This window comes from Peromyscus californicus, unplaced genomic scaffold, assembly GCF_007827085.1.
Source record: "Peromyscus californicus insignis strain IS unplaced genomic scaffold, ASM782708v3 Scaffold_5__1_contigs__length_169319896, whole genome shotgun sequence".
NCBI lineage: Eukaryota > Metazoa > Chordata > Mammalia > Rodentia > Cricetidae > Peromyscus > Peromyscus californicus.
Window position 1 is genome coordinate 55,567,470 of NW_026294573.1, and position 142,250 is coordinate 55,709,719.

A 142,250-nucleotide genomic window follows, 5' to 3' on the forward strand; every position below is an offset into this window, starting at 1 on the left:
AGGAACTTTCAGAAATGATTTTCTGTCTCCAAGTACCTACCTGAGCCAGGCTGAATCCCCTGGAACAATTGGAAGTTATGTGTCTGTTGGTCTGTAACAGAAAAACCAGAAGATCAAATGACAGTCCTGGAGGAAACCCTCTTAAGAGACATCCAAACTGTGTATCAGGAAGCAGTTATGTGGTTTTTGTTTTCCCCAGACAGAATATCTCTGTGTAGCCCTGGCTATCTTGGAACTCACTCTGTACACCTTTAATCAAAGAGCTTTCTGTTTATTGTCAACAGGATTAAAAAAAAAAATTCCATATGTCAAGAGGCAGAGCAAGCAATCAGTTGACAAGAAGTAACTAGAGAGAATAAGAGGGAGTAAGGAAGATGGATGGAGAGAATAGAGAGACGCACAGGAAGTAATAGGAAGGGACATTAGTTTGGTGGTCTTTTTGGTTTGAGATGGTTTAGGAAAAAGCCCTGCTCTGGGATAATGGCAGAGGAGGAAGGAGCTGGGTGCTTTCTTTGCCTCTCTGTGCTAACATGAATTTACCCTAGCACCTGGCTGCCAAGTCTTTATTGATAAAATAGAACCATAGAGACTTAGTTAAAAACTACATTTGGCAATCCAAATGTGTCATGACCACACAGACAGAGAAATCATGAAGTCATCAAATTTGTTAAGACACCTGGGAAGTCTTCAAGGAGAGAGTTAAGTAATACTAAAAAATAAAACTTTCCCATATTAAGAATGGGAAATATCATAGTACAGGACATTAGTACCCTATATAATGCTACTTTAGATGGCTTGAAAACAGAGGCAGAAAATGAAAAGATAAATTACTTAACTGAGTAATTGCAATATTGATTACAATTACTATCAGTCTGGTAATTCACATTTTCTCCTTAATAGCTATAGTGGTTTTTTGTATGAAATATGAAATGGGAATTGGTAAGACACAAGCCTTAGAAAGTCTTATAAATGAAAATAAGAAAAATACTCAGAAACAGAGAAATTTAGACAAGAACCTACCATACCACCTCATGATGAACTGAAGAGGGGACCGAGGTTGTTAGAAAACCAACCATCGTTTATCCAGTTACTATACAAGAACTACAAGCAAGGATAGGCACCCCCAGGGTTATGTAGAAGTTAAATGGAATCTTTATAAATATTACATTTGAAGAGTTTAAGGATTTGGTTGTTTCATATGGTATGCATTCACTCTATGTGAAACAGGCATTAAATTCATGGGTAACTCAGAACAGAATTACCCCCAAGATTGGAAAGATTTGGCAACAGCAACATTAGAAGGTGGTTCTCAGTCACAATGACAGACATGTTGAAATAGGAAGCTAGGGCCACAGCACAACAAAATAGGTCAAGAGGTATTTATATTTCCCAAGAGCTGTTCCTAGGTGAAGGTCAATATGCCAAACTACAAAGGCAGCTTGAAATTGATGATCATACCATAATGCTATGTCATTTAGCATCTTTAACTGCTTGGGAAAAGGCTAATGAATCAGGAAAGAGGTCTGAGTCACTTAAAAAATTATTCAAGGCCCAAAAGAAGGCTTCACTAATTTTTTATACAAAGATTGATTTCAGCTGTAAATAGAATAGTATCAGATTCAGAAGTCAGACAAATATTAATCTAATTTTTGGCTTTTTAAAATGCTAATCTAGAATTCAAATTAATAGGCTTTTTTAAGTCAATATCAACACCAATAGAAGAATGGATCACAAATAAGGCTGATATTGGATCCCATGTTTGTGATGCTACTCTGAATGAAGAACTGATTACTAAAACTTTTAACAAGCCGGGCGGTGGTGGCACACGCCTTTAATCCCAGCACTCGGGAGGCAGAGCCAGGCGGATCTCTGTGAGTTCGAGGCCAGCCTGGGCTACCAAGTGAGTTCCAGGAAAAGGCGCAAAGCTACACAGAGAAACCCTGTCTCGAAAAACCAAAAACAAACAAACAAAAAAAACTTTTAACAAATATCAAAATGTCAGATGTTTTAATTGTGGGAAGCAAGATCATCTGAAAAGAAATAATAGGCAAGGCATTCCTAGAAACAATGGTTTTTCTAGAGATAACCTAAACAGAAGGCTTCAGCCTTATGCAGTATGAGAAGGTGTAGCAAAGCCTGGCATTGAACTAATGAGTTCAGATCAACGGTGGAAAGTCAAGGTAACCCTTTGCCATCAGGAAACACCCTTAGGGACCTCCTAAAGTCTCTGATATCGAATTTGATTCAATTATTCCCTGTCAGCAATAGAGAAACTCATTCACAGAACAAGTAAAAGCATTAATGCCTGTTTTTAAAAACCATGCTGCTCTGGATGATAAAACAGTTTCAACAGATAAAACAAAAAATTCAGAAGAGACCGTAAAACAATTATTTTGGCAAATTGCTATAAACAATCAGTGACAAAAGCTAAATATAAAAATAAGTGGCATTGAAATTGTAGGTTTACTAGACATGGAGGCATATGTAATAATAATTTCACCAAAATTTTGGCATTTGAACTGACCTCTTCAAGAGACATTGCCCTAATTATGGATATCATATTTATTGGTGAGTTGGCAACTGGGGACTCCTCATGAAGCAAAAAGGAGTACACCAACATTTGCCTGTTGGCTTCTATTGAAAATGTTTTCCATATACAGAGAATGAATATCCTCCCTTTGAGAAACAAATCTGGACATTTTACAAGGCATGAAGACCTTTATACTCAGTTATTTCAAACCACCCTATGGTCATAAGGACACCCTCAGTATGAAGGATTAAATCTGTTCAAAGGCAGAGTCCTTCACAGGCTTAGCCATGGGAGGAAAGATAGTACAGTGGAACAGGTACTTATCTGAAATCTTTGTGACCAGGATGTGGTAGCAAAGGTGTCTGTGCCTTCCCACACTGAAGAGATAGCTCACTTTCCTATAATCCCCATCACTAAACCACTCACATCTCTCCCAAAAGAGTTACCTATTGGAATGTGGGGACCAACAGAATGGTCACAACATTTCACTAATGCAAGGTTTACTGATGGTTCATCAACCACTGATGGAAAGAAAATTAACGGAAAGTGGCAGCTTATAGACCAGGGGATGGAATGGCCAATACTGAGGAAGGAACCACAAAACCAGTGCAGCACGATTGGCTCTAAAGCAAACAACTAGTAAAGCAAAAGGAAAATCTCCATCTTCTCCAATTCATGGTACATGTGCAATAGTATAGTTATCTGATCATCAAAATGGAAAACCACTAGCTGGTAGATAAATGACAAAAATATCTGGCCATGGGAGGCACGAATGGAAATGGCAAAGCCTACCAAAACTTAGCAAGCACAGAAAATTTCATGTATCAGCAAGACATACAACACATCTGAAAGAATGAAATGGTGGACAAATTGGCATCATTTTTAATTAAGACTAGAATATTAAAATTTTTCAGGGAACAAATTCAGAATAAATCACCAGGAATGATAGGTTAAACATTTGAAAATCTCGAAAGCTTTTCTCTAACACTAAAAAAATAAGGGGAAATGGAGAACCAAATTAAACCAGGACAACCCTATGAGAATAACTATTATAAGGAATCCATAGCCAGGTTGTTGTTCACAACTTTAATCCCTGTACTTGGGAGGAGCATACCTTTAATGACAACACTTAGTATACAGAGACAGGCACATAAGAATTACAGTGATTTAAATTTACAAGCCACTTGCAGAAAGCAGTCTGAAATTCAAAGTCAATGTCCTTCATGATCTAAAAATAAATACAGTTAAACTCTGAATTTATATATAAAGAGAAAGGAGAATATAGGTACATTTATCTACATACACTAAGGTATATTTAGTTCAAAACTTCAAAAAAATTAGTTGAAAGATAATACTTGCCAAGAAAACATTTGCCCCAAGAAAGATATAACCTGCCAAAAAAGGAACCCCCCCCACCTACGCACCAATCCCCCACCCCTAGAATTAGGATGGGGCAGAGTTTTGCTTTTATCTTTCCAGGATAATAAAAGTATTCAACTAAGGCATCCAGAGACCACTTGACAAGTGACACATCTGAAAAAAAAAAAGGACAAATTATCACAAGAAAATGTCCCATGAAAAAAGTCAGTTGACCAAGTGGTATCTCCTACCTACAGCTGATCTCCATGAAATCTTTGCTTGTAGCCCCAAACTAAGGCACCCATCCACCTTCTTCCATCAGGTTCTGTGCAAATGGTGGGCACCTTTGGGTTGACTGCTGTGTTCTGCCTAGCCATGATTGCCACTAAGCTGACAAATATCATCCAAAGATTAGCTTCAGACTACAAACTGCTCAGGACTTCAAATTGCTGAGTTCATACGAGACTGACATGAACATTTTACAAAATTTGAACTCAAAAATACTTAATCATAAGACTGCCAAATACAGCAAAATGGACATTGTGGAAAGCTTTGCAGAAATAGCTTCATTGTTGCAAATAGTTTTTCTGTGTTAGAGTTAAAACCTTTTCATATATATATATACAAAGAGGTGGAAATGTTATGGGATATTTGACCACACTGTGAACCCTGAGATTGAGTTACTTACTGGAAAAACCTGTTACTAGTTGTGGTGTCGTTCGACCCTAGCACACACCTTTAATCCAAGAGCTTTCTGCTTATAATAAACAGGATTAAATAAAAACAATATTCCATAGATCAAGAAGTGGAGCAAGCAACTAGGTGACAGGAAGTAACCATAGAGAGAAAGAGGGAGTCAGGAAGATGGATAGAGATATGCACAGGAAGTAACAGAGAGGATCATTCAGTTTGGCAGTCTTTTTGGTTTGAGATGGCATAGGAAAATGTGCTCTTTCTCAGATATCAACTGAGAAGGAAGCAGCTGGGTGCTTTCTCTGCCTCTTTGAGCTAGCAGGTTTTCATCCTAGCATCTGGCTCCTGAGTCTTAATTGATAGAATAATAGAGATTTAGTTTAAAAACAATACACAAGAGTGAGTGTTTTATACAGCTTTAGTTCCCTTGTCCTGTATATTGCTATATACACTGTGATTGGATGTTTTAAACGACTAGACACTGACAGCTATAATGAGAGAGGAGAGGGAAGGCAGGGAGCTGCAAGAGAGACACATGGTCAGTCTTCATTCATGACAGTACATGTCAGCTTGCACCAACATCTGGGCTGTACATTGACCAGCCCACATGGCTGTTTCTTGCTTTGCCTTCTTTCAGTTCTAGGGCCCTCTCAAGACTCCCATTACCACAACAGGTCAAAGAGGGCTATCAACTTCGTAGTGCTGGTGCCTACCTCTTTATGTTGTCCAGGTACAGGATTTACATCCTTTCCTTCATCTGGTGTGTCCAATAAGTTTGGGGACCTTGTTACCTTGATAAGATTGTAATATACCCATATGCCCTTACAGTCCCAAATCACTCTCAGAAATGTAGAGCTTGGCACTCTTTCTACAACCAGCGAAGTTATTCATCAGTCTCTGCTTCTTCCATCATACTGGACAAATGGTACCATAAATGTGTCCACTCAGGTACACAATCATCCTCAAAACTGAGTCAAAATATGCTTGTGAAAAGCAATCTCTCAAGGTAAAGTACGTTCTGAAAAACCACCATTATACATGGTATAGAGTAACTTAGAGAGGCTCAGCTTGACCTGAACACACAAAACACAGTTTGTTTTGTTTTGTTTTGTTTTTTAACAAAACCCAAAAATACTGGTATCTCACTCTGAGTCCTGAAGGCACAAGGTCTCAGGGACAAATACAATGTTACCATAATGAACTAGAATCTTTGGAAGTGATTAACTGTGACACCTAGTGGAAATTTCTACCTATAAAGCATGTCCATCTTTTTTTCTTAAAGTTTGCTGGAAATCCTACGAAAGATGAAGCGCCTTCCCCTTGAAGAATTATACTTTTATACCACAGATCTGTTAATGAAATTTGTAAGGAAAATTTTTTATTTACTTTTGCAGCTCTGTTACCTTTCTCCTCTTCATTTCTTCCTGGCTTCTGCTCTACAAGGCATATGATGATAAAACAGGGTGTTTTCCAAATGGAATCTCAGGATGTGAATCTTCTATCTTTCTCCTCCGAAGAAACATAGACAAAGACATGCTGCAGAAAAAAATTAAAAATACATAAGGAGCTTTGAGGTCTTAGAATAGAGATGGAGAAGGGCACATGCAATGCACTCTGACTGAATAAAAATGTGTCTGTTTCGATAGCTGGACTACATGTACCATTGAGAGGTCCAGGATGTGACAGACCTGAGGTGAGGTCTAGCCTAGTAACTAAGTATCAAAGATTGCTCCTCCTGACAGGAAACCTCTCAGTCACAACAGGAAACTCAAGAGCTCTACTCCTAGAATCAACCTTTGTCCTCTTGAGTTCACCTAATTCTGATTATCCAAATTTTGTGTGGAGAACCATGGGGAAAGTTGAGGGATGTTAGGAGGAAGCACCTGGGGATAGCCACATGGGTTTTGTGATTTCATGAAGATGTTTAAATCTGTAAGCTTCTATTTCCTTACTCTAAAGTGGGGTGTGAGAGCAGAAATCTCACCATCTGACAGACTGAATAAGATTCAGAAGTGTGAAATGATGCACAGGACTCAATAAGGAATGAAACAAAGGTTGCTTTATTCCTACTAGGCCAGTCTCATGAAGTTTATGGGAAGCCATAAGAAAATACGTCTAGGCAGCTCAGATTCAGAGGGCATCAATAGGCTACAGACAATGTATACAGGTTGATGAACCAATACATTTCTTGGAGTCACTTACAAGAGCACGTATGATTCAAGGGCAGCTTTCACCAAAATGTTCCCTGCTGATTCTCAGGCAGCTGAACAAATGAACAGTCTCCTCCCCATCCCACCACATAGCAACTGTCTATCACCTATGTAACCTCTGCAAGGGGCTCTACCAACTTCATGAACCTTTCCTATCTCTCTAGGAGGCAATGTTAACCATTTCCATGCATCAAAGGTATCAAACAGGTGATCACAGCTGCTCTGTTTTGGTACTGCAATAGCCTTGTCATCCTGGAGGGAAATGCTACACAGCATCACCACCTCATTCTAGATACTTGGGGTTACTTTTGTTTTTGTGATCCTAGGGAGAGCTCACCAGATTTTTAATCATTTTATTACAGAACAATACAATTTGTTATCATTTCATATATAGATTCATGATATCCTTTTTACCACTCAATTGATCATGGTAACTTACAATTTAATTAGTGCACAATTGTGTGATTCCCTATGGTAATTCTGCTCAGCCCAGTTGTCAAACTGGCTGTTTTTCAGGTGCAACCCACATAAAATGCTTTTATTTTGCTGCAAGTCCTGCTCCTACTAAAGGGCACGTGGGGTTCTGCCCCCTTCAGGCCTTATTAATCTTTCAGGAGTTGCCCTGTTAAGATGGCCTTGTACTGCCTGGGCTCACATCCTTCAAGTAGAATGGAGGTCAGTATAGTGCATTCTGGAGAGAGACCCTTCAGCCACCACTACCGCACTTGCAGATTGAAATCTGTTTTACAATAAAACTTGCCATTCTGAAGAGTCTACAAAATACATGGAACCATTTTACCTGATGAAGGAGATTCATGTCCCTGTTGATCAAAAAAGGTAGGAGGGGAACCTGGAGAGATGGCTCAACCTGGAAAGATGCTCAGCAGGTTAGAGGATCTGTTCTTGGTGACAACCCTGTTTGGGTGGAAGCTCCACTTCAACCCCTGGCACTCTGACACCCCTATACACAAAGATCTGGAATGTTCTGGTAGAAGATCTATTTCAACTCCCCTCCCTCAATTCTTTCCCCTAAACCTGTCCCTTCAAAGCCTGCCAAACAGAGCTCCTCTCCCAGAGAGGCTCAAAACCACTCCCACAGGGTATATAACCTGAATCCCAGAAAACAGACACTTGCTACTTCTGGTTTCTACTCCCTGTCTCCTGTCTGAGGGGCCTGGGAATCACCCAGGAACGTTTTATCCATTAAACGGGGCCTTTTCCTGATTCGATTTAATTTGCATTGCTGCGTCAGCAGAGGGGCCTTCAGGATACAAAGACTTATCAAACCTGGGTTCAATTCCCAAGATCCACATGGAATCTCACAACTGTTCATAACTCTAGTTTCAGCAGACCTGTCACCCTCCTCTGAACTCAGAGGTCACCAGGCATACATATGGTACACAGACATACATGCCAACAAAACACTCATATACATAAAGTAAATATATCTAAAAATATTTTTAAAGAGAGAGAGAGATGTAAAGGATGTGAGAAGGTCCCCACCATCAAGGAAATCCAAATTAAAAAATGTGGCTAAAGTGGTACATGGGGTCTCATTTACGAGCAATGAGAAAACACATCTTCATACTGAACTGCATCTTATATTAACCCATCCTAGGAGGTTGTAGCAGTCCTTGGATAAAGGGATCAATAGGTAGGAAATGACAAAAAGGAAACGGGAGCCCTGATTAAACCTCTCTTAAGAGTGTTGTTGATGGCAGGATGATCAGAGACATGTCAGATTCAGGAATGAGATGTTGTATCAAAGAGGATCTCTCAATCTCAGTAATTTCCACATACAAGTAGAAGATGCTCCTTTCTTTCATCTCATTAAGTTTGGGTATGTGGCAGTATTCAAAAATATGGTAACTCTGCTAACGGTTTCTCCCTGCCCTTTTTTTAAATTGAAATTAGATTCTTTTCTCATTCAATATATTTTGATATCAGTTTCCACCAGCATCTACTCTCAGTTTCTCCCCATATCCTGTGCCAAATGTATTGACTCCCTTTCTGTCTCTCATGCTTCTAAGACATGCCCATCAGATATAACAAAATAAAATATATGCTAAAACCAAAACCTCCACATTGAGGATGGGCAAAGCAAACAGACATAAGAAAAAAAGCCCCAAGAGTAGGAACAAGAATCAGAGACCAATTCCTTCTCAGACTCAGGGATCCAATTAAAATACTAAACTAAAAAATGTATATGCAGAGAACCTGGTGAAGACCCAAGCAGACCCTGTTCTTGCTGCTTCTGTTAGTTTTTGCAAGATTGGCTCAGTTGATTTAGAGTGCCTTGTTCTGGTGTCTTCCATCTCCTCTGTCTCCCCACTTATTCTGCCTCCTTCCTCATCTATGGGGTTCCCTGAGCTCTGAGGGGAGGTGTTTGAAATGGAGACATCACATTTAGATCTGTGTGTTCCAGTGTTTCTCTCTGTGTGTAATGTCTGTCTATTATAGAATATTATTTGAAGATACGTTACATTTGTTTATGCTGTGGAACATTTGTTTAATGATGCAAAGATGTGTTGCCTTCTTCTATGAGCATTTGTATAATTCTGTGAATCTGTGTTACTTTGCCTGTCTAAAACACCTGATGGTCTAATAGAGACCTGAATGGTCAATAGTGAGGCAGGAGAAAGGATAGGTGGGGCTGGCAGGCAGAGAGAATAAATAAAAGAAGAAATCTGGGAAAGAAGAAGGAGCCAGAGAAGGACTCAAGGGGCCAGGCAGACTGCCACATAGTCAGCCAGGGAGTCAAAGTAAAAGTAAGAAAAGGAAACAGCCCAGAGGCCAAAGGTAGATGGGATAATTTAAGTTAAGAAAATCTGTCAAGAAAGAAGGCAAGGAAAGGCCTGGCATTCATAATTAAAAATAAACCTCCATGAGTGATTTATTTGGGAGCTCAGTGGTGGCCCCCTAAAGAGCAAAAACAACTAATAACATCTAGTTGTGGGTCTCTATATTTGTTCCCATCTGCTACAGAAGGAAGCCTCTCTGATGATGGCTGAATAAGGAAGGCATGAATCTCTGAGATGTATGAGTATAGTAGAATATCGTTAAGAGTCATTTTATTGTTACCTTTTTTAAGACCAGTATTGCTTGATTTTATGCTAAGTGTCTGGGCTCTCTGACTCTGGCTCTTGGTTACATAAGCAGGGTGAGTTATGAGTTCCATCTTACAGAGTGGCCTTAGGTCAAACCAAACATCAGTTAGTTATTCCCCCAAGGATTATGCCATCATTGCCCTAGCATATTCTGAAGTCAAGATAGCTTTGTAGATCAAAGGTTTTGTGGTTGGGTTTGGTTGGTGTTTCCTTTTCTCTTTTGGTAGCCTGCAGAGTACCTTTCTCTGTAATTGGCACTACAACATGGGAGTGAATGTTCTATAAAGGCACCAGCTCTACCTCTCCATATTCAATGAGTTGTATGGGTGTTATTTTCAGTAATATGGCCTTTGTGTCAGTTTGTGGAGAGAAACCTGTTATCTTGACAATAGCTTAAGTTGCTTGGGGATTTCCATGGGACACTTTAGCCAACAGCTCAACAGGATGCAACTCAGTCTTAGCACTGGAACATTCCTTTGCTGATACGAGATGTCGAGTAGAGGTTCTGTTTCCTTCGTTATTTGGAGAACTCAGTAGGACCACCTTCCTATTTTACAGGAAGTTTCCACTGCACTAGTTTTCTATACCTCCCCTCCAATGGCCTTCAGTTGTAGCTGTCTCTCTGCCCATTTCCTCCATCAATGTCATCTTCCCTTCCTCTTGCCAACTGATCCTCCCATTCTTGTCCTTCCACCCCCTTCTGCTGCAGTCCACCCATAAGATCTGTTCTATTTTCTCCTCCCAGGGAGATTCATGTATTCCCCCCAGTCCCTTCCTCTATACCTAACCTCTCTGGGTCTAAGGATTGTACCTTGATTATCATTTTTAAATGGCTAATATCCAGATGTAAGTGAATAATACTGTCTTTATCTTTCTGGGTTTGGATTCCATCACTCAGCATGATTTTTTTCTAGTTCCATCCATTTGCCTGCAAATTTCACGATTCCATATTTTTAATGAGCTGAGTAATACTCCATTGTGTATATGTCCCTTGTCTTCTTTATCCAATCTTCAGTTGAGGGTTATCTAGATTGTTCCCTAGATAATTTCTGGTATTGTGAATAAAGCAGCAATGAACATAATTGAGCAAGTGTCCATGTGACAGGATGAAATATCCTTTGCATATATAATAAGCAAGAGTGGTGTAGCTGGCTCCGGAGGTAGATCAATCCCTGTTTTTCTGTACTAATGTCCATAGTGAATGTACACATTTGCACTCCCCCCAGCAATGGTGAAATATTTCTCTTGTTCTACATCCTTGCCAGCATGAGCTGTCATTTGTATTATTGAGCTTAGCTATTCTGACAGATATAAGAAGAAATCTCAATATAGTTCTGATTTTCATTTCCCTGATGGCTAACAATGCTGAGCATTTCTTTAGGTCTTTCTCAGCCATTTGAATTTCCTCTTTTGAGACTTCTCTGTTTAGATATGTACTCCATTTTTTATTGGGTTATTTGTTTTTTTGATATCAAGCTTCTTGAGTTATTTACGTATTTTGGATAACAGCCCTCTTTCAGATGGGCTGCAACTGGTAGTTTCTTATTTGGTAAAGTTATATTCCTTTTCTAACACCCATGTATACTCATGTAGAAGCCTGTGGGGCATTTACCCACCATCCCACAGCTCCCCAGAGTTCCAAAGTTTTCTTGAGTGTGAGCAGCAGGAAATATTAGATAGAGGGATTTTTTGTGGAGATAAACAGATAGAAAATAAAGGATAGCCTTGAGAGGGCCTGGAACCTTTTCCAAAGGGCTCCGACTGTCTCTGCCCCAGGGCATTTATAGAGATGCCAAGGGATGGAGCAAAAGACCTCCCCCCAGCACAGCCAAGTGCAGACCATCTCAGACACCTGCACTCATGCCCGTGGTCCTAATCATCCTCTCTATGTGGACCTGCTGAGTAAAGCCATGAGGAACCTGAAAACGGGCTCCCACAGGTCCCCCTTTCTTAATATATATAAAAAAGAACTCATTATTAATGGCCTACAGCAAACTACATAGCTATTATGCCTCCCAGTATAGGAGTAGAGGATGATAAAGATGGCATTTCTCTTTTGAACTAGGTCCAAGGTGACTACAGCAGTCTTAGCTGCCTCAAGCCCTTTCTAAACCAAAAACTTAATGCAATCGCAAACTTAAAGAATCCCTTAGCTTCATCATTACCATTAACAGGTTAACATAAATATTGCTATCCATAGTTACAATTCTCCCAATCTTACAACTCAAACTCTTAACAGAACCATTTTAATTAACATATATGGTACTATATATAGTTAACAATTTTCTCAGTCTTACAACTTTAATTCTTAATAGAATCATTTGAATTTTCTTGCTAACAGAACATAGGAAAAACTTTGATATATTCACATCAAACTTAAATATTTCCTTGACTCCACAAAACCAGGGTGCATTAATATCAATAGGTTAAACATAATTTCTGCAAACATACATTCAACCCTAATTCACTCATAACTCCTCCTTTTCTTTATAATTTTTAAACAAAATCTCAAACCTAGTTAGAAAAAACCCAAACTTATACAATTCCTACAAACCCATATTGAAAAGCAATATTCTCAATCTAACCATTAACACACTTTGAAAACTTTTAGCAAAACATCCAAAAGAAGTTTCATAATAAAACTCTTTACACTTTAAATTTTAATACACCCATTTGCATTTCTTAATAAAAAAACATAACATTAATCCACTCAAATAGCAAGAAAATATTTTTTAAATTAAATAGACTAAGGAATATTAACTCTCCCTTTTCTTTATAATTTTTTAAGCAAAGTCTCAAGCCTAGTTAGAAAATCCAAACTTTTCCATTTAAACAGTTCCATTTGTAACACAAAACCAGTTCCATAAGTAATTCCATTTTTACATAAACAGTCCCATAAAATAATTTATGAATCACCAGTTAATAAAGCATATATGCATACACAAAATTGCATCTTTAGTCTGGAAACAATAAATTTCTTCATTTAAACAGTTCCATTTTTAACCCAATTCCAGAAAAACAGTTTCTAGGTCATTACTATAAGTAAACTCAAAATTATCCCATTGCAATGAAATCACTATTGTTCATTTCATAAGTCCCAAAATTCAAATAATAAATTCTGGTACAAGCCTTCCAAATATGAAGAAATCCATAACAAAAGTCTTTTCGTAGTTTTATCTCATTATTTTAAGTTCAAAAAGTTCAAAAAAAGTAAATTCTGGTATCAGGCTTTCAAATATAAAGAGACATTTTACAACCAAAACTTTTTGCAGTTAACAATTTTACTTCAAACAAGCGTCTCTGCAACTTTTGTTCTCACAGACAGAGACCCTTCTAGGTACAGTAGTATTGTAAACTGCACTGTTTTTGATGTTAGCTCAGGTTTTTCTTTGTTGCGTTGATTTTCCACAGATCTCAGCTGCTGATGCTTTATGCTGGTTCTGGCGTCCACCATTCTTAACTTCTTAGCGGCTTCTGGAACTTTTGAAACCATTCAGACTGCCCACTTTGCAGTCTACTAGGACACTACCTTCTGTGTCTCAGATTCTTTCACCATATACATTAAGCATAGATTCACACTCAATATTTACACTTTCACAAACTCACATATAACATGTGCTTAAGCATAAACTCACACTCAACATTTACACATTTTTACAAACTCACATATAACATATTAACATCTACTTATTTGTACTCTTTAAGGAAACTATAGAACTACTTTAGCAAATATATTTCTTATTACTCCTTATATATTTCTTATCTTATTTCTTATTTAAACTTACATTTACAACTAGTATCTTTACTTCTTACAAGCTTATTACTACATGTCTTAAGACTACCTTAGATACTTCTTTCAAGCTTATATTCTTTTTTTTTTTTTTTAAATATTTAGCTATTTATTGTAAGTGCCAGAGATGGTTGAGAGCCACCATGTGGTTGCTGGGAGTTGAACTCAGGACCTCTGGAAGAACAGTCAGTGCTCTTAACCACTGAGCCATCTCTCCAGCCCCCTCAAGCTTATATTCTTAAAGGAACTCTATAGATCTATTTTACACACTATATTCATAAGAACTATTAAGCAAATTCTACAGAGCTACCATAAGCATATATCTAACTTAGCAAACACCTAAAGATTTCTTAACACAGATCTAACAAGACAGAATAATTTCTACAAACTCACATATCTTATTTTCATCTTTTTCTACTTCTTACTCTTAATTATCATCATCACTATCTCTATTAGAAAGATTCTCTTTTTTTAATTTTATTTTATTTTATTTTACAATATAATTTAATTCTACATATCAACCACAGATTCCCCTCCTGCCTCCCTCCCCTTCCCCCCAGTCATCCCCCATTCCCATCTCCTTCAGGGCAAAGACTCCCCGGAGGATTGAGATCAAACTGGTAGACTCAGTCCAGGCAGATCCAGTCCCATCCTCCCAGGCTGAGCCAAGAGTCCCTGCATAAGCCCCAGGTTTCAAACAGCCAACTCATGCAATGAGCACAGGACCAGGTCCCACTGCCTGGATGCCTCTCAAACAGATAAAGCCAATCAACAGTCTCACCCATTCAGAGGGCTTGATCCAGTTGGGGGCCCCTCAGCCATTGGTTCATAGTTCATGTGTTTCCATTCATTTGGCTATTTGTCCCTGTGCTTTATCCAACCTTGGTCTCAAAAATTCTCGCTCATATAAACCCTCCTCTTTCTCGCCAATTGAACTCCTGGAGCTCCACCCAGGGCCAGGCCGTGGATCTCTGCATCCAGATCCCTCAGTCGTTGGATGGGGTTTCTAGCATGACAATTAGGGTGTTTGGCCATCCCATCACCAGAGTAGGTCAGTTCGGGCTGTATCTCGACCACTGCCAGCAGTCTATTGTGGGGGCATCTTTGTGGATTTCTGTGGGCCTCTCTAGCACTTTGCTTCTTCCTATTCTCATGTGGTCTTCATTTACCATGGTCTCCTATTCCTTGTTCTCCCTCTCTGTTCTTGATCTAGCTGGGATCTCCTGCTCCCCCAAGCTCTCTTTCCCTCGCCCCTCGCCCTTCATTACCCATACTCACGTCCAGGCTGTTCATGTAGATCTCATCCATTTCTCCATCATTGGGCGATCCCCGTGTCTTTCTTGGGGTCCTGTTTTCCAGGTAGCCTCCCTGGTGTTGTGAGTAGCAGTCCAGTCATCCTTGTTCCACATCTAGTATCCTATGAGTGAGTACATACCATGTTTGTCTTTCTGAGTCTGGGTTACCTCACTCAGGATGATTTTTTTCTAGATCCATCCATTTGCCTGCAAACCTCATGATGTCATTGTTTTTCTCTGCTGAGTAGTATTCCATTGTGTATATGTACCACATTTTATTTATCCATTCTTCACTTGAAGGGCATCCAGGTTGTTTCCGGGTTCTGGGTATTACAAAAAAATGCTGATATTCTCTTAACTAGACAGGAAGTACATACATCATTTCTAAAGTTTAGAAGTTTATAGTCAGCTTTGCTATACAATACTGGGATTTAGTGAGTGTTGTCATTATAGAATTGTGTTACCTGTTGCTAGGGGACTGTAACATTCTCGGGAGGAAGCCACACCCCAAAGTTGCTGAGTTCTCTCAGCCATTTGTAAACCAGCAGAGATGCACTGTCAGCGGTAAACGGTTTTTAACTAGAGGTTGTCCCTTCACCCAAATTCATAATAGCTCCCCAAAGTGCTTCAATTCAGACAAACATTTCTATTACAGCAGTGTTTTTGGTTTGTTCTACTGAAAAAACTTCACTTCACACTGAGCGTGAAATTACCATGTTTAGCTGCTGTAAAGCTCTTTGCCAAAAACTGCACAACTATTAGGTGATATAAAGTATTTTTCTAAAGGAGCTAGTAAAGCCAAAAGTGGCACAGCTCTGAACTCTATTTCCTCACTGTTTGCATTAGCCAGTGACAAAACCTCAGAAACACTGATCAAGCCACTTTCATTCTGGTTCCTTTATAGGAACCTCATTGGAGCTGACTTTTCTTAGTTCCACACTCCTTACCAGACACTCCAGTAACCACCGAGCTTCATTCTCCTCTTATGAAAAAACAAACATGTCCTCGACCCCATATTAAAACAGGATCGGGACCCTTCCATAATCCCGAGCAGGGATCTTTCCATTTCACTTGAGCAAAAGTCGCTTGGGTGCCACTGTGCCAAAATCTATCTGTGGCAGCCAGTTCATAGGCATCCATATTCAAAAAGTTCAAAACAAAAAGAGCATGATTTAATGTATTATGTAGTGATTGAGGGTAAATTTCTTCCTTTTTTAAAATTTTTTGAAGTTGTACTTTAAGACTGCTATGAGCCCTTTCTACAATACCTTGTCGCTGAGGATTATAAGGAATACCTGTTTTATGTACGATTTCCCATTGGGTACAAAATTGTTGAAATGCCTTACTACTATATGCAGAACCATTATCAGTTTTAATAATTTTTGGTATACCCATATATGAAAAACACTTCAAGCAGTGCATAATTACATGTTTTGTAGCTTCCCCAGGTTGTGCACTGGCCATTAAAAATCCTGAATAAGTGTCAATGGTCACATGTACATATCTTAATTTGCCAAATTCTGCAATATGAGTAACATCCATTTGCCACAGATGATTGGGAAGAAGATCTTGAGGGTTTACCCCTAAGTGAGGGACAGGAAAATATTTTGGACATATTCCCATATCGTTTAACCATTTGACAAACTGCTTCTTTGGTAAGATTGAATTGCTTTTACTATTTTGATGATGAAGAGCATTTGACTGTTGAGCCATTTCCACTTGGGATAATGCTACTATCTTTGTTAACTTATCAGCCATTGCATTACCCTCAGCTAAAGGACCAAGAAGATTGGAGTGAGCTCTAATATGGCCCACAACACAGCAGCTTACTTTTGTGGAACAGTGTCTTGAATTTGTTGAAACATTTTGACTTGATGGTTGTTAGTTCCAATATTTTCACCAAAACTGTTACTATTCAAAGGAATCAAGAACATAGATGTTCTTTCATGAAACATATCCTTCATTAGCTTACTGAGAAAAAGCACTTTCAGGATTTAGTATTTTCATTTCATTAGCTTTAACTCCTGATGTTATTAGCAGCTGTGATATTTAGCACTGATTTCTTATAAGTAACTTTCAGGTGAAGCAACTCTTTTGTAAGACAGCTAGATTTTTCTGAAGTTTGTTTCCCTTCTATAAAGCAGTCATTTCTTTTTGAATGCCTGTTTCCTTGTCTCCTTACTAGATTTGCAAAGGAATTACTCATTGCAGGCAGTTTGTTCAAAAGGCAAAGAACTTTACTTCCCCATAAGTTTCTTCATATCTAAAACAATGTTCAGTGTATAAACTGCCTTCTCATGCTTTCTTAAGGATTTTAAAGTGGCTTGTTTGCTCTTAAAGGTAGCTTTTTGTCATCCAACTACCGTAAAAATTTGCACAGCTATTAGGATAAATAGGGCATTTTGCAGTCCACGAAGCACCTAGTTCTGTATCCTTCCAATTTTTCATTGGAACTGACACTTAAACTCTTAGACGATTTTCCTCCTTATTCTTTTAAAGGCTGTATTTTAAGTTTACCATGAACGTATTTTCGAGCTGACAAAAGTGTTTCAGGGCAATGTCGCCATCTTTAGCGGAAAAACTACCTTTCCCAGAATGCATTTCCCTTATATCAGTCCCTTATTGCAAGCTAGCTTTTGGACTTCATTTCCCATAGTTCTTTTCAGGTCTGAGAGTCTACTGGTTCTCTTTTACCAGACTTGCTTACAAATTCTTGCCCTGGAGGTTCGAACAAAGTTTTTTGCTTTTGCAACGGGAGATTTGAACAAGCATTTTACATTTTCAGCTATGGCACACTGGGAGATTTCTATTCTCTCCTCAACTGGCTTTAACAGGTAGGTGTTTCTCCTTCATCAGACACTGGCCCCAAATCAGAACCACACCTGCCTCGTTAGCCAGCATTGAGGTTGGCATTTCTGATAGCAACTTTCCTCGGGGCTTGTGCTTCCCTTAGCTAGTCAGCGAAAAACAAGATCATTTACAACAGCCTTTCCATAGCTCGTTCAGAGAGATTTTCTCCCACTGATCTCATTTTGCTTGTTCTCCACCCCACCCCCCACCCCCACCCCCGCCCCTGGACAGATGCAGAGCTTCAGGTATCTGTCTGCAGCTCTGTACCTCTGCTAGCTGCCTTTGGAGGTAGGGTTTTTTTTTCTTCCCAGTTTGGTCTCAATTTATCCCTTCTACCCCAGAAACATTTCCCAACGCCACAGTGACAGCTTTTTTGCTTCTGAAGGTAGGGGCTTTAGTCCGTTTCTGTTTTCAGGGTCTGTGTGGTTTGCGTACAGACTGAAAATCTAACAAGGGAGGTTTTTGCCATTTCTCAACTCCCATTAAGACAGGCCTCCACCTGGCCCAGTCCCCCAGTGGGTTGCATTTGCTTGTCTGGGTGCTCAAGGACAGAGCTTATACCACAGGCAATCACCCCTCAGGGCTACACTCCCTCATCTCAGGGAGTCAGTTGAAACAAAGCTTTTTTTCAAAGAGATGCTTTCTGAGAGAAAAGAAAGCTTTACTCCTGGATAGTTCTGGTCTGCCCTGGCTGGACTCTTTCCCCAGATAGCATTCTGACTCAGCAGCACAACTGCTTCAGACACAGTTCAGCTTTACTGTTTTCCCAGAAAGGTCCTTACTCTGATAGGAAAGCTTTTCTCAGATTTCTTTTTGCAGCTGTGGACCTATCAACCCGGGACTTGTAGGAAAGCTGACAACTGTGCCGTTTACCAGCTTTAGCTTTGGTTGTTCTTTAGCAATCTACCCCCTGGGTTCTGCACCTTCCTACCTCAGCTCTGTGCTCCAGGAAGTTTACCACTGCAGGAACCCTAGTACCCCGAAATGCATTTCAACTCAGAGACGCTGGCCAGTCGCCCCTGGGTTTTTGGTCAGAAGCGAGGATACAGTGCTAACAGAGTTTGCATTGCTTCAGGGGATTTTTGCATTAGGAGGATTAGGAGCACTTTTTCATTCTGAAACGCTCACTCAGAAACAAAACCCTTGATGCCTCAGCTGGGCTGAAACTGAAAAGCTTGGCTTTTTTTGCTTTTCTCAGGTAAAGTTTCCTGCCCTTTTGGACTCTCTGTAGCTCTTCACCCACTCTCTCAAGCGTTTCCCTCAGGGTACTCTGACCCACTGTCTTTTACTAGTTTGAAGAGACAGAGCTTAGAAGAGGTTTTTAGGAACTTGTCCCTGCCTCCTGCATTGCAGGGAGGATTTTTAAAGCTTGAAAGAGAACTTAGAGAGGTTTTGCTGTCTTAAGAGGTTTGTTGTTTTCCCTTAGAACTAATCACAGGTGGTCCCCATACTAATATCTTCAGGTGATTCTAATTTTTGTCTTTTTGCGAAAGTTAAAGGCTTTAAGATTTTTAAGAGCTTTTGAGAAAGATTAAGGCTTTTTAAGAGATTTTCCCCCCCGGATTTTCCAAGAAAAGCTTTTAGTTTAAGAAAAAGATTTTTTTTTTCCCCCAAAAGAGAAAGACCAACTTTTCCCAAAACTTCTGAACTTTAAACATTTTGGCTTTTTACACCCCCATTTTTGCCTAAGGGAGAAAACACTTTCTCCTGCCGCTTGGACTTAGCATTTCAGCTGTCCCCAGGACAAAAGCTTCCATAGGAAACTTTCTTCCCCATAAGCTCAAAAAAGAACTTTACTACCCGTAAAGCCCAAAGAAAGATTTTTCCCAGTTTGCATTCATAGCCCCCAAAGTTAGAAAATTGGAGAGTTTTTCTGTCTAGTTGCCTTATTTTTTTTCTAGATCTTACACTTCTAAGTTTTTCCTACACTATATTAATACCCTATACCTTATACTTATTTTTCACAGATAGAAGTTGAGAAAGGGATAGAAGATAGAAAATTTTGACAGAAGAGAATTTTGCGCTGCAGCATTGGACATCCTTCCAGTCCGTTTTTCCTTTTCTCTCAAGGATAAAAACCCTGCCCCTCAATAATATATATATTATATATAATATATATATAATATATATATTATATATATTCCATAACACTGGCATACCACTTTCCACTGGCTGGGCTGACTCAGCATTTTTGCCAAAAACTCTGTAATAAAACTATTATTCCTTTTTCTTTAGTCCCTCTTACTTTGTCTTTAGTCCACCCTTTTTCAGTTCCCCCCTTTTTTTCTTTCTTTAGTCCCTGTTCATGGCACCATTCTGTGGGGCATTTACCAACCAACCCCACAGCTCCCCAGAGTTTTCTTGAGTGTGAGCAGCAGGAAATATTAGAAGGATTTATATTGCGGAGATAAACAGATAGAAAATAAAAGATAGCCTCAAGAAGGCCTGGAACCTTTTCAAAAAGGGCTCCGACTGTCTCTGCCCCAGGGTATTTATAGAGATGCCAAAGGGTGGAGCAAAAGACCTCCTCCCCCAGCACAGCCAAGTGCAGACCATCTCAGACACCTGCACTCAGGCCCGTGGTCCTAATCATCCTCTCTATGTGGACCTGCTGAGTAAAGCCATGAGGAACCTGAAAACGGGCTCCCACAGAAGCCAAATAATAGGAATAATTTCCTCTTCTTGGTAAGGGTGGATGCATCTGGACTTTGAAACCAAGAATCATGATACTATATTAAATTTTATTATTACTTGTCAATAAGATATTATATATCAGATATCAGTTGTGAATATGAGAAGTTGCAGAGCCTTCTAATTTCAGAATATATTCTAGTCTTGATGGAATTGGGCAAAGAGATTACAAACACTCAAATAAATTGGCATTATTGCTCTGAACTTTAGAACGATGACCAAACAAGATTTCGAAAAACACATACAGCTCTAAACACCTTTCCTCACCTTCATAACTGCACAGCACAGTTCATGGGGAGGGATCATTTCAGAAAGTTCCCAGTGGTGGCTTGTCTCTGTAATGTCACAGGTGCTGCAGCCTCACAAATCTGGTCACCCACACCCCACCCCACACACAGTCTCTCTCCTCTAAAAAGGTTGCCAGCACTGGGGAAGGCTTGTTTACAAACCAGGAGTCCACTGGGATGTAAATCACAATTCCCAGAGCCACACAAAGGCTTCAGAGAAACAAATTTCTGAAAAAAAACAACCACTCTTAGGCAGCCCTTTTAAACCACACTGCGGGGAGTGCTGGGAACACAATGTCTGGCACCTAGGGGTGGAGGAGAAGTACCTGCAGGTAGGAAGGACTTGGGAGAAAGGGCAAAGCAGAGAGCACCAGCATAAGGGTTAGGAGGGAGGAGCCCGGAAGAGATTGGGTAAAAGTGCAGAGAAGCAGAGGGCTCTGTGGAAGCCTCCAGCATTACCCAGGGCTGATGAGCAGGATGTAGGCTCCCAGGCAGAAGAGAGAGATGGGGCGGGGCCAGTGGAGATGGTATGAACAATGAACAGGGCAGGGGCTATGTTAGGACTGAGAACGGGGGCGTGGTCTGCAAGGAACAGAGTGGAACTTAGCAGAGGAAGACAGCACTAGGAAGGGATCCAGGGAACCAGCCCCAGCTCAGACCTTTACCATGCTTGTCACAGATGGCTCCCTGGTGGCCGCCATCTGGGCAGTGCTCCATCCTAGGACTCTGCTGCTGGCTGCTGTCACCTTCCTGTTCCTGACCAACTACCTAAAAAACAGGCGCCCCAAGAACCACCCTCCAGGGCCCTGGCGCCTGCCCTTTGTGGGCAACTTGTTCCAGTTGGATTTGGAGCAGACGCATCTGGTGATTCAGCAGGTAAGAAAGGCAAGGGTGCCTGGCTGTGCCATGACCCAATCCTGAGCTGCAAGAACAGGGATCCTGGCACTGGGGGCGGGAGGACACAGCTGTAGGCTGATGCTGGCCCTAGGCTAACTCTGCCAGTAGAGCTGGTTTCTAATCTGTGCCTTCATTTATGACACAAGATGTTTTGATGCCAAAAAGTTGATTTTCTTATCTGTATATGAAAGATCTCCATTGTTAACCCATTGTGATTTGACAACATACTACATATAATTTTGTTTCTTCTAAGTATGTTAAGTAGGTGGATTACAGAATAGTTCACCTTGTTAAATAAATACTGCTGCTTTAAGAATGTGTAAGTAAGTGCCCCTTCACTTAATTTGTTAAACACTCATCCAGGAAAAGAACAACAAAAAACAGAAAAACAACAACAACAACAAAAAAAACCAAAAAACTGCTCTTTTGGTCAGAATTTTCTGTAATATCAGTTCTCTTATTGACACGAGTTTAGTCTTTGTGCATCCTTGCTGACTGTTCACCTAATGACTTTATCAAGTATACAAGTACCAAGAAAGATGCAGTCAAGTCTCCAGCTCCACTGGGAGTCTGTTTGTCTTCCTGCTCTCTTCCTCTTCCTCTCCATATGCAATCGTGTGTGTGTGTGTGTGTGTGTGTGTGTGTGTGTGTGTGTGTCCTACACATTTAAGATCAGCAGATGTTTTTGCTGCACTGACCACCCTCCTTTGCAATGTCCGTTTTTATCTGTAGCAATTTGTAGCATGAATCTTAAAAGTTCTTATTAATAAAATCAAACCTGAAGCCAGTTATTGGGGTGAACACTGGATGATCAGAGAGACAGAACAAGCCACAGCTATCTCACCTTGCCAATTCCTCAGTTGGTTCTGTTTCCTCAGACTGGAAGCTTCTGTGTCCTCATCCCAATGGCTCTCAGCTGAACTGCTGCTAGAAGCCTGAATGCTTAACCAGTCAAATGCTTAACCAGGCAAATGCTTCTAGTTTCTGGTCCTCACGCCTTATAAATCTTTCTGCTTTCTACCACCACTCCCTGGGATTAAAGGCTGCTTTCTGGGATTAAAGGCATGAGTCACCATGCCTGGCTGTTTCCAATGCGACCTTGAAATCACAGAGATCCATAGGGATTTCTGTCTCTGGAATGCTAGGATTAAAGGCGTGAGCACCACCATTTTCTAGCCTCTGTATCTAGTGGCTGTCTGTTCTCTGACCCCAGATAAGTTTATTAAGGTACACAATATTTTGGGGAACATAATACCACCACAGCAATTTCCTTGCCTAGACAGAGTATGATTCAGTTTTTAAAAGTAATTATTCCTACGTTTTGGTTCCTTATTTATTATTTCTACTTCTTACCATTAGCTGGGGAGACTAGATCATTTTGTGTATTTATTGTTATATAAGGGTGTTTACTCCTTATTTTTATTGCTTTCTGTTTGGATTTCTGTTACTTTACTCTTCCATTTTCCCCTCCCTCTGTGTTTCTTGGACACTTTCCCAGAAGACTCCTTTGTGTTTATCTTCTCTCTCTTTACACCTATTTTACTATATTCTCAGCCACTGCTCTGTGTTATTCAACACTCACATGCTGCTCATGGACTTTGCTAACACCATTTCCATGTGCAGTAAAGCAGGTACAAGGCTACAAACAGGGAGGAGCCTTCTTCCCTCTAGGACACACTGCTCAGGTGTTGTCCCCACATACTGAGACCCACATCACAAACTGACCTGCTCTTCAGTGTCCAGTGCAGCTGGAACTCAAAGACAGAGAAGTCTGTTGTCTTTGCCCCTTACTCATCCTCCATTACTGTCTTTTTTCTGACCTTTCAAGTTCACAGTTACCTTTCTGACCTCAAGCACTTTCTTTCTCCATTCCTTCAGAGGAGGCTGTGGAAGAAGGAAACTTCTTCCTTGTGCCTCTCCTCAGAATGCCTTTCCCCTCCATTTCCATACTGTCTTTCCGGATGGTAGGCCACTAGTTTGAAGATCTCCTACGCTTAACATTTTTAGATGTTTTCCCACTTCATTCTTTCCTTTGTGGTTTCCACATAAGTGGTAAGTTATTTTTTCTCTGCTTTCAAGAGATTTTCGGTTTGTAGTTTCTGTATTGAGTGTGGTGATTTTGCTTACTTAAGCTTGGTTTCTTCATGGCAGGCTTGTATTTTGTCAGACTAGGTAGTTTCAACCATTCTTCAAGATTTTCCCATCTACACTTTCTCTTTCCTGATATTCGAGGAGAGATGGACATTGAGGCACAGCTATAACATGTCTGGTGCTTGTCTGGTGCTGGATCTTGCTGTTTAACATCTGCTTTCTCTGCACTGCCCAAGCTAGTTAGCACATTGTTTCTTTGCCAAGATCTTCTGTACAGATCTCCACTTACACCACTGCAGCTTTCTGTCCTTGTATATTTCATTTCTTTGTTGAGACATGCCGATATTTGAAAAAAAATTATGACAGTTGATTTTAAAATCTTTCATAATTCTGAATTCCAAAGTGTGTCATCTCAGTAGACTTGAGATGTTGTAGTTTTAAGGTAATTTTACTTATATTTTAAAAATTATTTTATTTTTTATGTATATGAAAACTTTGCCTATATGTATATGTCTGTGCATTGCATGCCTGCCTAGTGCCCACAGATGCCAGCAGAGGGTGTTAGATACCCTGGAATGGGAGTTACAGACAGTTGTGAGCAGTCATGTGAGAGCTGGGAATAGAACCCATATTATCTTGAAGAGCAACCTTCCAACTAAACCATCTCTTCAGCCATGGCCTACCTTCCTTTTATCCTCTTTTAAAATTATTAGCTTAATGTTACACAGTAAAATCATGTCCTGTCTTATGACATATCCTGAGACATCATCTGGGTCATTTAATCCACATGAAACAATTAGAGACCGAATTGACACATTTGAGAATCATAAGGCTAGAGATACAGAGTCAATTGACTTCCTGATCTTTACATAGTTGGTAACAACATAAAACTTATTGATATAATTCTGCTGAACTAGAATATATACATAGGCAAAGAGCTGAAGTCATTCACCTCAGAACTTAGCCTCTGGAAACTTCTCAATTTCAAGTACAAAATCTAAGTGGTACATGTTATCAGTGAGGAGTCATTTAGATTAAACCAAATTTGAAGAAGTTTCCAGCACTTCTTCATTGAGTTTTCACCAAAATGAAATTAGAAATTTATTGAATAATCATACAACTATTACTGATAGTTCTTAAACTCAAATACATTCACTTATTGGTTCTGCATTTATGACCAACACAGGGCAGACTGACTGAGGTTAAATAAAATTATTAAAGTCTATGGATAAGTAACAAAGAGAAAACTGAGTCCAGGCTGTCTTCAATGTGGGTGCAAGATTCTCAGATGAGACCAAATCATGACATATGATTTGACACTCTTCCCACAGTTTCAGGTCTCAAAGTGATAGGGCAACAATGCATGGAGATGGGTGGAAGACCAAGATACCCGAAGGAATTGAATCCTTCTCTTTGACACTACTCTTGCAGTTAGACAAGACACAGGTAGACAAAAAGCAGAGCTTGGGTCTACATAGTTCTGACTCTTGAGCACACAGGTGAAAGTAATATTGATATTGGTCACATAACGTCATTCAAACCAAACAATGTTATACATTATACATTTTATGGGCACTCTCCTTCTCTCACAAACTACCTCCTTGGTCTCATGGCTGCTCTGCAGTCTATCTCCCACAGAACTCTAAGGTCCTATGGATTCTCAACATTAATGTATTTGTCTTCAATCTGATATAATGCCTGACAACTTCTCTCCTCCAGGCAAAAGCTAGGTGTAGCTAGATTATGCTGCCTACAACTTATTTGCCTTTCCAGAATGGTGAACCTAACTACAGTAGGATGGTTATAAATAATTGGGTAAAGTACAAATTGTTCATTTTGTATGGCTGTCTGAGATTGGTAGGCTCTTGTCCTGGCTCTCACCATGCATTTGTTTCTCCAAGCCTTTGAACACAGAGCTCATTCATTTGTCAAAGGTGCAGTGGGTGGCTGAAGCCTAGAACTAAACAGAGTGCTTCTCACAGTGCCATTCTCATTATAACCCACAGAGCAATTTGAGGAAGTTTTTTTTTTTAACTCTTTCATAACTGGGGGTCTAAGTCTTGGAAGAGTGCAGATGTCCCAGGATCCCACAGTCAGTTGACCATAGAGCCTACATGCTTTCATCACTCCAGATTTTCAGAGATGTCTCTACTTCTAGAAATCAAGCCTTTATTACATTTTCCATGTCTACTAATGAATAAACAGAGAATATTCTCTTCCCTACACTGATATTGTAATTTTGACTCAGGCTTCCATGATTTCTACAACAGACTTAGACAGTTCAAACTCTGAGGACTCATTTCATTTTCTACATTCACTGGATTCCAGGTTAGAGAGCTTGCTTTCTTTAAGACACTTCTAGGGAAACTTGATGCTCATTCAGTTCTTATTGGTGAATGCATGAATGAAAGTATAAGAAGAAATTTAAAATTCTAAAGTGAATTGGAATTTGGTGAAGTGGAGATGAAGAAACAGTACCAAAACATTCCTGTTACATCAAGGTACTTTTTCCACCCAGATGGGCATGGACTCCTCTTAGTTTTAGTCTTATTGTTTACACATATACATCTCATGTCTAGCAGATGCTGTGTAGACAGCATCATCCTATAGATAAGCAGACATTTGATTTTTTAAGAAGTCCTTGCAAGCTGTACAAAATATGAGCAGAACTTCCTCAGCGTTTGTAAGGTCACATGAGTCTTTTTCTCTGCCTTTAGTGGACTTTAGAATGGTTGAGTGGAGACCTTGTTTATTTGTTGACACTTATATACTTATACCTTCTTTTAGGACTACATGATAGATGCCCACCCAATTCATACTGACCTGTATCAATGATTTTTATAAAACACATTCCATTATAATTTGAATTTAGTTCAGAGGACAAGAAAACCCTATCAGAAACACTTCCATAGACCAAGGTGCATCCCTCCATTCATATTAACATAGAGACCTCTCAACACAAGTCCCATTAAACCCACACATGTCTGCCATCCCTTGACACTCTGACACAGACACACTTAACTATGGCTGTTGAAATGTTTTTCAGTTTGTGAAGAAGTATGGAAACCTAATTAGCCTGGATTTTGGTAACATCCCCTCAGTGGTCATAACTGGAATGCCCTTAATCAAAGAAGTTTTCACTCAAATGGAACAAAACTTTTTGAAACGTCCCATTACACCACTCAGAGAACGTGTCTTTAAAAACAATGGTAAGTTTACTGGCAGCATTGTTGACATTAGTGGGTTATTAAAAAAAAAAAACAAACCTGAATTTTGATGGAAAATGGAACACATGTTAGGAGAGGTTCCAGGGAGAGGTTTAGGGTGGGAGTAGAAAAAGGGTATGATCAACAAGTACTACATATATGAAACTTTTAGAAAAGAAAAAAAATGCATACATTGTTTCTAGTACAGAATAAGGTGTGCATATGATTCGTTAAAAGCACCTCTATGTTTGTAATTTTACAACATTCTTATAAACAAAATCCTTCATGAAATGTTATCTTCAAAGTCAGCAAGATTCTACATTTCCTAGAAGAAAGCAACTATCAAAGGATTTACAGTGTATCCCTGTAAGAGAGACTTGGAGAAGAGACATGTCCTGCAGAAGAACTCTAGATGCATGCATAGGAAGTAACAGCAGCTCCTACCACAGCCAGACACGCTGAGCCTTCACTTCCCTTTTCCCACTCCAACCCTCTGTCCTAAGAAAATAGATATGAACAGCTTCCTCCTGGGACTGCTCTTCTTGATTATGGCTCCTTTAACTACATCATTAAAGCCATGCCACACAGGGATCTCTAGCATTCCAGACAGTGTGAGAATAGACTAGCATGAATACACAAAGTGATCATTAAATCAGTTTATCTGTCTGAAAGTTGAAAACAGATTCCAACTCTATTAACCTATAAAAACTTCATTTTTAGCCATTTCAAATTGCTTCTTGAAACAATCAGCCATTAATTGTGCATCTTTGACTACATTATCTGCTAGGAAAAGCAGAATCATTGGCATAATTGATTAATACTGACCAGAATAGATAAAAATCATTCTCATTGTGTGACACATAATTCATCTAACAAAAAAGTCTGAATCAATTAGCTATTTTGATTAAAAACCTGTCATTCTATAAGTAAAGCATTTATCAAAGACATCCAAGTTGGCCTAGGATTCAGGAAAAGTTTTTGAAATAATGGTACTCATTGAGTAGTTAGAAACAATACACAATAGGGATAGAATATCCTTGAAGAGACAAGAAAGCAGGGATCTTGAAGAATTGAAAGATTTCCCGTGTGGCAAGTATAGTATCTGAAGGACATATTCAAGCAGACATAAAACTGTTAAGGTTGGCAAGAAAGAACCCAGCTCTTGGTTTTCAATCAAAACATCAAGGGAAACTCTTAAGTGGTTTGGGTAGGAGAAAAATCAAATATTACACATTTTGAGGCACACTTAGGATGCCAGGTAGAGAATAGAAGAATGATGGCAAAGATATTGTCACTGTACGTCATAAAAGAAGGAGTGGGAACACTCAAGATGAAAAAAATGACAGTAGGTTAGACTGGGATGGTGCCGTTCATGCTCTTGGACTGAAGTCATTCAAGAGAGAAGCCATCATGACATTAGACTTCGATGCCAGGAAAATGGGGTTCTCAGGACACTGCAGGAGCTGTGAGTGATGCAAAGATGACAATGACAGAAGACAGGGTGATTAGTGATGTTGACTTCCATTTGGGAGTTTCAGGAATCTAATAATGACATCTGTCATACATGTGGTGAGTGTAAGTTCTGCAACTGGCAATGTTTATAATCAGGAGCATGATTCAGGGGTGTGTGCCTCTGGGACAAACTACAGTTTGACTATCAGAAGGGGTTATTCAAATTATAGGAGTTCATTAGATTTCCTGAAACAAAGTTTGGTATAGAAGAGAGGTTTTAGACCTAGTCTTAAAAAACTCCAATGTTTCAAGATTTGATAGTTAAAATAAAACAACAAAAATTATAGGAAATTTCTGGCAAAGAATAAGTTAGTAATGTAACTGAAAGATCCAGAATGGAAAGTAGAGTTTCAGGAAATAAATGACTGAGTTGATGAAAGTATATATGAGATGGAAACCAGGCCCTTTCTTTAAAGAGTTGAACATTGTTCTGAAATATAGTATCTGGACAGGAGTTTGGCATTACATGTGCACAGAGACATTCTGGATGCTAAACACAGCAGCATGTCCCTTCTCTGCTGCACCACTGCATTTGTGCGCATATGTGTGTGTGAGGAATATTCATCTTTTTAACTTCTTGAGTTATTTTGTCATCTTTTTAAGCTTGTCTTTGCTAGAACCTCTTCTATAATGCTTTTGTGGTTTGTTAGGAATGTGTGCCTTGTCCTATCCATGAGTGCATTCCTGGTACTCATTCTGACATAAATGGACATATTTCTACTAATCAACTTGGGGCTTTAGAACCGAGGAAACTTGAACACCTGGCTGCTCACCTACTTGTTGTCTTTCAAAGATTACTTTAAATTTATTATCACACCTCAGTGTTTTACCAATTGAAATGGACATTTTGCTAGTTGGTGATAAACCTGTAGAGGTTCTATCAGTACAAAATTATATAATACATAAGAAGTACTTACTAAACTAGGTACTGTTGCAAGTCACCAGAATATGTTAGTTACTTACATTGTGATTGTCTGTGGACAGCTATCAATTCACTTATTGGCCTTTCTTCTCCACTGTGCACATGTCTTAGTACTTTTCTAGTACTTTTAACCACAATCACAATGCTATAATGCTGAATCTCTTCTTTCCAGGATTGATCATGTCCAATGGCCAGACATGGAAGGAGCAAAGAAGATTCACACTAATGACACTCAAGAACTTTGGATTGGGGAAGAAGAGCTTAGAGCAGCGCATACAGGAGGAGGCCCTCCACCTTGCAGATGCCATAGGAGAGGAGGAAGGTGAGCCCTTTATAGGGCAGTGCAGGAGGTTGTGGCCTTTTCATTCATTGAACAGATTCTTATTAATTGTCTAAATTCTAGTCTTTGGTCTATACTGTGCTAAGCACTGAGGACTAAACAGTGAACATCTAGCCATGCCCTTGCCTCAGGAGTTCTACAGCTAAGCAAACAAATGGGTCATTAAGCAAATTGTTGAACTTAAAGCTTGGTTCTCTGTGTGACTTCACAGATGTTGACAAAGTCCTTGCATCATACCAGATCCCCTGTAGAGGACTGTAGCTAAAGCTTTTCATTTGATGCTCTATTGTGCATATTTTATGTCACAGAGTGTAGAATCTTTATAAAAAAGAAAGAAAGAGAGAGATGGGGGGAGGAAGGAAGAAAGGAAGGAAAGAAGGAAGGAAGGAAGGAAGGAAGGAAGGAAGGAAGGAAGGAAGGAAGGAAGGAAGGAAGATAGGAACAAGGTCAAAGGAAGGAAATAAACTAATATCTTTGAAAGACACATGACCTCTCCCCACCTCAGGACAGCCTTTTGACCCTCACTTCAAGATCAACAATGCAGTGTCCAATGTCATTTGCTCCATCACCTTCGGGGAGCGTTTTGGGTATGAGGACAGTCAGTTTCAGGAGCTGCTGAGATTATTAGATGAGGCCACATGTTTGGAAGCATCAAGGATGTGCCTGGTAAGCTCTTTGTCTTTGCATATTTTGGAAAGAATATTGGATTGGGACTGATTAATAAGCAGATACATTTTTCTTTTCATTTGCGAGACTTTTTGAAGCTAATATATAATGTCTTAAAAGTTGAATTTGATACAAACCTATAGGTAATATAAGAACTTAGCATATACAAAGCATTTCTAACAATTATATGAACTATTTTAATATATACATTGGAACATATACATGTACATGGGAATTTCCTTTTTGTAAACAAATAACAATGTTTTCATTGACTACGATTATCTCCTTCTATGTCTCTCTCTTGCTACCTCAGTATCACTTTGTGAGTATGCTTTCTAGCTCATCAACTTGTTTTAAGATTCCTCTTTGTATGCGGTACAGTGTCTGAATGTGTCGTCATTTTCTCTGTGGTTAGGTATCTGAGTTGTCCCTAGTTTTAGGGTATTAAGAATAATATATCCATGAATATTCTGGTGCCAATGTTCAAGAGAACACATCCACTCATCTGGGTCTTCTTTTAGTGAAAAATTTTTAAAGTTATTTATTATATTTTTAATATTATAACACAATATTACCATCTCTTCCTTCTCTTTCTTTCCTCCAAACACTTTCAAGTACCCCTCCTTGCTCTCTTTCAAATCTACAGCCTCAATTTTTCATTAACTATTGATTCTTATGTACATGTTCAAATATATATATATATATATGTCTATAAATAAATATATGTGTGTGTGTGTGTGTGTGTGTGTGTGATATATATCCCTAAATACATAATACAACCTGCTTAGTCTGTATAATGTTACTTTCATGTATGTTTTCAAGGATAATGAGTTGGTGTTGGATAACCAATTGGTGGACTCTTCCTGGGGAAGACATTTTCTATCATTCTCAGCATTCCTTAGTTGCCTATAGTTCTTTGTGTGGGGTCAGGGTCTCATAGGTATGCCTGTTGCTATTGTCCTTGTTCAGCTCAAAAATAATTTTTATTTCTTTTGTATGTTAAGAGCTCATCTGTGGTGTAGAATATGTTCCATTTTTTTTTTTTTTTTTTTTTTTTTTTGGTTTTTCGAGACAGGGTTTCTCTGTGTAGCTTTGCGCCTTTCCTGGATCTCGCTCTGTAGACCAGGCTGGCCTCGAACTCACAGAGATCCGCCTGCCTCTGCCTCCCGAATGCTGGGATTAAAGGCGTGCGCCACCACCGCCCGGCCGAATATGTTCCATTTTAGATAAGGTTCTATGTGTATGTTTCTGTTGGAAGGAATTTCTCTTGCTGTCTCTTAAGACAGTTTTATCTACAGTGTAATTTAATCCTTTCTCCCTTTGATTTTCAATGTGAAGGAGCTATCTAGAGATCAGAGCAGGTTACTGAAATCACCCTGTATTACCTCAGTATTCCTCTGGCATTTTATCTTCATTATTGTTGATTCTGTGAATTTAGTAGCCCTGAATTTGATTTGAGTCTTGTTTAATTATAATTGTCCTGATTGTTCTCTTTATTAATTTATAGTGCCTTTTAAAAAGTCACTTTCAACTAGTTTGGACTTGAAATCTACTTTCTCAGATACCAGAATAGTTAGAACTGTATGTTCTTTAATTTTCTATTGCTTGATTATAGCTTATTTTCTCTCTAATAACTCTCAGGCTGTGGGTGCACTTGCCTGTAAGATGTGTTTCGTAGAAACAATATATTATTCTATGTTTCTTCATCTATGTCCCCCACGCCCAGTGTGTGTGTGTGTGTGTGTGTGTGTGTGTGTGTGTGTGTGTGTGTGTGTGTTAGAGCCATTGATATTAAAGGTTGTTCTTGAGAAATCCCCACTAACTCCTATAATTTTGACTGTTGTTTTTCTGGTTGCTTGAATTAGAGTTCATTGTTTGTTTTCTACTCTACTGCTCTTACAGATTGGCCTGTTAGTTGTGCTAATTATAACAAATTTCTTCATAGCTCTCATTAGTTGGCCATTTTATGTAATTTATTCTTTCCTGTGCTCATGATTGACATTGCTTTTGTTCCTCTTCTGTATGAAATACTGCTTTCATCACCTACCCCTTGCTGGCAGAGTGTGATTGGGTACACAAGGCTTCCAGAGAAAATGGATCTGAAGTACAGTTACTGGTCCTCCTCAAGTTCCCTTTCCCTCTAAGACCTACTGTTTCTATGCATCCACTTCTCTATGATGCATCCAAAAGTGGATTTATTCTACCTTATCCTATCCCCACAAGCACTTTCTCCTCAAAATCAGGGATGCCCTCACTAAAACCTGATGAACTGGTTAGTATGTCTTATAGGTAAGAAAAGGAGCTTAAAGAATTTGATCTGTTGCTCTTATTGTCTACAATGTATCATGTTCCTTGTTTTAATAGTGGTAGTTTCAAGTCCAGCAGCTCCTTTGCTTTCCTCCTAGTCAGCAGAGCCTAGGAAGTCAATAAAGTTCAGTGAGTTCCCAGTCAACTTCTAGCTTATGTACCAGGGGAAAATGTCAGAAGGAACAAAACGGTAATAGAGAGTGATAATAAATATTCTTGATATAACAAATTATATGAGGCACTTTGATAGACACTGCAAAAGTACATGTCCATTAATTGTCTCAGTGGCCCTCTACATATAAAATAATGCCACATGATGTGTGAAACCTGGTACTGCTGGGGATATCTTTCTGTATGCTGTGAAATATGTTGCTCTGATTGATAAATAAAACGCTGATTGGCCAGTAGCCAGGCAGGAAGTATAGTGTAGGTGGAATAATCAGAGTGGAGAATTCTGGGAAGTGGAAGGCTGAGTCAGGAGACAATGCCAGCCACCACCATGAGAAGCAGCATATAAAGATACTTGTAAGCCACGAGCCATGTGGCAATGTATAGATTTATAGAAATGGGTTAATTTAAGATGTAAGAACTAGATAGCAAGAAGCTTGAGCCATTAGGCCAAACAGTTTAAATAATATAAGCGCCTGTGTGTTTACTTGGGTCCCAGCAGCCAGCCACAGGGCTGAATGGAAAACTTTAGCTACAAGATACAAAGGTATGCAAGCAAATATAGAGAGTAATCCACCAGACCTCTGTGAAATGCTTTGTGTGTCATACACACAGACAGAGTGACATTCCACTGGTAAAGAGTATAATGCTAACATTACTTAATAATGTTAATAATATTAAATATTGATATAATTTAATGTTATTAATGATATCAAATATGCAAATACTTTTATATTTTTAATAATATTGCTAATAGCAATAGGTATTGATATACTTTAGTATTATTAATAATATTAAAATTACTAATATTATTATTGCAGTTATCAAATCCTGAGGTAGCAGAAGGAACAACCCCACATTTGCCTCATTTTAAGTATTGTTAATTTTTCACTGTGCTATGCAATCTGTTTCCCACTAAATATTATTGAAACTTTATTCACCATCCATTTTACTTAGGTAAAGATTTCCATCTCAACCTATGAAAATTGAATTGTGTTGGGAACACCAACATACACAGCTACCCACACAATAGATTTTAGTGGTAATTTCTGTGAGGGAAAATAAATCCTGACAAAGAATTAGAAAGAAGCCTATCTCTGTAATCAAGTAGGAGAGCTCTGAAGACGTGACTTTTGAGCATTACTGTCATAAAATGAAGGACAGGTATCAGACTAGTTTCAGAGATACTTTCTTGTCACAATGAATACCAACTGCTTAGACCTAAAAAAGAAATTCACTCAGTATGATCATAGATGCAACCCTGGCTGGGCAGTGTAGAGAAACAAGGATAATGAAGAAGATTTGGAGGGTTGCTTCTCTGTAGGGCTTACAGGTACAAGACACTATTCTGATTTTGAGTATGGTGGATGGTTTTTAAGGATTGTCATTCAAGGAGTGAAGCCATGTAATGAAATTGGTAAATGTTTGTAACACAAATCTTAACAGGTCTTATTAATAAAAACAAACCTGGTGCCAGTTATTGAGGTGAATGCTGGAAGATCAGAGAAACAGAACCAGCCACAGCCATCTCACCTGGCCAATTCCTCAGCTGTTCTCCTTTCCTCAAACTGGAAGCCCCTGTATCCTCATCTGAATGGGTCTCAGCTGAACTGTTGCTCAAAAGCCTAAAAGCTTAACCAGACTTAGTTCCTTGTCCTCACGCTTTAAATACCTTTCTGCTTCCTGCCATCACTTCCTGGGATTAAAGGCTCTTGTTACCATGCCTAGCTGTTTCCAGTGTGACTTTGAACTGACAGAGGTCCAGACCGATCTCTGCCTCTAGAATGCTAGGATTAAAGGCATGTGTGCCACCATTTTCTAGCTTCTATATCTAGTGGCTGTTCTGTTCTCTGACCCCAGATAAGTTTATTAGGGTGCACAATATTTTGGGGAACACACTATCACCACAAATGTTCTTTCTATTTGAAAAATTATCTGAGAAGGCATGAATAGTGGAATCACAAAAATAACTGAATAGCATGCCAGAATTCAGATAGGCAAGGTGATGGTATAGGACCAGGGAGTAAGGGGCAGGGCTGAAAAGTGAAAAGTGGGCTGGTGCTTCATATGCTTTGCAGGACATAGCTGAAACACCTGTATATGCAAGCGGTGACAGGGAAACCAGAAACCAAGATGGCCAAAAATTGAACTAAAAGTAGCAGAGGGAAGGACAAGATTGTTTAGAAATGTAGAAAATTATTCCACTGTGTCTCCAAGACTTTCTTATTTTTCTTTATCAGCTCTACAATGTCTTTCCATCCATAATGAAATATCTTCCTGGATCACATCAAACAGTTTTCAGAAACTGGGAAAAGCTGAAATTATTTGTTTCCCATATGATGGACAGTCACCGGAAAGATTGGAATCCTGTTGAGCCAAGAGACTTCATTGACGCTTTCCTTACAGAAATGGCAAAGGTGAGGAAGATATTGCCTGGGTCTTCTTAGAAAAAAAAAGATGGTGTAGTAGTTTCCAATTGACGTTGCATCATGTTGCCATATATTTAATGGGATAACTTTGCACTGATTCAATGCTAGATGAATCTCTATGTTCGTTGGCGAGCTGAGCTTCTTCTGAGGATTATAGAGATCCCATCACTACAATGCTCCAAGTTCTCAGAGGGCACTGATATCCCTTGCCATGGCTCTTTCTTCCATCTTCAATATTAAGCTTGTAGAATCTTTCCTATCTCATCATCTGTTTCCATCTTTACATCCCCTCTTTCTAGTTCCTATGCCCAAGTCCCCTCTAATAAGAATTATTCAGGCTAACATTCTTCTCTCAAATAAATCACATCTGCAAAATCTATTTTAGCTTAGCAAGTACTATGCACAGGTTATAAAATGAAGATCTGGACATCTTTGTAGGTCAATGATTGACATGTTGTGAGAAGATAAATTATGAATAGTATTTTAGAAACACATAGTAGCATTATTCGAGAAATATTATTAGAAGTGAAGGTTTCAGAGGCCAGAGTGCTAACCATTATGCCATGGAACTAGCACAGTTTTAAAAATTCTACTACAGAACTCGTACAGATGATAAACAGCTACAGTGAAGTGGATGGACACAAAATTAACTGAAAAAAAAAAACAGTAACCCTCAGACATACAGATGATAAGTAGACTGAGAAAGAAGTCAGGGAAAGAATACCTTTCACAACAGCTACAAATAATATAAAATATCTTGGGATAGCTAGAGCCAAGCAAGTGAAAAAAAAAAACTGTATGACAAGAACTTCTGTCTTTGAAGAAGGAAAATGAGGAAGATATCAGAAGATGGAAAGATCTCCCAGCTCATAGATCAGTAGGGTTAACATAGGAAAAATGACCATCCTACCAAAAGCAGTCTACAGATTCAATGCGATCCCCATCAAACTTCCAACACAATTCTTTACAGACATTGAGAGAACAATACTCAACTTCATATGGAAAAACAGAAAACCCAGGGTAGCTAAAACAATCCCCTACAATAAAAGAACTTCTGGAAGTATCACTATCCCTGATTTCAAGCTCTACTATAGAGTTATAGTAAGAGGAACCACATGATTATTGACATAAAAAGAAAGGTTGATCAATGAAGTCAAATCAAAGACTCAGACACAAATCTGCACACCTGTGGACACCTGATTTTTTACAAAGAAGCCAGAATAATACAACGGAAAAAAGAAAGCATCTTCCATAAATGGTACATGTCCAACTGGATGTCAGCATGTAGAAGAATGCAAATAGATCAATATCTGTCACCCTGTACAAAACTCAAGTCCAATTGAATCAAAGACTTCAACATAAAACTATATACACTGGACTTAATGGAAGAGAAATTAGGGAATAACCTTGAACACATTGGCACAGTAGACAACTTCCTGCACAGAATATGAATACTGCAGACACTAAGATCAACAATTAATAAATGGGAGCTCATGAAACTGAAAAGTTTGTGTAAGGCAAAGAATACCATCAATAGGACAAAATGCAACCTACAGAATGGGAAAAGATTTTACCAATTTCACATCTGACAGAGGGCTAATTTCCAAAATATATAGAATTCAAGAAGTTAGATGTCAACAAACCAAATAATACAATTTTAAAAATAGGGTACAGATCTCAACAGAGGAATCACAAATTGGCAAGAAACACTTAAAGAAATGTTCAACATCCTTAGTCATCAGGGAAATGCTAATCAAAATGATTCCAGGATTCCATCTTGCAGCTGTCAAAATGGCTAAGATCAGAAACACAAGTGACAGCTCATGTTGGGGAGGATGGGGAGCAAGCAGAACACTCCTCTATTGCTGGTGGGAGTGCAAACTTGTACAGCCATTTTGGAAATCAATATGGCAGTTTCTCAGAAATTTGCCAATCAGTCTACCTCAAGATCTGATCATAATTTGCTAGGCTCCTGACTACAAGTATAGCAGGATATCATTAAGAATCATTTCATGACTCTCAGGTATATACCCAAAGGAAGATCAATCTTACCACAAGGACACTTGTTCAAATATGTTCATACTAGCTTTATTTGTAATAGCCAGAAAGTGCAAACAACAAGATGGCCCTCAACGAAAGAAGGGAGAAAGAAAATGTGGTACATTTACACAATGAAGTATTGCTCAGCTGTTAAAAAGTAACATCATGAAATTTGCAGGCAAGTGGATGGAACTAGGAAAAAAAATCATTCTAAGTGAGGTAACCCAGACCCAGAAGACAAAGATGCTCTGTACTCACTCATAAGTGAATGTAAGTAAAGGATAATCATGCTGCAGTCCATAGGCCTAGAGAGACTAAAAAGCAAGGAGGGCTCAAGGGGAAGCATGAATCTCCCTGGGAAAAGAAAATAGAATATATGTCATGGGTAGACTCAGGGCAGGTGGGGATGAGAACAAGAGAGATAAGGTAGGGGGAGGATGGGGCCAGAGAGTATGGGAGAGACAAATGGAACTGGGAGCCATCTTAGGGATGAGCTAAAAACCTAGTGCAATGGAAACTCAACAGAATCTATGAGGGTGACCCTAGCTAAGACTCCTAGCAATGGAGAATAAGTATCCTGAATGGGCCATCTCCTGTAACCAGGCAAGATTTCCAGTGGATGGATTGAGACACCAACCCTTGACACAAAAACCCCGACCTATGAATTGTCCTGCCTGTAAGATATGATGGAGTAAAGGTGGTACAGAAATTGTAGATGTGGCTAACCAGTGGCAGGTCCCACTTGCGACCCATGCCAGGAGAGGGAGCCCATTCTTTACACTGCCTAGAGGGCCAGGAACCAGAGGCTAGATAACCCAGAGACCTAGGACAGAATCAAACATGACCAGAAAAAAAAATCAATGAAATGATTCCTAATGATATTCTGCTATACGTGCAGACAGGAGCCTAGCAAAATCATCATCAGAGAGGCTTCATCCAGCAATTGATGGAAGCAGATGCAGGGCCCACAGCCAAGCATTAGGCAGAGCTCAGGAATCCTGCAGAAGAGGGAGAAGAAGATTCCAGAGGACTCAAGAAAACCCACAGAATCAACTAACCTGGGCTTGTAGAACCTCAAAGACACTTAAAAACAGGTAGCCTGTATGGCCCTCTACATGCATGTTATGGTTTATGTAGCTTGGTCTTCTTATGGGATTCCTAACAGGGGGAGTGGGTACTATATCTGACTCTTTTGCCTCCTTTTTGGATCCTTCTCCTCCTACTGGATTGACTTGTGCAGCTTTAATATGAGGGGAGGTGCCTAGTCTTATTACAACTTGATATGCCATTTGCAGCCATTTGCATGTATGAGTTGCCTCTGAATCATTGTGACTCACAGAAGCAACTTAAGAGATTAGAAATTTATTTTGTTTCACAATTTCAGAGGCTATTGACTCATTATGACAGAGAAGAAATGGCAGAGGAGCTTAGCTCATGGCAGCAGAGGGGTGTGCTGAAGCCTGCACATCATTGTGTACCAGGAAGAAGAAACAAAGACAGAGTCCAGGGCCTTGGTATAACACGGAATCTGTCACCTCCTAATTCTCCTGAACCTCTACATTAGTCACAGTAACTAGGAACCAGCATTCAAAACGTGAGCCTGAAGGGGATTATTTACATTCAGGTTATAACACTAATTGTATTGCTATAATCTCAGTAGGCCTCTGGGGAATCCACATCACAGCCTCTTCATAGACTCTTTGACTCACTGGATTCCTGGTTTCTCCTCTAACAAAATGTAAAATGATACATGCCTTTCTACCCTCTCTCTTATTTCATCTTCCTGGCATAATATCAATAGAAGTAAAATTATATCCCTAGAGGAGAAAGCAAATTATTTACCATCTGAGGTTTAGGTGTGAGACCATCAACATTAAGAGCAACATTAACAAATTAATGATTCCAGAGAAAGTTAGTAAAGATAATATTACATACTAAAGGACAACAGGTAGGACCTGAGAGGGTTTGATAATAAAAGATTAATGCAGGAAAAGAACAACCAGTGAGCATGACGATTTCATTTTATTCTTTCTGTAGTAAACAAAAGTTGTGAGAATTCTCTGTATTCCTATTTCATGTCACATAATTTATCATGCTTAAGAAGCGTATTGCATTATTCAGGATTTTTTAGAGGAACGAAACTGATAAAATATATAATATATATGTGTGAATATATATTCTTTCTCTTGTTGACAGGCATTGTTGTATTAGCTGTATCACAGCCTATAAGACATTCTAATATGTATGTATGTGTGTGTGATTATATACATACACACACATATATATACATATATATTGACTTATTAGAGTAACAAAGTCTGTGGTCCAGCTAGTCAAACAGTGGCTTTCTACCAACAGAAAGTATAAGAATCCAGTAGTTCAGTTCACAAGGCTGGATGTCTCAGGTAATCTTCAGTGTATGCAAGAATCTTAAAGAAGTAGGCTCTAAGGCCAGTGAAAGTATTGACTTGCCAGTGAGTGTAAGGACAAGTAGGTGAAGAGTAAACACTATTTTCTTCCATGTCCCCTATATAGGCTGCCACCAGATGGTGTGGCTGATTTAAGGTGGACCTTCCCACCCATCTCAAAATATCTAGTTAATTAGAGGTTTCCCCACTTTAAATGATTTAATTAAGAAAAATCCCTCACAGGTATACCTAATCACTTGGGTTTCAGTTAATTCCAGATATAGTCAAGGTGACACCAAGAACAATCATCACAAGTGTTATTCTCTTGTTATAAAACTGAAGTGGAGAAATGTAAAGTGAACACTCCAGGCCATGCTGTGACTTAGTAATGTAAATGATACATGAAACCAAGTGCTCCTTTGTATCCAATTATTTACCATTTTACTATAAGCTTCTTCAAAAGTATAATCATAAAAAAATAATTGTCTTTGCTTTTACCCACTCATGTGCTTTTGATCAACCTCTCACTTGAAGGAGAACAATACTACCCAAAGAAGTCAAAGGGAATGTCCTTCTGAAAGATTCCTTCTGTATTTGTTTCCCAGTTTCAAGATTCTGTTCTTGAGATAATCATAAATCCTCTAACTAAAAATAAAATAAAATAAAACAAATACACACTGTCTTTTCTAGTACCCAGACAAAACTACAAGTTTTAATGAAGAAAACCTTATCTGCAGCACTCTGGACCTCTTCTTCACCGGAACCGAGACAACATCCACGACACTGCGCTGGGCTCTGCTCTACATGTCTGTAGACTCAGAAGTTCAAGGTCAGCATATGCTGAATGTGCCTGGACAAGGCACAGTGGTGCTTCTGGAAGTCATTGCTTAGATGTGGCCAAAAGCTAAATAGATTAGAAGCTAGAATAGAACACATGGAACAGCTGTGAGAAGAAGTGTCCTTAGAAAGGGTCTTTGTATATCCTTTCAGGATTCTGATAATTCACAGGTACAGACTTTATACTCTAAGCTTTGAAAAATCTTTAATTCTCAGGGAATATAAAGAAATCAGTAATGAGGTTCATTGGGTACCAGCCCCTCAGACCACTTCAGGGTCCAGAAAAATGCTACAGCAAGCGAGGGAAACCTAAGAAACTGAGGGTGAATAGATCAAGTCACACACTCATTCTTCTTAGCATGTCTCTTTATTGTTCTGCCTATTCATCTAATTTTCTTGTCCTAATTCTAAATCCTTCCTAGCTTCTTCTTCTCTAGCCTAAAAACTCTTCTTTCACAGGAGGCTTGAAGCAATAAAAAAAAATTACAAGAGTTACTTGTCATTGGTCAAAAGCACATTCCTAGGGTGAGTGATAAGGACAGAGCCATTTATCATGACAACACAAGGTTCCAAGGTTACAGGAGTAAGACTTTGACTAGATAGGGGGTGCACAGTGCCCAATGACAACTTTGAAACACAGGTCTATTGTCAGCAGACTTGGCAAGTGAAGAATTGGCGTGATTTTCTTAGGGTGCTTTATATGCATAGCCATGGTTGGAAGTTTTATAGCTGTGAAGTTTTAAACTTATGATGTATTTACAAAAAGTCTTTAGGGTATTTTGAACTTGCTCTGAGGTACAGATGAGATAATTGTGTACAGTTAGTCTCAGCAAAAGAACAAAGCAGACTTTTATGTGTCTACAGTCCTTGTGGGACAATAGATCTCCTTGTGAAGCATATCCCGGTACATTTTCTATATATCAATTTTATACAGCTAAATGAGAAGTCATCTTTCTGACCATCCATGAAGATGTATGCCCAATAGATGGAATATATATATGAGATAAACAAACAAGCATTGGGAGAACAGCCGTAGCTATTCTTAGGGAAGAATAGAAATGGCATATGAGAGAAATTACAGACAGGAGCAACTGGTCATTAACAGTCAGTAACTCCATGGCCTTGCCAGGTGTCATTCCCTATCAGAGAGTCTGGTGGGTTGTCCTCCTGAACACTAGTTGTCACCTGCTGTATAGTCCCATGGACTCTTGCTACCAGCAGCTTTTCAATAAATCAGCTGTCAGTGAAGTAGGGTACAGCAAAAAGTGGCACAGTCTAATGAGTATTCATTCAGTCCCTTCTTCCTTTTCAGCATTGACTTCCTATTTTGCTCTGAATACCACCCAAATGCCTCAGTCAGATACTTGGCCTCCTGTGATTTTACCTCTTTCTGTCCAGGCTCCACCACACACACTCTGCATGTTGCCTCCATGCATTACATTTTCTCCATTGGCATTGTCCTTATTCTTGCCTGTAAGAATGGTATCGAGCTTTCTCCCTAACAAGAATGTATCATCCCATTTTTTTTTTTTTTAAGATTTCAGAAGAATCTTCTCAGATACTGCCTCCTAAGATGGTATAAATTCTGCTAAGCACTGACTACCCGGCAAATTACTGCCATGCTCTCCCCTGAGATATGACCCAGTGTGTCCCATTATGGGGTTTTACACATTGTTTATGCCTCCCCAGGGACTCTCATCCCTTCCCATCCCATTATTTTTATTCTTCCAGATTATAGAAAAGTTAATCAGGTGGGATACAAGAATATTTTCATGTCATAAAAATTCCAAATTCTGTTAAGAGTTTGTAAGTGAGGCATAAGTCACTGTAGCACATTCAAGACAACTATTTATTTATTTATTTATTTATTTATTTATTTATTTATTTATTTATTTATTTTTTGGAGATGAGGATCGAACCCAGGGCCTTGCGCTTGCTAGGCAAGCGCTCTACCACTGAGCTAAATCCCCAACCAAGACAACTATTTTTGCCAAAGATGAAGAGTAGTGATCACATTGTTTTCCAGGTAGTAAAGATAAATTGGTCATTCTTGGGCTCCATACACTTTTTGATACAGGATTTTTCTCTGGCCTGGAACTCACCAAGTATGCAAGACAGTCTGACCAGTGAGTCACAGGAATCTGTCTGTGTATGTCTCCCCAGTAAACTGGGATTAGAAGTGCATGCTACTATACCTGGACTTTTTACATGAATTCTGGTTATCAAACTCAGACCCTCATGTTTGCATGGCTATCAATTTACTGACTGAGCTTTCTTCATAACCAATCTTTCTCTTTCTTGATGCAAAATGTATATATTAGTTTTTATATGTATTTATATGTATCTTACCAACATTTCCATTGTTGTGATAAAATACAATAGTCAAAACTACCTTATATATGTGGGAGTTTATTTTGACTGACAGAGTCTACAACTATGCAGAAAGTATGGCAGTGGGAATCCTGAGCAAGAACTGAGACATCATATCTCAACTTCAAAAACGAAGCAAAGAGAAAACCTGAAGTAGAGCAAGTAGAGAAACCCTCAAAACCATCCCCAGTGACATACTTCCTCCAGCAAGGCTCTGCCTCGTAAAGGTTCCATGGCTTCCCCAAAAGCACCACCACCTAGGACTAAGTAATATAAAACTAGAGCCTATACAGTTCATTTAATGTTCTTCATTTGGGCCTTTGGTCCCTATAGGGTCATGGCTGTTAGGATGAAAAATGCATTTAGTCTAACTTTGAAAGTCCCCATAGTCTTTAACAGCCTCAATACTGTTCAAAAATCCAAAATCTGTTCTAAGACTCAAGTCAATCTCTTAACTGTGACTCATTGTAAAACCCTAAAACATATTTATATATGTCTACCATAAAGTGGTCGAGAATATATATATTCCCATTCCAGAGTGAAGAATGGATGCATAGTGAGGAAATACTGAAACAAAGAAAGACTAAAACCCAACAGGTCAAATACCAAATCCTGTAATTCCATGGCTGATGTCTGAAAATTTAGTTTCATGGAACTGAGAGAGCTCCACCCATTTAACTTTGTTGCTTACATCATAAATCTCTTTCTAGGGCTAGTTACACTCCCTGTATGCAGGCTCCTTTGTCGGTATCTCATGGGTCTACTATCTCCAGTGTCTTGGGACTTCTACTGCAACCCAGCCTTCACTTTCAAATCTCCATGCAATAACCCTTAATGGCCTTCTATTGTTAGATGTTACCTTTCCTCAGTAGCTCTCTCTGAAACTCCAAAGAAAGAATCTCTATGCCCTCCTTCACTCTTCATCTCTCATACCTCCAAATCATGAGGATGGCACTGACAAGTTCAGCTACCAGTTTGTGATGGCCCCTTGGTCCTTTGGATCACATCTGCAGTAGCTTTTGTTTTGCAGAGGCAGGAGACTTGCTTCCTTAGACCTTCTCTTTCCACAAGTTGGAAGCTTAAATAGGTAGGGTCTTAATGTCAGGGAATCCTTTCTATTTTTCAGTGAAGAGCAGTAGGCCTCTCCTTAATAAAGTAAATTCTTTAACAATGACAGGATCTTGTCCACTATGGGCTTTGGGGAAAACATTAAGTTTCTTAGTGCTCTTTTTCTTTCCACAGTATATATATATTTTTTAATTTCATTCCAAACAACTTGCTGTTTTTAGTCATAGAATTAAGAATAACTTGTAATAGCCATGCCACAGAGTTAATGTTATGCTTTCTTTAAATTTTCTATGCAAAAACATTAGCCCACTGTTTTGTTTTTTAATTTAGTCTCAGGAAAGTTCTTGGGACAAGGGCAGAAGGACAACTAGTGGCCTACAACTGAGTTGCTAATAAGACCTTACTTCCATCTGAAAACTCATGATCTAGACCGACAATACTGCCTTTCAGGCTGCTACTTGAATGGCCCATTAAGCTCTGTTTAGAGCAGTGAATCACTCTAACCCAGTATTTCAATGTTTTCCATATTTCTCAAAAATAAGTAAAATATAATGAAGCCTAACATGCTCAGGTTCTTTCTAGTAGCAACCCCATTTCTTTGTACCAATTTCTGTATTAGTTACTCTACTGTAACTAGATCAAATTCCATGACAAAAAGAAAATTATGGAAGGAAGAGTTTCTTTGCTTTATGGTTCCAAGAAAAGACTCCATAAATTTGGAGGAGGCATGTCAGCAGATACACAGAGCAATCACATGTCAACTACACACAGGAAGCAGAAAGAAAACTGGAAATGGGGCAAGGCTGCTAACTTTCAAATCTGACCCCAGTGACATATTTCTTCTAGTAAGGCTACACCTCCTAAAGGTTCCATAACCACAACAGGTATTGCCAACAACATGCATCAAGTGTTCAGATAGATGAGCCTACGGGAAATATTTTTATTAAAGATTCTATAACATGCATCTTGGGTTGCAATTTAAAATGCATGTCTAGCTGAGTATTTAAGTACTAAACACTTTGAATGCTATTGAAGATCAGATTTTACTTCTGTAGCAGAGGCTCCAGAATATCACTAGACTTACATGACAGATATTGCACTCACATTCATTTTGTAATATTCCAGGAGTCAAGTGATAGGACCAAACAGAGAATTCATGGACTGTGAATAGATAAAGCATGTCATACATGAACTACAGAGGTAATTCAGTCATGAGGAAAAAAAAGTTTTGATAACCACTGTAGCATAGATGAGCTTTCTGGACACAGTGCTAAGTTAAGTAAGTAATTACAAAATTGTGCAGACTTTCCTATCCAATTCAAATAAGTTATCTAGAACAGTAAATTTCCTAAACAGAAAAAATTGAATGGAGGATGGTAACCTGAGTGTATTTAGTAAACATTAAGTTACAGTTTCAGAAGAAAATCTCTTGGCAGTTACATACACAATAATATGAATATACTTAGTAATTATTGGTCTGTACATTTAAACATTGTGCTATGAATATCTGTGGTTGGTGGAACACACATTTAAGGCAAGAGTAATACAAGTTTGAGGTTATTTTGTACAAGGGAAGACCCTACCTCAAAAACAAAGCATGGCTACTGTGATAATTTTTTGTTCTATGTATATTCCTGTTTAAGTATTTATAGACTGTAGTGCACTGATAGACGTTTATTTCTCTCACAGAAGAAACATCTAAACTAGACCCTGTAATGCTTTTATTATTCCAAACCCTTTCAACTTGTTGCTGAGTTAAACTCGGAGTGAGGATCAATACTCTCTAAGCTGACTCCCGTGAGGATTGCCTCGATATCCATAGGAAAGGGAGAGGGGAAGGAAGCAGAGAGCCATCTTTACAGAGCTTGTCTCAGGATAAAACTTCATGTCTATTTGCATTTTCACAGACAGTCACATGATCACATTTATTCCAAAAGGAATCTAGGAAATTAAGTTTTTAGCTGGACAACAGTGCTATCTCTATTAGTATAGAAAGTGGGAAATTATATGGGTACAGATAGCTGTTTAAATTATTTCTTATGTTATATAATTTCATGTAATTATCAAAACATACTTAAACAAAGGCCTGTTTACTCTTAGTAGTCAGATGAGGAAACTGAGCCTTGAAAAATGTGAGCAGCTTTAGCAACAACCATGTTCCCTAAGAGTTTATAATGTACCTTCCACTCTGATACATTTCCTTAAGAAATCAGTCTACAGACACTGGAGAGTGAAAGTTTGTATCCTCCCTAGAAATTCATTTCTTGAAACTTAATTACAAGTAGAATGGTGTTAGGAGGTGTTTACCTTTGTGAAGCGCTATAGTGCCTTTAAAAGAGATATGGACAGGCCCGTTGAATTAATCAGCTGCAATTAAAAAGCTACTTCCTGCAATCCTGAACACCTGAGATCAATCCTGGGCAGCTAGAGGACACAAGAAGACAATTGACATCTACAAGTTGTCCTATGGACTCCACTCTTGCACTCCGAACATGTGCAAGAACACACAAATAGAAAAATAGAATAGTTTTTAAATTTTATTTTTAAAAACAGGAACCAAAGAGATTCCTCTCTCCTTATGACACTAGGACACTAGCAGAGCTTTGCCAACTATGAGACAGTAAGTTCATTCTTACAAAAGAAATCTCCTGATGGTAGATTTGTGAGACTCTGAGACTCAAGAAAAAACCAAGCTTTTATTTTTTATAGACCACTAGGTGAAAGGAACTAATTTGCAAAAGCATGAATGGGCCCTGTTATGAGCTTAGCCATGCTGATACCAGCTATTCAGTTCAGGGAAAGTGGAAAGCCATGGTTGTGTTGTAAGCACAGGAAAGTCAGAGTGAAAAGTTTTCTAAAGCAGTCCTTTGAGGAGTTGAGGAACATAGTATTTCTTTGTAAACAAAACATGGGGTGAAATGTAAGGAGGTAACATCATGGAGACACCACCCCCGTCCCCCTGTTTTCTTCCAGAAAAAGTGCAGGCTGAGATTGACAGAGTGATTGGCCATGGGAGGCAGCCAAGCACAGCTGACCGAGAGTCCATGCCCTACACCAATGCTGTCATCCATGAGGTGCAGAGGATGGGCAACATCATCCCCTTGAATGTTCCCAGGGAAGTAACAGCTGATAGCACACTTGCTGGATTCCACCTGCCTAAGGTAACTTTGCACTCTCAATTTCCAATGCTCCAGTCCATCCTTGGCATCATCTGATGAATCTAAACATAAAAAGTAACATGTATTTCTGTAGATGTATCCAACCTTCTTATTAAATAAGAAACACAGAACCAATGCAAAGAAGAAAGCCAAGAGGTCAGAGCTAAGAGCTAAAACCTTACCCTTCCTCCTGCGGTGGTCCTACCTCTCTGAACCAGAGCTACCCCTGTGTTAAAGTCTTTATATAGAGTTCCTGTCCTGCCTTCTCATTGGTTGTAAACCCAACCACATGACCGCCTCCTCACGGCCTGTCTGTATAGGCCTCCAGGTTTTCCATGATTGGTATTAAGATTAAAGGCATGTATATCCAATAATGGCTGTATCCCTGAACACACAGAGACTTACCCAGCTCTGCCTACCAAGTGCTGGAATTACAAGCGTACGCCACCACTGCCCTGCTTTCCTATGGCTTGCTAATAGCTCTGACCCCCTGGCAACTTTATTTATTAACATACAAATAACATTTTAATACAAATAAAATATCACCATATATTTCTGCCCCAAGAAATCATTTAAACTGGGAGGAAGATATTGTTCAAAAAAATTGCTTTCCTGCAATGTGTCCAAGTGATGTTTATGTGTATAGAGGGAAGTATAGAAAGGAAGATTCCTTGGTGAAATCTGCTTTGATTTCAGCAAATAAAGTAAAAGTTGGCTTTATTAGCTGAAGGACATCCTAGCATCTTCTGATGTTACTGTGGCCTCACAGGAGTCAGTAATTCTTTGTCATATCTGTGCCCATAGGTGATTTCCAGGTCTTGCTTACTATCCATAGTTGAGATCTATCTCACGAAGAAAACCAGTCCAAAGTGAAACATTAATTACAAGAAAGGGAGAGATAAAAGGGGGTGTTTGTCAAGCAACCCTGTGCTGAGGATGCTTATGATGTCAAAATGACTTAATTCCCTTTTCATAACAATTGATCCCCACTTTATGCATTAGAAAGTTGTAGTGATATACTGTGTACTCTAATAAACTTGCCTGGAGATCTGAGGACAGAGCCAGCCACTAGATTAGACATAGAGGCCAGACAGTGGTGGTATACACCTTTAATCCTACCACTCAGGAGGCAGAGATCTGTCTGGATCTCTGTGAGTTCAAGGCCACACTGGAAACAGAGCCAGTCAGTGGTGGCACGTATCTTTAATCCCAGCACTGGGAAGCACACATGGCTTTAATTGCAAGAAGTGACATGGCTGGGCAGAGAAAGGTATATAAGGTGTGAGGAAACAAGAACTAAAGCAGTTCAGTTGAGACCCTTTCCAGGTGAGGTTGGCTGTGGCTTGCTCTGCTTTTCTGATCTTTCAGCTTTCACTCCAATATCTGGCTCTGGGTTTTTGTTAAAAGACCATCTAAGATTCGAACAACAGAAAGTAGAGACTCTGGGAATTAAGTTTACCTAAGATCTCTCCACTACAACATACAGCCCCAGAAGAGTTGGGATCCAGACCTATTCTGGCTCTTTGTACTGACTGCTGGGGACTTGCTACATTAGACATTGAAGATCTCTCTTATACTTTTCTTCACTGATCCCTCTTACATTCCCTCTGATCACAGACAAAACGCACAACCCAGCTTAGGATCTCCTCAGGATTTCTGCAGAGAGCTTTCCTGACCACATCACACTCCTGTTCAAGGCACAATTCTTTCTGTTCACCAAATCAAAGTCAGACATTTCTTAGCAGTGACAAAATAAATGCCCTGGTTTCAGTTCAGCTTGGCAGCAAGGAGGTGGTTTAGCAGATTGGTCCTCATGATGGTGGCCAGGAAAAGAAAGAAAGCTTGCAGGAGGCTAACTCCCCACCCCATTTATTCCATCCAATTCTTCAACGTGGGTGCCACATAGTCAGAAAAAGTTTACTGCCATTAGTTAATGATCTATAAAAATGTCCTCATGGCTACTCTCAGTGGTGTTCTTTTCTAATCTCTTAGACAATTATCGATTACCAGAATCCAGAATCAAGATTAACTGCCAGAAGGAGCCTCTGTGGATCTGTAATACTTTGTCATAGATACTCAGAATGTATTGTTACCCAGGAAAGTCTTCAGAGCTGGGACCAGAAGATTCTACCCTAGAAACACAGATACAACCATTCATTTAAACCCAGAGGCAGGCTTCATCATCACATGTTGTTGTAGGAAGGACCTGGTTGATGGTTTATCTTCCCATAAATGGTCAGATGTGGTTTCCCTGGGCACAAGCTGCCCTCTTCCCAAAGACCTGCATTATGTGATAAAGTACAGACTAACAGCACTGTAATATCCTAAGGACACAATTCATCATTGATATGGACTAAAGACAAGATTTTTTGAGGAGCTGAGAGTGTGAAGAATAATGGGAGCTTGGGAACCTCTATCCCTTGTATGAGTCTGTTCCATACATCAAGCCTTGACTCTTTGTTGTCTTCTTTAGGGAACCATGGTCCTGACCAATTTGACTGCTCTGCACAGGGACCCCAAAGAGTGGGCCACTCCAGACACCTTCAATCCAGAGCACTTTTTGGAGAATGGTCTGTTTAAGAAGAGAGAATCCTTTCTGCCATTCTCAATGGGTGAGTTATGTGGAAACAAGTCAGATTTCTGTCTCATCCTTTCCCGTCTTCACCCTAGAGACCTCCACTCTAATTTGAATGTCTCCACAAGACCCATCCAGTGCAGCTGTAAAGTGCTAGTGTTTGCAGCCCTGGATTCTCAGGACACAGCCTTGCTTCAGATCTCTTCTGTCTCACAAACTCTTTCTGGCCTCTGGTTATAATTTTGGTTTCCTTTGTCCTCTTTTCCACTACAGACCCAAACCCTGCCTCCTCTTCACAAAGAAATCTAAATACATGCCATCTTCTCAAAGTATTTTAGTGTCCAAATTAAGTTTTAGTGATGGGCTTTCAAAGGTTAGTATATCAGATTTGGAATGAGATGGGAAGGAGTCATGGGAAGGTGGCTACCTTCTCATTGCAATGGGAATACCAAACAAAAATTGGAACTGTCATTTACATGGCTGGATTGGGTTCTATCCTATAGAACTCCTTGAACAAGTAAGTCTTTTTGTCTTTTATTATTTTAAACATGCTTTAAAATTCTAGTTAGATGCATCTATGTAGTTCAAACTGATGGTCAGGGAAAGATGTAGTGATGACCCTCTCTTGTGTTTTCTACCCAGCCAGTTGTAGCTGTAGTCTTACAGTTGTTGAACTAGCAACAAAATGCTCTAGTTACTACAGTTATTTCCTTCTATGAATTGCACATGTATTTTCAAATAATTCTGCAATTCCTTAGTTCCATAAATACATACTGAGCATGTATTCCTTGTCCAACACACACCTGAGAGCAGGAAAGTAGTGGGAAAGAAGATGAAGCAGAGCTGCTTCTTGTAGCACGTGTCCCACTGCAGCCTTTAAAACTGGAATCAGTGAGCACTGCAGAGCTAATGATACAAACCTAGCCAAATGTGCTGCAGCGAGAGCTCGGCAGATTTTCTCACACTGAAGCTTGTGTTTCCTAACATCGTCTGGAGAAGGTGACTAAAGGATGCCCAGAAGCCACACGGTGGAATTCTGGACTTCACTGATGGTGTCTGGTGGAACTGGTTCTGTTCTCTTTACCTTTCCCTGTGCTTCTGGGTCAACTTTGTTGACCTTTCACAATTCACTTTAATAGGGAAGCTGACAAAATAAAGGACATCTATCCTGTCTTCCTGTTCACAAAAAAATTTAAAAGAACTGAATTACAGCTCAAAGTCTCAGCTACATGTTTCATATATACTATTTATTTTTAGTTACTGAATCAGATACAGAAAGTCGAGAAATATGACTCTTTTATAAGTACTTTATGTGTTGTTTCCTAGGACTTCAGTGAAAGGAATGTTGGTAGATCCCCATGTCTTCCATAGGAAGTTGATCCTCTAGGCCAAGTGAAGACTGCATATATGCATCTCTTCATATTGCAAAATCTTTTCCCCATGGGGGCTTCATGTATCATCCAGTTTAAAAATGTTCTCCTATCCATACCAGCTGTAAAACAAAAACAGCAACACACAGATTCTCACTGATAATTTGCTACTAAGAATTATTTTATTCTCTCTTAATTAGAGGTTCGTTAGCAGACAAATTATCTCAGATAATCATCAAGGTAATGTAGTTGTTAGTAATCCAATAGAAAAGGGACCTTAGTGTCTATTTAGTCAGATAAGCAAACTCCAGTTAAGAGGAGAGATTTTTCTAATGCAAAACCATGAGCACAAGGAACTGGCAGAGCAGATCAGGCTTAAGTTTTCAGTCCTATTTCAGTTCGTTCTCTATTACATATGCATGGCAGCTGACCTCCCCAGTTATAGACCCTTCTGCTTTAGGATTCTATGAGTCCACGGCCTATGTATTAGTTAGAATCTTGCTGTATAACAACTATCCAAAACTGTATTATTTCCAAAGAGCATATTGTCCTCAGAGGTTTCCAGGTCAAATCATTGGCTTAGCTAATCTTGGTTAACCTGACAAACATGTTATCCTAGGCTTCCATATGGTGTGGCTTAAGATCCAAAGAAACATAGCAGGAGCACACAGGCCTGGTAAGATCCAGGCTGGGACTGTCACCCCATGACTTCTGGTGACCTATTAAAATCTACAAGACCAGCCCCAGTTACAGGGGAGGGAAAATTCTAGTCTTTGCAATAGATGTGAAGTCCCAGTGAATATAACAAGAAACCAAGGCAAGAGGGCAGTCAGGTGTTCTGCTTTCAGCATTTCTTTCCAGTAGAGGTACATGAAATTTAGTTACCTGGAGATGCCCAATGAGGACCAGAAGAGGCAAACCTGAAAAAAAACTCCTGGGTTGACAAAGCAGCAGTCTGCATTTTCTACCATAGTCCTGTCTTTGGCATATAGCTGCTTTCCTTCATCATTTCTAGAACTTTCTAAAGACAACATTCCTGTAACTGTTATATTAGGCAGTTTCTCTTCTCTTGGAAAAGCTATACAATTATTATTTGTATGTTATCACAGAAGATAGAAAACTAATTTATAATTTCACACATTCTGCTGATTTATGTCTTCCCATGTTAAGGTCAAGAAATTAATAGATAGCTTCCTATTTGTTAGTATAATTAATATTAATTAATATAATTATATAGATGTAAATTATATTAATGTAGTATTAAATAAGAGTATTTTTTAATTTAGAAGTGGTGTCATAGAACTTAAGGGCAGGGTTAATGAAGATCATTGGCTATAGCCTAGGTCAACCCTCTTATTTTACTCAATAGGTCATTTTTCTGGTTTTTGGTGGAAGGGAAAGGGTCCAAGCAGCCTTTAGCCCAGACTGTGTGTGTCAGCTTTCCCTCACTGAAACAATATCTGAGCTTCTCAGGAGGAAGCTTGGTTTGGCTCATGGTTTCAGAGGTCTCAGTCTGTGGTCATGTGACCTGTGCCTGAGGTGACACAGAGCATTTGTTGAAAGTGTGTAGTGAAGAACATGGCTATCTCATAGGGACCAGGAATCAAGAAAAGGATGTTTCCAGATTAGAGATATCCCATCAGAAGCACAGCTCAAATGACCTACCTTAAGTACACACCTACTTAATATTCCACCACTTCCCAATAGTGCCACAGTTGGCAACCAAGCCTGTAGGTGAAGTCCTTGTCAACAATGATCAGAAAATAACCTACATATATTCAGGTTACATGACCTAGCTGAACACTGTCACATCATTCAAGTTTCCCAGCTGAGTGACTGCCATCTCCAAGGAAGGACTAGATATGAGAACAGGCAGTGCATCTTTGAAGAGATGTACTCTTCGGTGATACTATGAGAGACAAGTTAGTAAAGCCTACCTACAGATTATGTACTCCCCTGGATGGAGGGTGGTGACCGTAAAGGAGGTTTTCCCTTCCCAAATTATTATTCCAATAATTCCAATCTTCCTCAGTCATTGAAATTCTCTATCTTAGTTTGCTATTTGTTGCTGTGATAAAAACCATGAGCAAAAGTAACTTGAAGAAGAAATAATTCATTTAGTTTGTACTTCCTGATCACATTCCATCACTGACAAAACCAAGGTAGGTCCTCAAGGCAGGAACCTGGAGACAGAAACTGAAGCACAAGCCATGGACAGGTTAGTCTTATTGGCTTTTCCCCATGGCTTACTCAGCCTGCTTTCTTATACCACCTAGGACCATGTGCTCAAGGGTGGAACTTCCCATAGTGAACTGGGCCTTTAGTAGAGATAAATAAGCAATGAAAGAGGATAGAAAATGGAAAAATGGAAGAAGTGAAGTGGGTAACTAGTGGCTTTCCAGTTCAAAGACCTGAAAGCCTTGAGATAAGACAAACTTATGATGCAGCCTGTGCCTGAGTATTCAAAGGTCCCTGCAGAGTTGAAGAGAGCTGGAATGTGATGGTCATGAGAAAACACAGCAACACAGTCACAGGGGTTCAGGAAGAGTCAGGCCTGCCAAGTGGCAGGTGCTAGCCTTCTGGACACTATAAGCCATGCTCAGGACAGGTCTTCTCACTTCAATGCCCCACATGCCAGGCATCTCTGAAATGACCTCACAGACAGACCTTGATTTTCTGGGCATCTCTCAGTGAAGATGGTCACTGACTTGGTTACTGTTCTATTGTTGTGAAGACACAGGCCAACTCTAATAAAAGAAAGCACTTAATTGGGGGCTTGTTTATACTTTCAAAGGATTAGTCCATGATCATGATTGCACAAAGCAGACAGGCATGGCAATGCCTGGAGCAATATCTGAGAGCTTTACATGCTGATGCACAGGCAGAGAAGCACAGAGACAAAGAGACAGAGAGACAGAGACAGAGAGAGTGATGGGGCTGGTATGGTTTTTGAAACCTCAAAGCCCACTTCTAGTGACACCTCCTCCAAAAAGACCACACCTCCAGATTCTTCTCAAAAGAGTTTCATTCCCTGGTGACTAAGCATTCAAATATATGAGCTTATAGGGCACATTCTCAATCCAGCCACCACAGTAATCAAGATTACCTATCACACAGGCCAAGCTTTAAATCACATGCTCCATGCTAAACAACTAATTCGCACCTGCCCACCCATGCTCAAAGAGAGGGAAGCGGCTGTTTCATATAACTGCCAAAGGAGGAAAGCTTAGCTTCATGACAAGGAGTGGTTTAGTCACAGTCACACAGGGGGTTGCAGACAGGTCAGGTTATTAACCCTGAGTCCTAATGTTGCATGTTGTGGTATGTGGATCCTTACAGGAGAATCTTGGGAATTCAATGGGTTCTTAGCCGTGCTCTTTATGGCAGGCAACAGGAGCATGTGGAGAACATACATGAATGAAACATGATGGCAAAAACCACAGATGTTACATAAGACACTGACATCATCATCATAACACATTTATGTTTTCTGTGCACCTTTTTGGGTCTGCTTTTATTTTATTAATAATAGTTTTGTCTGAATGCTGGTCTAAGCATCTTTGCTATAGTCTTTATAGATTTCTTTTTCCTGACTTTTTTTTAAACTTTTTTTCATTCTAAAATGTATATTTTTTTTTTTGGAAGAAAGAAAGCACTAGTGGTGGAGGGGACAGCTCTCTTGGCAAAGTGCTTTCTTTGGAAGCAAAGAACATAATTTGATCTTCAGAACTCACAGAAAAACTTGGAGCATGGTACCATGTGCTTATAACCCTAGCACTGGAAATGAAGGGTCTCTTGGGACTTATTGCCAGACCTACATGGCACATAGGACCCTATATAAATACAGGGGTGGGGGTGGCACTTGAGGATCAACACCCATGGCTGTCCTCTGACATCTACACACAATGAGCACACATATGAACAAACACATCCACACAAACATGGGCTTAAAGATGAATTAGAGACTGTGTGGAGTCCTGCAGTGCTGTTGGGATATGTGAGAAGGATGTTCACTGAGGAAGAGAACAGTGGAAAGATAGGGTTGTCCTGGATCATCAGAGATCAACCATGTGAACCCAGACATTCAATAGAGAGACTGACGTGTAGATTGTAGATAGACTAGATATAGACACAAGTATATATGTCGATACATGATACACACACATAGATATAAGCAACATGTGCACGTGTGTATGGCATGAGGTGACATAGAGCAATGGCTCCCAGAGTTGTGAGAATGCCTCCTGCCCAGGTCTTAACTTGAAAAGTTGACTCATCTTTGCCTTTTGTCCTACAGGAAAGAGAGCTTGCCTGGGAGAACAATTGGCCAGGTCTGAGCTGTTCATTTTCTTCACTGCTCTTATGCAAAAATTTACCTTCAAACCCCCAGTCAATGAGAAGCTGAGCCTGAAGTTCAGAATGGGCCTGACCCTTTCTCCAGTCAGCTACCGCATCTGTGCTGTCCCCAGACTGTGATGCTGGAAAAGGAAAGAGAAAAGAAAAGAAAAGAGAATGGCTTGCACTTCAAACCCACTGATGTGTACACACACAGGAGGAGACAGGATGAAGGCAACTGAGGAAAGATGGGAGGATTGGAGAGAGGAAATTGAATCAGATTCCTAGACTGCTGGACTCCCAAGTTGATGCTTGTTATAGGATTTAGGAGCTCATAAAAGTTGCTAAAGTAATAATGACTATTTCCATTTTTAAATTATATGTAAAATGACATGATGTATTAAAATGCTATTTAAGCCAGGCGGTGGTGGCGCACGCCTTTAATCCCAGCACTCGGGAGGCAGAGCCAGGCGGATCTCTGTGAGTTCGAGGCCAGCCTGGTCTCCAAAGCGAGTTCCAGGAAAGGCGCAAAGCTACACAGAGAAACCCTGTCTCGAAAAAAAAAAAAAAAATGCTATTTAAGTCATAACTCAAATCACAAGGGTGTGCCTTCAAGTCTCTTCCTTTCTCCTGTTGTAGACATGGATTTACTCCTGGACTTTTGAAAGGGTTCATTTGGAAATGGTACCAAAAGAACATAAGAGTTAGAACTGGGCTTCTGAGAGCAGTCACAGAAATAAGACTTGAAGGCTCTCTTGTTTGGAAGGCCTATAGCTGCCTTATCTTGCTCTGCCTCTGAGAGGTCCTCCTGGAAGTCAGGTAGAAAGGGATGATTCACTCATCTCACACAGACAAAGAAAACAAACACCATTGAAACAGTTTCTGTGATTTATATATTGTAGCTGGATCTTACACTCCGATTCAGGGCCAGGGAACATGTAGTTACCAATAAGCAAACCATAGAAGCAAGTTTGGGGAGAGAATGGTAAAGATTTTCTGTCTTCAGATACATGAGTCAATATGGGGCCCTTGGGATTGTTGGGAGTTCTCTGTCTGTTGGTCTTTGATGCTGTTGATCTGGGTGCAAAAACCATGGCTCTCATCTTAAAGGGAACAAGAAACAGTTTATTCTGGATCCATTTTGAGGGACCATGGCCCAGGAACACAGGTTTAGGTTATCACAAAGTCCATGTTCCATCAAAGAAGCAGTTGCATCAAGTTTTATGCTTTTACAAAACAAAAACGTCATGTATCAAAACACGTCTAAAATACTCTAGAGGTACATCAGAGAAGTGATTACAACAAGATGGGGGAGGGTTCTCTACAGGTCTTAGATGCGTCCTGATAACAATCTCCCCTTTTAAATTGGTAGAAGACAGAGGATCTGAAAAGTCCATGAATTCCAAATTTTTTATCTATTCATCTCAGGATGTGAAGTCCCACACAGAATTTAGCAAGGAATGGCTGGGTGTTCCTGGGGGTTAAAGCTGGTCCAAGATAAGGTAATTAGCCTTGGACCTGTAACATTCCAACCTCTCTCAAAAATACTGAACTTCTAACCAGTCAATCAGTCTTTGCAGATACAGCTTATTTTTAGGAATTTTTATTCACAGTGCAAATACTAGGAAGTTAAATGACAGGTCAAGGGGGGTACCACCATCACATTGATGGTGTCTATCTTGATATGGTGTCCATGTGATGACATTATACCTCTCCCTTGGTCTCATTTGTCTAGTAAGTTTGGGGCCTGGTTTTCCTGATAAGATTTCAGTATATCCATGTGTCCCTACAGTACAAATTCACCCCCAGTGAATAAACAGGGTGACATTCTTTCTACAAATAGCAAATCACTCATCAGTCTGTGCTGTTTGGGTAGTGACAGTCAGATGGTGCTATTCATGCAAGTCCGCAGTCATCCTCCAGCTTCAAAACAGAGTCAAAAGCTGCTTGTGAAATGAAGTCTTTCTAGGCAACAACAACAATAAAACCATTATTTTACAAGGTATGGAGTATGAGGTCAGAACATAACCTAATCACAACACACTGAATGTAATTAATATAAAAATTTTAGGAGCATCAGCCTGATACCAGAAAGTAATGGAACACAGGACCAAGTATCATGTAACTGAAATGAACCAGAACATTTGGAACACATTCACTGTGATTCCTAATGGAAATTTCTACCCATAAAACATCTCCTATGGGACTGGGCTAAGTAAGCCCTCTGCATGGGGAGACAGTTGTGTAGTTTGATCTGCTTGGGGGCCCCCTGGCGGTAGGGTCAGAATCCATCCCTGGTGCATGAGTGAGTTTCTTGGAGCCCACTACCTATGATGGAACACCTCCTTCAGCCTTGAGGCAGGGGGAAGGGCTTGGACTTGCCTCTACTGGATGTGCCTCCCCATGGGAGGCCTTGCCTTCTTGTGGCAGGGAATAGGCGGTAGGTTGAGAGGGGCAAGAGGAGGGAAGGGGGAGGATCTTTGGTATGTAAAATGAATGAAAAAATTCTTAATTAAAAAAAGGAAAAAAAATCTCCTTTTTCTAAGTTCATTGGATATTCTATAAAGAATAAGTCTTTTTCCCATTCAAGAATTATACAAACATTTTGTGAATGCAATATATAGCCATCATTCCTCACTTATATTTGGACAATATAGTTAGTACCTTTCGGCTCTTCTCTTCTGCCTGACCCCTAGTGTACAAAGTTGTCTCAAGAAGTAAATCTCCTCACCACCACCCTCCTAGAAAGTGACGTAGACCAACCATGCTGCAGTGAGTATTTAAAATAAGGCAAGACTTTGAAGGTCTTAGAATAAAGAAGGCAATGGGTCTTACTGGGTATGGATGGGTTGCTTGTACAAGGCAGAAGTCTAGGAAACCACAGGCTTGAGGCAAAGCTGGCCTAGTAATGCTGTTTCAAAGAAGGCTTCCTGAGAGGAGAAGTTGAGTAGTTGGGGCAAGGTGCTCCAGAGGTCTTCTCCTAGTAGCCAGCCTTTGTCCCCTTGAGTTCATTCAAGCCTGAAGGGTCATCTTATGACCTGAGCACCAAAAGAGAAAGATGAGGAATCTTATCATGGCATGCTCAAAGAATCTCACATCTTTGTCACACAAAAACAGTGCAGTATCTTTTGGAAGTAGTACTGCAGTCACTACTCCCAGACTTTCACAGACTTCTTCCAACATGCAGCTTTAATTCTCTATGTGCCTCTAAATCCTGGCATTCTAGAGATGCTACAAAGCACATGGAAGTCTCTCACCTGGTGAAAGGATCCATGCCTCTACTCTCTACATACCCTACTCTACACATGAATTGGAAGATAAAAAATTCCCTCCTGGCATTAAAGTAGTTAGGAGAGGCATAATGCACAAGGGAGCCAGCACCTTCCCAGACCCATTAAAAGCTGGCTGATCCCCCTGATACATGAGGGCTAATATTTACTCCAGAACATTTTTTGGATGGTAGGTCCCACACAGACAGGCTAAGATTAACCACACAAATTGCAAGAAGGTCCATCAAGGTTACAGGATATTACAGTCTTTATCACTACTGACGGAGGTCAAGAAACATGGAAGAATTCAGTTCTCCATCGATAAGAGAGGTTAGCCCAAAAGGCTTCTCCTTTCCATTGCTCATGAGGGGCAGATGGATAAGGGAAAATCTTCAGAGGGTGCTCTGGAGTGGAAGACAATGTGTTACTGAACTTGTGGGCCACTACCTGTGCTCCAAGCCAGGCCTCACCACCCTACCTAAATAAGCCAATAAAAGAGCTAAGTTAAAGGTGGGAAACATAAAAAAAACTATTTATTAAATTTGGTCATATTGGGAAGAGGAACAAAGAGATCCAGAAACCCCTTGCCCGAGTCGTCCTCAGGGTCCTGTAGTGAGATGAAAGCTTAACTAGACAGTCAAGTATATGTAAACACAAGCAGTCTCAGTCAAGGTGTAGTCCCAATCTTCATTTTTGCCAAGTCTATTGTAGAAGGAGATATGGAATATGTTCCAATATATGTTACTTTAGTCATACAGACAGGAAAAAAGACACCCCTAGACTGTATCAATTTGTCACAAGCTTTAAAAAGGAAATACATGCTGTTTTACTGCACTGGGGTCTGGCTTAATCTCAGACTGGAGGATAAACAGTGCCTTCTAATGGACTGGAGGATAAACAGTGCCCTCTAATGGAAAATATCAATTACAGTATTATCTTTCTGTAGCGTGGAAGGCACTCACTCATTAAGGTTTCAGACTGTGTTCCTCCACTTGCAAATAGGCTGACTGTGAGTTTAGAATTTCGAAAGTTGGTCCTCAGCCCCACACTAGTCAGAGATTATCTCAAGTTAGACCTGGATAAAAGTAAATACTTCTATCATTTTGTTCCTCCTTGATTGTGAGTGCCAAATACCACATACTCTTGACCCTATAACATTTAGAAACCACAGAAGGTGATCTGTCAAAATCAATTGTTCTATCTCTAAAACACTCTAAAAAACAGAAATGCTTTCTATCTCTTGTCAACCCCTGTTCCCAGTGCATAACCAGGCAGATGATACTATCCATCTAGACAAACCTAAATTGGTTATAGAAGGACAAATAAACAAGGAAAAACTGTAAGTGTAGCTAAAGAAAGCATGATATAAATTGTAATTGGTCTCTGGACTTGTAATATTCTAACCACTCCAGATTCACTGCCAACCTTATCAGATGATCAACCTTGTAGACAGTTCAATAAAAGGTTTGGTTCACCTATGCTCTGTGACGAAGTCCAATAAACACATTGATTAGACAAGTTGAGCATTGGTAGAGCAGTACTTTATTCTTTCATTGCTGTCCTATCTGAAGTGAATGGTCATTTGTCTACATCTTCCCAGAAAAAAAATTAATGTAATATCTTTATTATATTGTGCTTAAATGAAAAATGGATATACAGTTATCTTTATTGCATCCTGACTTTTACTCCTCTAGGTGTATGCCCAGGAGTAGAATAGCTAGATTATACCTAAGTTCTATTTTTAGTTTTTTAAGGCTCTTCTATATTTATGTCCGTATAGGGTAGATTAATTATTTACATTCATTATCACCAACAATCATTAAAGTTTCTCTAACTGTGGTAAAAAGAAGATCATCTAAAGGGTCAAATGTGCACCTACCACTAGATTGGCTATTAAACTATTGAAATAATTGTCCCCAAGGGATTGGCATTTCCCCAGAAAAGTCATTCTGGGAGAAGGAGAGGGATGAAGAGGAACTTACATCCTGACAACTTGTCAGACTACTTCTTAGGAGACACTGGTCCCCAGACAACTATTCTTAATGATGGGGGGTATTAAGCCTTGGCCAGTCTTGCCTAGTTGTGAGTATTTCTTGTCTTCCACTTAAACCTCAACCTGATGATAGGAACCAAGATGGGTTTGGGCAATCAATAGACCTCTTTACTCTTCTTCCCAGCATGGCCACATTGAATGAATCTCCTTTTTCTGTGTGTCTGTTCAGTTGTCCTATTGAGGATAGATGACCAAGTCTAGAGACTTAAGGCTGCCAGAGCCTGAGGCTTCAGTGCTAACAAACCCAGTAACAGTTCATTACCAACATAGGTTGCTTTTGTTTTAGAGATGGTAGACATTCTGACTTGAGTAACATGGCATCTCAGTGGAGTTGTCATTTGTATTTTCTGGGACTGAACAAGGTGAAAACCTTTTCATATGTTTATTAAGCATTTGTATTTCTTCTTTTGAGAAACATCTGTTTAGTTTATTTGTGAAATTTATTGGGTTGTTTGTTAGTTCTTTATATAGTCTGATCATTAACCACCTGTTAAGAGAATAGCAGAGAAAGTCCCTATTCTTTAGGCAGTACCTTCACTGGTTACTTATCTCTTTTGTTGTACACTCCACCAGTATGTCTGGCAGTGATTAATATATTCAAAAGAAGCACTCATGCCTCTCTCTTTGGATTTCAAATTATTGAAACCATGGACCTCAAGACATTGGAATTAACTGAGGAATCTCCTACTAGAGAAGACAAATGTGAAGCCCTGGGGTTTGGCCAGGAAACAAATTTACCATCCAGAAAAGGAGCTCATCACCTGGAGAAAGATTTACAACTTTTCAGTTGCACTTACTAAGAGACTTTAATCTGAGACAATGATGGGTGGAACCACATCTTGGCTAGACGCTTAGTTAGCCATATCTCTTGCCTCATATTTAAATGTTAGCTTCATTTCAGGACCTCAATAATGGGTGTGGGATAGGAATTACCTAGATCTCTCTGCCTCAGTTTTAATTGTGACCAAATTAAATAAATCTCCTGTTTTCTGCCTTTTACATTTTTTTCTGTTTGTTTGGATTTGTTTGTTTGTGTTGGTTTTGGTTTCTCAAGACATGGTTACTCAAGACATGTCTCTTCAAGACATCCCTGACTGTCCTGGAACTGGATTTTTAGATCAGGCTGGCCTGGAACTAACAAGAGATCCATCTGCTTCTGTCTTCCAAGTGCTAGAATTAAAGGTGTGTCCCACCACACCCAGCTTGCTTTTTACTATTAATTGGTTTGTTTAACTGGCTTATCCAGGACATGTAGCCAACCCTAGCATGTTAGTGCACATGTCATCATTTGTCTGTAGCAGTGTGGATTTAAGTCTGGGTCCTCTATTCCATTCTATGGTCTACACATAGATTTTATGTCAATACCATGCTTATTTGGTTACTATGGCTCAGTAGTATAATTGTACTATGGTACCTGCAGCAAGTGCTCTTCTGTTCAAGATTGCTTTGACTTACTGGAGCCTTTTGTGCTTCCATAGGATTTTATGATTTTTTTCCTATATCCATATAGGTATTATTGGCATTGTCAAGGAGAGCACACAGATTGATTTTGGTAATACAACAAATTTCAAAATACTGATTATTCTAGTCCATGAACATGAAGGGTCCTTCCATTGTCTGGCATCTTCTTTAATTTCTTTCTTCTTGGCTTTGCAACATCTTCGCTCCATTCCTTGATAGGGTTATTCCTAGGGACAGGTCTGACTGTTTCTGATGTTATTGTGGTTGGAATTATTCCCCTAAAATTATCACCAGCATTCCTAGGTTAAGCAATTGCCTTTTGGGGACAAGCAACCCCTTAGGCTTTCTCCTTTCACAGGTTGGCCGCTTACTAGGTGGTATGTTGCTCTTGGGCACCCTTGCCTTTGTTTCAGTACAGAGCAACAAGCCTCGCTTTAAGAGTGCTAACCTTCTCAACTATGGCAGCCTCTCTTTCAGCACACACCTTGACTCTACCATTAAGCCTCCTAATGTTCTTTTGCTCTCCAAACTATGCTTTGTACTTATTTCTGGGCTACTTCATCCTTTTCATGGTAGACCTGCAGAAGAGTTGTTTTTAATAACCACAGACTCAATATCATGCAGTTTTGAAATCTCCTCTGTCATAGTAATGAATCTATTGCTTTTAAATTTAGCTTCATATAAGTTCTGATGACAAGGACAGATGGTAGCCAGACTCTTTGACAAAATATCATACAAAGGGCCTCTAACCCATGTAGTTGCAAACCTTGCTTCTCTTTGAAACCTCATGAGCTACACCCCCACTGTATATTATACTCAGTACTTCTGTCTTCTATGCTCCTACAAGAATAGCTTCTTAGACTCTGATTACAGTAATGAATCATTTTGCTAGTTGCAAGATCCATTATCTTCCACATTTCTCTAAAAAGAAATGTATGTTCTTCTTATCAAAAAATTAGTTTCAGTATCAATGTTAGTAACGTTCCCTTGTTGTAACAGAATTTTGTGACCAAAGACAACTTAAGAATTAAAGAGTTTATTTTGGCTATGTTTCCAGAGGGAGACTCTGATATTGCAGAGAAGACATGACAGCAGGGACCAGAGCAAGAAACTGAGGAATCATAGTTCCGTGAACATGAAGGAAGCGAAGGGAGCACACTGGAGTGAGCCAAGTCTATAAACACTCAAAGCCCATCTTCAGAGACATTCTTCTCCCAGCAAGCCTCTACCTCCTAAAGGTTTCATAACTTTCCCAATCACCACCATCAACCAGAGACCAAGTGTTCAAATATGTAAGCTTATGAGGGATATTTCTCACTTAAACCACCACAGATACCAATAATGTCCAAGTATTCTCAGTCTGCCATCCTCTGACAATATATCTGCTCTTCATGTTTCTTCATATGCTAGATGACTGAGAGTATCCTCGGGGACTCCTGATCTTCATGGAGTCCAAGAATTAAGTAGTAAGGGAATCAAGAAAGCTGGGGAGTGGGCTCTGCCTTGCCCAACCATCCAGGTGTCTATATCATCTTACAACCCTCAATTCAGGTTGTCTCAGTGACTGTTACTGGTCAAGTTGGTGATGATAATCTCTGCTAAACAAATTTAGCCTTCAGCCTCTGGGTCCATCTGTGAAACTTAGCATTCCCTGATCCCTCTGAATTGATTGGATGGACCCCAGCATAGTCAGAAGTTTTCTCATTTAGAAATTCATCTACACCCCAGGAAGTCCTAACAAACCCAGCTTGTCCAACCTTCCTCAGTTGGTCACATAAACAAGACTTCAAGAAAAGAAAGAAAAGGATAGTCGTTTATTCAATGTAGACACATTGGGAGGAGGATCAAAGAGGTCCAGTTTCCCCAGCTCCAAATCCACCTTTGGATTTCTAATATGAGGTTTTAATTAAATATGGACCCAGAGATACGCATAGCTAGGTAATGATGGGATCACATTCATGGTCATTGTCTTGGCTCTAGTCTCTATTCTAAGGTGGCTTGACAAGTTGTCAGTACCAAGTGAAATCCCTTTCTGGGAGACAAACCCTTTCTCTGTTTGGCATTTAGCTCCTAGTCTTTTCCTTCCTGGAGAAGATTCAGGTCCTTACAATGCAATGTCTCTGTAGTTTGATAATAAAAGGAGGGGCCCAAATGTCTCCTGAATATCTTCATTCCTGCCAAGATGGTTACCCTACTCTTGGTTTTTCTCACTAAATCTTGTGGTGAAATAGGCCTCACCAACAAATATCACAAATAATACAAGCAAGAACACAGAGCACATTCAGTTAGTGTTAGAGTTTCATGAACTAAACTCATATGCCTTTAATTCTGATAATTTTTACATACTATATAAAGTTTAGACACACAGTTCTGTATATGTCTATAGAGATATGAAGCTACATAGATAATTAAATGCACTGAACTAATTTTTAAAACAAACATTTATTTTTTAATCATGTGTATTTATCTATGTATGGGTATGTACATATGAGTACAGGAAACTGCCGAGGCCAAGGCATCATATCTCTTGCAGCTGGAAGTACTTGTGGTTGTTAGCCACCTGATATGGGTGATCAGAACCAAAGCCTGGTCCTCTGTAAAAGTAATCACTAATCTTAACTACTGAGTTACCTTCCATCCCTCAAGTCACTCAAAAATACTTGCTTCTAAATCATCATTTCAACCACTTGCAAAGGAAAAGTCACTTTTTAAAAAAATGGAATCTCATTGGTCTAAAAATCACACTTAAGGACAGGCTCCCTGCTCAGCAGTAGATGGCCAACACAAGAAGAGCTCAATGGTGTCTTTGTAGAACCCTTTGTCTTATAATGCTTTCTGTGTTTCTTGTGTTTTGCTTGTATATAATAGTTTCTGATTTTGTGTTTTTATGGAGTATGTGTGTGTGTGTGTTTCTTGAGCTTTTTTGATTTTTTTAAAATAATGGTTTGTTTTCTTTTATATTTGCCTGTTTGTTTTCTAAAGACTTAAAAAAAAAGTGTGGAGTCAGATGGATGGGGGTGGGGAAGGATCTGAGAGGAGACAGAGAGGGGAAACTGCCCCCAGAGTACATTGTATGAATTTTCAATATAAAAAGTGTGAATGTATTTAAAATTACTGAACTGTATCCTCTGAAGTGCTTAAGACGGTTTATTTCATGCTTCATATATTTCATCAAGCACTTTAAAAAAAGTGGTCATTTATAATACTTTAACATAAGCTAATATTTCAATAAACTTTGACTTTGTCAAATGTCTGAAAAAATTAATAGTACACATAGAGTACTAAATAGTTTTTATTATTTTTAATATACTGAACGATGTGTGTGTATGTGTGTGTTTTGTGAACCTGTGTATGTGAATAATTTCTAAGACTTGGGTGTCAGGGATCCAATCCAGGTGGACAAGCTTGGAAGCAAGCACCGATACCACTGAGCCAACCTCCCAGCCTCAAAATTCTCTTTTAAAGATAATCCTTTTCCCCAGTGTCAGTCCCCAGTCTGTGAACTCCCACTAGCTCGGGTCAGCGGTCTCTGTGGTTTTCCCCATCATGATCTTGACTTGAACCCCCTTGCTCATAGGATCCCCCTTCCCTCTCTTCAATTGCTCTCCAGGAGCTCAGCCCAGTGCTTGACTGAGGATCACTGGATCTGCTTCCATCAGTTAGGTTCTATGATGACAATTACGGTAGTCACTAATCTGATTACAGGGGAAGGCCAGTTCAGGCACTCTCTCCACAGTTGCTAGGAGTCTTAGTTGGGGTTATCTTTGTGGGATCCTGGGAATTTCCCTAGCACCAGGTTTCTCCCTTGCCTATAATGGCTCTCTCGATCAAGACATCTCTTTCATTGCTCTCCCTCTCCATCCCTCCCCCCAACTTAGCCATCTTGATCCCTCATGTTCTCCTCCTCCACCCCCTCCCTTCTACTCCCCTCCCAGTTTACCCAGGAGATCTTAACTATTTCCCCTTCCTAGGGCCCTCCATGCCTGTCTCTCTTAGGGTCCTCCCTTTTACCTAGCTTCTCTGGGGTTGTGGATTGTATCCTGGTTATCCTTTGCTTTGTAATACTCCATTGTATAAATGTACCTCGTTTTCTTTATCCATTCTTCAGTTGAAGGGGCATCTAGGTTGTTTCCAGGTTCTGACTATTATGAATAGTGCTGCTATGAACATAGCTGAACAAGTGTCCTTGTGGTATGATTGAATCTATTTTGGGTATATGCCCAAAAGTGGTATTGCTGGGTCTTGAGATAGTTTGGTTACCAATGTTCCGATAAACTTCCATACTGATTTCCAGAGTGGCTGTACAAGTTTGCATTCCCACTAACAGTGGAGGAGTGTTCCTCTTACTCCACATCTTCTCCAACATAAGCTGTCATCAGTGTTTTTGGTCTTAGCCTTTCCGACAAGTGTAACAGTTCAGTGTGTTTTTGATTTGGGTTTCCCTGATGCCTAAGGATGGTGAGCAATTCCTTAACTGTCTTTCAGTCATATGAGACTTTGCTATTAAGTAATTTTTGTTTAGATCTGTACCCCATTTTCTAATTAAATTATTTGGTATTTTGATGTCTAGTTTCTTGACTTCTTTATATATTTTGGAGATCAGCCCTCTGTCAGATGTGGGGTTGGTGAAGACCTTTTCCCGTTCTGTAGGCTGCCATTTTGGGACTGAACTAGGCCCTCTGAATGTAGGTGACAGTTGTGAGGCTTGAACTGTTTGTGGAACCCCTAGCAGTGGGACCAGAATTTATCCCAGGTGCGTGAACTGGCTTTTTGAAGCCCATTCCCTATGGTGGGATACCTTGCTCAGCTTTGATGCAAGGGGGAGAGGCTAGGCCCTACCTCAACTTGGTATGCCAGCTTCTGTTAACCACCCAAGGGAGGTCTTACCCCCTCTGAGGAGTGGATGGGGGTTGGGATGGAGGGAGGTGGGGAGGAGGGAGAAGGGGAGAGAGGGGGAACTGGAGATGGTATATAAAATGGAAAAAAAAACTTTAATTAAAAAAAGCAGTATCATAAAAAGTAGTATAAAAATCCTAAAAATAAACAGTACTTTTGTTATACTCAACCTAACTACAGATAATTCTTTTCTTTTAAGATTTATTTCTCTACAAGCCTTATCAATTTCTTTCTATATTCCAGACAAATAGTGAATGGCATTTATAGACATAGCCATTGTGCATTTAGTAGAAACTTATCTAAAAAAATGAAAAGTAAACAAACTATATCTGTCAACATTATAAGATTATGTTATATGTATATATATATATATATATATATATATTCCTGCTGATATTCCAAGAACATTTTCTATTACAAATACAAATATTCTTTTTAATAATACAATGAAACAGAGACACTAAAACCTAACACTGCCTTTTTGTGATACTAGTTTTATCTTGATAATTTTATAATTTGTACACCAAGTTAGATATTAAAATGTTGACTCATAACTTTATTTACAACAATAATATATTATCAATTATCAATTACCTCATGTAATGCAGGACAAAATACATGTCAATACAGACAAAATATATGTCCACCTCATATAGAAAAAAATCCCAGAATTCATATAAAGGGAGCTCTACACTCAGGCTGATTCTAAAATTAATCTTTCAAATTTACATATTAAGTTTGCCAAGCAGAAAGCATTTTAGCAATTATATTCCTTCCATTTCTTTTGCCTGAATAGAATACTCTGACCTTCCAAAACATTGATTTAGAGAAGAAAAGGGTTTGTTTTGCCTTATACTTCCGGGATATAGAGTTTGTCATAATGGTGAGGGCATTGCACAGGAAGTGTGAGGCTCACCCACCAGGCATTGGGGAGGCAGCCAGACCATATTTAGTATTCACACAGGAAGCTGAGAGAGAGAACAGCAAATGGAGTCAAGCTAATCTAACTCAAATCCACTGGAGTGACTTCTCCTAGTAAGAAGCATCCACCTCCTAAAAGACTCTAAAGGATTCGTATGCAGACACGTAGAAACACAAACACACACACACACACACACACACACACACACACACACACACACACACACACACTTCCAATCACCAAAAATCTCAATTTTAACAATATTTTCAAAAGTAAATGCAGAAATTAAGTGACTACAGTGTTATTTGTTTTTTCAGGAACTCTGAAGGAGGGTTGTTTTCACCCTAACTATCTTAGAAACCAGCCTGAGCTTACAAAATCTAATCTGCTATAATTCAGGGGATACAAAAATAGAAAAAAAAACAGTATTTTCTATGATTACACAAATGTCAATAGCGATTTCCTCAAAGTGCTCGTGAATGGATGTTCCTATAAAGAACTTTCCTCAATGCATCTTCTGCAAGGCTGATTAACTGATTAGAACTGTAATGACTGTGCAGAGGTTGAAGTTCTGCAGGCCCAGGGCCAGATACAGATTATCCTTATTAGTCACTAATAACTGACCTTTGTATATGACCAAATTGCAAACTTTGGGATATATTAATTGAGCAGAGGACTGACTTGCACCAACCAAAAGACTGAGATTATCATCAGAGGGTAACAGCCTCTGGGCCTCTATCACAGATTTCTGAGGGGGTCCATCAGTGTATTTGAAGAGTCCCATGGTTTATGACTTCCTTTGTCTATTACTATAACACTTCATGAAATTGTTACCACACTGGAACATGGAATTTAGGGTTAACTGAATCTGTGTTCCTGGACCAGTGTTCTTGGGCCATGGTTACTCACACGTAAGTCTAGAATTAATTAGATCCTGCTCTTTCAGGTGAAATTTGTGTTTTATGTCAACAGTTATGGTGCCCAAATGTGGAAACCTCCAAAATAAACCACTTTTCCTTGGATGAGACAGGCACCAATATGGATCCCCTCTATCCAAAGTGCCAGTATTATCTCTTCAGGTGGATTTTGGTGAATGCTTTCTGTGGCTCCAGTCTCCCTTTTGATTTGGACAACAGTCAAAGAAATGTAACTATTTTCAGACTCATACCTCAACTATCATCCTCTGACCTTGCCTCATCATACTTTATCTCCAAAGGGAGCGAACTTCCCTTTCAAAAGAGAAGATACTTACAGCTTAGTTTAAGATAAAAACAAAAGAAGAGGACATCCTACTCTATGCTTAAAAACCCAAAGGCTGCTTCCCACTGGGAAGCTCTCTCTCTCCTCCATTTGGATGTCTTAGTCTCCCTTTGAAGAGCTTTCTTTCTCTTAACTCTCATGCTTAAGCTTCCATTAAAAGATTTTTTTTTTTTTTTTTTACTATACCACAAGTCAAAAATCCTGATTAGGCATGAGTTGGGTCCTGGAAAGTCTAATGGAACTCTTCAGGTTGCTGTAGATGACAATGTACAGCTATGTCTCTGTCCCAACTAAGATTTGTAGGTGCTCCCCTAAACTACTCAAGGGACTTTCTGCTCCTTCCCTTATCTTCATGTTCTTTATTTTATGGAAAGTTAATTGCTTAGACAAAAGAGACTCTGCCTGCTTCCCCACCCCCATCATTTTCTGAGAAGGGATTGAGTCCTATAACTTTTAAGGCCAAAATAGGTGAAATCAAACTCAATGCATTTTGATTTCTTAAGAAGATAAAACTCCAGCTGTCTTTAGAATTTGTATTAGATGTCCATTGGGATCTTATCATGGTGGGGAACTTAACATATGTTCCCCAGATTATTGGTGGATGGAATCACTTCTGATCTATAGGGACACTAGGGATGTCTAGAGGGAAAAGTAGCCACCTAAACATGGGTGATGACCAAATGTCAGGTAAATATGGGACAGATTATCTTTATGTAGACCAGGATAAAATACAGGCAAGATTGGTACTAAGCAAGTAACTGATAGCCAGTCCAGGATACTATACTTTCATATAGTTCCCCTTCTTTCATTTAGATATGCAAGCCCGCATGGGAAATGTAGTTTAGTCCTGCTACAAATTAAAAGAGAATTTTTTTAACTTCAATAACATTGAGTGTGCTGGTTTTATCTGTAATGACATTTCACCCTCAGATAGTTAGCTCTAATAATAGAAAAGGATGTTACCTTAAGTCCACATGATAAACTTGACCTTTTGATCATTTTACTCAGCCTTCCGCATATCATAAAGAGATAGGGCTATATAAGCTTTCTACTTGGTTATTATACTGGGCACAGCTGGATTGCATGTAATTTTGACTAGTCTAGCTATGATAATTATTGCCACATGTTGTTTTGTGTCCCACATAAAAACTAAGTGACAAATCCTGTGACCACTTTAATTTTTTATTTATTTGCATTGAGTACTGTATATAATGTACACATATATGTAGAATGCTCAATTAAAATGCACAAGTACATATTTATAAATGTGAGTGTTTGGGTTATTTATTAAAAGACTTGATAAATATATACTGCCTTATACAGGTAGGCTAAAGTTCTTAAAATTTATTAAAATTGTATTTGGAGGTTGATTAAGTGTTTTATAAAAACTCTAACATTTTATTTGTATAGAACACCATTCATCGAAATTGTAGGACTAATTTTTCATTAAGCTATAAGAGTTAATGCTATGCACATAGATTTTGACAAGGATTTTCTTCCAAAACAGGTTCTAATGAAAAAAATTGATTATAATTTTACTTCAATTAAATAATAGTCATGGGAAAAATAAGAATTATATGGCACAAAATGTTTTATGTTAATCAAAATGCCCCTTACAAATGTATTTTAAAAACCCTTATTAAAATAAATTGTTTTCAAAATCATTCTTTTTTTATTTAAAAGTTTTTATCACCTTACATATCAACTGCAGTTTCCTGTCCCTCACTTCCTCTGGCCCACTCCCCACCTTCTCCCCATCCCACTCCCCATCCACTCCTCAGAGAAAATAAGACCTCCCATGGGGAGTCAATAAAGTCTGGCACATCAAGTTGAGGCAGGACCAACCACCCCCCTCCCCCACCGCCCCTATTGAGGCTGAACAAGGCATTCCTCCATAAGGAATGGGCTCCAAAAACCTGGTTCATGCACTAGGGAGAAATCCTGGTCCCACTGCCCGTGATCCAAAAAACTGCCCAAGCCACACAGCTGTCACCCACATTCAGAGGGCCTAGTTCTGTCCCATGTAATTCCCCCAGCCATCAGTCCAGAGTCCGTGAGCTCCCACTAGCTCAGGTCAGCTGTCTCTGTGGGTTTCCCCATCATGATATTGACTCTTTGCTCATATAATCCCTCCTCCCTCTCTTGGACTGGACTCCTAGGAGCTCTGCCCAGTGCTTAGCTGTGGATCTCTGCATCTGCTTCCATCAGTTACTGGATGAAGGTTCTATAATGAGGATTAAGGTAGTCATCAATTTGATTACAGGGAAGACCAGTTCAGGCACCCTCTCCACTATTGCTTAGAGTTTTAGCTGGGGTCATGCTTGTGGATTCCTGGGAATTTCCCTAGCACCAGGTTTCTCCCTAACTCCATAATGGCTCCTTCTATCAAGATACCTCTTTCCTCGATATTCTTAATATATAAATAAAAATGGTAAGGAAGGCTCTTCAGCTGTAATACACATAAAAAGGACATATTTTTGAAAATCTTTTTATTTTAAATTTTTTTCTTTTCATGATTAGGATTTCAGGAGGGAGACGGAATCCCAACAAATAGTCACATTCAAAATTTGAGCATTTCAAAGTTCTTATCTCATCCAATTTATAGTAAAAGAAAAAACATTATTTTAAAATGAAGCTGTCAATGACTGCTCAACCTGCTCAAAGCCTCATCACTGCTCAGGCTGAGTTTGGGGTCTTTAAAAATCAAGTTTTCTGCTTAGTATTGACTCATACCTGTAAGAGTATATAAACTTGCAATTAACAATTGCTTAAAGCTACTAAAAAAAAATCCAAATGGTGTAACTTAAAACTGGCAAGTTACAGATGTAAATAGAAGCTACAAAATCAGATTTGACAACCAAGAATCCACCTTCAGTTACAGCTATGTGTATCTATGTACTGTCTACAGGTGCTTAAGTTTTCTGTCATGTACATAGTGCCTAAGTAGTTTATAAGTAAGTGTAAGTTATGATTACCAAATTAAACCCAAATTCTTCTTAGTTCGTAATGTAACTGAAGTTTGAAGGTTTATGTAGTTAAGCTTATGAAGGGGCAGGGCAGAGAGCTCTGAGCTTCCTCTTGGGGGTTGGGTCCTGGGGTACCAGGAAGGAGTGGCTGAGACCTCTGTTTAGAGAGGGAGGGGTGGGGCTGTGAGGACAGGGTGTCTGTGCTGTCTGGGTCAAAGGGCATCAGAGGGAAACGGAAGGGTGTGGTGGAGAGGGGACAGGAATATATTAGCCTAGAGCCCTTTAAGGCTAGGAGCCCTGAGCCTTAGCTCAGACCCTCAATCCTCTGGAGTCTGCTTGAATACCAGCCATGCTCGCCGCCGCGGGCTCCCTAGTGGCCGCCATCTGGGCAGCGCTCCATCTCCGGACTCTGCTGCTGGCTGCTGTCATCTTCCTGTTTCTGGCTGACTACTCCAGAAGCCGGCGCCCCAAGAACTTCCCTCCAGGGCCGCGACGCCTGCCCTTCGTGGGCAACATATTCCAATTGGACTTTAAGCAGCCCCACCTGGCGGTCCAACAGGTAGGAAGGGACAAGGGTGCCTGGCTCTGCCCTGACCTAATCCTGAACTGCTGGATCTGCGACTTCCAGGACTGCGTGGAGGTGGGCGGGCCTCTAAGACTCAGGCTCATAGTGGCTAACCCCAGGCCAAAGAGTTAGCTTCTGTGAGTGCTCATTTAAGAAATCCCCAGCTCAGTAGGGCAGTGGTGGTGCAGGCTTTAATTCCAGCACTCAGGAGGCAGAGGCAGGTGGATGTCTGTAAGTTTGTATGCCAGCCTTGTACGCAGAGCCAGTTTCCAGACAGACAAGGCTACACAGAGAAACCCTGTTTCCAAACACCAAAATCAAACCTCAGTTTTCTTGTATTTTGGCAAAAGAAAGTAAACTTTGGTTGGAGTTTTTCTCTTGGTAAATGCTTTCATAAATTGCAAGAATAAAATGACATGCTTTTATTTTATCTTGTCAGGGTTAAAATATTTCATCTATGTTTTGCTACACAGTCATTATGAGGTTGGGTGATGTGTCTGTTGTCTCACAATAGGCCATGCTGACACTGAGGCTGGGAACATCAGGCCAATCCAGTAATTTCTCATTCCTTTATTTTGTATTTTCTATGGGTTTACATTTTGATATCTGGGTGTAAACAAATGGAGTTAAATGATACAATTTAGGCAAATTAAATTTTAATTCTTGCTATTAGGAAACAATCCTCACAAGCTGACCCATGGCCTTCCCTTTGGGTTTTATGCTCCCCTTCATTCAGATTCCATGATAAGCACAGATGGAGTCACTTTAGCAGTCATCTACTAGCGTTCCATTTTCCACTGAGTAAACCCATTGAGGAAAGGGGTGATCTGATGCCCCCATGTTGTTCAGTGAGCTAATGACAAAACAAGGGCATGAACCTACATGATTTGACTCAACACTGACTGTTTTCACATATCCTTCCTACGCAGAAGAAAAATGGCATTTGATAACTGGAAATATTTATTCCCAGACTTAGCATGACAGGCACAACACAGAATAGTCTATGGTCAAATAAGTCCTATGGATTCTGGTAATCAATTGTGATATCATATGAAATCTAGATGGACAGGCAGCTCTGGGCCTAGCTTTGATAGAATGATGGCATCAATTGTGCTGTGCTTAGAAGGAATGTTTAGCAAGTGTCTAGTGTAGTAAAGGGATGAGATATTTTAAATCAATTAAAATGACATCATTTAAAACAGGATGAGGTTAGTGAAGAAGCTGGGTTGCTTGTTGAGCATGTGTGAACTGTACTTCTCTCCAACTCATAGTTTCTTAGCTTTCTCTGTAGTAGTTCACAGAATCATTATAGGAACGTTACTCAAACAAGAGAAAGTCTTAGCAGACTGAAGTGGGCATGTGATACATAAGTTAGATATTAGCATGTACTTCAAGCTAGCTAGTAACAATGGGACCCCATCATACAATGGTCCTAAGTATACCTTATATGATCGTTGTATGTAGAAAATTACTTAATAAATTCCAAGTCACTGTTAGGATGTCTTATGTGAGTTGATGCTCATTCCATTCTCTTTCTTTTCCTTTTATTCATATTTAACTTATCAGATCAAACCCCTGAGAACACACTTGGATTTTTTGCATATTAGGCAAGAATTTTGTGACCTGAATGCTGCATGACCCATCCGTGCTGTCTCTGGGCTCTGCTTCTCTGTCTTTCTGTTGCTTCTATTACCAGAGCCCTCCTCTAAATCACATTCAGTTATTTAAATAGCCACAGTTACTTTGCTATTGCTTCTGATATCATAGTTATTTATGCAAGCAAACCATCAAAAGGTATTTTTATTTACAGTGAATTCCATGCTTGTAAGCCAGAGAGGTAGCTCAGTGGGTAAGGGCACTTGCTGCAAAACTTGGTAATCTGAATTCAATCACCTGGACTCACATAGTGGAGAGAACAGACTCTGGAAAATTGTTCACTGACCTCCACATGCTCAACACCACCCATTACACACACACACACACACACATACACAAACACACACACACACACACACACACACACACACAAGACACATACACATACACACAATCACACACACACACACACACACAGAGTCAGTCAATCAATCAATCAATGTAAAAATATTTTTTCTTGTTCTGTGCTTGCTACAGCAGACTTGCGCAGACATACCTTGGTCTTTGGCAGGTGGCATACACTGTGTTCTCTGCCTTCCCTAGACTGCAGAATGCTGGATGTTATAGAATTTGCTTATTTATTGAAATTTATGTCCTCAAGCCTTCTTCTGGGGATACACATTATAACACCATCCACTCACTGATTCATGTTAATGAATTTGTATTGGTAATTTCCATTCTTGCAGTGAATTTGAGTTTAGTTAGTGCAGTAGCAAAGAAAAGAAATTCAAAACCATTTCCACAAACCAAGGTTGTAGATGGATTTCTTAATGGTCTTATTAAATAAAAAAAACACAGAGAAAATATAGGGGTGAAGGCCTCACAGAGGTCAGGAAAATAGGGAAAGCCACCAGCCAACCTTACCTCACCAACTCTGCAGCTTCCAAATAAGAGCTACTTCCTGTCTTACCCATGCCTTTATTGCCTTGCTGTTCTGCCCTCTCATTGACTTTCTTAGCCTAGCTAACTCACTTCCTTGTCACTGTCTGTCTGTACACACCTCCAGGTCTCTATGGTTGGTACTGGGATTAAAGGCGTGTGTCACCACACATGGCTCTGTTTCCTAGTATGGCCTTGAAAACACAGAGACCCTGCCTGATAAATGATCAGATTAAGGGCATGTGCTGCCTGACTTTTTGTTTACTTAAAATGGCTGGCCTTTTCCCCTGATCTCCAGGCAAGCTTTATTAAAGCACAAATAAAATATCACCACATTTCAGCACAAATAAAATATCACCATACAAGGTTAATCATTCACAGGGAAATGAGGACTTGTCAATATGATTAGCATTTGCTACACATGTGCCTACCATCCTTGGACACATAGGTATGAGCACACTCACCTCTAACTATTGAAATATTTTACAGCTTGTGAAGAAGTATGGGAATGTTATCAGTCTGGATTTTGGAATCATGTCTTCAGTGATTATAAGCAGTCTGCCTTTAGTCAAAGAAGCCTTTACTCACCTGGATGAAAACTTTATGAGTCGCCCTAAATTTCCTATGCAAGAACATATCTTTAATGAAAATGGTAAGTCTTTTATGTGTTGTTGTAAACAAATTTCTAAACGGTCTTATTAATAGAAAACACGGAGCCAGAAATAGGGGTGAAAATCTGAGCGAGATCAGAGGAATAGGGACAGCCATATGCTAACCTAACCTCACCAACTCCACAGCTTCCAAAAGCAAGATATTTCCTGTCTACCCACATCTATATGCCTTGCTGTTCTGCCATCTGATTTGCTCTCTCTGTCCAACTACATCACTTCCTCTTCCTGCCTAGCTCTGTCACTTCCTGTCTATCTGTACAGACCTCCAGACCTCCATGGTTAACTAGTGTTAGAATTTAAGGCTTGTGCCACCATGCCTGGCTCTGTTCCCAGAGTGGCCTTGAACTCACAGAGATCCAGACAGATCTCTGCCTCCCAAGTAATAGGATTAAAGGTGTGTGCTAACATTGCATGACTTTTGTGTTTACTTATAATGGCTGTTTTTTCCCTCTGATCTCCAGGCAAGCTTTATTTATTAGAGCACAAATAAAATATCAACACATGTTATAAGATATGTATTATAATTTTTATGATACATAAAAGGCACCTATACGCCTTATTTATCCAACACTCCCATAAGCCAATCCCTTCATGAAATGCCATCATTAATGAGAGCTGGATACCACATTTCTTGAATGAAAGCACCCATAAGATGATTTATAGTGTGTCCTAATAGAGACCAGGTGAACTCACATGTTTATTAAAACTAACTCTTGATGATTTGATAGGAAGTAACCACAGCACCAAACACAGCCAGACACACTGTGCTCTCACTTCCATTTATCCACTCTAACCCTAGGAAAATGAATGGAAAAGGTCAGCTTCTCCTTTCTACTACATCTTGCTTATACCTGTTTATACTTTATCATTAAAGTCATGAGATCTCTAGGCTCCTAGCTAATGTCACAATTTATTTGTATGAATACTTTATATTATCATCAAATAAAGTCATAAGCTGAAAACAAAATTTGAAATCTATTAATCCAAGAAAACAGCATTTTAGATGCTTCTAATTGCTCCTTGAAATAATTCCACATCAATTCACTGTGTTGTCTGCTATAAGAATATAAGTGCTAGACACATGTCTTAGAGTTACTACAACTGTAATGACATACCATGACCAAAGAAACTTGGAGAGGAGAAGGTTTATTTGGCTTATGCTTCCATATCACTGTCCATCATCAAAGGAAGTCAGGACAGAAACTCAGGGCAAGAATTTAGAGGCAGGAGCTGATGCAGAGGACATGGAGGAATACTGCTTACTATCTTGCTCCTCATGACTTATTCAGCCTGCTTTCTTATAGAATCCAAGACTGCTAGCCTAGACTTGGCATCACCCACATGGGCTGGACCCTCCCACACTAAACACTAATTAAGAAAATGCCCTACACGCATGCCTACAGCCCTATCTTAAGTAGATATTTTCTCAATTGAGACTCTCCACTCTAGAATGAATTTAGCTTGTGTGATGTTAACATAAAACCAGCCAGCACAGTATAAGTTAATAACAGGATATAAAATAGTAAAGCAGTATCAATTATTACAGCCCAGGGAACCAGCTTCAGGCTGCAGCAAGGCAAAACTAAGACTTTTCTATTGAGGAATTTTTAGGGAATACGGGGGAAAAAAACTCATACATACTCTAGGTGGTTACTTGTCTTCATTTCTCATGTTGCCTCTGCATTTTCTTTGTACTTCACAGCTATCTATACCCAAACAGAATCCTTCAGGCAATATAGAACTTGCATTTGAGGATCACATTTCATTTCTTAAGTAAATGATAAGAAGCAGAGTTGTCCTGATAACACACATGTAATAAATCTCAACTTCTTATTTAGTAAGGCTGTAATTTACAGCTGCATTTTCAAAGAAAGAACCAGTTATTTGGACTTATTAAAGGAGTTACTAAATTACTGAGAATTCTAAGAAAGATAAAGAAATCATGCACATATCCTATATTTCTAAGTGTAGTAACATTTTAAACTAACATTTTTTGATTAACCATCATAAAAAACGTCAATGTCTCTTGGCCTGGGAGTGTTTACAGAGAGCTGTGTCTTAAATGCTTTGATTGGAACTCAGGTTTACCTTACTTTTCTTAATATAAGCTCACTTTGGCATCCTCCAAGGCACAGTGACATTAGAATTATTTTAAATCTTAAAGTATATTGTTTTTGTCCTGTGTGTTAGTTCTAATTATCTGAAAAACACCTGCAGCCCTCATTAGGCTCTACAGAGAAGTTTTTTTCTATAGACTAGACTAGTCAGAAGATATTTTCACAAATTTTGGTTAGGAATGGGTGCAAGGACTAAATCATTTGCCAGCTAGCAATAATTAGGCTTTTTGTATTTACAACCTAGCCAGATAGCTCAGTGTGCTGTTGTGAACTAAGATAGGGAATATTTATCTAAAAAACCATTAGCAAGGGACCTGGTCTAATCTTAAAGTTACTTTGAAGCTTTAAATCAACTAATAGTATGAAAACTGTCTTAGAGCTGGGGAGATACAACTATTTCCCTATTTCAGCCTGAACTATGATTGAAAGGAAAAAAAAATCTCTCAAAGACTTACAATTCCTGACTTGTGTAGCATTACTCTGTATTCAATTATTCATCAAAACTCTGTATAAGCTAACATTATTGATATCAAATGGACAATACATCTCCACAGATAAAGACCCCAGTAGATAAGGCTGCATTCATGAGAGACATTCATTTAATGACCTGAAAGAATATTACTCAAGGGATTATAATATCCTTGAAATGACAAGAAGGAGAGAGTGTTAAGGAACTGAAAGACATCCAGTGTCGCAAGTATGGTATTTAAAGGACATAATTAAGTGTGCATGATATTTCTGAGCTCGATAAGAAAGAGAACAAGCAGTGTTTGCTGAATGTTAATTTTTATTCTAACAGCTGGGAAAGATTCTGAATGTTTTTTAGCAGAGACTTTAGGATATAAGATAGAGACTGGAGAAAGGGCATTGGGAAACTTGTTTTCAATATGAAGTGTGGGAGCTTACACATTGCAGTTACAAAAGCAGACTGTGGATTAGATCAGGATGATGGCATTGAAGCCTTATCAACACAAGTCCAGGAATGCCAGAGGGAAGCCAACATGACTCTATGATCTAGATGCCAGGATGCTAAGAGAACTCCACCAGGAGTTTGATGACTAACTTTGGTTGTCAACTTAACTGCATTTGGAATCAACTAAAATCCTAGCAACTGAGCACACAATGAGGAATTTTGCTTCATTGGATTATCTGAGATAAGAAGACCCACCCTAAATTTGGACCACATCTTCTGGTGGCAGCCCACATAAAAGGACATGGAAAAAGGAAACTTTTCCCTTTTGCTATCTTGCCTTCACTCTCACTGGCAAGTTCAGCTATCCTGCTGATGAAGAATTCCTTCACAGGCATTAGAATCTACTTCTTTAGGATTCCAGTGTATATGGAAGACTAGCTGAGACGTCTAGCCTCATGGATTGAACAATCATAGCATTATTGGCCTTTCCATCAGGAAACAGACATTTTGGGACTAGCCTATAAGCCACTCTAATAAATACCCCTTTAATAGCTCTAGATTCATTCTATCACTGCTAGTCCTTTAGAGCAGTAGTTCTCAACCTGTGGGTCACAACGCTCTTGGGGGTGGAATGACCTTTTCACATGGGTCACCTAAGACCATTGAAAGTATCAGACATTTATATTATGATTCATAACAGTATCCAAACTACAGTTGTGAACAAGCACAAAAATAATTTTATGGTTGGGGGTCATGACAACATGAGAAACTATATTAAAGGGTTGCAGCATTAGAAAGATTGAGAACCACTGCTTTAGAGAACCCCAACTAATACAGATTGTGGTACCAAGATTTAGCTTAATATAGATAACAAGATATATCTATATTATACTGTGTGTGTGTGTGTGTGTGTGTGTGTGTGTGTGTGTGTGTGTGTGTGTATAATATATATTTATAAAAATGTGGGCACACTGAATACAAAGTGTAGATGCATTGGTTCTGGAGAGACTTGAACTTGATCACTTCATTAGCTACCTATTAACCATGTTCCCATAAAAATTTTACTTTATCCTTTTATCTAATTTCTCTATCCATTGTAATAGATCTGGAATGTTCTGGTAATAAGCTGTAGCTGGAGTTTTCTCCCCAGGTCCCGCCAAGTCCCGGCAGTCTGACAGCCCACTTATAAAATGAACACAGAGACGCTTATATTATTTAAACTGTTTGGCCTAATGGCTCAGGTTTCTTGCTAGCTGTTCTTATACCTTAAATTAACCCATTTCTATTAGTCTATAAGTTGCCATGTGGCTTGTGGCTTACCGGTACTTTACATCTTGCTTGTCACGGCAGCACCTGGATGGCAGCGTCTCTCTGCCTCAGCCTTCCACCTCCCAGAATTCTTCTCCTCCTTGCCCCACCTACCCTATCCTTCCTGCCTGGCTACTGGCCAATCAGAGTTTTATTTATTCACAGCATACAGGACATCCCACAGCAATAAGCCTTTGGATTTTCTAAGAGTACTAAATTAAAGTATATATTAGAAATACTGACAAAACTGTGTGATGTTGCAAGCCACCAGGAGATGCTAGCCATTATGCTCCTTGCTTTGTGATATTCTACCTAGACAGCTGTCAAGCCCCTTTTTAGCCCTTCTCCTTCCATCATACCCATGCCCAGCCAGTTTCTCGGGTAATTTTAGATCAGAATCACAATGTCATAACGCTGAATCTCTTCTTTCCAGGGTTGATCTTCTCCAGAGGCCAGACATGGAAGGAACAAAGAAGGTTTGCCCTGATGACACTGAGGAACTTTGGACTGGGAAAGAAGAGCTTAGAACAGCGCATCCAGGAGGAGGCCCAACACCTTGCGGAGGCCATAGGAGAGGAGGGAGGTGGGCATCTCATGGGCAGGTGCTGGAGGCTGTGGCCCTTTCATTCATTGAATAGATTCTTCCTAAGTGTCTATCTAAGTGCTTGTCCTGGGCCCTGCACTGTGCTGAGCACTGAAGATTGAGCAGTGAACATGTAGCTTTGACCCTGCCCCAGGAGTTATGCAGCTAAGCAAACAAATGATCATTAGACACAGGACTGCGCTTAAGGCCTGGTCATCAGTCTGACTTCCAAGATACTGACAGATCTTTGAAAGATGCATCTTTTTCTTTATCCACCTCCAGGACAACCTTTTGATCCTCACTTCAAGATCAACAATGCTGTTTCCAATATCATTTGCTCCATCACTTTTGGCGAACGTTTTGAGTACCATGACAGTCAGTTTCAGGAGCTGCTGAGGTTACTGGATGAGGCCATGTATTTGGGTTCCTCACTGATGGTCCAAGTAAGCATTCTGGCTTCCTTTATTTTGGGAGAAAGTTGGACTGGGGCTAATTCAAGTACAGGTAGGTTCTTTCTTTTTGTTCCTTGGAATTTTTAAAGGTAAAATATAATGTCTTCAAGTAGAGTTTGATACAAACTGATCAGTCGATTTGGAAGTTTTCAATAGGAAAACTTGCTGTGTACAAAATGTTTCTAATATTTTAATGAAGTACCAACATTTATGTGATATTTATGTATGTCCAAATGCTGCTCTTTTTAAAGTATGGAGATATTATTGTTGATTTTGCCCCTCTCTCTCCCATACCTCTCTCCTTATATCTTACATGCATACCCCAAGTATACTTTCTAGCTTTCCTACTGTGTACAATGCTCATTTTTGTTAACCCTTTGTCATTTTTCATTAATCTTTTCTCAATGGTTAGAAATTTAGTTGTTTCTAATTTAAAATTTTTATTAATAACATTGTTGTGAATATTTTAAGTGTTCATGTTGCCGTATCCACTCATTTTTCTTATATTTTCATTTAGACATAAAAGGTAAGTAAACATTAAAAAGTGGTTCCACTATTTAGATGCCCATTCACTTGAAGCTGTCAATATTGTAATGCCATAAGATGTAGCCCTTTGGGATTCAATCTTTACCCCCATGTTGCTGGACTGTATGTTCCTATGCTTATCCCTATATAAACATTCGTCTTAAAATGGCCTTAGATATCTCTGAAATATCTGATAGGTTGAGCTTTCATCTTTATTTGGTTGTAGGAGCTTGGCAATTTTTCCATGTTTTTTCAATGAGCCACTGTTCATTCAAGGATTTATTTTTCAGCCTCTATGTATTTGTGTAGTTTCTGTAGCGTTTCTTGCTATTGATTTTAAGTTTTATTACACTATGTTCTATTTGGATATAACAATATTTCATTCTTTTGTATTTAGTAAGACTTGAGTCTTTATTTTAGAGAAAATTTCAGATGTAGCTAAGAAGAAAATATTTTCTGTTCCATTTGGATGGAAAGAATCCTGTCCAGATGTCTGTTAAGTCCATTAGATCTATGATGCAGTTTAGCTCTGAGATTTTTTTTCTGTTGGTTTTTACTTGGGATGTCCTATGCAGGAATGGGAGTGGAGTGCTGACATTACCACAGTTATTGCATGAGAATCTATCTGGACTTTGTATTCCTTGTTGTTTGTTTTATGAAATGAGAGTCCCAAATTTAGGTGCATATATATTTACAATTGTTCTAATTGACGAATTGTTCCCTTTATGGATGTGTAGTGGCCTTTTTTATCTCTTCTAGCTAATTTTGATTTAACATCAGAATAGCTAGTCCAGCTTATTTCCAGTTTCTGTTTGCATCATGGATAAGGTTATCATGGAGAGAGGTTAACTAGTTATAGTATTCTGTCAGGTTTTTTTCCCTGGTTGCTTGGATTATTTGTTTTTTTTTTTTTTTTTTTTTTTTTTTTTGCTTTGCCCATGATTAGTATTAAGGATTGGCTTGTTTCCTGTGTTAGACATGATGGATTTTTTCCTAGCTCTTCTTTATTCAGCTGTTCTCATTAAATTTACTCTTTCCTGTGTTCTCATGATTGAGCCTCATCTTTCTTCCTTCTCTGTGTGTAGGACTCAATTAAGCATCTTCTTCAGTGTTGTCTTGGTGGTCATTTTGGTCATTGGATGTCTGTGGAAAGTTTTTAATTTAATTACGTGTGTGTCAGGAGGTGTGCATGTGGGTGTGGGTGCCAGGCTTGTGCAGCCAACACCTTTACTAACTGAGCCATCCCCTGGGATGAACCCTTTAAAACTTTAAATATTGCTTCTTTCCTTTACAGTTTGGATTTCCCATGGAGATGTTCTTATTTGGTCATGTTTATTTTGGGATCTAAACGACTCTTGTATTTGAGTGTCTTTTTGTTTCTTTGACTTGGGAAACGTTCTGCTGTAATATCATTGAATTCATCCTCCATCCCTTTACTTTTTATCTCAGCTTCTGAATAAAGTCGTGCACATTCCTGGCTTGGTCTCTTGATCATATCATGGTTCTTCTACATTCTGGCTGTGGTCATTATTTACATTGTTAGTTACTGCTGTGGGAATGTAGCTTTTCCTCAGCAGTGTTCTCCCTTCTGGATTTTCTCTTTGGTGGAGACTGTTGTTGGGTTTTCCGATGAGCATTTTTGCTAGTTTTGTTTTGTGTTTTGGTTTGTCTTATTTTTGTTTTTTATTTAACTTTAAAATTTCCAACACTTCTATTTGTTTGTTGTTTGTTTTTATAAACTCTCCATTTCCTTGCTGTATTTTCTCCGATTCTGCCCATTTTTTATCTTTTTGCTCCCTCTCTCCTCCTTTCCTCTGTTTCCTGTGGTTAATATATTGTGCAGCCCAATAAACTTATCTGGGGGTCAGAGAATAGAACAGCCACTATATTAAACATAGGTTTAGGCAGTGGTAGCACTACCTGGCTACGGGTTTGTTTTTATTAATAAGACCTTTTAAGATTTATGCTACAGTTTCCTCCGTTTGGCTGACTTTCACGTCTAGAGCACACACTAGATTCCTCTGTTTGTATCTCTTTCAATCTCTGATCATTTTGACCAGAAAACACTTGAAGACCCAATATTTGACATATTTCACGGTCTTTAAATCAAGTTATGATTTTAGAGGCATCATATTACTCTTTTTGTTTCTTGCATTTGTTTTACTGTATGCATCTATTGATTGGGATAGCTCTTCTGGATTCTTTGAAATTATCTTCATATTGAGCAGCCTGTTCTTGAAGGCTAGTATGATTTGCAAGTGGAAAGAAACTGCTCTAGCAGCAATGTTAAACTATACAGATATAAAAACACACTTAAAATTATTGATAGTTCACCAACATGTCTCTGTTGAAATGATAATGTGAAGGGTGCTGTGCAATTTACTATGAAGACAAAATTATTTAAGGTAAGTGTAGAAACACAAATAAGTGAGATAAAGGGAGGAGACCAGAAAAAAGAGAAAAAAAAGAGAAGCAAGGTTCAATAATAAGGGAGTGGAGAGAAGTGTTATAAGGGAAAAGAGAAAAATACAAGAGATTTAAGGGGGGCCATCAAAAATATTGCTCAGTAATAAAAAAAATTCAAAAATAAAATTAGATAAATGTAAGAAAATAAGTAAAATATAAAGATATTATTTTTAAAAGTCAATGAAGTAAAGTCAAAATACTGCCAAATGCAAGGCATTTATAAAATGCAAGGGGTTATAAAAAATAATTTATGGAAGAGAAATATTACTGTCTCCAAATGGAAAAAATGATAAATAGCATTTGTGAATTCATGAAGGGAAATAAAAACTAAAAATGTAATAATAATATTTTTTTTAAAGTATCCACTTAAAACTTGCAAATATAACAAGAAAAAAAAGCAGACAAAAGAGAGCAATAAAGAAAAAGCAACTGACTCAGGTGCGTTCTGAGGCATCAAAAATTGGAGGCTGCTGGTTACATGCATGGAGGAGATGAGCTGAGTCTATGGACTCCTGTCTTGCCTTTGGCTTATGCTGTTGCTGAGTCTTTGCTGGAGCAAGCATCTCCTGTCTTCAGAATTGTCTTCACAGATGCTCTTTTCCTTCTGTGGGTAACAGAGGCCTCTGCAGGTCATAATTAGCATTGCATTTTGTGATCAGGGCACATCTTCTCACACTATCAAGACTTCTTAGATTAAAACCCCTGGTGAGACTCTCAGGTGGAGGTGTATCCCAAGTGTGTTGGGAGTGTGAGAATCAAGAAGACCTGCCTTCACACATTCAGGGCCCCCGAGTACTGATCACCATGCTGCAGGAATGCCCCTCTACATGTCACACACACCCCTGGAATGTCGGAGTGTCTGAATTCTACAGCAATGAACCACAGGAGGTTACCTCCTTAATTTGACCCAGACCATGATCTCAGTCTCAGGAATATCAAATTCCAGCGTTAATTTCAGTTGATAAACTCAATTTGTAGCCACTGAAGGTGTGGCTATCTCCCCTTATATGCTTCCCAGCCTGATATCACTTCCTATTACCTTCATCCTTTGGCTCTTCAGTGTCTTTGATGACGTGAGGAACAGAAATGGGACAACTACTAAATGCTATGTGTGTCCTAGAGTGGAAACAGTTGGACCAGTGCAAAGTAGTCTGAAGCTGGTGTGTTTTGCATGGAGTGTTGAAATGCCCACCACTGGATATAAAGGAAACAGCAGTCCAGGTGTTCTGACAGTTCCATTGTAGAAGATGAACAGGGAAAGTCAAAACTGTCTTGAAACAGAAAGTGAATTTATGTTGTCTCCATGATCTCCTTCTTCTCCCTAATTAGTTCTATAACATCTTCCCATGGATAATGAAACATCTTCCCGGACAACACCAAAAAGCAATAGCTACCTGGGGAAAACTGAAATCGTATGTTTCTGATGTAGTTGACAATCACCGCAAAGACTGGAACCCTGATGAGCCGAGAGACTTCATTGATGCTTTCCTCAAGGAAATGACAAAGGTGGGGAAGATGTGTCTGTGTCTTCTTTCAGAAAGAGTGGTGTAGAATAGCTTCCATTAAGTCAGCAGCAGGCTACCACAAAGGAGGGTTTAGCATAGCAGAGATTTATCTTCTCATAGTTCTAGATCATCTCTGTAATCCTGCTATCCAGGCAAGCTACTTTGGGAGACAATAGAAACTTCATTGCCTGTATCTCCAATCTTCTAGGGAACATTGATGTTTGTTTCTGTGGCTCCCTGCTCCATCTTCAATGCCAAGACTGCAACATCTCTGTCCTTTCTGATCCCTTTACATCTCATTTCTCCTGTTCTAACCCTGGAGGCCCCTTTCCTAAGGATAACTCTGGATAACCTTTCCTCCTGAAATTAATTATATCTACAAGATCTATTTTGTGCATTGAATAACATGCTATGATTGCAAGGATGAAAATATGAACATCTTTGTAAATCAATACTTAACACAGCCTTGAGAGTAAAACAGGAATAATCATTTATAAATGCATGGTAACATAACCTTGGGTTGTTGAGGTCTTTAGAAATAAAGGGATTGCTACCATTTATATTAGCTTGAGGTCCTGGTGACACCCAGATTCTTTCTTGTTTTTCTCCTCCTTGGTCCTTTTCCCATATATGAAGGAGATACACACAAAATAAAAATAGTGGTTAAATTTCAGAGCTTTATTTTGTTATGAGTTGGTCCAGAGCTGGTTACCCTTCCCAACTCAGACCCCACTGCAACAGACAAACTTCAGATAAGTAAATGGTAGAGTTTAACTTTCATATGAAGGTGGGGCACTTACCTTTCCCTAGACTCCATATCAGCACTATTCAATAATAGATCAAGGCAAAAAGACAATGAGGGAACATATTAGTTAACTTTACATCATTGTGATAACAGTATGTGGCAGCAACAACTGAATAAAGCAAAAATGTATTGTGGTCAAGTTTTAGAACATTTCAGTTCATCATGGTGAATAGCAAAGCAGCTCAGCTCATGGGGCAGAAGGGTATGGTGGAGGCTTTCACATCACCGTGCAGCAGGAAGCAGCAAGCAAGGAAGGCACTGTGGGTTTGGTGTGACTCTAAGAGTTACCCTCCTTCCCTACAGGCATCAAGTTCCTTCAGCCAGATGCTATATTCCTATTTCTAGGAACTTCCCCCAAATATTATTGGTGTAAGGAACCAAGTATTTAATACATGAGTCTGTGGGGGAACATCTTGGATTCAAGCCATGCTGTAAAATGTAAGGCTTTGATCCTAGTAGACCTCTGGCAAATACGACTCACTGAATTTGTCATAGAAGTTTCAGCTCACTGGATTATGAACTCCTCTGCCTGGAGCACAATGGTAGTGTGTGTGTGTGTGTGTGTGTGTGTGTGTGTGTGTGTGTGTGTGTATTATCTTCTCTCTTTTTTATTTTTTTTTCTTTTCTTTTTTGGTTTTTCGAGACAGGGTTTCTCTATGTGGCTTTGCGCCTTTCCTGGATCTCACTCTGTAGACCAGGCTGGCCTCAAACTCACAAAGATCCGCCTGGCTCTGCCTCCCTAGTGCTGGGATTAAAGGCATGCACCACCACCGCCCGGCTTATCTTCTCTCTTATTTCATCTTCCTGACATAATATTGATAAAAGCAATATTTATGCCCAGAAGAGGAGACAAATCATTTACCCTGTGAAGTATAGGTATGAGAACAACAACATTAAGAGCAGTATTAACAAACTGATGTTTCTAAAGGAAGTGAGCAAAGTGATGTTTTGTCATGAAGAACTATTGAGGGAATCATTGAGGTTTTGACTTTGCAAGATGATGCAAATTGAAGAATCAATGAATACAGAAAATTCATATTAATAATGTTTCCAGTATCAGCAAAGTCACCTGTTGAATATCAAAGGGAGCATCACTCTGAATGACTTAATGCAATTCATTCCTCAGGGCGAGGACTGGTGTTATGAGACAATCACAAATCCTCTGAATAAGCAAATTCACACTGTCTTTTCTAGTACCCAGACAAGACTACTACAAGTTTCAATGAAGAAAGCCTCATCTGCAGCACCCTGGACCTCTTCCTTGCTGGAACAGAGACAACATCCACAGCCCTGCGCTGGGCTCTGCTCTACATGGCCCTCTACCCGGAAGTCCAAGGTGAGCACATGGTGACTGCATTTAACTCAGGCAGAATGGGTTAAGAAGACAGCATGGTGGAGTGAGAAGAGGTGGAGCAGCTGTGCAGCACTGTGCACTTGGGAAAAGGCACATCCTGAACTGATCTCTTAGGACTGTAATTGTTCCAGGAGCTCAGATATTACAGTCTGTACCATCAGCAATCTTGGAGTTCAGGAGTAAAGAGAGAAGTCAGTTTAAATTGTAGTATATTCCAACAAAGAGTAGATTTACCACACAGCATTCATCCACACCCTCCTTCAATTATAACAATCCTTCCCAGTTTGAGTACTGTCCTAATTCTTTATTCTGGTATTTGATGTCTTGTGATTTGCACCTCTCTGCCTGCTCAGGGATCTGTCTGTTTCTGCCTCACAAATACTAGGATGACAAACAAGTGCAGACTTCCACATCTGGCTTTCTTGCCTTTGTTCTGTAATTCCAACTCATGTTCTCATGCTTGTATAGCAATCAATTTACTCTAGGTTATCCACACACACAAATGTTATTAATACATATTATATATATTATCTGTATTTATATTATGTACATCTGGGCTACTATCTAAAATGACTTTCTTGATGAAGGTTTTGTTTTGAAGAAAGCTTAAAGCCTATTGAGTTCATAGTTCAGGCTTGCTTTCTGAAAAAGATTCTAGGATATCAGCATATTTTTAAAAGTTTTTTAAATATATTTTTTATTTTGTCTGTGTATGTGTGCACTTGCATGCTGTCTTTCCAAGTGTACATATGGAGATTGAATAACAACTTAAGGAAGTTGGTCTTTTCCATCATGTGGATTCCTGACCTCAATCACATATCATCAGGTTTGGTAATAAGTGCTAAACCATCTCACTATCCAGTATATTAATTGATAGAACTTTAATTCATGTTCATTTTGTAGTATTAACAGTAGTCAACCGTTGGAAGCACCCAGGATACTCATTAACCATGAGTAAAGTTAGGTACAGAAATTCAGCCCTCAAGGAAAAACATCTTGATGCATGCATGAATATGGAAGACAAATATATTATATATTTAATTATACAAATGTTCTAGAATAGTTAAATTTGTAAACTTAGAAGGTAGAATATAAGAGAGATAAACCAAGAATTGTGAAGAAGTAGTTTGTTTTGCACAATAAACTGGTCCTGCCACTACTTTCCAACCTTGTAAAGGGCATTGGGGTCCAAATTCCTTTCACCTTATGGCAGTGATGAGCTCAGCTGAGGCTCACAGACTCTGCAGTGGCTCCTATGAGGAATGCCTTTGTACCCCATGGAGAAAACTAGAGAAAGAAGTGGACATTATCTCTACAAGCCTTATTTCAAGGATGATACATTGTATCTACTTATATGTAAATGGAAGTTTCTGTCCTGCCGGCAACTCCCAAATACCCAGCAGCCGCTTATATTACACACAGAGGCTTATATTAATTATAAATGCTTGGTCGATGGCTCAAGCATATATTAACTGCTCTTGTAACACAAATTGCTAAACAGACTTATTAATAAAAAAAAAAAACAACCTGGAGCCAGGTATTGGGGTGAAAGCTGAAAGATCAGAGAGAAAGCCAGCCATGTCTTACCTCTAGGAAATCCTCAGCCAAAAAGAGAGCCACTTCCTATATACTCATGCTTATATACCTTTCTGTGCCCTGTCATCTTACTTCCTCTCTCTGCTCAGCTCTATCATTTCCTGTCTGTCTCCAGACCTCTATGGTTAACTAGCACTGGGATTAAAGGCATGTGCTACCATGCCTGGCCCTGTTCCCAGTGTGGCCTTGAACTCATGAGACCCGGATGGATCTTTGCCTCCCAAATGTGCTATCACTGCCTGACCTCTGGCTTTATTTATTAGAGCACAAATAAAATATCACATTTCCCCTTTTTTGTCTAAAATAAAAAAGTTATAACTAATCTCAGAAAAACTATATACAGTAAGTACAATAATTATATACGATATATACAGGCAATAAATACATCAACAAAGTCTAGTCCATTTGCGTTTGACTAATTCAGAGAAAATATTCCATTTTCTATCATATCTTTGTGAATCCAAAGGATTGTATCTAATTTATCTTCTATCCTAATTTGCATTACCAAAACTATCTTTTGATGTCTTGCAAATGTATATACTTTACACCTCTTTAGTGAGTTTCTTTCCTGAAATTGTTAACAAGGAAAACTATAAGTATAACTATCTAATCTTCAATTCCCTCAGAGACTTGAGAAGGAAATAATATTACCTAGTAAAACAGGAAGTGCTATCAAGCAACTTCCAAAAAATGTGAGTTATGACAGAAACAGCCAACTGCCCAGTCACCTGAATTTTCTCTGCAACATTGGGGCATCATCTTTGGCCTACAGGCTTAGCATATCTGAGAGACTCATCTATGAACCAGGATTTTCTTCCTACCTTGAGAAAGAGCCTTCCTACCTTGTCCTGGCAAGGATCAACAGTCCTTTTTTTGTGTGTGTCCTGCTTTTCCATTTTGGACAGCATGCTGTCAGCAGTTGACGTAAGGGCACTTTCTTGCCCAGTGACTAACTTTTGCCACAGAGAGTTAAGCTCCATATGGAGTTTCTTCAATGCCCATCATTCTCTGAAGTAGATTGGTTCTGCCAGGAGCAGACATGTCTCATAGTCATAAAAAAAGAAAAAAATTGTTATTAAAACATCTTAAATGCCATATTCTTCAGATCTCTGAAGGGTTTGAAGATGACCTGTTTGTCTAAAATATTTTTCTGCTTGACCTTGAAAACATAACTAATATGACTACAAGTTCAATTGTAATGACTAACTACTAACTTATATTTCTTTATATCCTAATTAGTTGGTAATAATAAGGATTAGCAAATTGCATTACATTGTTAAATGAACTGTATAGGTACAAGACCTTGAACAATATTAGAAATATATGTACAGTATTTTCTAACAAAATCAATCTCAAATTTGTATCAATATACATAATTTGCATATAACATACAAAAAATCCATTCCAATGTAATATATTTAAAACTAGTAGTTGCATTTTAAAAATAGATTCAATAATCTACCTTCTAATCTTATCATATCTATATAAATCAATCTCAAATTTGTAGCAATGTACATAATTTGTATACAATATACAAAAATCCAATCCAATGTAAAATATTTAAAATTAGTAGTTGCTTTTTAAAAGTAGATTCAATAATCTACCTTTTTATCTTATCATACCCATATTCTCTCTTTTTTCTTTTCAGAGTAGATTCAATAATCTACCCTTTTATCCTATTATTTCTGTATCTCTTTTTTTCAGAGTAGATTCAATAATCTACCTCTTATCTATATCCTCTTTTTTCTTTTTCTTTCTTTCTTTTCAAACAAAAATGCTAAATCTAATCTCCTTCTTTAGCTTTTTCCTTACCATTATCAATTAATAACTTGTAAACAACCATCCTAAACAATGACAATTATCCATAACCCATTGAATGACCAAAAACCACCCACCCTGCCTCTTGGGAATATGGGTGTCATGTTCTTAAAATTACTTCCTGCTGTCTGGGGACAAAGACATCTGTAGGGGATCCTGAAAAGAAAAATTGGGTGGTTAATTTCAAGTTCTGGGAGAGTTAGCTGTATCATTTGTTGTCCATAATATGCAAATGCAGGGATTATCTCCAGTCCTTGCTCGAGTAGTCTGTGAGACTGATCATCTCAGCTGGCCAACTTGAAATTATCCTGAGCAGTTTGTAGTCAAAAGCTCATATTTGGGTGATGTTTGTCAGATTAGTGGTATTATCATCATCCTGATGGAATTATCATTGTGGGGCCTCATAATCTCTTTGGAGGCTTTAAAGTTGCTGTTAGGCACAGTCATGGTTCCCTGCAGAAAACTGATAGAGACTCAAACATGAAAACATGTGCAAGAGACTAGATAAAGCCTTTTTTCTAAGACTAGTGAGTACTCTATATGACCATTAATATCATGACAAAAGTTTAAAAAATATATATTAATCTTATAAATTTTGATATAAAAGTCATACCTTAAGGAAAGTTTTAAAGAATCAAAATAGAACTAAATAATTATGAGATTAGTGGCAGCAGAATAGTCCCTTAAGTTTGGCTTTCATCTGTCCCATATCAGAAGGCTCGTCTGACATGATACAGAGATTTTGCATTTTCTTTTGACAAGTATGCTTGAGTTTAGAGGAGAGAACCACACTCCAACTCCAAAGCTAGCTTTAATTTTTAATTGAACTGGGACTACATAAAGACTATTTGCATTAAGTATCTGTAAAGAACAGCAGAAACAAGCACTTAGGAAGACTTATGAAATTTTATATGTGATATACCAATAGACCAATTTACTCTTCTTTTTGAGACATCTTTTCCAGATGATTTGTCCTTTTTCTTCAGATGTCTTATTTGTCCAGTGTTCTTCAGATTCCTTAGCCTTCATTCTTCTGAAAGACAAAAACAAAAACCCTTCCCCAAGCCTAACTTTGGGGAGGTTCCCTTTTGGCAAGTTATATCTGATTAAATGAAAAGCATTTGTTAGTGGTATAAGTTAGTTTAAATTGAATGGTCATGCTGGTTAATGAACTATTACCTCTTCTAATTAAGAGGTCTCTCTTGTTCAAATTGAACCTGTATCAATTTTGATGGTATCCATAGCTTTTCTTCTCTTGTAGAAACAAAAGCAAAACCTCACCCCCAACATAATAAGCTTTTACATTTAAGTTAACCGATTTTTATTAATCTATGTATTGCCATGTGGTCCCTGGATTACCGATCCTCTGACATCTTGCTTCTTCAGTGGCTTCTTTTGTCTCTGTAGACTCCTCTCCTCTTTCTCTGAGTTCTTCATTTGATTGTTCTGCCTAACCTTACCCTGACTTGATGTAGGCCAAAACAGCTTTATTATCAATCAATGAGAGAAATACCTATTCACAGCTTACAGAAGGACCATCCCACAGCACTTACGTTTTACTTGCAAAATTCAGTCATACTTCCTCTTTAAGGAATCTGGGAGATTAGATCTTTACCTTGAAAAGCAGGTTAACAGCTGAATCTTTACTGCTCTAAAATAGGGAAGATATTAAGAGGAATATCTACCATTGGTTTTAATGATTATGCAGAATCAGAAAATCTCAAAATGCCCTTATGATAAAGCTGACTTATTCTCAATAATCAGATGAAGAAACTGAAGCTCATAAAATATTACTAGTTTCACCATCAACCTTGCCCTGAAACACATTACAATTCACTGCCCATGATGACATATACCCTTGAGAAATTAGTCGGTGGATACATTGTGGTCTCAATATTTGTGGCTTCCCTATAAACTCATTGATACTTATTTACCAATGGGATGGTATGAGGAGGTGATTCGCTGTTATGAAGAGAGTTTGTGCTTTAGGAAGAGGAAGTAGAAGGGTTCTTTCCATGTGGGAGCCCGTTTTCGGGTTCCTCGTGGCTTTACCCAGCAGGTAAAGAGGATGATTAGGACCACGGGCCTGAGTGCAGGTGTCTGAGATGGTCTGCACTTGGCTGTGCTGGGGGAGGAGGTCTTTTGCTCCACCCCTTGGTGTCTCTATAAAAACCCTGGGGCAGAGACAGTTGGGGCCCGTTGGAAAAGTTTCCAGGCCCTCTCGAGGCTTTCCTGTATTTTCTATCTGATTATCTCCGCAAGATTCTCCGCAATAAATCCTTCTATCTAATATTTCCTGCTGCTCACACTCAAGAAAACTCTGGGGAACTGTGGGGGTGGTGGGTAAATGCCCCACAGAATGGCGCCATGAACAGGGACTAAAGAAAAAAGAAAATAAAAGACTAAAGAAAAAAGGGAGAATAAAAAAAGGGAGGTCTAAAGACAAATGAACAGGGACTAGAGACAAAGTAATAGAGATAAAGGAAAATAATAGTTTTATTAAAGAGTTTTTGACGAAAGTGTGGGTCAGCCCTGCCAGTGGAAAGGCATGCCAGTGTCATGGAAAATATATATATTATTGAGGGGCAGGGGTTTTATCCTCGAGAGAAAAGGAAAACGGATTGGAAGGCTGTCCGATGCTGCAGCGCAATTCTCTTCTGTCAAAATTTTCTATCTTCTATCCCTTTCTCAATTTCTATCTGTGAAAAATAAGTATAAGGTATAGGGTAGTAATATAGTGGAGGAAAAACTTAGAAGTGTAAGATCATGTAGGAAAAAATAAGGCAACTAGACAGAAAAACTCTTCAATTTTGTAACTTTGGGGACTTTGAATGCAAACTGGGGAAAAAATCTTTGAGCTTTACAGGTAGTAAAAAAAGCTCTTCTCTGAGCTTATGGGGAAGAAAGTTTCCTATGGAAGCTTTTGTCCTGGGGACAGCTGAAATGCAAAGTCCAAGCAGGAGAAAGTGATTTCTCCCTGAGGCAAAAATGGGGTTGTGAAAAGCCAAAGTTTAAAGTTCAGAAGTTTTGGGAAAATTTTTGAGACACTCTTGGGGGGAAAAAGTCTTTCTCAAACTATAAAGCTTTTCTTGGAAAATTTTGGGGGGAAAATCTCTCTAAAAAGCCTTAATCTTTCTCAAAAGCTCTCTTAAAAAACTTAAAAACTAAAGCCTTTCAGAACTCTCTCAGAAAGACAAAAATTAGAATCACCTGAAGATATTAGTATGGGGACCACCTGTGATTAGCTCAAAGGGAAAACAACAAACTCTTAAGACAGCAAAACGTCTCTAAGTTCTATCAGGCTTTAAAAATCCTCCCTGCAATGCAGGAGGCAGGGACAAGTTCCTAAAAACCTCTACTAAGCTGTCTCTTCAAGCTAGTAAAAGACAGTGGGTCAGAGTACCCTGAGGGAAATACTTGGGAGAATGGGTGAAGAACTACAGAGAGCCCAAAAGGGCAGGAAATTTTACCTGAGAAAAGCAAAAAAAGCAAAGCTTTTCAGTTACAGCCGAGCTGAGGCATCAAGGGTTTTGGTTCTGAGTGTCTATGAAAAGGTGCTCCTAATTCTCCTAATGCAAAGATCCCCTGAAGCAATGTAAACTGTTAGCATTGTATCCTTGCTTCTGACCAAAAACCCAGAGGCCACTGGCCAGCCTCTCTGAGTTGGGGCGCATTTCGGGGATACTAGGGCTCCTGCAGTTGCAAACTTCCTGGAGCACAGAGCTGAGGAAGGAAGGTGCAGGACCCAGGGGAAGATTGCTAATGAACAAACAAAGCTAAAGCCAGTGGGAAAAGCACAGTTGTCCACTTTCCTACAAGTCCCAGGTTAATAGGTCCACAGCTGCAAAAAGAAATCTGAGAAAAGCTTTCCTATCAGAGAAAGGACCTTTCTGGGAAAACAGTAAAGCTGAACTGTGTCTGAAGCAGTTGTGCTGCTGAGTCAGAATGCTGTCTGGGGAAAGAGCCCAGCCAGGGCAGAACAGAAATATCCAGGAGTAAAGCTTTCTTTTCTGTCAGAAAGCATCTTTTTGAAAAAAGCTTTGTTTCAACTGACTCCCTGAGATGAGGGAGTGTAGCCCTGAGGGGTGATTGCCTCTGGCATAAGCTCTGTCCTTGAGCACCCAGACAAACAAATGCAACCCACTGGGGGACTGGGCCAGGTGAAGGCCTGATGAGGCCTGTCCTAAAGGGAGTTTAGAAATGGCAAAAACCTCTTGTTAGATTTTCAGTCTGTACGCAAACCACAGACCCCGAAAAACAGAACCGGACTAAAGCCCCTACCTTCAGAAGCAAAAAAAGCTACCACTGTAGTATCGTAAAGTTTCTGGGGTAGAGGGGATAAATTGCGACCAAACTGGGAACTGTCTGGGAAAAAGACTCTGAAGAAACAGAGAAAGGACATAATCCTCCCCAGAAAATATATGACCTGAAAAAGCTGCTAGAATTTGAGGCAGATTTGGGGGGGAGAAAAAAAAAGCCCCTAACTCCAAAGGCAGCTAGCAGAGGTACAGAGCCGCAGACAGATACCTGAAGCTCTGCATCTGTGGGGTAAGGAACAAGCAAAATGAGAATAAAGTCAGTGGGAGAAAATCTCTGAAGGAGCTATGGAAAAGCTGTTGTACATGGCCTTGTTTTTCACTGACTGGCTAAGACAAACACAAGCCCCTAGAAAAGCTGCTATCAGAAATGCCAGCCTCAATGCTAGCTAACGAGGCAGGTGTGGTTCTGATCCTGGGCCAGTGTCAAATGAAGGAGAGACACCTGTTAAAGCCAGCTGAGGAGAGAATAGAAATCTCCCAATGTCCCATAGTTGAAAATGTAAAATGCTTGTTCAAATCTCCTGTTGCAAAAGCAAAAAACTTTGTCCAAACCTCCCGGACAATAATTTGTAAGCCAGTCTGGTAAAAGAGAACCAGTTGACTCTCAGACCTGAAAAAAACTATGGGAAATGAAGTCCAAAAGCTAGCTTGCAATAAGGGACTGATATAAGGGAAATGCATTCTGGGAAAGGTAGTTTTTCCACTGAAAATACGTTCATGGTAAACTTAAAATACAGCTTTTAAAAGATTAAGGAGGAAAATCATCTAAGAGTTTAAGTGTCAGTTCCAGTGAAAAATTGAAAGGATACAGAACTAGGTGCTTCGCAGTTTGGGGCTCCTTTGGTAAAATGTCTTATTTACCCTAATAGCTGTGCAAAGTTTTTACGGTAGCTGGATGACAGAAAGCTACCTATAAGAGCAAATAAGCCACTTTAAAATCCTTAAAACAAGGGAAAGCAGTTTATACACTGAATATTGTTTTAGATATGAAGAAACTTATGTTGAAATTAAAAGTTCTTTGCCTTTTGAACAAACTGCCTGCAATGAGTAATTCCTTTGCAAATCTAATAAGGAGACAAGGAAACAGGCATTCAAAAAAGAAATGACTGCTTTATAGATGGGGAACAAACTTCAGAAAAATCTGTCTTAAAAAAATAGTTGCTTCACCTGAAAGTTCCTTGTAAGAAATCAATACTAAATATCACAGCTGCTAATAATATCAGGAGTTAAAGCTAATGAAGTGAAAATACTAAATCCTGAAAATGCTTTTTCTCAAAGTAAACTAATGAAGGAAATGTTTCATGAAAGAACATCTATTCTTGACTCCTTTGAATAGTAACAGTTTTGGTGAAAATATTGGAACTAACAACCATCAAGTCAAAATGTTTCAACAAATTCAAGACACTATTCACAAAAGAAAGCTGCCATGCTTTGTGGGCCATATTAGAGCTCACTCCTATCTTCGTGGTCCTTTAGCTGAGGGTAATGCAATGGCTGATAAGTTAACAAAGATAGTAGCATTATCCCAAGTGGAAATGGCTCAACAGTCACATGCTCTTCATCATCAAAATAGTTAAACGATGTGGGATATGTCCAAAATATTTTCCTATCTCTCACTTAGGGGCAAACCCTCGAGGTCTTCTTCCCAATTATCTATGGCAAATGGATGTTACACATATTGTAGAATTTGGCAAATTAAGATATGTACATGTGACCATTGACACTTATTCGGTATTTTTAATGGCTAGTGCACAACCTGGGGAAGCTACAAAACATGTAATTATGTATGCTTGAAATGTTTTTCATATATGAGTATACAAAATTATTAAAACTGATAATGGTTTTGGATATAGTAGTAAGGCATTTCAATAATTTTGTACCCAATGGGAAATCGTACATAAAACAGGCATTACTTATGATCCTCAGGGACAAGGTATTGTGGAAAGGACTCATAGCAGTCTTAAAATACAACTTCAAAAAATAATAGGAAGAAATTTACCCTCAATCTCCACATAATGTATTAAATAAATCATGCTCTTTTTGTTCTGAACTTTTTGAATATGGATGTCAGTGAGCAGTCTGCCGCAGATAGATTTTGGCACAGTGGCACCCAAGCGACTTTTGCTCAAGTGAAATGGAAAGATCCCTGCTCGGGATTATGGAAGGGTCCCGATCCTGTTTTAATATGGGGTCGAGGACATGTTTGTTTTTTCACAAGAGGAGAATGAAGCTCAGTGGTTACCGGAGTGTCTGGTTAAGGAGCGTGGAACTAAGGAAGGGTCAGCTCCAATGACGTTCCTATAAAGGAACCAGAATGAAAGTGGCTCTATTAGTGTTTCTGAGGTTTTATCACTGGTTAATGCAAACAGTGAGGAAATAGAGTTCGGAGCTGTGCCACTTTTGGCTTTACTAGCTCCTTTAGAAAAATACTTTATATCACCTAATAGCTGTGCAGTTTTTGGCAAAGAGCTTTACAGCAGCTAAATATGGTAATTTCACCCTCAGCATGAAGTGAAGTTTTCCAGTAGAACAAAACAAAAGAAAGCACTGCTGTAATAGAAACGTTTGTCTGAATTAAAGCAATTAGGGGAGCTACTATGAATTTGGGTGAAGGGACAGCCTCTAGTTAAAAACGGTCTACCGCTGACAGTGCATCTCTGCTGGTTCACAAATGTCTGAGAGAACTCGGCAACTTTGGGGTGTGGCTTCATCCTGGGAAGGTTACAGTCCCCTAGCAACAACTATCACAATTCTATAACAACAACACTCTCTAAATCCCAGTGCTTTATAGCAAAGCTGACTATAAACTCTAAACTTTAGAAATGATATACGTACTTCCTGTCTAGTTAAGAGAATCTAATAGAGATATTGATAATAATTAAGAGTAAGAAGTAAAAAAAGATGAAAATAAGATATGTGAGTTTGTAGAAATTCTGTCTTGTTAGATCTGTGTTAAGAAATCTTTAGGTGTTTGCGAAGTTAAATATATGCTAATGTAGCCCTATATAAGTTTGTAAAATAGATCTATAGAGTTCCTTTAAGTATATAAACTTGCAAGAAGTATCTAAGGTAATCTTAAGACATATAGTAGTAAGCTTGTAAGAAGTAAAGATGCTAGTTGTAAATGTAAGTTTAAATAAGAATAAGATGGAATGAATATAAGAAACATATAAGAAGTAACAAGAAATATATTTGCTAAAGTAGTTCTATAGTTTCCTTAAGGAGTATAAATAAGTAGATGTTAATGTTATGAGTTTGTAAAATCATGTAAATGTTGAATGTGAGTCTAAATGCTTTGAAAAAATGTCATATGTGAGTTTGTAAAAAAGTGTAAATGTTAAGTGTGAGTCTATTCTTAATGTATATGGTGAAAGAACCTGAGATACAGAAGTTAGTGTCCTAGGAGACTGCAAAGCAGGCAGTCTGAGTGGTTTTCAAAATTTCCAGCCGCTAAGAAGCTAAGAATGGCGGATGCCAGAACCAGCACAACAAGTCATCCGCAACTGAGATCCGTGGAAAATCAACGCAACACAGAAAAACCTGAGCTAACAGCAAAAATGGTGCAGTTTAAAATATTACTATAACTAAAAGGGTCTCTGGCTTGAGAATAAAAGTTGCAGAGATGCTTGTTTGAACTAAAATTGTTAACTGCAAAAAGTTTTGGTTGTAAAACGTCTCTTCATATTTGGAAGTGAAAGCCTGATACCAAAATTTATTTCTTGTTTGAACTTTTTGAACTTAAAATGAGATAAAACTACAAAAAGATTTTGGTTATGGATTTCTTCATATTTGGAAGGCTAGTGCCAGAATTTATCATTTGAATTTTGGGACTTAAGAAATGAAATGAACAATAGAATGCAATTGCAATGGGACAATTTTGAGTTTACTTATAGTAATGACCTAGGAACTGTTTTCTGGAATTGGGTTAAAAATGGAACTGTTTAAATGAAGAAATTTATTGTTTCTACCTTGACTCAAGATGCAGTTTTGTGTATGCATACAGCCTGGTGATTCATGTATTCTGTGTTAAATGCAATTGTTTTGTGGAACTATTTATGTAAAAATGGAATTACATACAGAAGTGGTTTTATGTTACAAATGGAACTTTAAATGGACAACTTTGGGTTTTCTAACTAGGCTTGATTTTGCTTAAAAAATCATAAAGAAAAGGGAGAGTTAATATTCCTTAGTCTATTTAGTTTAAAAAATATTTTGTTGTTTGAGTAGATTAATGTCATATTTTGCTAGTAAGAAATGCAAATGGGGTATATTAAGAGACTACTTTTAAAGTGTAAAGAGTTTTATTAAGAAACTGCTTTTGGATGTTTTGCTAAGTTTTCAAAGTGTTAATGGTTAGATTGAGAAGATTGCTTTTCAATATGGGTTTGTAGGAATTGTATGAGTTTGGGTTCCTCTAACTAGGTTTGAGATTTTGTTTTAAATTATAAAGAAAAGGAGGAGTTATGAGTGGAATTAAGGTTGAATTATGTTTGCAGAAATTATGTTTAACCTATTGATATTAATGTACCCTGGTTTTGTGGACTTAAGGAAATATTTAAGTTTGATGTGAATACATCAAAGTTTTTCCTGTGTTCTGTTAGCAAGAAAATTCAAATGATTGAGTTAAAGTTGTAAGACGGAGAAAATTGTTAACTATATATAGCACCATATATGCTAATTCAAATGGTTCTGTTAAGAGTTTGCTTTGAGTTGTAAGATTGAGAGAATTGTGACTATGTATAGCAATATTTATGTTAACCTGTTAATGGTAATGATGAAGTTAAGGGATTCTTTAAGTTTGTAGTTGCCTTAAAAGCTTTTGGTTTAGAAAGGTCTTGAGGCAGCTAAGACTGCTGTAGTCACCTTGGACCTAATTCAAAAGAGAAATGCCATATATATCATCCTCTACTCCCATACTGGGAGGTGTAACAGCTATAGAGATTGCTGTAAGCCATTAATAGTTATTTTTTTATATATTAAGAAAGGGGGAGCCGGGCGGTGGTGGCGCACGCCTTTAATCCCAGCACTCGGGAGGCAGAGCCAGGCGGATCTCTGTGAGTTCGAGGCCAGCCTGGGCTACCAAGTGAGTTCCAGGAAAGGCGCAAAGCTACACAGAGAAACCCTGTCTCGAAAAACCAAAAAAAAAAAGAAAGAAAGGGGGACCTTTGGGAGCCCGTTCTCGGGTTCCTTGTGGCTTTACCCAGCAGGTCCGCATAGAGGATGATTAGGACCACAGGCCTGAGTGCAGGTGTCTGAGATGGTCTGTACTTGGCTGTGCTGGGGGAGGAGGTCTTTTATTCCACCCCTTGGCGTCTCTATAAAAACCCTGGGGCAGAGACAGTCGGGCCCGTTGGAAAAGTTTTCAGGCCCTCTCGAGGCTATCCTGTATTTTCTATCTGTTTATCTCCGCAAGATTCTCCGCAATAAATCCTTCTATCTAATATTTCCTGCTGCTCACACTCAAGAAAACTCTGGGGAACTGTAGGGGCGGTGGGTAAATGCCCCACATTTCCACCCTATAGCATGATGATACAACAAGGATTTCTCAACTATGACAAAGAAATTGGTCCTTACCAGACAAGAAATCTGTTGATGTCCTAATCTTAGAATTCACAGAATCTACAAGTAAAAAAAGCAGAAGTGTACTGATGATAATCTTTTCAGTAAAAAGTATTTTTATAGATGTCTGAATAGACACTGATATGAGCTCAACCATGGCCATCATGATTATTAACTTCAGGATATATATAAATTCATAGTTATGCTGTAGGCTTGAAGAAAGGTATAGAGTTTACAGTTTTCTAAATCAGGCTTTTTAAAGTTAGAGAACTTTTATTTCCTCACAATCAGGACACTAGATAAAATAAAAGCAAATAAGTTTTAGAAGACAGCTTTCTCTATCTTTAGAAGAAAGCATTGAAGTTTAAAACTTAATGCAGCCTCTTGTTTCCTTGAAGAAAAAGTACAGGCTGAAATTGACAGAGTGATTGGCCAGGAGAAGCAGCCCAGCCTGGCTGACCGAGACTCCATGCCCTACACCACTGCTGTTGTCCATGAGGTGCTGAGAATGGGAAATATCATCCCTCTAAATGTTCCCAGGGAAGTGACAGTTGACACTACATTGGCTGGATTCCACCTGCCAAAGGTAAGTAGGCTCAAGCATGGAAGTCTGATAACCACCAGCCATCTGTCTGTGTCTTGTCCATACATTGTCTTGAGTCTTTACTACCTTCCCTAGGGTACCTTAGTCCATACCAATTTGACTGCACTGCACATGGATCCCAAAGAATGGGCCACCCCAGACATCTTCAATCCAGAGCACTTTTTGGAGAATGGACAGTTTAAGAAGAGAGAATCTTTCCTGCCTTTCTCAATGGGTGAGTTGTGATGCACAGGAGAGAGTTCAGAGCTCCACCTCATCCCTTCCCTTCTTTCTGGGATCCTTACAGATGAGCCTTCCCAGTAGATCTCCATTTTGCAATTGGTTTCAGTCCAGCACCTCCACACATACACTATCAATGCTTCCTTGCTTCTGATGGAGATTTCAACTTCCTTTGTTCTGTTTTCTACAGCACTGACAGCAGAGACCTAATCCCTGTCTCTTGCTGAGCAGCAAAGTTGAATACTTCCATTGTGTAGGCAGTTTGAGTGTCACAAGTTCTTTTTAAGGGAATGCCTCCTTGGAAGAAAGAGAGCTTAGTCTTAATGTTTTTAACTTGTCTTGTTAAATAGTTTTAACTGTCATTTGCTTAAGTGAATTGGCTTCTATCCTATAAACACTGCCTAAATAGGTCTTATCTTTGTAAATTACAATCTTCTTTGTTAAATATAGTTAGTACATGCATTTGCTACACCACCTGATAAGCAAGAAAGGAAATGCAGTGATGACTCTTTCTCCCTTGTGTTTTCTGCCAGGCAAGTTACTAAAGACTGTAGTAGTAGTGTTGCTAAATCCATAACCAAATGTTCTAGTATATTCCAAATATTGGTTTATATATGTTGCATATGTTTTTTCCAGCAATCTTACAATTCTTTAATTCGATAAATATGTTCTAAGCAATTATTACCTATCAAACATTCACCCTGAGAGCAGGAAAGTAGTGGGATAGAAGATGAAGCAGAGCTGCCCCTTGGAGCATGTGTCCCCCTGTAGCCTTTCCAGTTGAAATTAGTCATCACTGCAGAGGTAAGGACATAGATCTAGCCAAGTGTGCTACAGCTAGAGCTCAATATCCACCAGATTTTCTCCCACTGAAGCCTGTGTTTCCAAACACTGTCCTCAGAAGGTGACTAAATGATGCCCAGAAGCCACACTGGAATGCTTGACATGTTATTGAGTTTGTCGGATTGTGTGAGGCAATGTCACTTCTCATGACATTGAGGCTCAGGAAGGGAGGAGCCTGCATTTGCCTGCATGCTAGTGTGGATCCAGAGCCAGTGTTGCTTGGGACTGGACTGCCCTGGATATGTCTTTCAGGGGCTGCTTCTGACCTCTTTGTCTTTCCATCTGGGACCGTCTGTTCCTTTGTTCACTGTTCTCAACTCACTTTACTAGGAAAGCTGATGACATACAGGGACTCTTTCCAGTCTTCCAGTTTATTAAAATTTTTAAAGTTTTGAATTATAGTACAAAACCTCAGCTACATATTTCACTTACTCAATTATTCTAAGTTAATCAATCAGATCCATGAAATATGGAAAGTCTAGGAATATGATCCTTTTTATTTTCCAAGTAAATGCTTTGTGTTATAATTCCTAGGACTGTGGTGAGAAGAATGTGAGTATATCCCCATAATGGCTTCCACAGGAAGATGTTCCTCCAGGCCCATTGCTGCCCTTGAACATGCCTTCTCCTCACTATAAAAATCCTCTTCCAAGCCGGGCGGTGGTGGCGCACGCCTTTAATCCCAGCACTCGGGAGGCAGAGCCAGGCGGATCTCTGTGAGTTCGAGGCCAGCCTGGTCTACCAAGTGAGTTCCAGGAAAGGCGCAAAACTACACAGAGAAACCCTGTCTCGAAAAACCAAAAAAAAAAAAATCCTCTTCCAATAGGGGCCTTAGGCCTCACCCAGCTTAAACAATTCTCCCATCTGCCCCAGCTATAAAATAAAAGTGGCAACACGCAGAGACATTGGTGCTACTATTAAGATTGCTATCATTTACTCTAAATTATACACTTTATTTAACAGGCCAATTGTGTCACATAATTACCACAGCAATGTAGTTATTAATAATTAGGAAAAATAAATGTTTACTATCGCCCCATAAGCAAACTCCAAACAAGGAGAGGTAAAAAGAGAGTTCTTTCTTATTCAAGATCACGTGCCCAAAGAATTGACAGAACAGGGTCCAAGACTTAAGTTTTAACTTGAAGTTTAGTTCTCTTTATATTATATCCAGACTGTAACTTGCCACCTGAGTTATGGGCCCATCCATTTTAAGTTTTGTTAAGTCATGTCCTGTGTATTAGTCAACATCTTTCTGTATAATAAGCAGTCACAATCTGTATTACTTCATAAGAACCTGTTACTGCTCACCGCTTTCCACAAGGGGTCAGTAGCTGAGATAATCTTGGTTCTCCTGCTTTATATCTTATCCTGGATGCTCATACAGTTGTGATAAATATCTCTAGAGACAAAACAGAAGTACAAAGACCTATTGAGTCCAATTTGGGAACTGTCACTCCATGACTGACACTAAGCTTCATGACCAGGTTTTTCATGTTATATTGTACATAATATTGTTTGATTAAAAAAAGAAGCAGGACTTCTGGAAAATGACAAAATTCAATCCCAGAGAAGGAAAAACTGTAAGTTTTGAATACATTGTTATCCAAAAATCAGAAAATGCCAGCTTGAATGGCCAAGTCAGAAATGTTTGGGGTTTTAAAACAAGTACTGGTTAGCAACAGGTTGTAACACTTACTGATATTCATGAGTGATTAAATAGAGAGAGCATGACCAATGTTAGAATGTCAACACAGGGCCTTGAGATGTAGGTGTCTCAGTGGTTAAGAGCACTGTTTGCTCTTCCAGAGGACCCAGATTCAATTCCCAGTACCCACATGGCAGCTCACAACCATCTCTAGTTCCAGTCTCAGGGGATCTGACCCCTTCTTCTGGCCACAATGGACACTATACACATGTGGTGCAAAGACATACATGCAGACAAAACACCAACATACATAAAATAAAAATAAAGATTAGTTTTTTTAAGAATGGCAATATATATAAGAGATGTGTAGAATTTTAATGTCACAATTTTTTCAGCTACATGCAAAATTTGGAAGAGAAATACCAATAGAAACATGCAGATGAAGATTGGTTTATTAACAGTCTCAAAATATGTTCACTTACAAAAATCAAAATGCTGTTTAAGGAAGAACATGGTAGACACCATCATCACCAAGTGTTCCCCAATGATAAAATCTCAAAACCAACTGCCAGCAGAGGTTAGATGAGAACACCATGTTACATGAGTCATGTCTTCCCAACAAGGCAGATGCTTATGGCCCCAGTCTGCCCATTAGGTAGACAAGGAGATAATTAGAAAAATACCTTCTATCATCTTTAAGAAAATAAACACTTGAAAGTTATGCAAAGGTTGAGGACGCATGCCCCATGTGAAGAGGACAAAAAGACACCACAGCTAAGCATAGCATCTGAAATCAATGGTGTCATGTCATGTGTTAACCATCGATATGGTAGAGGTGCCTAAGATGAAGGACAATGTAACCAGAATCCTAAACCAGGAAAAGATTTGTGGCATGAGATAGTCCCACTAATGTTTTCTCCAGAAATTAAGCAAGATATAATGAAGAAAGACAGGCAATTAATTTTATATTTTCTATGATACAGGGAAGTAGAGGAACATACAGCTGCCTAACATGTCTTCAAGTCTGTGGACATGAGTGCTCAGATTATACCAAAAGGGTGGGAAGAAGCATATGTACTCTGAGGCCACCTTGATCTTTGTCACATTGAACCTTGCTGATTATTATCTCAGTTCTGGTCACACAGGACATTAATCTTCAGACAACAGCCACTTCTAGGAGCAATTTGCATTTGGTGCTGAGCAAATCTCCACTGCTCATGCAGACAGTGAGCAGCACTCTCCATTTTCTTTGCAGGATGTGGTCCTGTCAGAGCAGAGGTTCTTAAGGGAAGCCAAGCAGTTGTCCTCTATGAGATGACAGGTCCTGCTTAGAGGACAGTCTCACCAAGCAAGGCTCTGCTACTCTTGAATGATATTAAGAGAATGAGTGAAGACTTCTGGGTGCCACTCCAAGGCTCTGCAGGAGGATTGCTGGCTGTTATCAATTTGAGAGCCACACCTTAGATCCTCCTATCTTGATCCTTGAAAGGGATGATGGTCAAGTTTGCGTGTGCACTTACTAAATGATGGACATGCCTGTCTGTAGAGTTGAGCAGGAATCTGACTCAATGTTTGAGACAGGAGACAGTTACAAAATGGACGCAGAGATGTCAAGCCTTGATCTGTTTCTAGTTGCCCCACACTTCATCTGTTTCTAATTGCCTGCCATTTTCAAGCTAGAACCTCTGCAAGGGCAACCTGTATGACTCTGGCTTTCACGTTAGGGATTCAGCTCTAGGACCTGCTTATATTTTTCATTCTCTAAGATTTATTTTATTTTATTTATGTATGTGGGAATCTGTCTTTGTGTGCATATATTACATGTATGTGTGTGATGGTGCCCATGGAGGCCATAAAGGGGCATTCAATCTCTTGGATCTTGAGTTGCAGGGGTTTGTGCACCTCCTGATGTGGGTGCTGAGATCGGTACTCCAGTCCTCTGATAGAGTAGTAAATAACCTTAATCATTAAGCTATCTCTCCTCAAAAGGGTTCTATAGCAGTCCATGATTTTGCTGTTAAGCCATTGTGTGCTATATCATATATGTTTGTTAAGTGAATTAGAAAAGCCTTGAGACTAGTCATACATTCTCTCAGCCAGCTCAGGCCTCTCCTTTCTATTGTCCCACATGAAGACTGTGACCTTGGAGTTCCACATTCAGTGGAACATTCCACATTCAGACACATATGGGACGTAAATAAACAGCTGGACACAAAGCCCAGGGACAGTTCAGGATTTGAAGGAGGAAAATGGAAACACCAGTCCCTGCATGCATCAATGGCAGCTGAGAAAGTATCTCATCTTGTTTTATTTCCTGCAGGAAAGCGAGCTTGCCCCGGAGAACAACTGGCCAGGTCTGAGCTCTTTATTTTCTTCACTACTCTTGTGCAAAAGTTTACCTTCAAGCCACCAGTCAACGAGAAGCTGAGCCTGAAATTCAGAATGAGCATCACCCTTTCCCCGGCCAGCCACCACCTCTGTGCTGTCCCCAGACTGTGATGTCAGACACAGAAAGAGAAAGAAGAGCAGGAAGAACTGAGGAATGCTCTGAGCCACTGGGGCAACACATATGTAAAGGGAGAGAAGGAAGGTGACTGGGGAAAGATGAGAAGAAGAGGAATTAGGCTAAGGTTATTGGATCCATGTCCTGGACTGCTGTGATCTCCAAATTGATGGTGGATAAATTACTTATAAATCTTTTCATCTGAGAGTTGCAATGAGAATGATGGTTCCTCCTGTAAAGAAAGTTTTTGGAAACATGAAATGGTGGATTAGAAACAGCATGGAAATCATTAAGTCATATCATAAAATTATATATTCAATTTGCTTCATGCCTCCTTCATAAATGTGCATTTGCTTCTGGATGCTAAATTGGTTCATTTGAAAGCAGTAGAGATCTTTTCTTTATCTCATAGCCTGTGGAGGCTTGCTGTGAGTAGAACTTCTGATAGACAACTATGTCTGGAAGGCTATGGTGTGAGGTCATTTTCCTGGAAGTAAGTGGAGACTCCAAAACTAAAGAAAGAACAAGGCTCTTCTGAAAATTAAAGGTGCTTATTCTCAAGATGAGACCAAATTTTACTTGGGCAAAAGACATGCTTCTGTACACAAAGTGAAAACATATTTCCCAATATGTTCTAATATACCCATGTGCCCCTACAATACCAGTTCATGCCAATAAATTTCTGGGTTGGCTTTCTTTCTACAATTTAGAATAAGTTACTTATCAATCATTGCTCCGTGAGTGGTGACAGAAAGATGGCTTCATTCATATGTTCACCCAGGTATGTAGCTAGAGTTTTCCTGCCTGGCCCACAGTCAGGACAAATCTCTATCACCTGCCAGTCCCACAGCCGTCAGACCCAACCAAGTAAACACAGAGACTTATATTGGTTACAAACTGTATGGCCGTGGCAGGCTTCTTGCTAACTGTTCTTACAGCTTAAATTAATCCATTTCCATTAATCTATACCTTGCCACATGGCTCATGGCTTACCGGCATCTTCACATGCTGTTTGTCATCGTGGTGGCTGGCAGTGTCTCTCTGACTCAGTCTTCCACTTCCCAGCTTTATTCTCCTCCTTGTCCCGCCTACACTTCCTACCTAGCCAATGGCCAATCAGTGTTTTATTTATTGACTAATCAGCAACACATTTGCCATACAGAACATCCCACAGCACAGGTACACTGTTATCTTCTATACTCAAAGTGGAGCCAAAACTTACTTGTAAAATGAAGGGTATCAGGGCAAAGCACAGGGGGAAAAACCTCTGTTCTGCACTGTATGGAGTAACTGAGAGCAGGGCACAGCATGATCTCAACACACCAGATATTTTATTTACAAGACCAAGTATATTATCACAATGAACCAAAATACTGGGAGTAGCTGACTGACTCCTAATAGAAATGTCTACCCATGAAATTTGCATCCCTGTTTTAAATGTTCATAGAAAATTTTATATAAATTTAGTCTCTTCCTATTCAAGAATTATACAAAGATTTGTTGGTTGCAATTACAACCATCATTTCTCACTGATTCTGGATGTTCCAGTACTCCTTCTCATCTTCACGATGTTCTAATATTCCTTCCCATTTTTATTTCTGCCTGATACCTTGAGTACAAGCCATATGGCAGGAAAGGAAGTTATTATATTAAAGGCATCTCAGAAAGTGAATCTTCTCTCAACACTCTCCTACAAAGAGACATGGAAGTCAATGTGCTACAGTGAACATTTAAAATCAGACAAGACTTTAAGAGACTTAGAACAGAGAAGGAGAAGGATGCAAAATACCTTGTTCTTATGGAGGTATGTAAAGCATGATCCTAATTAGTCTTATCAAAAAAACCAAGAGTCAGATATTGTGGTAAAAGCTGAAAGGTCAGAGAAGCTGAGCAGCAGCCACCAGTGACTATTTACCTCTCCAAATCCTCAGACCAAAAGGGCCAAGATCTTGTTTCTGCCCCATCGTATCACTTCCTGTCTCCATTCGGCCTAATCATTTCCTGTCTCCTGTCTGTAATGACCTCTAGGCTTCTATGGTTAACTAGTGGCTAGCTCTGCCCTCTGATCTCCAGGAAAGCTTTATTTGTCAGAACACAAACAAAATATCACACATTTCCCCCTTTTTGTCTAAATAAAAAGCAAAGATTTTAACTACCATAGAAAACTATATGCAATAAGCACAATAACTATATACAAATATATACAGGCAATAATTATATTAACAATATCTAGTCCACTAGCATTTAACAAATTCAGAGAAAATACTCCATTATCTATCCTGTCTTGGTGAGCCCAAAGTGTTGTGCTTAATTCATATCATATGATAGTGCTTCCTTAAATTTCCTCAAATCTAACTTCCACAGGAGTCCAGTCAGCTTTTGCATAGCCTTGGGGATACTCATCATTTGGTAGTTGTTCCATAAGATGACTGGTTAAAATAAGGTTGGTTGTTTGATAACTTTGGGATGTTCCTCTCTAATTTTATAATGTAGTGGTGAGGTTGGTTCTCCTTTAAATTCCTCTGTCTGGGTCTGAATATCTCTATGATCTATTTTAATAAGTTTTTCTAAGGCTTGCATCTTGGCACTCATATCAACCAACTTTTATAGGGATAAAACAAGAATTATCAAAATAATAATTAACATTATGTCAATCCCAGTTAAGTTGATTATCTTTTCAATTAATTGTTCCATATTTAGAACATCCATTGTGTAATCATGCAGAGACCTAACTTCCTCCATTGTAATAATGCTTTCCATGTTTTAGTGTGGGAAAAAAAACTCTCTCTCTTTTTTTTAACTAATTTCCCCTAATTGTCAGTTGTCTCACCAGTTCCCTATTGTCTCACCAAATCTGCTGATGGTGATTGTGGTCATATAGTGTGTGCCCTAATAAACTTGCCTGAGGATCAGAGGATAGAGCCAACCACTAGATTAGACACAGAGGTCAGTACTGGTGGCACACACCTTTAGTCCTATCACTTGGGAGGCAGAGATCTATCTGGATCTCTGTGAGTTCAAGGACACACAGGGCTACATGAGATTGATCCAGTATAGGTGAGAAAAAGAGCCAGGCAGTTGTGACACACACCTTTAATCCCAGCACTTGAGATCTCATGCCTTTGCTTGGGAAACACACGCCTTTAATCCCAGCAAGCAATATGGCAGAGCAGAGAAAGGTATATAAGGTATGAGGAAACAGGAACCAACTCTCTTTAGACTAAGAATTTCATAGATGTAGGAACTAGTGGCTGGCTGCTCTGCTCCTTTGATCTTTCAGCTTTCACCCTGATATATGCCTCTGGTATTTTTATTAAAAGACCATCTAAAATTTGAACAACAGATGATGGTGAAGATGATGATGAAGTGTTAGGCTAACTGCTACTGTGTAGAACAGTGGAAGCCTGAGCGGTGTCAAGACAGCTACCTAGTATGGCAGCAACCCAGGAGGAGGTCCAGTAAAAGCCCACAACCCACTTGGAGAGAAAGCCAGCTGTCTGAAAAATGCACGCAGGGGGTTGTGGGGGAAGAAGCATGTATGGTAGAGCTGCCTAAAGGCAGAGCTGGCCAGCAGTGAGGGGCTAACTCTGGTTGCATTTGGATTCCAAGTACCTGTGGAGTTTACACCAGAGAGGCTGCAACAGAGAAATCCCAGACTTGCTCAGAGGGCCTGGGGCGGGGAGGAGGGGGAACCTAGCTGGTGAGGCAATGACTCTGATGGGAGCTCCCATGTGCAGCTCCAGTGTAGGCTGGTGGCAAAGTGGATTTTCATGAATTCATGCCACCAAAGTTGGATGCTAGATGAAGCATGATCCTAATCAGTCTTATCAATAAAACCCAGAGTCAGATATCAGAGCAAAAGATCAGAGAAACAGAGCAGCAGACACCAGAGACTTCTTACCTCTCTGCATCCTCAGACCAAAAGGGCCAAGATTTTGTCTCCACTTCACCTTATTACTTCCTGTCTCTGCCTAGCCTAGTAAAAACTTCCTATCTCCTGTCTGTATAGACCCCTAGACCTCTATGATTAACTAGTGGCTAGCTCCACCCTATCATCACCAGACAAGCTTCATTTGTCAGAACACAAGCAACATATCACACAACAGATGTGTCTGGCTAGAAAAAGCTGGACTGCATGTACTGGAGCAGGTGTGGAGGTCAGATGCTAATAATATATATGAGGCAATACCTGGCTTAATAACTAAGTAGCAAAGATGGCTTCCTGGGGTAGGAAGCAGCTTCATCAGAACAGAAAGGAACAGAATGTCCAGTCTTTGTCCCCTTGTCCAACTCCAAGCCTGCTGATCCCACTACTGTGCTAAGTGTCAAAGGAAAAATTGAAAAAATATTAGGAACAAGGGCTTGAGGACAGCAAATGGGTCATGTGACTTCATGAAGCCATTTAAAACCTGTAATCTTGTGTTTTCTTCCTTTAAAATGGGGTACAAGGGGCTGAAGAGATGGTTCAGAGGTAAAAGGCACTTGCTATTCCTCCTGGGATCCCAGGTCTGAGTCGCAGCAACCAACTATAACCATTTGTAAACACTGGATCCAGGGACTCTGATTCCCTCTTCTGGTCTCCACATGTATCATTCACATACATGGTACACAGATATTCAGACAAAGCATCAATATATATTTTTTAATTAAAAAAATCAAATGAGTATAAGAGAAGAAATCTTTCTATTTGACAGAAAGGATAAAATTCAGAACTGAGAAATCTTATGGAGTAATGTACTTTCTGCCTTAGGACTCCATAAGGACACAAGACAAGGTTGCTCTAGTTCCACTCTACCTGTCCTATGACATTCGTTGAAACATCTATGTCTATTCATCCCAGTTAGACAGAGCACCAATCAACCACAGAGAGTCCAGCTTGATGAGTCAGTAATGTTTGGGGGCAGGGGGGTTGCTATGAAAGCAGCATGGATGATTCAAAGGTATCTGAACCAAAAAATACCCTGCTTAATGACAGGCAACTAAGCAACTGAAGAGTCTCTTCCCCATTTCCAGACCAGCAACTGTGTACTGTCTGTGACTTGAGCAGTGAAGCTAGTGAGCCTTCCCACTTCCCTGAGCCAATGTTAATACCCCCCTTCCCCAAGGATTATCATAGCTGTGATGAAACACCTTGGACCTTTGGGAGTGTGATAGTTTGAATGCTAGTCACCAGGAAGTGAAACTGTTGAGAAGGATTACAAAGTGTAGCTTTGTTGGAGTAACTGTGCCCTTATTTGGAGGAAATTTCTCACTGGGGGGTAGGCTTTGAGGTTTCAAAAGCCCACACCAGGCCCAGTCCTCTCTCCTCTCCTCTCTCTCTCTCTCTCTCTCTCTCTCTCTCTCCTCTCCTCTCCTTCTCTCTCCTCTCTCTCTCTCTCTCTTCTCTCTCTCTCTCTCTCTCTCCCCACCCCCCCCCCCGTGGATCAGGATATAAAGCTCTCAGATCCATCTCCAGCACCATGCCTTCCTGCCTGCCACCCACACTCCTCACCATGATGATAATGAATTAACCCTCTGAAAGTGGAAGAAAGCCCCCACTTATGGGCTTTCCTTTATAAGAGTTGTCTTGGTCATGGTGTCTCTCCATAGCAATAGGACACTAAGACAAAGAGGAAAGGATTTATTTGACTTACATGTCCATTGAGGGAAGCCAAGGCAGGAACTGAAACTGGGAGGGAATCTAGAAACAGGAGCTGATACAAAGGTTATGGAGGATTCCTGTTTACTGGCTTGTTCCTTATGACATGCTCAGCCACTGTTCTTGTAGAACTCAGGACCACCAGTACAGAGGAGACCACCCACAATGGGATGGGCCATCCCACATTAATTACTAATTAAGAAATTCCTTAAAGGCTTGCCTACAGCCTTTTCTCATATGACTCCAGCTTGGGTCAAGTTGATATAAAAACTAGCCAGCACAATTAACCCTTTGTCAGTTTGACACACAAATACATCACATTTAAGCTCTAAACCTTTCCTTCCATGTTCATCCCCTTATCTGTCTTTGTGCCAACTGAGCCCACAGGGTTACATAGAGTCTCATACCCTTGTCATAAAGGGCTGTGAAGTGTTTGATGGAGAGAGATCACATAGCCACTACTACCAAACTTGCAGACTTCAGTCAACATGCAGGTATAATTCTCTATGTGACACTAGTTCTTAGCACTCCAGGGGACTCTATAAGGCCCATGGATCCATTTCCCTCTTCTGCTCCATAGGAGAGTTGGGGGGTTAGAAGGTTTCTCCTATCAAAGCAACCAGAGTTGAAAGGTTCTTAAAGTGGCAAACAGAGTTTATTCCAGGAAAATTAGAAAATATGTCTTGGTATTGAACTGGGCTCAATTTCAAATACAGCCTGGATGAACTCCTGGGGATTTGCAGAGAAATAGAGTGAAGGAATTGTTAGGTGGAAAATCATTACAAGGAAACATCAGCTCCAACTAAACCAACAGGATTCTTGGTGAAAGCAGGTAAAGGTAAACAGACACCAAGTATAGGTATAAGAAGTGAGATCTGACATCAAGGGAGCTCCTTCAATCACCAGAAGGAGAGCATAATGTAGAACCCCAAAGACGGACTTTGAGTGCAAGGTGGTCACTGGATCTCTTTGTTCCTTTTTTCCAATGTGGATACATTGCATCAATCTCCTTTTCTGTTTTTTCTCTGTTAATTTGGCTGATACTCGGTATACCGAGAACAGTGACCAAATCTGGCTTGTTGGAGGTACAAACTGTAACCATAAACCAAAAAATACTTTCTTCCACAACTTCCTTCAACCTAACAAAAACACCGAAAGGAACTGAGGTCTTACGGGCACTGCTTTCTCTGATGATGCCTTTTCTCTCATTCTTTATCCTCTATTTCCTCTTCTCCATGAACACAGATGGCTATTTCCTCTATAATTCTTCAAATCCAATTCAAAAAGTTTTCTATACTCATCCTAAACCTCCTACTCTCCATGATTGATAACAACTTTGATTGTTGTATCTATATACCCTTTTCTGTAGCCTATCTTCAGACTAGGTTTATCCTGAATAACCTCCATTAGGCCATGTGAAATCATATAAATAATATCCTTATCCTCCTGATGTGTGAATATGAAAAGCATCATCTGATCCAAAAACATTAACTAACCCTGAGTAAGACAGAAATATCTCTTTAATCAAGCAATGCTCCAGGTGAGCAGTAAGTACCATGATTTGATGTCAGTATTCACCACATTTATGCCCTGCATTTCTTTTCCTATAAAATCGTCCTCATTACTTTAGTATAGAAATAAAACTGCAATCTGTCTGGCAGGGATGAATATATTCTAAAGAGACACTTATATCCTTTATAGTGGCTATCAAACTATTGAAACAATGGACCCCAAGAAATCAGAATTCCCCCCCAGGAATCTTGTGCTGGAAGAAAGAAAAGCAAGAAATCTGTAAGAATGTATACTCTTCAGGCCAGGCATGGTATCCCACACTTTTAGTCATAGCACTCAGGAGAGACAGGCAGATTTCTGTGCATTTGGGTCCAGCCTGGTATATATAGAGAGCTTCAAGCTAATTAGAGCTAAATAGTCATACCCTGTCTCAAATATGTGTGTGTGTGTTTGTGTGCATGGATGCTTGTGTGTGTGTTTATGTGTATGTGCATGCATGTCTGTCTATGTGTATGTATGTATATATGTGTGTGTGTGTGTGTGTGTGTGTGTGTGTGTGTGTGTGTGTGTGTACAATGCTTTGTCTGCCAGGCCTGGGGCTCTTTTCAGAATGCTACCATACTGTCATGGCATTAATAACTCCTTTAAGAAAGTCCTTACCTGTGGGTTAGTTTGTCTAAATGATTCTCTCTTGAATTTAACACTTCTCCTCTCAATCTCTAAAATCCATTCCTTTCTAAATCACTTCTCTGAAAATTACTGAACTACATTGTATCTGGAATTCTGTTTCCTCATCATCATCAGTACTTCCATTAAAAGTCTTCTTATGAGCATATATGCGTTGTGCAAAATATTGGATTGTATTATAATGTTTTCACATACACAAACAACATACTTTTGTCACATCCATCATCAATTCTAGTTTGCTTTCTACTGCTGTGATGAACACCATGACCAAAAGCAACTTAGAGGAAGAAAGGGGTTGTGTCAGCTCCCGCTTCCAGATCACAGTCTCTCATTGAGGGAAGTCAGGAACTCCAGCAGGAACTGAAACAGAAACCATGACAGAAACCTGCTTCCTGGCTTGCAGATGTTCTCGCCCCACCCCTTTCTCTCTGTCACTCTGCTGGCTTTATTCCATAGCTCAGGCCTGTTAATTGGTCTAAGGTTCTCTCTCTCTCTGAATTTCTCTTGGTGTGTGTCTCTCTTACTCAGTCTTTGTCTCTGTTTGTCTCTCTCTGTGTCTTTGTCTCTCTCTCCTCTCACTGGCCTGAGGCTGTGTATTTTGAATAGGAGCGCTGAAATGCCCACCAGTGGGTGTGAAGGAAAGCAGCAGTCCAGATGTTCCCACAGTCCTACTGTAGGAGGTGAAGAAGGAAAGTAAAGACTGTCTTGAAACATAGAAAATGACTTCATGGTGTCTCCATGACCATCTTCTTCTCCCTAATTAGTCCTGCAACATCTTCCTATGGATACTGAAACACTATCCTAGACAACGCCAAACAACAATAGCTACCTGCGAAAAGCTGAAATCATATGTTTCTGATATAATTGACGATTACCACAGACTGGAACCCTGATGAGCTGAGAGTCTTCATTGATGCTTTCCTCGAAGAAATGATAAAGGTGGGGAAGATACTGCCTGTGCCTTCTTACACAAAGAGTGGTGTAGAATAGCCTCCAGTTGACCTTGCAGAAACTACAATGAGCTTAGTGTTTTACCGTAGCACAGACTTATTCTCTCACAGCTCTCAATGATTCTGTATTCGTATTGACCAGGAAAGCTTCTTTGGGTACTATGGAAACTCTATTCCAATGCCTCTACCAGTTTCTAGAGGGCACTGATCATCTTTGTCCTTTCCTCCATCTTCAATGCAAGCATCTCTCTTTGCTATTTGCTTCTGTCTTTACTGCCCTGAAATGATCCTTCTGTATGCTGTGAATGTGTGTTGTTCTCATTGATAAACAATAAAGCTGTTTTGGCCTATGGCAAGGCAGGATGAGGTTAGGCAGAATAATCAAACTAAGGACTCGGAGGAAGGAGGGGGGAGTTGGCATAGATGGGAGCCACCTAAGAAGCAAGATGCCAGAGGACTGGTAAATACATAGATGAATATAAATAGGTTAATTTAAATGTAAGAGCTAGTTAGTAATAGCATGAGCCATCTGCCAAGCATTCTGTAATTAATATAAGCTTTTGTGTGTTTATTTAGGACCAGGCAATCAGGACAAAAAACTCCATATCTGATTACACTCTACATTTCATTTATCGGATTCTGATGCTTTATGGCCCTCTTAGAAGGGTAATTCAGGGTAGTCATCCTCTCTTGAATTAATCACAACTGTAAAGTTTATTCTGGTTTATCAAGTAGCATGCACAGATTCCAGGGTTAAGGATATGGGCATCTTTGTAGACCATTACTTAGCACACTCAGGGTAGTAAAAAAAAAAAAAATATATATATATATATATATATATATATATATATATATATATATATATATACACACACACATATGAGCAAGGGCTTAGAAGTATGGCATAGCATTAACTTGAGATTGTTGACTAAATTAGAAGTCAAGAATTTGCTGCTGTTTGACTTGAGGCCCTGAAAATACCCAGCATCCTGTAATGTGCACCTTTCTGCCTGTCTAGTCTTAGTCTTGACTACCCTGAACAGTGCCTGACTGCATTAATTCTATGTCCTCTCCTGGCTCTGTCCTTATTCTTGCCTCTAAGTCATGACATCAAATCTTCCTTTTACAAACAATGCTGTGTTCCCCAAGTCGCCCTTTCCTAGAACAATCTGATCAAATATTACTTCTGTAAGACATTATTTTTCCACTACTCCATGAATATTGACTGATAAATAAATCATTGTCACTGTCTTCTTCCAATATAGTGTGTCTTTGTTACGTTCTATTGCTATAAACACCACAACCAAAGCAACTCTTACAAAATAAAGCATTTAGTTGGGACCTTGCTTACAGCTTTAGAGAGTTAGCCCATGATTGTCACAGGATATTTGTTCTCACTGACACTCTGAGACTGTTAATAAAGTTTAACCTTGACTCAAGGGACAGAGTTAGTGACTAGCTGATCAGAATTAGCCATAAAGGTTTTGGAGGACCCATGATACATATGGAGAGACACAAGAAGTTGTAGGGCGGGGCTTAGAAAGATTCACTGTACCTTTTGGATTGGGAAAGGAGAGAGAGAGAGGAGGTCACTGGTTGCTTGTTCACTGCTTCTCTGATCAGTCAGGTCTTTACCCTGATATTTGACTCCGAAGTTTTTATTAATAATAAATTTAGATAAACTCTTCATCTCACATCCAACGCAAGGCATGAGATTATGAGACAGCTAGCTTTGCAGCCACTGGAGTCGCCTGCTCACAGCTGGCCTGATCATTCAGGCCACCCCATGCCCTTGCTTCATGCCACATGGGTTTCTCCTGCCCATCTGCCTATGTCTGCTTTTCAGGCAGCACTTTCCCTTTCCCTGTGGGTTGCTGGCTTTCCCCGGATACCCTCCCTGTGCCACCTCGACGCCCACTTGCACCCACTTGTGCTTCTGCTGCTGCTGCCGCTGCTGCGGCTGCACATCCTCAGCCCCCTGCTACACAGAGCAGTTTCAGGTGCTCTCAGCCTGGCTTCAGTAGTGCAGCAGCAGACTGCTATGGTCCCAGGGCCTGCTGTGCTAGCCTGGCTGCCTGGACACCCTGCCCTCCCCAAGCCAATCCCTGCTGCTGCAGCTGGCTGCTCCCTCACCCCCCTACACATAGGCATAGTTGCTGCTGTGGACAAAGTGAAAAGTCATCAGATCTGATGAGACACCTGGGGATTATTAAGGAGGAAATTAGGTTTTATTAATATATACTCACATATTAATAAACATTATATATATATTTCTCACATTAAGAATGGGGAATATATGATGCAGGGAGTTTGGACTCAGAATGTTTCCACAATGGATGATTGGAAATGCAAAAACTAAAGAAAGGAAACCAAATTATCTGGGATGGACATAATGTTAATATAACTGTTATCAGTTTGGTAATTCACATTAAAGAAGTGGTTTAATATCTGTGAAAATTTTGAAAAATTGATAATATATAAGCCTTAGAAAGACTTACCAATGAAACTAAGAAAAGTATCTACACACAGACAGAGGAATTTAGATAAGAATCTACCTTATCATCGCATAATGAAACTGTAGAGGAGCAGCCCAAGGTTATGAGAGAATCAACTTTAATTTATCCAGTTACCATACAAGAATGACCACCAGATGATAGGCCCCCAGGGCTATGCAAAAGTTAACTGTAATCCTGTAGAAATGTTAGATTTAATGAGGTTTAAGAAAGTAGTCATTCCATATGGTATACATTCACCCCATGTGAAACAGATGTTAAATTCATAGGCAACTCAAACAATTGTTCCCCAAGATTGGAAAGATTTAGCTACAGCAATATTAGAAGCTAGTCCTCAGTTATAATGGAAAACATAGTGGAAAGGGAAAGCTAGGGTTACAGAAAATGAAATAGGACTAGAGATATTGGATTTCCCAAGATCAGCCTCTTGGTGAAGGTCAGTATATTGATTTGCAAAGACAGTTGAATTTGATGATCACACCTTGGCCATATGTTCTATAGCAGCTTTTAATGCTTTGGACAGGGTTGAAAAATTAGGAAAGAGTACTAAGCCATTGACTAAAATTATAAAAGATCTAAAAGAAGCCTTCACTGATTTTTTTGCAAGGATTAACTTCAGCTGTAAATAGAATAATGTCATATCCAAAAGTTAGACAAATATTAATTGAATGTTTAGCTTTTGAAAATTCTAATTCAGACTGTAAAAGTGTGATTAGGCCTTTAAAGGCAAGATCACACCCATAAATGAATGGAACAGAAATGCAGCTGATATTGGATCTCACATTTATGATGTTACTTGGATAGAAGTGATTTCAAAAACTTTTAAGAAAAATCAAATATAAGATATTTTAATTGTGGTAAACAAGGTCATCTGAAAAGGAATTGTAGGCAAAGCATTCCTAGAAACAATGTTTTTCTGGAGATAATCCAAACAGAAGACCCAGCCTTCTAGAATATGGAGAAGTTGTGGTAAAGGCCAGCATTGGACTAATGAAAGCAGATCAACAAGGGACAGACAAAATAACCCATTGCCATCAGGAACACCTTAGGGAGGCCTCTTACAGGCCCCAATATCAAATTTGGTTCAATCATTCCCTGTCAGCATTGGGGAAACATCCACAGAGAAATTAAAAGACTTAATGCCTGTTGTTAAAAACCATACTGCTCTGGATGACAGAATAGTTTCAATAGATAAAGCAAAATTATCAGGAGAGATCATAAAACAAGTATTTTGGCTTACTTTTATAAATGATCAGAGGCTAAAGCTAAAAATATGAATAGGTGGCATTGTAATTGAAGCTTTGGTTGACACAGATGTAACAATAATTTCACCAAAATCTCAGCATCTAGATTGGCCTCTTCAGGAGGTAAATATTCAGCTTCTAGGGATTGCAACTTTATTTCAGGTAAAACAAAGTTCAATTTTATACAAAAAAAACTAATTGGGTCTTTCCTCATATTGCATGAGGAACACCAGTTTCTGAAATGCCTCCATTCTATATTGATGCAAATAAATCAGGAAAGGCAGGTTATAAGTCAAGAAAAATAAATAAAGTGGCTCAAAGTCCTTATGATTCCATTTAAAAGACAGAATTCTATGTTATTCTCATGGTGTTATACGATTTTCCAGAACCTCTTAATATAGTTACTGACTCTCAATACGCAGAAAGACTTACTTTACATATTGAAATCACTGAACCTATTCCAGATGATTCAGAATTAACTTTGTTATTTATTCAATTACAATAAATAATCAGAAATAGAAATCACCCCTTGTATATAACACATATCAGATCCCATAAGTGTCTACCAGGCCCTCTAGCAAAAAGTAATGATGAAATTCATCAGCTATTGGTAAGAAATGTACTAAAAGTATCAGAATTTTATAAAAAAAAAAAAAAAAAACCACTGTGTTAATAGCAAAGGTTTGAAAAAAAGGGTTTTTTTTTTTTTTATTACTTGGCAACAAGACAAGAAAATTATAAGGAAATGTCCTACTTGTTCTTTGTGCAATCAAACTCCACTACTTGTAGAAAGTAACCCAAAGAATACTCTAAAAGAAATGAAATTTGGCAAATGAATGTGTTTCATTTTGCAGAGTTTGGAAAATTAAAATATGTGCACTGTATCATGGACACATATTCAAGATTTCAATGGGTGTAGCATGAATCTTAAATGGTCTTATTAATAAAATCATCTTCCAGGGCCAGGTATTGGGGTGAATGCTGGAAGATCAGAGAAGCAGAATAAGCCACAGCTACCTCACCTTGCCAGTTCATCAGCTGATCCTGTTTCCTCAGACTGGAAGCCTCTAAGTCCTTATCCAAAACGGGTCTCAGCTAAACTGCTGCTCAAAAGCCTAAAAGCTTAATCAGTCAAAAGCTTAATCAGCCAAATGCTTAGAGTTTCTGGTCTCCATGCCTTATACATCTTTCTGTTTTTGCCCTCACTCCCTGGGATTAAAGGCTCACTTCTTGGGATTAAAGGTGTGTGTCACCATGCCTTGCTGTTTCTAATGTGACCTTGAACTCACAGAGATCCAGAGGGATTTCTGCCTCTGGAATGCTGGGATTAAAGGTGTGTGCTACCACTGCCAATGGGCAACTGCTTTAAGTTCTAAAAAGGCTGATTCTTTAATTACACATTTACTAGAAGTTATGGTTATTATGGGGATACCTATCTAAACTAAGACTGACAATGCTTCAGCACGTGTCTCTAGTGAAATGAAACAGTTTGGGGCATATTACAACATAAAGCATATTACGGGTATACCACACAATCCTACAGGGTAAGCAGTTACAGAAAGATCTAATCACACTTTTTAAAAATGCTTAATAATCAGAAAGAGGTAATAAAGATCCCCAGAGATAGACTGCACAAATGCTCTATTAACTTTAAATTTTTTGATGCTGATGAGAAAGGAACAATAGCTGTAGAGACATTGGATAGTAGAAAAAACTGCTGAATTAAATCAACCTGTGTACTTTAAAGATGTGTTGACCTCAGAATGGAGACAGGATATGTGCTATGTTGTAGAATATATTTTGCTTTTGTTTCCACAGGAGAAAAAAAGCTATAGATACCATCAAGATTGATAGAGATTAAAATAGAACAGGAGAGACCTCTTGTTAAGGAAAGGAGATAGTTCATCAAACTGCATGGCCATTCTAAAGTCTAAACTAACTTATAAGTCTAACAAGTACCTTTCATTTGACCAGATATAACCCTGCCTTGCCAGTTCATCAGCTGATCCTGTTTCCTCAGACTGGAAGCCTCTAAGTCCTTATCCAAAACAGGTCTCAGCCAAAAAAGGGAACTCCCCAAATTTAGAGTTGATGCAGGGTTTTGTTTTTGTGTATCCAGGAGAATAAAGGCATCCAACTAAGGAATCTGAATACCACTGGACAAATGAGATATCAGAAGAAGGATGAATCATCAAGAGAAAATGTCTCAAGAAAAAGAGTAAATTGGCCTAATGTTTTCTTCAGTGAACTGTGATCATTCCTGGTAATGACCTTTGATGTCTGCAAGAAGATGATGGGACCCTGCAATGACAAATCTATCTGGGTGGTGATAATGCCATTAAACTGACAAACACCATTCAAAACTCAGTTTGGGATTACAAACTGCTCAGGACAACTTCAAAGTGGTTAGCTAAAATGACCCAGCCTCATAGACTACTCCATCCAGGACTTCAAATAAGCACTGTATTTTTCCATCACATCAAGACTGGACAACAGCTAGCTCTTCCAGTACTTGACCATTATCTCAGTTTTCTCAGAGATGACATCACCCCCAGACAAAAGGAAGTGATTTTAAGAACATGATGCCCATATTCCCAAGATGTGGGGTGGGTGGGTTTTTTGTTGGTCGGTGGGTTATGGATGTTTATCATCATTTAGGAGGGTTGGCTACAAGTTGTTATTGGTCATAGTCAAGGAGGGAGCTAAGCAAAGGATATTAGATTCAGGAAACTCCTTCTGAAAAGTAAAAGGGGGAATATAGGAATGATAGGATAAAAGGGTAGATTATTAAATCTACTTTTAAACTAAAAAGCGGCTATTAATCTCAAATATTTTATATTGGTATGGATTTTGTGTATTGATACAAATTTAAGATTACTTTTGCTAGTAGAAATACTGTATATATTTTCTATTCTTGTTTAAGGTATTCTTGTATATTGATACAAATTTAAAGATATTTTTCTTACAATATAATATATATATTTCTACTCTATAATATATATTTCATTATATATATATATATTCTACTCTTATTTAAGGTATTATACCTATGCAGCTCATTTAAAAATGTAGAGTTCTAGTCCTTGAAAATTATTTAGGATAACAAAGAAATACAGATTAGTAGTTAGTCATTTATAGCCATCAAATTTATACTCATATTAGGTATGTTTTCAAGATCAAACAGTTATATTTTAGATAGATGGTCTTCAAACACTTCAGGGATCTATAGAATGTGGCATTTAAGATGTTTTAATAACATAAGGCTTTTCATGACAGTGAGATACATCTGCTCCAGGCAGCAAGAGTCTACTTCAGAGAAGATAATTGGCATTGAAGAACCTCCGTATGGAGTGGCAAAACTAGCCATTCGATAAAAAGCAACCTTGGCCTTGACTGCTGACAGTATGCTATCTAAATAGGACATTCAGGGCACAAAAGAAAGTAATTGCCAAAATTTGCCAAGAAAAGATAGGATAGTCCCTCAAAATCTTTGCTTCACAGAAAAATCTGCAAGACATTCTAGGCCTGTGGGTTAAAGATGAATGCCACAATGTTGTAGAGGAACATTGGGTAGGTCCAAGCAGCCAGAAGTCTCTGTCATTTCTATAGATTTTGGAAGCTGTTTGATCTGCACTTCCTGTTTAGTCAAGTAATATTATATCTTTCTTGGGTCTTTGATGGGGTGGAAGACTAGATAGTTATAGTACTCCTTGTTACCAAATTCAAAAAAGAAATTCACAAAAGAGATGTAAAGTGTATAAGGTTGAGAGACATAAAAGCTTAAGTTGTTTACCTAAGAAAATATTTTAAGGTCTAAAAGATAGAAGTTATGATAGAAAGTGAATTAGGTATAAAACTTTGGGCTCACCAAATAGGCTAGATAATAGAGTGTTTTCTCTGAATTTGCCAAATACAAATGCACTGGACATTGAGACTATATTCTTACTTGAAAATTGTTCTTATTGCATATAGTTTTTCTATGTTAGAGTTAAAACCTTTCCTTTTTATTTAGACAAAAAATGGGGAAACGCAGTATATTTGTTCACACTGTCACTCTGAGACTGTTAATAAAGTTTAATCAGGGGCAGAGTTAGTGACTAGCTGATCAGAATTAGCCATAGAAGTTTTGGAGGACCCTGGATACAAATGAGAGACACAGGAAGTAGTAGGGAGGGCCTTAGAAAGATTCATGGTCTTTTTTGTATTGGGAAATGAGAAAGAGAGGTAGAGAAGTGGTCACTGGTTGCTTCTCTGCTGTTTCTCTGATCAATCATGTTTTTACCCTCATATTTGCCTCCCAAGTTTTTATTAATAATAACTAATTTAGATAAACTCTTCACATGATCCTCACGGCAGGTAGCAGACACATGTAGCAATGGAGCAGTGGCTGAGAGCTTTACACCCTGATTTGCAGGCAAGACTGAGAGAAAGAGAAAGAGAGAAACCTCAAAGCCTACTTCCAATGACATACCTCTTCCAACAACACCATCCCCCCCATCCTTCCCAAACAGTTCCACTGAATGAGGATCAAGCATTCAAACATATGAGCCTCTGAAGCCATTTTTATTCAAACCACCATACAGTGTCAGCACATTATTTATGCTTTTCTTCAGACTGTTGTCATTCCAATGGCTTATCTAGTTATTATTGTTCCACTAGATTCACGAAGAGAAGAGCTTATCAGGTAGGGAGTAAAAATATTCTCATACCATGAAATATATTTTAGGTAACAGTTTATTCATAAGTCATAGAATCAATTTAGTAGATTTAGCTCAAATATTTTTGCCCTAAGATGAAAATGGAATTAAGACAATGAGAATGTTTCTCGTGCTATAATGAGAATGCTTCCTACACTTACTGCATGGATAAATTTGTCCAGAAACATTCTTAACACTTTCCTGTGCATATGTTCATAGGTATGAGTGCCCACATGAACATATAGAGAGCAGAGGATAACCTTCTTTCTGTGTTGATGCTTAGGTGCCATTCATCTCTTTTTAGTTAATGATCTTTCTATGGCTTGGAATTCACAAAGTAGATAAGGCTGGCTGGCTACCTCTCCAGTGCTGGGGTAGCAAGTGCTTGCTGCAACACCTGACATTTTTACATAGGTTTGCAAATCCAAGTCAGGCCCTAATGCTTGCAAAGAAATCTCTAGATTGACTGAGCCATCTCCTACACCCAAAGCTTAGTTCTTCATTTATACAAACATATATTTTGTAGATTCATATATATATATATACATATATATGTATAAGTATACACATATGTACACACTATACATGCACATACACATACGCATATACAGCTCCCAATTTATTTATTTTTATTTATTTATTTATTTATTTATTTATTTATTTATTTATTTATTTTGGTTGTTCGAGACAGGGTTTCTCTGTGTTGCTTTGCACCTTTCCTGGAACTCACTCTGTAGCCCAGGCTGGCCTCGAACTCACAGAGATCCGTCTGCCTCTGCCTCCCGAGTGCTGGGATTAAAGGCGTGTGCCACCACTGCCTGGCCACAGATCCCAATTAAAAACACATTTCTACCAGAATTTCTACAGTTATAGATTAGGATGAACTTCTAGAACAGGCTCCAAAATAGCAATAGAATAAAAACAAAAGTTTACAAAATTGTTGTGTTTATGTTTTTCAAATAAATTTGCAGTTCCTTATTTCCATAAATAAGTTCTGAGTACATATTATGTATCTAATATTCAGCCTGGGAGCAGGAAAGTAGTGGGAAAGATGATGAAGCAGAACTGCCCCTTGGAGCATGCATCCCAGTGCAGCCTTTCCCACTGGAATCAGTGAGCCCTGTAGCGATAAGGACACAGACCCATCCAAATGTGCTGCAGCTAGAGCTCAATGTCCACCAGGTTTTCTCACACCAAACCTTGTGTCTCCTTCTGCAGGAGGTGACCAAATGATGCCCCGAAGCCACACTGGAATGGCTGACATGATCATCAAGTGGGCCTGATTATCTGAGGCAATGTCACTTCTCATGACACTGAGGCTCAGGAAGGGAGGAGCCTGCATTTGCCTGCATGCTAGTGTGGATCCAGAGCTAGTGTTGCTTGGAACTGGGCTGCCCTGGATATCTCTGACAGGGACTAGTTCTGACCTCTTTGTTTTTCTACCTGGGCTTGTCTGTCCCTTTGTTCACTGTTCTCAACTCACTCTAATAAGAAAGATATTAAGAGACAGGGACTCTGTCCAGTCTTCTGTTTATAAAACATATAGAAAAGTTTGAATTATAGCACAAAATCTCAGCTATGTATTTTCTTTGTTATAACTATTCTTGGTTCTTGAATCAGAACCTGAAAGCCTAGAATTATGACCCTTGCTACATTCGACATAAGTGCTCATCTACTATGTTCTCAGACTGTGGAGAGAGGAATATGAGTAGATCCCTAAGGCTCCCACAGGATGATGTTGCTCTAGATCCATTGCTGCCCATGTACATGCCTTTTCCTCATAGTGCAAAAGCTTCTTCCCATAGGGACTTCATGTCTCACCCAGTTTAAACTGTTCTCCCATCTGTACCAGCTGTACAAAAAAAAGGGGCAACACACAGACTCACTGGTGCTATGTTCTTAAGAATGTTCTCACTGACTCTTAATTACAGACTTCATTAGCAGGCAAATTATCCCAGATAATCACCACAGAATTGTAGTTATTAGTAATTAGGGAGAAAACAAATTGGTGTCTACTTTCATCCCACAAGAAGATTCCAGCTAAGAAGGGAGTTCTTTGTTATTCAAGATCACATGCCCACAGATTTGGCAGAACAGGGCCCAAGGCTTAATTTTGTACTTACATCCCCAGTTATAAACACTTCCACTTGAAGATTCACTGAGTTCATATCCTTTGTATTAGCTATAATCTTGCTGTATAATGAGCACCAAATATGATATTACTTAGCAAGAACCCATTGCTCAAAGGTTTCCAGGTAAGGGCCATTGGGTTGCCTCTACTTGGCTAACCTGCCTTCCATGAGCAGGAAGTCAGCTTATTGGCTGTTGATGTAGGATGTCCTCAGTGGAGCAACGGTGTTATTCTCAGGTTATTTCTCATCCTCCAGCAAAGCAGTGGGAAAGTCAATTTGCGGTGAAAATGTCCCAAGAAGAACAGAAGCACACAGGCCTAGTGAGGTCCGTACTAGGAATCATTACACCATGACTTCCTCTGCACTCTGATGGCCTTTACAAGTCTCAGGGCAAGATCCAGTTTAGGGGAGGGAAATTACTACAGTTTTTGGAATAACACTGAAGTCAGAGTGTGCATAATGTGTAATCCAGGGAAGCGGAAGACCAGACTGGTTTTTTTTTCTCACTGTTGTTTTCTGTTAAAGGGAAATAAAAAATTCAACTGCCTGAGGAATCCTAACAAAGACCAGCTAAACTGAACAGAAGAGCCCAAACTGAGAAACCTGTAATTTAAGGAAATGTACAAAGGACACACATTCACATACAAAAAAAGAAAAACAATGCTCAGAATTACATAAAAAAGATGTATTTTGGTTTGACATGACACAGTCACTTGGGGAATGGAGCAGTGGAATTAGAGTCATCATATAGGCATCAGTGATGACCAATGTGAGTCCAGATATTAAGCCGAAAGATTTATAAGTGTTCTGTATAGAAATGATTATAGATGCAAATGTGTGTACATGTATTAATATAAGTGTATTGTATAAATTTATTTATATATTTACAAACTCTGCCCACTGAAGAGACCCAGAGTTCCAGCACCCAGAGAGCTCAGAGTGTACCTCATCCCAGGACCTATCTTCTATATATCATTAATTTGTAAAAGAAAGGAGGACTTCTGGAAAAGTGACAAATTCCAGGAAGTCAAGCAATCTCTGCTCAGTGTCTCTACTGTCCTTATCAGGACTGTCTGTGGCACTAAACAAGCAATGACTAACAGCAGACTGTGACACTGTGAACACAAATAAAAGTTCAAAAGTTCGTATCAATATGCATTGTAATGAGTCTTTCTCTGTCCTACCAGCCAGCTCTCAAATAACAACCTGGACACTTGTTAATTGTGAAAGCTCAGCCTTAGCTGAGACTTGTCCCACTAGCTCTTATAACTTAAATTATCCCATTTATATTAACCTACATTTTGCCTCTTGGCTTTTTACCTATTTTTCATTCCATCATGTCTTATTGGCATCTGACATGCACCAAGATTCATCTCCTACTTCCTTTCTCTCTGCCAAGAAGTTCTGCCTACACCTGCTGCCTAGCTATTGGCCATTCAGCTCTTTATTAAACCAATTACAGCAATATATCTTCACACATTGTACAAATATCCCACAACAACCCATGTAAATAAATACAAGGAGGTGAGAGCAAGCATTTGGATGTTAACCCATGTGGGAGGTTCATAGAATTTTAAAAATCATAAATTAGCAGCCAAATACAGTAAATAATATGGAATAAAAAACATAATAGAAACTTTTCGATTAAGCTTAATAAATATTAGTTTGTTAATGGTCTCAAAATAGTTCTACTTAGAAAAAATGTATAGGAAGAACTTGGTAGGCACCAGCCTCACCAAGTGTTCCTCAGATAAAAATCTCAAAACCAAGTGCCAACAGACAGGTTGGCATAAGAACATAGTGTCATATCATTGGCATTCTCCCAACAGTGCAGAAGCTCATAGTCCTAATCTGTTCATGAGGAAGATGAGGAGACACGTAGAAAGCCATCTTTTGTAATCTTTAAAAACACCTAACTTTGAACATTGTGAAGAGGTTGAGAAATAACACCAGTGTGAAGGGGACTAAAGAGACAGCATATCACACACACACACAAAAAAAAAAACCACAAGTATATGCCATACCACACACACACATACAACACACACAGCACACATACCCAAACACAAATACCACTCATACAAACACATTACATAAACACATACATACACACCATACCACATCACACATACACACAAACCACACCACACAAAACATATACACAACATGCAAAAACACACACACAACACACAAAAACACAGTACACAAACACACACCACACACACACATACACACACACACACACACACACACACACACACACACACACACACACATGGGAGTTATAAGAACATCTCCTAAGCTGAATGAAATCTGGAGCTAAGGTGGTAAACCCATCAGTGCTCATTCCCTTTGATAATTAGCAAATTCTGTTAGCAAATTCTGTATGTGGAAAAACCACATTATATTTTCATGAGGACCAATTACTTTCTAATTACTCAAGTAGCCTCAAATTATAAAGAGTTATATTTTTTATATTATAAAAAACATTATAGTGTCTTTTCAAGTATTCTATAGATTTTTATGTTATTTCATATTGAAAGACACATTGAAAAAGTATCAGAACAAAGATTTAAAATATATAGAAAACTATTTAACAAAGATATCATCAAAAGTTTTTCAAAAATACTTGTAAATTGCCTTCTATTTTTTTATAATGAAGCATATCACCTGATCATGATCTAGTATACAGATATAGTGCTTTTTTTTGTTGTTTTTGTTGTTGTTTTTGTTTTTTGAGACACAGTTAGTGCTTTTTTAATTTGTTGCACAAACTGTCAAATTATTTGGCTATTCAAAGTTGGTTTGTAGATCAATCTGTATTTAAGGAGTTTTTATATATTAAATAAGTGTACATTTCCATTAGTATGTGGAAAGGCTCCATAACATGGCCAGTCGTGTGGATGGAAAGTGGAATAAGTTTGTTGCACACTGTGAACCCTGAGATTGTGTTATTCACTGGGAAAACCTCTTTCTAGTTGTGGTGTGGCTCAGCCCTAAGCACACATTTTTAACTCAAGAGCTTTCTGCATATTGAAAATAGGATTAAATAAAAACAGCATTCCACAGGTCAAAAAGCAGAGCAAGTAACCGGTTGACAGGAAACAACCAGAGAGAGTAAGAGTTAGTCAGGAAGATGGATAGAAAGATGCACAGAAAGTAGTAGGGAGGGAGATTGACTTTGGCAGTCTTTTGGTTTGAGACTGCATAGGGAAAAGATCTTTCCTGGGATGTCAGCAGAGGAGGAAAGTCAGCCAGGTGCTTTTTCTGTTTCTTTCAGCTAGCAAGTTTTTACCCCAGCATCTGACTTCCAAATCTTTATTGGTAAAATCAAATGATTGAGATTTAGTTAAAAACAACATTTAGATTTTGATTTAAAAAAAAAAAAAACAGCATTTGGCACTCCAAAGCATGGCATGACCACACAGCCAGAGAAATTGTGGACAAACTGAGCAGTCATCAGACATGGTAAGACACCTGGGAAGTCCTCAAGGAGAGAGTTAATTAATATTAGAAAGAAAAATCTTTCCCATGTTAAGGGAGCTATCATAATATGGGGCATTAAGACCCTGTATAATGCTACCTTAAATGGCTTGAAAATAGAAGTAGAAAATTAAAAGATAAATGACTGAACTGAGATTGACATAATATGAATTATAATTATTACTAGTCTGATAATTTATATTTTATCCTTAATTGCCACGGTGATTTTTTTGTGCCAAATATGAAAAATAGATTAATAAGATACATTTATTAGAAAGACTTATAAATGAAAATAAGAAAAATACATAGACACAGACAGAAGAATTTAGACAAAAACCTACTGTGTCACTACAGGATGAAACTTAAGAGGAGAAGCTCAAATTAGTGAGAAAACCAACCTTAGTTTATTCAGTTACTATACAAGAGCTACCAAGAGATAATAGACACCCCCAAAGTTATCAAGAAGTTAAATGGAATCCTATAGAAATGTTATATTTAAAGATATTTAAGGGATCAGTCATTTCATAGTATGTATTTACCCTATGGGAGGCAGATATGAAATTCATGGGCAATTCAGGACAGAACTATCCTCCAAGAATGGAGAGATTTGGCAACAGCAATATTGGAGCCTGGTCCTCAGTTACAATGGAGAACATGGTGGAAAGAGAAGCTAGGGTCATAGAACACCAAAACAGTGCTAGAGGTATTAATATTTCCCATGATCAGTTTGTAGGTGAAGATAAATATGCTGAGTTACAAAGGCAGCTTGAATTTGATGATCACACCTTGGTGCTATGTTGTTTAGCAGCTTTAAATGCTTGGGACAAGGTTGAAGAATCAAGAAAGAGATCTGGGTCATTTACTAAAATTATACAAGGCACAAAAGAAGCCTTCACTGATTTTCTGCAAAGACTGACTTCAGCTGTAAACAGAATAGTATCAGATCCAGAAGTCACACAAATATTAATCATATCATTGACTTTTAAAAATGCTAATTCAGAATACAAAAGGGTGACCAGGCCTTTAAAATCAAGATCAGCACCAATATATGAATGGACTAGAAATATGACTGATATTGGATCTCACATTTATGATGCTACTTGGATAGAAGAAGTAATTTCTTAGAGGTTTAAGAAAAATAAAAATGTCAGATGTTTTAATTATAGTAAGTGAGGTCATTTGAGAAGGGATTGTAGGCAAGGCATTTCTAAAGACATTTTTTTTTTCTAGAAATATTCCAAATAGAAGGCCTCAGACTTCTGTTGTATACAGAAGATGTGGCAAAGGCTGGTATTGGACTAATGAATGCAGATCAACAAGAGACAGGCAAGGTAACTCTTTGCCATCATAAAATATTCTAAGGGGCCTCTTGCAGGCTCCAAATACCAAATTTGATTCAATCATTCCCTGTCAGCATTGGAGAAACTCATCCACAGAGCAATTAAAGGATTTAATGCCTGTTGTTTAAAAACAAACAAACAACAACAACAAAAAAAAAAAACACTGCTCTGGAAGTACTCAGGATAGAATAGCTTCATTAGTTTAACAAAAATTTCAGAAGAGATCAGAAAACAAATATTTTGGCAAGATGCTATAAGTAATCAGAGACCAGAGCTAAAAATAAAAATAAATAGCATTAAAATTGCAGGCTTGCTAGACATAAGAGCAGATATAACAATAATTCCACCAAAATCTTCACATCCAGAATGGTCTCTTCCTGAGATAAATATTCAGCTTCTAGAGATTGGAACTTTACCTCAGGTGAAACAAAGTTCAAGATGAGTTGAGTGTATAGGACCAGAAGAACAAATAGGAAAATTAAAGCCATATGTGGCCAGTATAGCCATGAATTTATAGGGACATGATTTGTTGCAGCAATGGAAAACACAGATTAACAATCCTCCAATCTCAAAAATAAACCATAAAATAAATAATGCTTCTGAGAAAAATATTAATAGGTATTATTAAGAACAGTCATAGAGTATCCGAGTTGTTCATAAGCAGGACACAACAGCTGTTGGCCTCTCAAAGGTACTGTCCTAGTTAGGGTTTCTATTTCTGTGATGAAACACCATGACCAAAAAGCAAGTTGGGAAGGAAAGGGTTTATTTGACTTATACTTCAGCATTGTTGTTCATCACTGAAGGAAGTCAGGACAGAAACTCAAACAGGGCAGAATCTCAGAGGCAGGAGCTGATGCAAAGGTCATGCAGCAGAGCTACTTACTGGTTTGCTTCTTATAGTTTGTTAGGCCATTTTCTTACAGAACCAAGGACCAGTAGCAGAAGGATGGTACCACCCACAATGGGCTGGGCCCTCTCCCTTTGATCACTAAATGAGAAAATGCTTTATATCTGAATTTCAAGGTGGTGTTTCTTCAGCTGAGGGTCCTTCCTTCCTGATGACTCCACCTTATGTCAAGTTGACACAAAAAAAAACTACCCAGCATAGGTACCTTTAAAATGGTTAACTGACCAAGCCCATGTAGGTGGAACAATGCCCTTTGAATCAAAAAAAATATAGGCACTAGAACAGCTGGTACAGGAGATGCTAAATGCTCAACCAGTCCCTGAAATTCTCCTGTATTTGTCCTTCAAAAGAAATCTGGAAAATGGAGAATGTTAACAGATTTAAGAGCTATAAAAAAGATGATTCAGTCAATGGGCTCTTTACAACCTGGAATTCCCTTGCCTTCTTTATTAACTAAGGGGTAGTCTATTATAGTGATTCATTTAAAAGACTGCTTTTTATAAAATATACCTTTACAAAAACAGAACAGAGAAACCTTTGCCTTCACAGTGCCTACTTATAATAGTGCTCAACCTGTTTAAATGTATCAGTGGAAAATTCTTCCACAAAGAATGTTAAACAGCCCCACCTTGTGTTAATATTTTGTACAACAGCCTTTAGAAATAATTTGTAAATAGTTTCCTGAATCTAAAATCTATCATTATATGGATGATATCTTATTGGCTGATTCAGATACAAACACCTTAGAAAAATTGTTTGTTGAAGTAAGGAAAATTTTGCCTTGTTGGGGACTACAAATGCTCCTGAAGAAATATAAAAAGGAAATTCTATCAATTATCTAGGATAAAATAGGTATGCAGATAATTCAACAACAGAAAGTCCAAATCAGGAAAGATCAATTACAAACTCATAATGATATTCAAAAACTGCTAGGAGATATTAACTGGCTGTAGCCCACAATTGGATTAACTACTCATGAGCTAAGTGATTTATTTCAAACCCAACAAGGTGATAATGACTTAAACAGCCCAAGAAAATGATCAGCTAAGGCTGAGAGAGAATTGGCTATGGTAGAAAAAAACAAAAAGATACACATGTGAATTTCTTGGATTGAAAGTATGATTGTATTTTAGTTATTTTGCCTTCTATTCATTCTCCCACAGGAATTTTCATACATAGAGAAGATAATATCATAGATTGGATATTTTTATCATATAAATAAAATAAATTATAAAAGACCTATATAAACAAAGTTTCTGAATTGATTCTGAAAGGAAAAATGAGACTGCCAATTAGCAGGAATAAACCCAGAAGAAACTGTTGTACCTTTTACTAATGCTGAAATTGCCTCATTATGGACATTAGCAAAGAGTTTGCAGTAATTTTTCGGGATAGATTAACAAGTATCCCAAAAGCAAGAGATTTTAGTTTATATAAAGAACTAATTGGATTCTCACTCATATGGTAAAAGAGATACCAATTTCTGGAGCTTCAGCATTCTATACTGATACAAATAAATCAGCAAAGTCATGTTAGAAGTCAGGAAAAATAAGTAAAGTGGCTCAAATCCCTTATGATTTCATTAAAATAGTCAGAGTTGTATGCCATTCTTATGGTATTACTAGATTTTCCTGAATCTTTTAATATAGTTACTGGTTCTCAATATCCAGAAAGAGTTTTACATAGTGAAACCTCTGAATTTACTCCAGATGATTCAGAATTAACTTTGTTACTTATTCAACTACAAAAGTAATCAGAAATAGACATCATCCACTGTATATAACACATATCAGATTCCATAAGGGTCTACTATGCCTTCTGGCACAAGGTAATGATGAAATTAATCAGCTATTGGTAGGAATTGTGCTAGAAGCCTCAGAATTTTGTAAGAAACACCATATTAACAGCAAAGGTTTGAAGAAAGATTTTTCTACCACTTGGCAGGAGGCCAAGGAAATTATAAGGAATTATCCTGTTTTTTCTTTGTATAACCAAACTCCATTACCTGCAGGAAGTAGCCAAAAGGTAGCTAAAGAAATGAAATTTGGCAAATAGATGTGTTTCATTTTGCAGAGTTTGGAAAATTAATGTGCACCATACCATAGATACATATTCAGGATTTCAATGGAAAATTGCTTTAAGTTTTGAAAAACCTGATTCTGTAATTACACATTTATTAGACATTATGGCTATTATTGAGATACCTGTACAAATTAAGACTGACAATGATCCAGCAAATGTTTCAAATAAAATAAAGCAGTTTTATTTCAAATTACAACATAAAGCATGTTACAGGTGTACCACAAAATTCTACAGGGCAAACAGTTATACAAAGAGCTTATCACACTTTAAAAGATATGCTTAATAAAGAGAAAAGGGTAATTAAGACCCCCAGAGATAGATAAAGACATGTTGACCTCAGAATGGAAACCAGGAAATGTTCTACATTGGGGGAGAGGTTTTGCCTTTGTTTTCACAGGAGAAGAAAAGCTGTGGGTACCATCAAGATTGAAAGAGATTAGATTCAAACAGGAGAGACCTACTGGATACGATGAGGTGATAATTCACCAGACAGCTTGGCCATTCAATCCAAATTAACTTATAAAGACCAACAAATACATTCCATTTGATCAGGCATGAAAAAATAAAAACTAATAATATTTTCGAATGATAATTTACTAAAGACACACATTTGCCTTATTATGTTTGGTATTAGAAACACAGTTAAGAGGTTTAAAATGTTTTAAGTAAATGCAAAGGATTACTACAATTCTAACTTGTTTTCTAAATTTTGAGTTAGCATGATTTGGAGCTAATATAAAATACTTGAGCAGGGTGGTTTTAGCCCATGCCTTTAATCCCAGCAGAGTCAGGCAGATCTCTTTAAGTTAGTTGTTTTATAATTCTAGAGTTACAGTGAACAAGGTGGTGGTGGTGAATGCCTTTAATCCCAGCTCCCAGGGACAAAACTCAGATACAGCTACTAACTAGTGTGTTTGCACACTAGAGAAATCACATTCCATGTTTACAGATTATTATAAAGACTCCTACAAGGTTACTAGAAAGGCAGCTAATTTACTATGGGAACAGGAACAAAGAGCAGCTTTTGTGATTGCTGGTAAGCTTTTCTCTGAGCATGCAACCCTGACCAGTATTGAACCAAATGATATCCTAATTAAGGATATCACCTTTATTGATGAATTGGCAACTGGGGACTCTCCATAAAGCAAAAAAGAGTCTACCAAAATTTGCTTGTTAGCTTCTAATGCAAATGCTTTCCATATATGGAGAATAAATATTCTCACTTTGAGAAACAAATTTGGACATTTTACAAGGCACGAAGAACCTTATAATCAGTCACAACCAACCACTTTTTGGTTATGAGGGTATACTTACTATAATGGGTTGCTTCTGTTCTAAGGGAGATTCCTTCACAGGCTTAGCCATGGAAGGAAATGTAGTACAGTGGAATTGGTACCTATCTGAATTCTTTGTGACCAGGATATGGTAGCAAAGGGGTCTGTGCCTTCCCACAATGAGGACATAGCTCGGTTGTCTATAATCCCCATCTCCAAACCACTCACCTCTCCCCCCAAAGAGGCACCTATTGAACTGTGGGGAACAAGGGAATCGTCACTACATTTGACTAATGAATTGTTTACTGATGAGTAACCACTGATGGAACCAAAATTAATGGAAAGTAGCAGCTTATAGACCAGGGGATGGAATGGCCAATGTTGAGGAAGGAACCACAAAACCAGTGCAACATGATTGCCTATTAAACAAACAAATAGTAAAGCAAAAGGAAAATCTTTATCTTCTCCAATTTATGGTGTGTTTGCAATGGTACAGCTATAGGGTCATCAAAATGGAAAACCAGATAAATGGCAAAAATATCTGGTCATGGGAGGCATAAATGGAAATGGCAGCTTAGCAAAGACATCAAATTTTATCTAGCTCATACAAGTAAGACAGACAAAACATCTGAAAATAATGAAGTGGTGGACAAATTGGCATCATTTTTGATTAAGACTAGAATATTAAATTTTGCCAGGGAACAAATTCAAGATAAGTCAGCAAGAATGATATATTACGCACTCAAAAAACTTGAAAAGTTATCTCAACACTAAAAAATAAAAAGAAATGGAAAACCAAATTAAACCAGGGGAACCATATAAGAATAACTATTATAAGAATCCAAAGCCAGGCAATTGTTCACACCTTTAATCTCAGCACTCAGGAGGCACACACCTTTAATACCAACACTTGGGAGGCAGAGGCAGGCACATACAAATTACAGTGATTTAAATTTAAAAGCTTCTTGCAAAAGGCAGGGTGAAATTGAAATTAAATGTCCTTTGTGATCTAAAAAGCAATACATTTAAATATTGAATTTATACATAAAAAGAGAATGGGGAATATAGGTATATTTATCCACACATACTAAGGTATATTTAGTTTCAAAATTTCAAAAGATTTTTTTGTAATTGAAAGATACTTTTTCTGCTGCCAAAAAAACATTTTGTTGTAGGAAAGATAAAATATGCCAAAAAAAGGAATGCCCTAGAGTTAGAATTGGTACAGTGTTTTGCTTTTATCTTTCCAGGAGAATAAAATCATTCAACCAAGGAATCTGGAGATCACTGGACAAGTGAAACATCTGAAGAAAAAGGATGGATCATCAAGAGATTTGTTTTCAGGTTTGAGTCTGAAGCAGGTTCTTTGTAAACAGTGGGCACCTTTGGTTCAACTGCTGTGTTCTACCTACCCAGGATTGCCACTAAGCTGACAAATACCACCCAAAGATCAGCTTCAGACTACAAACTGCTCAGGACATTCAAATTAATGAGTTCATATGAGACTGACACAAACATTTTACAGAACTTTGAACTCAATAATAGTTAATCCTAAAACTGCCAAATACAACCAAGCTGGATATTTTGGAAAGCTTGGCAGAAATAGCCTCATTATTGTAAGTAGGTTTACTGTGTTAGAGTTAAAACCTTTCCTTTTTATTTATACAAAAAGGGGGAAATGTTGCAGAAGGTTTGATCACAATATGAACTCCAAAATTACATTATTTACTGGAAAAACCTGTTTCTAGTTGTGGTGTGGCTCAGCTCCAGCACATACCTTTAATCCAAGAGCTTTCTGCTTATTGTAAACAAGATTAAATAAAAACAGCTTAACATAGGTCAAGAGGTGGATCAAATAACCAGTTGACAGGAAGTAACCACAGAGAGTGAGAGGGAATCAGGAAGATGGATAGAGATGCACAGGAAGTAGTATAGAGGGGCATTCAGTTTGGCAGTCTTTTGGTTTGAGAATGCATAGGAGAAAGTCCTTTTCTGGATTGCTAGCCAAGGAGGAAATTCAGCTGGGTGCTTTCTCTGTATTTCTGAGCTAGCAGGTTTTCACCCCAGCACCTAGCTCCCGAGTCCTTATTGGTAAAATCAAATGCTAGAGATTTAGTTAAAAACAGCATAACTTGATTGAATCTTTCTTCTTTTGACCTGTTATTGAATGGCATGTGATCAGAGCAGTAGACACTGTAAGCTTTGAAGAACTAGAACCTTCGGACACCACATTAGAAGTAAAGACCCAGATTGAAGAAAGATAACTCAAAGAGAAAGACCAAGGCAGTTTAAATAGAGATGGCCATCCATGTCACTGAGGTTCCCAAGATGGAGTAGAACAATGTGTAACCACTAGGGAAAGAAGAGACATCTGGCATCTTGGCCTGTGTTCAGGCATGTTCATCTTTGCTAAGATTATGTAGGAAAGGGGACAAAAAGCATATGTACTCTGGCCACCTTAGTCTTTATCACTGAATTTGGCTGATCATTATCCCTGTTCTGGTCAAACAGAACGTTAGTGTTCAGCAAACAATACTTCTAGGGGTGGAAGCAATTTACATTTGGTTCTGAGCAAATCTCCACTGCTCATCCTTGAAAAGGACAATGGCTTGGTTTAAGATGCACACTTATTAAATGATGGGCATGCCTATCTGTAGAGCTGAGCAGGAATCTGACCCAAAGTTTTAGGCAAAGGAAACAGATATAAAATAAAGACAGAGATGTCAAGCTTTAGTTTCTCATTTCCCATACTGCATCTATAGGCTCAAAGTTATCAGCCTTCACATCCCTATTGTAACATTACTTTCAAATAACTCAAATATTGAAAAACTCTTTAAGTATGTTTTTAAGTGTTTAGAGATTACATACATAGGCAAAGATGACTTTCATATTAAGAACTCTTTTCTGATGCACTACTTGCTTGTATTTTGCATTTTCCTGCTATGAAAATCGGCTCATGATTTTGCTTCTCAGCAATCGTCTACCTTATCTTTCATGTTTGTTACATGAGTTTGGAAGCCTTTAGGCTAGTCACACACTTTCTCAGCCAACCTAGGCCTCCCACTTCTATTGTTCTACATCCTGTTCTAATTCAGAACTCCACATTCTGTGTCTGGGGAACTCAAGCAGATCTCAGAAATAAATGAGCAACTAGATACATTCCAGGGTCTGCTCAGACTTTGCAGAAGTACTTGGAAGACTCTACTCCCTGGAGGCACCAACATCAGCTGAAAAACCACGGGACTATTTTTCTTTTTTTTTGTCCCATAGGATAGTGAGCTTACCCTGCAGACCAATTGGTGAGGTATGATATGAGCTGTTCATTTTCTTCACTGCCCTTAAGTAGAAATTTACCTTCAAGTCCCCAGTCAGTAAGAAGCTGAGCCTAAAGTTCATAGTGGGCCTCACTCTTCCTCTAGGTAACCACAGAATCTACACTATCCCTAGACTGTGATGGCCAAGAAGCAAAGAGAAAGAAGAGCAGGAAGAACTGACATGTGCTCTTAAACTATTGGGGCCTGCTCACATGGGATGGCACAGGTAACCAAGGAACAGAGGATAAAATTAGACTGATTCCTGGATTGCTATGACTCTGAGTTAGCTATGAGAAAATCATTTATATACTCTGTGATGTATCTTTTCACCCAAGACTTACAGAAAGAATGATGATTTGTCCTTTAAATGGTAAAATAAAAAGAAAGTATGTAAATAACAAATACATTCATGAGAGCTCCTTCAGTTTGCCCTGAAGAAGATGAACATAGAAAAGAGTATAGTAGCTTGGAGCTCAACTTGGATTTGGTTATGCCCACCCCCTTCTGAGGTACTTGGCAGGCTAACTCCTTCATCTGCACACACTGTGCATACACATTCCTCTGAAAACAATGCATTTAGTAATTTCAAAGCCTGTTTGCATCAGCCTACATGTTTAGGGATTTACATAGCTGGGGTAACTAGGAAATGAAAAAAAAATGATAAAACACAACCACACAGAAAAGCTGAAAATAGGTTGGCTCTGTGCTCTGATGGAGAAGCCCCAGCAACAGCAGCAGTGCATTTATTTTATATAACTGAATTGAGAATGTGGGTTTATTGTCCACAGCTGATCAAGGAGGCATATTTAACTAATCTCAGCAGGAGCTCTCTAGAGGGGAACAGTCTCAGGCTGTAAACATTCAGAAGGAAGCTATAGTTGATAGTTTCTACATATACTGCTCAATTGTTCATAAACACTCATACATGGACCAGAAGAAGGCTTTGCCATTTCTTTGGACCACACTTGGGGGAAGGCTTTGCCATTTCCACGAGTCTGAAGCATCAGGGTCCTTGACATGAGTGTGTGCTTGATAACAACACACATTTACTCAGGACTTCATCTGCTCCCATGCTAGCTAGTTTTATGTCAACTTGATACAATCTAGAGTCCTTTTAGAAGAGGTAACTTCAATTGAGGAAGTCCTCCCACAGGTTTGGCCTCTGGGAAAGCCTGTGGTGCAATTTTTTTGACTGATGATTGATATGGGAGGGCCCAGTGGTACCCCACTTGGACTGGTGGTCCTGGGTGTTATAAGGAGGCGGGCTGAGCAAGCCATGAGGAACAAGCCAGTCAGCATCACTATTTCATCAATTCCTGCCTCCAGGTTCCGACCTGATGATTTCTCTCAGTGAAATCTTTCTTTCTTGGGTTCCTTGGACATGCTGTTTCTCATAACAACAGAGAACTAACTAAGACAACTCCTCACATATTCACTCAGGGATTCCTCCTTTTCCCACATGCATGCACACCCCTCTCTGAGTGCTGGGATGTTTCTCCTCCCCTAACAATCAAACTTGGACAGTTCCTATTCAAATATATTCCTAATATATCAGGATGTGGTGATATTTCATTTGTGCTCTAATAAATCAAGCTTGCATGGAAATCAGAGGAAAAAGCCAGCCACTATATTAAACATCGAAGTCCAGCAATGGTAGCACATGCCTTTAATCCCAGTATTCGGGAGGCAGAGATTCATCCAGATCTCTGCAAGTTCAAGGCTACACTGGGAACAGAGCCAGGCATGGTAGCACATGCCTTTAATTCCCAGCACTAGTTAACCATAGAGGTCTGGAGGTCTGTACCGACAGACAGGAAATGATAGAGCTGGGCAGAAAGAGGAAAGTGATATAGCTGTGTGGAGAGAGGAAGTAAGAGAGCAGGGACTGAAAGGCATATAGGTGTGGGTATACAAAAAGTAGCTCTCTTTTGGCTGAGGATTTCCTAGGGTAAAAACTTGTGGCTGTGGTTTGTTCTGTTCCCCTGATCTCTCAGCTTTCACCCCAATATCTAGCTCTGTGAAGGCAATACAGACCACCTGGTGTACTCAGTTCCAGAAAGGACCTCAGGAATGTGCCATGACAACTCAAACAGATACAGAGCAGTATGCTCCTGCAGACATCCTGTCTGCAGTTTATGGCCCTTGAAGATATCTAGATAATCCTGCTGAGCAGTCCAGATAATCCTGTTCAACTGGTTGTGGTTCCCTGCCAAAAGTCTAACCCAATGGTTTTAAATGTGGTTTCTCACTCAGTCTAGATCAATAGTTTCAAAATATTACCTTGCCCCATACCCCTTCTACCCAATTCCAAGTTGCCAAAGTATGTAATTCCCGGCTTGTGGTTTTTCTCTATTAAAAACTCTCTACACCTGAGCTTGTGGCTGCAGCCATATTTTGCTTCATCTGCCTGGCAGTGGCCCAGATTGAACCTGACAATAAATGGACCCCTATGTGCTTGCATTGGAAACCAGCTCCTTGGTCGTCTCTGGGGGTTTTGTGAAACAGGTACAACAGCTCTGGGTTTTTTTATTAATAAGACCTTTTAGCAATCCGTGTTACATTAGGGTATGTAGAAAAGAAAGGACAATTTAGCACTAACTTGTTCAGTGTGCATGCACAATGAGAAAATATTATATCTCAAGTAGAATTTTATGGAGAATCTCCTACTTAACATCTTATGCCTATGCACAACTTGAAGTGCATATATTAAAATCAGATGCATTATGGGAAGGAACATGCAGAGCAGAAAAAAAAATGACCTAATCTGCTAGTCAAAACAGAAAACCATTCTTACTATGGCCTTTAGAAACCAAACGGTTCCTTCTTTTGAATGCCATAAAAGAGAACTGCAAACAGACTCAGGATCCTTGAGTATCTTCACTCATGTGGCCTACTGTGCATTCTGATCTTTTTTCTTGCTTGTCATTAAAGTTTTTTTTTTTCTATTTTGCAAATCCATGGGAGATTTTATTTCAGTTCCTTGAATAAGAGGCTAAGAATCTAGAACACCTAACCTCGATTACCGTTAACACTTTCTTCTTTCACAGATGTCTATTTGATTCTCGCCTATTGAGAGAGTTCATTGGCAAGTGGTTCACAGACAGTCTGTCTTAATGTGTTAGAGCTGAATCCTGGATGCAACCTCAGAGGTTTGTCATAATGGCTCTCTCCTCTGGAAGTCTGTAGCTGCCTTATCGTGCTCTGCCTCTGAGTGATTCCCCCGGAAGT

The 142,250-nt window shown here is 39.0% G+C and overlaps 2 protein-coding genes across 5 annotated transcripts; both read left to right on the forward strand.

Annotated features, from left to right (window-relative positions):
* Nucleotides 1-17,649: 17,649 nt before the first annotated feature.
* On the forward strand, nt 17,650-55,932 carry LOC128096818 (cytochrome P450 2J3-like). 3 transcript variants are annotated; one of them, XM_052716839.1, is made up of 10 exons: nt 17,650-17,818; nt 21,492-21,688; nt 26,847-27,009; nt 29,613-29,762; nt 30,286-30,446; nt 35,162-35,338; nt 40,489-40,627; nt 47,047-47,234; nt 49,705-49,843; nt 55,474-55,932. In XM_052716839.1, exons 3-10 carry the CDS (start codon nt 26,916-26,918, stop codon nt 55,650-55,652), a joined length of 1,227 nt encoding a protein of 408 aa, XP_052572799.1. In that variant the 5' UTR covers nt 17,650-17,818; nt 21,492-21,688; nt 26,847-26,915; the 3' UTR covers nt 55,653-55,932. The 3 variants fall into 3 exon arrangements, with proteins under 3 accessions (XP_052572799.1, XP_052572800.1, XP_052572798.1); XM_052716840.1 differs by lacking the exon at nt 21,492-21,688; XM_052716838.1 differs by lacking the exon at nt 17,650-17,818 and having other exon boundaries at nt 21,073-21,688.
* A 16,626-nt stretch (nt 55,933-72,558) lies between these two features.
* LOC128097381 (cytochrome P450 2J4-like) lies at nt 72,559-107,569 on the forward strand. 2 transcript variants are annotated; one of them, XM_052717842.1, is made up of 9 exons: nt 72,561-72,897; nt 75,928-76,090; nt 80,881-81,030; nt 81,313-81,473; nt 85,803-85,979; nt 87,978-88,119; nt 101,828-102,015; nt 102,109-102,247; nt 107,064-107,569. In XM_052717842.1, exons 1-9 carry the CDS (start codon nt 72,688-72,690, stop codon nt 107,240-107,242), a joined length of 1,509 nt encoding a protein of 502 aa, XP_052573802.1. In that variant the 5' UTR covers nt 72,561-72,687; the 3' UTR covers nt 107,243-107,569. The 2 variants fall into 2 exon arrangements, with proteins under 2 accessions (XP_052573803.1, XP_052573802.1); XM_052717843.1 differs by lacking the exon at nt 102,109-102,247 and having other exon boundaries at nt 72,559-72,897.
* The last annotated feature ends 34,681 nt before the right edge of the window (nt 107,570-142,250 follow it).

Bases quoted from the DNA above. Each gene is read 5' to 3' on its own strand.
- LOC128096818 (XM_052716838.1), top strand. From the start codon at position 21,479: ATGCTTGTCACAGATGGCTCCCTGGTGGCCGCCATCTGGGCAGTGCTC. The intron at 29,763-30,285 runs GTGAGCCCTTTA...TCCCCACCTCAG, and splicing joins TGCCATAGGAGAGGAGGAAG to GACAGCCTTTTGACCCTCAC. The intron at 49,844-55,473 runs GTGAGTTATGTG...TTTGTCCTACAG, and splicing joins CTTTCTGCCATTCTCAATGG to GAAAGAGAGCTTGCCTGGGA.
- LOC128097381 (XM_052717842.1), top strand. From the start codon at position 72,688: ATGCTCGCCGCCGCGGGCTCCCTAGTGGCCGCCATCTGGGCAGCGCTC. The intron at 72,898-75,927 runs GTAGGAAGGGAC...AATATTTTACAG, and splicing joins CCCACCTGGCGGTCCAACAG to CTTGTGAAGAAGTATGGGAA. The intron at 85,980-87,977 runs GTGGGGAAGATG...TGTCTTTTCTAG, and splicing joins TCCTCAAGGAAATGACAAAG to TACCCAGACAAGACTACTAC.